This window comes from Procambarus clarkii, chromosome 25 (assembly GCF_040958095.1).
Source record: "Procambarus clarkii isolate CNS0578487 chromosome 25, FALCON_Pclarkii_2.0, whole genome shotgun sequence".
NCBI lineage: Eukaryota > Metazoa > Arthropoda > Malacostraca > Decapoda > Cambaridae > Procambarus > Procambarus clarkii.
Genome location: NC_091174.1, coordinates 13866874 through 13988103, shown reverse-complemented (window position 1 = coordinate 13988103; position 121230 = coordinate 13866874). Strand labels below are relative to the sequence as shown.

At 41.1% G+C, this 121230-nt stretch overlaps 2 protein-coding genes across 3 annotated transcripts; both read left to right on the top strand.

Moving 5' to 3' along the window:
• The first annotated feature begins 7322 nt into the window (after positions 1-7322).
• On the top strand, positions 7323-74225 carry LOC123756480 (constitutive coactivator of peroxisome proliferator-activated receptor gamma). 2 transcript variants are annotated; one of them, XM_045739664.2, is made up of 14 exons: positions 7355-7448; positions 18108-18257; positions 21096-21201; positions 23575-23778; positions 25900-26055; positions 29360-29615; positions 31431-31617; positions 34598-34709; positions 35780-35978; positions 56715-56801; positions 58168-58322; positions 64069-64284; positions 68411-68506; positions 73671-74225. In XM_045739664.2, exons 3-14 carry the CDS (start codon positions 21127-21129, stop codon positions 74082-74084), a joined length of 2157 nt encoding a protein of 718 aa, XP_045595620.1. In that variant the 5' UTR covers positions 7355-7448; positions 18108-18257; positions 21096-21126; the 3' UTR covers positions 74085-74225. The 2 variants fall into 2 exon arrangements, with proteins under 2 accessions (XP_045595621.1, XP_045595620.1); XM_045739665.2 differs by lacking the exon at positions 18108-18257 and having other exon boundaries at positions 7323-7448.
• A 14133-nt stretch (positions 74226-88358) lies between these two features.
• On the top strand, positions 88359-120005 carry LOC123756481 (probable transcriptional regulatory protein NAMH_0626). Its single transcript, XM_045739666.2, has 6 exons — positions 88359-88539; positions 97805-98036; positions 106193-106305; positions 111112-111245; positions 114662-114812; positions 119747-120005. The coding sequence occupies exons 1-6, from the start codon at positions 88522-88524 to the stop codon at positions 119945-119947; spliced, it is 849 nt and encodes a 282-aa protein (XP_045595622.1). The 5' UTR covers positions 88359-88521; the 3' UTR covers positions 119948-120005.
• Positions 120006-121230: the final 1225 nt, after the last annotated feature.

The window sequence follows — 121230 nt, the reverse complement described above, 5'->3', positions numbered from 1 at the left end:
TAACAAACCAATACTCCTGTCCAATAACGATGGTCAGCTTACAGCCTCTGATACTGCTATTGAGTTCAATAGATTCTTCTCTTCCATTGGGTCATCCCTTGCAAATGATATTCCATCTTCCAGTACTGTACTGATGTTCAGGACTATCTTACAGGTAACTATCCACAGTCTCTGTACCTAACGCCTGCAAATTCCACTCATGTTAATGAGATAATCCTTTCCTTAAAACCAAGTCTAGTGCCCTTGAGGAGATACCAACTTTAATTTACAAAAAAAGCCTCCAGATCTTTAGCTCCTGCTATTGCATTGCTCTTCAACAAGTCACTTGAACTCCAAACCTTTCCAGATATTCTAATAAAAAAAGCGAGAGTAACCCTTGTCCACAAATGTGGTGATCTCACTGCTGTCAACAACTTCAGACCTATATCAATACTGCCAAACTTGTCAAAAATATTTGAAAAACTAATCTACAAGCAGCTTTACTCTTATCTAGCCAAACACAATATACTTAGCTCTTGTCAATATGACTTCAGACCCAAAAAAGCACTAACGATGCACTTATTAGTATGATTAACTTGATACATGCAGCTCTTGATAAAAATGAGTTCCCTGTTAGGTTATTTGCGGACCTGCGTAAGGCTTTTGACACTTTCAACCACCAAAACTTTCTTCTCAAATTACATCATTATGGAGTCAGAGGTCACTGCAATACCTTACTGACAGGCTCCAGTATGTTTCTGTGAATAATTCAATTTCTCCCACCCTACCCATCAACATTGGTGTTCCTCAGGGCAGCATACTTGGCCCCATGCAGCGCCTGGCTGCACCATACCAGGACCCCCAGCACCTGGCTCAGCCACACCACGACCCCTCAGCACGTGGCTCAACCACACCACGTTCTCGCACTTGCTTACGGTCAATATTGGCTAATTTAATAAGTGCATATGTGACATACTAATTGATTGTGAATATTTTAGTTTACCTTGAAAAGCTTCATAGAAAACACCGACCTCACCTAACCTTCTTAGTATGTTAAGATAAGCATCTTATTGCCTATTATTTACAATTATTACTTAACCTATTAACGGTATAGGTTAAGTAATAATTGTAATTAAGAAGCAATAAGATGCTTATCTTAACTTAACCTATCAACGGTATAGGTTAAGTAATAATTGTAATTAAGAAGCAATAAGATGCTTATCTTAACATACTAAGAAAGTTAGGTGAGGTCGGTGTTTTCTATGAAGCTTTTCAAGGTAAACTAAAATATTTACAATCAATTAGTATGTCCCATATGCACTTATTAAATAAGCCAATATTGACTATAAGCAAGTGCACGACCCTCAGCGCCTGGCTCAACCACACCACGACCTCCCAGCGCCTGGATCAACCACACCATGACCCCCCAGCGCCTGGATCAACCACACCACGACACCCAGCGCCTGGATCAACCACACCACGACCCCCCAGCGCCTGGATCAACCACACCACGACACCCAGCGCCTGGATCAACCACACAACAACCCCCCCAGCGCCTGGATCAACCACACCACGGCTCCCAGCACCTGGATCAACCACACCACGACCCTCAGCGCCTGGATCAACCACACCACGGCTCCCAGCGCCTGGATCAACCACACCACGACCCCTGGCTGCGCCACACTAGGGCCCCCGGCGCCTCATGGCTGCACCAGACACAACTTGACCTGCACAATAACACCAACGTCAACACCGGCATCAATAATTAATACGAAGAGCAACTGCAGAAAAAAATGTAAATATAAGAATACATTTGTTTGGAACTAGAGTGTAGCATGCATGCAACCCACGCAAGTGTGAATCAAGAGAGTGCTATCTTTGTCTCGCCTTAAAGCTGATATTTCCAAGGTAAACCTTGCTCCCGTGCGACTTTTGGCTGCTAAAGTGTTGCATTATATATGTATCGGTCCTTTGCATGCAACGAGGCCTCAGTTTTGATATTCGTTAGCAATGTGAAATTATTAATATCTTTCGAAATGTTTGTTGTCGTGAAATATGTAGGTTCGTGCGTCATAGTCAATTATATATCTATCTGTCTTTCTCACTGGCTGTTGCAGTGACGTGCTGTCTGTCTATCTGCTGGCCTGGTGTATTTCTCTTTGATTGATTATCATTTCTCTCTCTCTCTCTCTCTCTCTCTCTCTCTCTCTCTCTCTCTCTCTCTCTCTCTCTCTCTCTCTCTCTCTCTCTCTCTCCCACACACTCTGTCACTCTCTCACTCTAACCCCCCCCCACACACTCTCTCTCTCTCTCTCTCTCTCTCTCTCTCTCTCTCTCTCTCTCTCTCTCTCTCTCTCTCTCTCTCTCTCTCTCTCTCTCTCTCTCTCTCTCTCTTTCTCTCTCTCTCTCTCACTCTCCCTCTCTCTCTCTCACTCTCCCTCTCTCTCACTCTCCCTCTCTCACTCTCCCTGTCACTCTCACTCACTCTCCCTCTTTCTTCCCCGCTCTCTCCCCGGCAGTAACCAGACATTTAATTTAAACGACAGCGATAGTCGCCAAGATGCAAATGGCAGCGATAACGACACAAGTTTCTGAAAGTTGTTATATACAACCCTTTGTCTGTGTCAGATTCTAGCTTTGTGGTTGCGCATGCGTCGAGGAGCACCGTGTGCCCACTTAATTATGTATGTTGTGTGCTTTTTTTTATGAAGAGAGCGCCGAGCTCAGACTAACTTTAATTAATGAAAGCATGTTCAACCCTCTTTAATTTAGGTATTTAGATGAATGCCTTGTAAAGCTTTATGGGTATTTTTCCGCCCATATTGTCATCAAGGCGTGGGAAGGCCTTCCCTCAATTCTGAATTTTGTTCTCGTACTCACCTGGGTGTGCTTGTGGGAGGTTGAGCTTCGGCTCTTTGGTCCCGAGCTCAGGTGTTTATATCATTGAGGTTTTATTTACTTGCCAAACAGACTTTGAAGGGCCGAGCTTCAGCACCTGCATTGCAAGCGAGATTTATTTATTTCTAGCAACACTCAGTGTCCGGTTAGGATGGCTGGTATGGTCTTCTAATATGTTAACTGGGAAGAAAAACTTCGGAACCAACATTATCTAACCACCTGAGCTGGACGGTAGAGCAACGGCCTCGCTTCGTGCAGATCGGCATTCAATCCCCGACCATCCAAGTGGTTGGGCACCATTCCTTCTCCCCGTCCCATCCCAAATCCTTATCCTGACCTCTTCCCAGTGCTATATAGTTGCAATAGCTTGGTGCTTTCCCCTGATAGTTTATTATATGTTTATTGGGAACCAAAACCCTAGACTTGTTCCGGTTCCAACACCGGAACCAACACGCTTCTTTATTACACACAGAAATCACAATAACGTGATGCATCAAATGAACAAATCTTTATTGCTTATATTATTGGACTACACCTCAGCTTCCTCCAATAGGATGGAAGGGATGTTACCTGTAATTAGGGAAAAGATTTGATTGATATTATTAGTGCTAATGAGAGGTTTGCTTCCCTCATTTAGCTAATGAGTTTGGAGCGGATAAATTGTTTACATAATTTACTCGCTACAACAGCTTAGAATTTAATGCACTATTCTCACCTATTACAAGAAGAGTCAGCGCTGACGCTTGTATCGTAATGTGTACTTTGGTGTTAATATTTCCTCAAGGCCGCAGGGAAGCTTACTTGATTGTACATTTCAGTCTGGTATTCTTGGAATTGTTGAGCATTAAATAGTGGCCACGAAGACCGTGAGAAGCGACACCGGCAAGAGGCAATAACACAGGTACATTACTAGGGAGCAGGTGATCAAGATAACATCAATGGCACACAAGGAAGTACTCTCACGAGAAATAATTAACATCAAAACGGCAAGGAAATAAGACAAGATCGATCAAGAGATACGAATTGAATACACACACATACACTTGTGTGTGTGCGTGTGTGGATATGGAGTATATGGAATATACTCCATATACTTATTTTGTCCAGGTCATCTTGCCATGCCCTTCAAGATGACCTGGACAAAATAAGTATATGGAGCACCCCTTGGCAAATGAAATTTAATGTTAATAAATGCCATGTTATGGAATGTGGAATAGAACATAGACCCCACACAACCTATATATTATGTGAAAAATCTTTAAAGAATTCTGATAAAGAAAGAGATCTAGGGATGGTTCTAGATAGAAAACTATCACCTGAGGACCACATAAAGAATATTGTGCGAGGAGCCTAACGCTTTCTAACTTCAGAATTGCTTTTAAATACATGGATGGCGATATACTAAAGAAATTGTTCATGACTTTTGTTAGGCCAAAGCTAGAATATGCAACGGTTGTGTGGTGCCCATATCTTAAGAAGCACATCAACAAACTGGAAAAGGTGCAAAGACACGTTACTAAGTAACGTGTCTTACTAAGTTACTTATTTGTGCTGCTTTTTCAGTCATGTTCCCCCTTTTTTTTATCTTTATTTATATTTGTTCTCAACACTTTTTATTCTTTATGCTCAATTAGTATTAAGTTCTAGATATTAATGTTTTTCTTGCCCGAAACGCATTGCGTAATAGTGGCTTTAGGCATTGTATGTACTAGCTCTATCTATATATCAATCCATTAATGTAACATCACTTGTATGTATATACCTTACCTGAATAAACATATTTATATTTATTTATTTATATTTAAGTGGCTCCCAGAACTGAAGGGCAAGAGCTACGAGGAGAGGTTAGAGGCATTAAATATGCCAAAGCCAGAAGACAGAAGGAAAAGAGGTGATATGGTCACTACATACAAAATAGTAACAGGAATTGATAAAATCGATAGGGAAGATTTCCTGAGACCTGGAACTTTAAGAACAAGAGGTCATAGATTTAAACTAGCTAAACACAGATGCTGAAGAAATATCAGAAAATTCACTTTCGCAAACAGAGTGGTAGACGGTTAGAACAAGTTAGGTGAGAAGATGGTGGAGGCCAAGACCGTCAGTAGTTTCAAAGCGTTATATGACAAAGAGTGCTGGGAAGACGGGACACCACGAGCGTAGCTCTCATCCTGTAACTACACTTAGGTAATTACACACACAGTTGCTGGAGTTCAATTCCAACAAGTGTAAGGTAATGAAGATAGGAACGGGAGAATGGAGATCAGGAGGTGTTTACAACATAAAGAGACGGCAGGTACAGGAATCGGAAATTTATTTATTTATTCATTTATATATTTGCGGAAAAACCACACGTGAAAAATGGAGAATGCTTAATGCGTTTTCGGCTAAGTCGCCTTCATCAGAGCAATCTACTTTGATTCTACTTTGCTATGATGAAGGCGAATTAGCCGAAAATGCGTTAAGCAGTCTCTATTTTTTACATGTGGTTTTTCCGCATACTTGGATCAGTGTTTTTGTGATCGTTGTTGCTTATATATATATATATATATATATATATATATATATATATATATATATATATATATATATATATATATATGTCGTACCTAATAGCCAGAACGCACTTCTCAGCCTACTATTCAAGGCCCGATTTGCCTAATAAGCCAAGTTTTCATGAATTAATGTTTTTTCGTCTACCTAACCTACCTAACCTAACCTAACCTAGCTTTTTTTGGCTACCTAACCTAACCTTACCTATAAATATAGGTTAGGTTAGGTTAGGTAGGGTTGGTTAGGTTCGGTCATATATCTACGTTAATTTTAACTCCAATAAAAAAAAATTGACCTCATACATAGAGAAAAGGGTAGCTTTATCATTTCATAAGAAAAAAATTATAGTAAATATATTAATTCAGGAAAACTTGGCTTATTAGGCAAATTGGGCCTTGAATAGTAGGCTGAGAAGTGAGTTCTGGCTACTAGGTACGACATATATATATATATATATATATATATATATATATATATATATATATATATATATATATATATATATATATATACCAGGAGACACCACTTCCACCATGCGACTTGAACCCTGGCCATCAAGATGATGATGAAGATGAAGATGAAGCCACCCAAAAGGTGGCACGGGCATGAATAGCTCGTAAGTGGTGACCCTTTTGAGCCATTACCAGTATCAAGAGCTGATACTGGAGATCTGTGGAGGCGCGACTGCACCCTGCGTGACGGGAGATGTCTCCCGGACCAAGTGGTGACCAAATGGTGGAGTGGCCATCAAGATGGCAGGTACGCACTTAAATCCACTACACCATACTCAGAGCCCTAAAAGAGGTGTAGTGGATTTAAGTGCGTACCTGCCATCTTGATGGCCAGGGTTCAAGTCTCCTGTTGGGTGTGTATCTAAAAGTTGTATACTTCAAACTTGTGGTTTAAGCAAGTCAGTGCATTAAGCATGGACACCATGTTCTGGACAATATATTTTGATAGTAGTCTTTCTTGTACTTACCAAGTTGTAAACGTATGTTATTGAATATGACTGAAAGGGTAAGATTAATGATTGTAACATGTATCTTCTCAATATTTCTTATGTTTTTCTTCACTGTCGAGGGAAGTTGAAAAATTAATTTTCCAAAGTTCATTTTCATAATTGATTATGGTCTGACGCCTAGGGATGCGTTTCGCAAGGCACTCCTTACAATATATATAATTATACATAATTATTTTGACCTAGCCGAGAGTAAGAATGTTGAAGGGAAGGCGAGGATGACGTAAGGCGGGTCAGGCCAGGTTGACGGGTCACCTGAGACATAGTGGGAACCAGCAACAATTACCATCTGGGTCACGCAAGGCCATCGTACTATAACGAAATTCAGGAAAAAACACTAACCTTCCCTTATCTCTGTCTCTCTTTATCCTAAAATAGTCACTACTGGATTAAATATTATATGTAATGTTGATAAAGTTGTATAAAAAATATGTGTTTATACAAAAGTTAATTTTGCAGTTTACTGTACCAGTTGACTTTGATTTGACCTAGCAAGGCGCCTTAGTCCTGGAAAATAGCTCCAGGACTTTGAAATTCCTATGTATTTTTATGTTGTAGCGATGTTGGAAATTACACGGTATTTATGTGGAACATAAACATTTTTCACTGCGGGTAAATGCTAATATGAGCTAAAGTTAATATTCAAATTATGGCTGCAAGAACACCAGTCCCGTTTGAGAATGACGCAGATCAATATCTGGAACCGCGCCCTCTGCATTCCCACGTACGATACTAACAACCACAACACTTCTTTTAAAGTGCATGCCTTGATTACAGTAATTATATTGCATCTAATATTATATGCATGCCTTTTGTTACATTAAATAATAAATATGACTTTAGTCAAATGTATAACTGGATATGCATATGGTACGACATCCTAATTTTTTGGGTCCCGGCAACAATGCAACATTAGTGTTCACCGGGTCATGAGAGGGAGAGGATGTTCTGCTGAGGAGGCAACTGTGCCTCTTGTTCCTCACGCATATTCATTTGGAAGGTAAAGACCATTGCAGCATGTTCTGCCGTTTGTCTGCACGTATTCTTGCAAGCCTGGTCTTTAGTGATGTGCTAGGCTTGGCCAATTTTGTTGACTTGAAAATAGTATTTAACGATTTTGTGTTATTCAGATATATGAATTGGTCAAACTATTGATTAATTAACTTACGCTTGACATATATGCCAAAATTAAGTGCCAATGCAGGTTATTGTTAGATAATAGTGGCTGTCAGTAGCCGTATTATTGTACGGATAAGGCCAAATTGGTTTTTGGATTCGAGCTTGAATCTGTTTATGAGAAACTGTGTTTGGTGTCTTTGTAATGTGTTTGTAAAGCAGCTTAGTGGAGGAGTGTGTACCTTCGCCCCCCCCCGTGAACCAGTGCTCCAGTCTGGCCACATATTCCTGCACAACTTGTAGTGCCACGCAACTGTTGCCAGTGGCACCATAGTGGCACCCTGGTCAGTGTCAGCCTGGTCAGTGGCACCCTGGTCAGTGTCAGCCTGGTCAGTAGCACCATAGTTAATGGCACCCTGGTCAGTGGCACCATAGTCAAAGGCACCCTGGTCAGTGGCACCATAGTCAGTGGCACCCTGGTCAGTGGCACCCTGGTCAATGGTACCATAGTCAATGGCACCCTGGTCAGTGGCACCATAGTCAATGGCACCCTGGTCAGTGGCACCATAGTCAATGGCACCCTGGTCAGTGGCACCATAGTCAACAGCACCCTGGTCAGTGGCACCATAGTTAATGGCACCCTGGTCAGTGGCACCATAGTCAAAGGCACCCTGGTCAGTGGCACCATAGTCAAAGGCACCCTGGTCAGTGGCACCATAGTCAGTGGCACCCTGGTCAGTGGCACCATAGTCAGTGGCACCCTGGTCAGTGGCACCCTGGTCAGTGGCACCCTGGTCAATGGTACCATAGTCAATGGCACCCTGGTCAGTGCCACCATAGTCAATGGCACCCTGGTCAGTGCCACCATAGTCAATGGCACCCTGGTCAGTGCCACCATAGTCAATCGCCCCCTGGTCGCTACCACCATAGTCAATGGCACCCTGGTCAGTGGCACCATAGTCAATGGTAGCCTGGTCACTGCCACCATAGTCAGTGCTAAATAGGATACTGCAAAAAGCTATAAAGTTGGGTTTATTCCCAACTGTACTCGTTGATATACGAGTACTGTATATGTTAAACCTTCGCCCTGAAGGAATACAGTGATACCATGTGTCTTATGTTAACTGGTAATTTTTTCCAGTAATCAGCATTCCTCTTCCAAAACCCTGTATTTACTCAGGTCTTTGCTAAATCTGAACACGATACGGTCAAATCTTGCTCATTAACGATTAGACAGTTCAGTTTCTGATTGTCAGAACCATAATGCTGTACATTGTTAGGTTAGGATGTATTAGGTCAGGCTCTGTTGGTTGGGTTAGGTAGGTTTTAGAGTCCATTGGCGAACCTTCTTGTGTATGATGTCATTTGTGTACATCTAAACGTATCTAATTTGTTTCTATTATTTTGTTATATTTTGTGTTAATATTTTTAACACCTTAGTAATGTTATACCCTTTCATCCATTTGTACAGTAAATTTACCTGAATTTATCCGAGGGGTACTAACACACTAATGGCTTCGACGAGGACAGGAAGCTGGTGGCGGCTTATCAAAGGTCTCCCCCTCATTTGCCTTGATGATTTTTTCCAGCTAGATCACATGGAGGAAAGTGTTATTACGTATGCCAAAATGCATAAGTTTTGGCATTTATGGGTTTGGCGGGTAGGCAGTTCCATGTATAGAGAGGTTTATAATCCTGTTTATGAAAAGCATCTGCTGTCGGTCCTATGTTGTGATTTGAACTTGAAATTGTTGCTCCTTGTTTGTGTTACATCTGATCTTTTGAAGAAATTGCCTCAATCATCATCCTCCAACTTGTTCAGTATTTTAAAGGTTTCGATGAGATCTGCCCTGTTATGTTTGGTTTGAAGCGTTGTTAGCCCAGTGGCCTTCAACCGTTCCTCGTACGAGAATTGACTTGGTTCTAGAATGATTTTTGTTTCCCAGTGCTGCACTTTTTCCCAAGCAGCTATGTCCTTCTTAAGTTGAAGTCTCTGTGCTTGGATACAATAATCCAAGTGATTATTGTATCAAAGCACCAGGTATTTATACAGTTGAATCACTACTGTAGTGATTCAGTTGTGCCTATACCTATTCAAAATATAGTGCCTTTTAGAATGAATTGAATTGTGAATAATAAAATACTGCATTGTATACAGTACATCCCTATGAGTCACTACACGACTCGCATACAAGATTAGGCAAATACTGTATCACTCTATTTGTATAATAATTATACATTTAGTAGTCCGTGGTGCAGTGATAAGACACTCGCTTTGCATTTCAAGAGTGCTTTCGCTTGGGTTCGAATCCTGGCTGGGGAGGATTGATCGGACACCAATCCTTAACTGTAGCCTCTGTTCACCCAGCAGTAAATGGGTACCTGGTTGTTAAACGATTCTTTGTGGGGGTCGTATTCTGGGAACATAGGATTAAGGACTTGCCCAAAATGCTGTGTGTACTAGTGGCTGTACAAGAATGTAACAACTCTTGTATATATACAGTAAATAAAAAAAAAATAAATGATTAGCAACATGGAGACTGCAAGCTGATATAGTTGGTAATGATAGAAGCTATAGGTGTCTCCTTAGAGGGGTGAGGTGTTGAAGGCCTTGTTGCCAGAAGAGGAGTTGGTGGAACAGCTTGTAGGTAGGTTATGCCATTTTGCTTAGATTGATACTTTTTTCAGCAATTCTAGAGCTTCCTGTCACACTTGCATTCATGGACCCTGCATGTCTAGTTTTCCAAACTCGTCCACCCCTCTCAACCACTCATCAAGTGGCGTGTAAGATCTGTATACTATCCTGTATAATAATTTTGTGTTTTCTACATGAAATTAAAAATGTAGTAATGTGAGCCATGTTTTAATATACTGTATACACATGGTGATACGGCCTGACTAGTTTCATGAGCAGTGAGTGGTCTCGCAACTCCTTGAGAGATCGGCTCGTCTTTTGTGTAATTACCTAAGTGTAGTTACAGAATCTCATAAAATCATAGTACTGTAGATGTATTGGAGGCAGGACAGGAATGTTTTTTTTTATCCCACCATGAATTGATAATATAGGCATGATGGTAGTGAGAAGGATGTATCTTCTCCAATTAAGAGTGAAATGACAAGTGATGGTTGGCTAGTTAATGGGCAAGTCAGTTTTTTAACCTCCAAGCTGTTAAGGGCTATTTGGCATTTGTCACCCACAGGCGCATATAAAAAATTCTCATAGCGAACCACTAAGTTGATATTGCGAGTCAAAAAGCAACAAGGAGTAACCTCGTTATCTACCAGCCAGGCTCTCGCTGCCACTCCCTCCCTCAATGACTCCTCACTCGCCCACATCCTCCTCCTACCATACTGTTTTGCTTTTATTCACTATATGCATGCATTATATATAAGTATCTATATGTTCTGTTCATCTAAGCTGGTACAGTGGGGCCTCGACTTATGATGGTAATCCGTTCCCAGAAATGGATCATAAGTTGAAATATCGTAAGTTGAAGCAATTTTTCCCATAAGAAATAAAGGGAATTGAATTAGTCCGTTCCCCACCCTCCAAAATATTAACTTACAAATACATTTTATACTGAATACAATTTTGTTCTCTAACTACAGTACAATACAATACATATGTTTATCTTACCTTTATGGAGGACTCTTGATGGCGTATGGAAGATGGTGAGAGGGGTGGAGGAGGAGAAGTGTTACTGTTTGGAAGGGCAGTTCCCTTCCATTATAACATCAGGCAGTGATGACTTTTCTGGGATACACTCTCTGGCATGTTTTGCCTACATACCACTAGGACCTGCTTGTGGCTCGTTGCTTGCTTGTCTTACTAAGAATCTGTCTAAAAACACTTGTTTTTTCCTACATTTTAACACTTGTCTGTAGTAAGACATCACATTGTCATTTAAAAGGTCAATGCAACGGCCTGCTACAGCTTTATCTGGGCGAGTTTTTTCAACAAAACTTTGCAGTTCTTCCCATACTTCACACATTTTCTTAATGAGGAAGGGATATCCTCTACTGCCACAACTCACAACTATTTTCTTAGGTTGAATCATACCACTGACTTCTGGGACCCATGTTGTGATATATAATAATCAGTTTTATGTTCAAAAAGTAAAAAATTACCACAAAAAACGGAATTTCTTATAGGCGTGATCGTCACTAAGCGGGCAGCTCTAGTAAACTGAGGCAGGTTGGCCCGCGTGACAGAGAACCACGTGATCGATCGATCCAAACGTGTACCAACAAATATCGTTAGTCGACGACATTATCGTAAGTCGAGTCACATTTTTCGATCAAATTTACATCGTAACTCGAAATTATTGTAAGTCGAGGTGCCACTGTATATTGCACAAAGAGCATTGTGGCCACCCTTACCAGCATGGTAAGTCATGCAGATGTCGCCGCCTCCCTCACCAAAATGGCTTCTCCCAACTTTCCTCTTGCTGTTATTACACTATATATACACGTTATATATAAGTATCTACATTTGTGTTCACCATAACGAACCACTAAGTTGGTATGCTCAATGGCAGTGGCAGCCAGTGGCATCCTGCCTCTGGCTGTCCCTCCCTCACCTCACCTGACTCGCCAACATTCTCCTCCCACCATACTGTTTTTACTTTTATTCACTATACAGATGTTATATACAGTATAAGTATCTGCATGTTTTGTTCACTACCTGTATAGCGAACCACTAAGCTGGTATAGTGAGTCCAGACAGTAAAAGGTGGTCACACAGAGTCAGCAGATAACGCTACCTCCCTCCCCACCAAGATTATTCCTCCCACTACAGTGCTAATTATCACAACAATCCTTCTATTATCAGAATCCTGGTTATTTTTATCACAGTCAGGGGTCTTCTGTAATACTGTACTATCATCGCTAAATAATAGCATGTACATATATATTTTGACATTTTTAGGCGATGCTGTGGTCATAAGCTGAGCAGTAGTGCTGTGAGCTCATGCTGCGTGCGCCAACCTTAGTGGCTCACTCAATACTGAGGCCTTGACACCTGGGAATGTTGCCCACGATTTAAAGCAACGATTTATTTTTTAAATTACTTCTGTTTACAAGAGCCTTGCTGAAGGTGAGGTGAACCCCGTGTATCCATGGGCCGTTTAAATCTTGCGTAGCACTCCAACACATCATATGACGTGATGTGCACTTTTGGGTAAGTTACTCAACACATCATATGATGTGTTGAGCAGTTTAAGGGTTAATTTGGGCCCAAATTTTTTGGGGGGCCTCAAAGTCTTTAGGCTATAAACCTGGTAAGGAGACGAAAGAAAGTACTGTAGTTGGATGTGGCAAGGAATTTTGTGTAGTTTTTTTGCAGTGGATGGAGAGACCAACTTGACTCAAGATGGGTTAACAAGACTCCAAAGGGTCAGTGTGTCTTTAGTGATTTATTTAGGTCAACTGTGACTTTGAGGGAGAAATAACTATACAGTAGAAAAATTAATCTGGAGGTTAGACCTAGTCAGTGGAGGCAGTGGTGACCATGTTGGTGAATTATGATCACCTGAATGGGAGGACAAGGACAATACTGATGCAGAGGTTTGCCTGATGCTGTGGAGGTGCGGTGTCATATGGCAGGGGGCACTGATGTTTGTTGTGAAGAGACGGTGTGACTGTAGGCAATTGTAAAAAATAAATATACAGGGGTACCTCGGTTTAAGGGTTTAATCCGTTCCTGGAGACAGTCCGTAACCCGGAAACTCGTAAACCGAAGCTAATTTCCCCATAAGAAATAATGGGAAATGAATTAATTCGTTCTTGACTATCCAAAAACCTCACTTCAAACTAAATTTTATACCTAATTCAAAATCTACACTACAAAAGTATGTTCAAGTTATTACTTACCCTACCTGATGACTCCTGTTGGTGTATGGAAGATGGTGAGGAGGGGGGGGGGGGGAGGAGGAGAGGTGTTACTGTTTGGAAGGGGGAGTCCCCTTCCATTATAACATCAGGCAATGAGGACCTTTCTGGGGTGCACTCTGGCACGTTTTGCCTGCATACCACTAGGTCCTGGTTGTGGCTCACTGTTCGATTTTCTCACAACAAAGCTGTCCATTGAAGATTGTTTTTCCCTTCTTCGCAAGATTTCTATGTAGTGAGGCATCTCATTGTCATTGAAGAGATTTATGCAACGGCCTACTACAGCTTTCTGGGCGAGTCGTTTCAATAAAAGTTTGCATTTCTTCCCACATCTGACACCACTTCTTAATGGTTGTGGAAGGGACATTCTGTGCTGCTGCCTCCTCCACTGGAGAAACATCCTCAGCTATGTCTTCTTGCTGTTCCTTTTGAAAGACTTGGAGTTCTTCGTTGGTCAGTTCTTCGTTGTTTTCTTCCACCAACTCCTCCACATCGGCACCATCCAATTCCAAGCCCATTTGCCAGCCCAGAGTAACAATTTCCTCAACAATAGGCACATCATTTACAGGTTCAAACCCCTCAAAGTCTAGTTCTGGCACACATTCAGGCCACAATTTTCTCCAGCCAGAGATCAGGGTTCTTGAGTCACTTCTTGCCAGGCTTTGTCAATGAGTTTTAAAACACTACAAATGTTAAAATAGTGTTTCCAGAACTCTTTTTGAGGGTGAGGTTTGTGGCTTCAGTCACTTCAAAACATTTCCAGAAAAGTGCCCTTTCATAAAGTTTCTTAAAATTTGCTATGATTTTCTGGTCCATAGGCTGAATTAGAGGAGTAGTGTTAGGAGGAAGGAACTTTACTTTGAGAAAATTACTGTATCTGCAACAATTCATCTTCCAAGCCTGGAGGATGAGCAGGAGCATTGTTGAGGAGAAGCAGGGCCTTGAGTGGCAAATGTTTCTCCTGCAGATATTTTTCTATGACAGGGCACACCACTTCATTCACCCACTCCGAAAAAAAATCCTAGTCACCCATGCCTTATTATTAGCCCTCCACATCACACACATTTGGTTTTTCTGCACTTTATACTGTTTGAAAACCCTTGGATTTTCAGAATGATACACAAGCAAGGGTTTAATTTTCAAATCGCCACTCGCATTTGAACACAGCACAAGCATAAACCTATCTTTCATAGGCTTGTGTCCGGGCAATGATTTTTCCTCCTTGGTAATGTATGTCCTCGTAGATAATCTTTTCCAGAACAGTCCTGTTTCATCACAATTAAACACTTGTTGTGGTAGGTATCCCTCAGGCTCTGCAAACTCTTTAAATTCTTTAATAACTCTTTCAGCTGCTGGTTTGTCTGAGTTGGCAGCCTCCTTATGTCTCGCAACACTATGAATACCACTTCTTTTTCTAAATTTTTCAAACCATCCCCTGCTTGCCTTAAAATCTATCGTATCTGCACTCATTCCAGGGGTTTTCTTTACAAGGTCTGGCTTTCTTTAATACCCAGGCTTTCTCACAAATGATGGCCACTGAAACACTATCACCCTTTAACTCCTTGTCGTGTATCCAAATTAATAACGACTTTTCCACATCCTCAAGTATTTGTGGTCTTTGTTTCGTGATTGTTGATACGCCTTTTGCCACTTAAGCACTCATAATGTCCTTTTTCTTGGCAAGTATAGTGCATATTATTGACGTGGCTTTGTTGTACTGCCTACAAATATCAACAACACATGCACCATTTTCATGCTTTCGAAGGATCTCTTGTTTTACCTCTATTGTCATCCTCACATGCGATTTCTTGCCTTGAACCTTACCATTGGCTTTCTTGGGATCCATGGTGAGATATATAATAACAACTTTTATGGTCAAATGGCCAAAAATCCAACAAAACACTGAAAATCCTGGTGAAGAATTCAGGCGGGATAGTCACTGGGCGAGAGACACTGGTAAACTTAGGGGCGATCGCTGTGCCGCCACACGCTAGGTCGGCCTGTACGCATATCAACACCCTCGTATTCCAAGGCAACGCTCGTATCCCGATGTAAATTTTCCGAGCAAATCCTGCTCGTAACCCAAAAAACTCGTAACCAGGAACGCTCGTAATACGAGGTACCACTGTATACAGTACTGTATATATTTTTATTCCTTAATTTTATTTTTTATACTTTTTATTTGCATTTTGTTTTTTATTTATTCAGGGGCAGTGTCAAATGCATGAAATTTATTGTGCCAATGACAGCCTACAGTGGGGTTGACATATATACAGTATGTGTGTGTGTGTGTATAATTTTATTTAATTTAATAATTTATTCCCCTTACCGAAAGGGGAACTATGAAATGAGACGTTTCCTAAGGGAAATACCTTGGGACACAGACCTCAGAGCTAAGTCTGTAAAAGATATGATGGACTATGTCACCCAAAAGTGTCAGGAGGCAGTAAACAGGTTCATCCCATCCCAAAGGGAAAAATCCGAGAAGCAACAGAAGAATCCATGGTATAATAGGGTATGTATGGAAGCAAAGGGACTGAACAAAAGGGCTTGGAGGAACTTCCAGAATAACAGAACACCAGAAAGCAGAGAGATACCAGAGAACCAGGAATAAGTATGTTAGAGTGAGAAGAGAAGCAGAGAAAAATTATGAAAATGATATAGCAAACATAGCCAAGACCGAACCAAAGCTACTCCATAGTCACACCAGGAGGAAAACAACAGTGAAAGAACAGGTAATGAAACTTAGAACAAGCGAGGACAGGTATACAGAGAATGACAAAGAGGTGTGTGAAGAACTCGACAAGAGATTCCAGGTGGTCTTCACAATAGAAAAAGGTGAGGTCACTGTGCTAGGAGAAAGGGAAGTAAACCGGGCGGCCTTGGAAGCGTTCGAAATTACGAGTGAGGAGGTCAAGAGACACCTACTGGATCTGGATGTTAGAAAGGCTGTTGGTCCAGACGGGATCTCACCATGGGTACTGAAAGAATATGCAGAGGCAGTTTGCTTGCCACTCTCCATAGTGTATAGTAGGTCACTGGAGATGGGAGACCTACCAGAAATATGGAAGATGGCGAATGTGGTCCCAATATACAAAAAGGGTGACAGGCAAGAGGCACTGAACTACAGCTCAGTGTCCTTGACTTGTATACCGTGCAAGGTGATGGAGAAGATTGTGAGAAAAAACCTAGTAACACATCTGGAGAGAAGGGACTTCGTGACAAATCGCCAACATGGATTCAGGGAGGGCAAATCTTGCCAGACTGGCTTAATAGAATTCTATGACCAGGTTACAAAGATTAAGCAAGAAAGAGAAGGCTGGGCGGACTGCATTTTCTTGGACTGTCGGAAAGCCTTTAACACAGTACCGCATAAGAGGCTGGTACATAAGCTGGAGAGACAGGCAGGTGTAGCTGGTAACGTGCTCCAGTGGATAAGGGAGTACCTAAGCAATAGGAAGCAGAGAGTTACGTTGAGGGGTGAGACATCAGATTGGCGTGAAGTCGCCTGTGGAGTCCCACAGGGTTCTGTACTCGGTCCCATTTTGTTTCTGATATATGTAAATGATCTCCCGGAGGGTATAGATTCATTTCTCTCAATGTTTGCTGACAATGCCAAAATTATGAGAAGGATTAAGACAGAAGAGGACTGCTTGAGGCTTCAAGAAGACCTAGACAAACAGAAGGAATGGTCGAACAAATGGGTGTTACCAGAGTTTAACTCAAGCAAATGTAATGTAATGAAGATAGGCATAGGGAGCAGGAGGCCAGATACTAGGTATCATCTGGGAGATGAAATTCTTCAAGCGTCTGAGAGAGAAAAAGACTTGGGGGTTGACATCACGCCAGACCTGTCCCCTGCAGCCCATATCAAGAGGACAACATCATTGGCATATTCCAGGTTGGCCAACATAAGAACGGCATTCAGAAACTTGTGTAAGGAATCATTCGGAACTTGTATACCACGTATGTCAGACCAATCCTGGAGTTTGCAGCCCCAGCATGGAGTCCATATCTAGTCAAGGATAAGACCAAACTGGAAAAGGTTCAAAGGTTTGCCACCAGACTAGTACCCGAGCTGAGAGGTATGAGCTACGAGGAGAGGCTACGGGAATTAAACCTCACTTCGCTGGAAGACAGAAGAGTTAGGGGGGACATGATCACCACATTCAAGCTTCTCAAGGGAATTGATAGGGTAGATAGGCTATTTAACACAAGAGGCATATGCACTAGGGGACACAGGTGGAAACTGAGTGCCCAAATGAGCCACAGAGATATTAGAAAGAACTTTTTTAGTGTCAGAGTTGTTGACAAATGGAATGCATTAGGAAGTGATGTGGTGGAGGCTGACTCCACACAGTTTCAAGTGTAGATATGATAGAGCCCAATAGGCTCAGGAACCTGTACACCTGTTGATTGACGGTTGAGAGGCGGGACCAAAGAGCCAGAGCTCAACCCCTGCAAGCACAATTAGGTGAGTACACACACACACACACATACATACACACATACATACATACATACATACATACATACATACATACATACATACATACATACATACATACATACATACATACATACATATACATACATATATACATATACACACACAGTGTTCAAGTAAACTTTTCTAATGTACTGTACGGAAAAGTTGCAGGTACGGAGGGGGAGGTATCGAGAGGAGAACCTGAAGCAGGAAGTCATACTGTTTAACCTAGAGCCCATAATGTTTGCAATAGTTGTGCGAGACTAAAGAAACAAGCCAACTACACATTCTGACCATTTTGAAGAAGATTAATTAGTAAGTGATTGCTAGCAGACCTCCAACTTGGTTCATTTGAGGTGATTTAGCTAGTTATTCATTCTGCTTGATAGATTTTTTTTCAGTGAAAAGATAAAAAATGTTATTGTGGTATAATATATTTTATTAATAAACATGGAGAAAATGTTTAACTTTGAACAAAAGATGTTGACAAATGTTTTTGTGAAGATTTTCTAAAAGTTCCTTGGTGGCTCTGTGGCTCCTTGAAACCAACTTTCTTATATAGCTTCCCACTTACTGAGTTGCATCACTCATAGGAGCCTTGTATGGTCTTACAAGGACCAGAGCCAAAACCTGGCCTGCTATCTTTCCCCTCATAGAGGCACAGGGAGCAGTGGATTGTTACGATCACCCTCGCCTAGAAAACTCCTAGAAAGTCAGTGAAGCAATACATACAACTGCAAGGTTCAAAGAAAATGATGCATGATACAGCCGAACAACTCCACAGTGGTTTATTCATGCCCAAATGTTTCACTAGAAACTAGCTCGAACCCCATAACCGCCAACAGATGGCAGGCAGGCTCAATTCAGATTGCTCCCAGGGGTTCATTTGCTGACTCGGGGTTGGTTTAGTCCTGTGCACACTTCGAGTTGGACTTGAGTGTAGCTTAACTTCTTTCACAAGCTTTTGAGAGGCCACTATCTTCCTTTCCCTGTTCATGCCACTTGGGAGACAATGTCCCTCAGATAAATTCACGTAAAAAAAAAATTGTCAGTTGTAATGTTTTATATTAACAGTTCTAGCTGCTCTGTACTATACTATCTATACTATAGATATACTATCACTTGATAAAGGATTTCAGGATGTCCTTACAAAGGAACCAGAGTTGCAAGATGAAAGGACGAAGAAAATGCTGGATGACACAGTGTCACTGTGGAAAAGGTAAAAAGCAAAACGGAAGGAACTAGGTGCAGCAAAATCAATAGGGCCTCACTTAATATCTCCAGGGCTGCTGAATAAGGGTGTAGAGGTAATTTTGTCACCCACTAACTGTTGTTTTCAGTAAAACAGTTAAGACAAGAAAGCTCTCAGAATTCTGAACAAAGGCAAACAGTGCATTTATTAAAAAATGGGGGACTTGACAGTTTGCACTAAATTACAAAACAGTGTTACTGGCAAGTATTAAATGCAAAAGTACTAGAGAGAGTAATTGGGTTGAGGATAGTGGAGCACTTGGAGAGTATAATTTTCACAGCAAGTGGTCAGTTTGGATTTAGGAGAAACTCCTGCTGGACAAACTCAATGTCCAAACTATTGACAAACTATTACACGGCTACTAAAATATGATGGGGGGGGGGGGGGGAGGAGGCTGGGTAGATTATATTTTTCTAGACTGTCTAAAAGCATTTGATATTGTTCCCCTTGAAAGGCTGGTGTAAAAGATGGAGAAGCAAGTGGCTATAATTGGAAAGAGACTGAACTGGCCAAGGGAGTACCTGAAGGACAGAAAGCAGAGACACATAGTCAGAGTTGAGGTTTTGAGCTGGAGGAATCCTAATGAGAAAATTGTTCAAGGCATTGTCCTGGAACCACTGTTGTTTCTAATTTATGTGAACTGTCTGCCCTATTGAGTGAGTTCATACATGTTAATGTCTGCAGATGATGCAAAGATAACGAGAAATGTAAAAATAGGACAAAGTTATAGGAAAAGCTTGACAAACCCCAGGAGTGGGCAAACAAATAGTTGCTGGAGTTCAATTCCAGCAAGTGTAAGGTAATGAAGGTGGGGAATGGAGAATAGAGACCAGAAGATATATACACATAAGGGGAAGGGAATTATAATACAGCAAGAGAGAAATAGATTTGGGAGTGGTTAAAATTCTAACATTAGTAACAGAGGCACATAAAGGCAGTAACATCAGCAGCATATGGGACACTGGCAAAAAATATTGAATCGTTTAGAAACCTAAATCAACTCTTTCAAGGCAATCTATTCAGCTTTTGTCAGAACCGTACTGGAATATGCATCACCAACGTTTAACTGTATCGCGTGAAGTTTTAAAACTAAAATTGAAAAGTTACAGATGTTGACCAAACCACACACTAAAAGATGAAAAGACGACGACGTTTTGGTCCGTCCTGGACCATTATCAAGATGATTGAGAAGAGACGAGAAAGGCACGGGCATAAGTAAGGCAAGAAAAAGGTGAGGAGGACGAAATCTTGGAGGAAGGTAAAAAAACGAAAGGCGAAAAATAGGGTTAATAAAAAAAAATGAAATGTCGTCTTTTCATCTTCTAGTGTGTAGTTTGGTCAACATTCTTCAGTCACGTTAATGTGACTCATCATCTGCAAATTACAGATGTTTGCAACAAGATTAGTACCAGAGTTAAGAGGAGTCAATCTATGAGGATAGGTTGAGGGAATTGGACCTCACAGCCCTGGAGGACAGAAAAATAGGGTATATGATCAAAACTTACAAGATACTGAGAGAAATAGACTAGGTGGACAAGATCAACCTTTTTAAATTGTAAGTAAGACAAGAGAACATAAATGGAAGTTGGAGACATAAATTAGTTAACCAAAATAAAAGATACTCATACCCTGTACAGGTGGTCAACAAGTGGAATGCAATGAAAGAAGTATTTGTGGAAGCCACAAATAAATTGAACACCAGACTAATTAAACTGTAATGCAACATGAACAACAAAGCTAGTAGGCAGGGCACTAAGAACTAAACCTCACTTCTCTGTACTCACGTAGGTCAGCACTGATAAGTAAGCTCTTGAACTGTTATACTGTATATTATCCCATACAGCTTTTAATTAATAATGTTTCTTGTACTGTATTGTCTTAATATTTTCTTCGCTTTACAGGTAGAGAAGCCATTGTAACAGCACCTCAGTCATGGGAGTACGTGGATTACAGTCATTCCTGGAGTCCCATTGTGGACAGGCATGCTACTCTGTTAACATAGGCAAGGTTAGTCACACCAGGCACATCAGACTCCTAATTCTACTTGTAGAGATTTTATTTCGTCTAATTCTTCATTGGGTTTAAATTGATATATTTTGTTGGTAATAATATGATGCTTTTTTTCTTTTTTTGTGCTTTGTTGTTGGTAATGAAGTTTTTTTCTATGGTGGCCATCTATATGGTTCCCTAGAACTTATAAGCTGGTGCTAGAATGACATAAGAGTAATGGAAAGGTGCATTATTAGCAAAAAAATATGCAACTAATGTTCAGTGCCATTTATGTATTTCCATTCAACCCATCCTCCTGTTTAGATACTACTTTCTGGGGGGGAGCCCCATCGACTCCCCGGAGCTATCCAGGCTCAATGGATATTTATAACTTTCTGGCATCAAAGCCAGAAGGCGCCTGACAGCTGGGTGGACAGCGCTTCGGATTCGTAGTCCTGAGGTTCCGGGTTCGATCCCTGGTGGAGGCAGAGACAAATGGGCGAAATATTTTTTTCACCCTGATGCCCCTGTTATCTAGCAGTAAATAGGTACCTGGCAGTTAGACAGCTTCTACGGGCTGCTTCCTGGGGGTGGAGGCCTGGTTGAGGACCAGGCCACGAGGCACTAAGCCCCGAAATCATCTCGTGATAACCTCAAAAGATCAGTCAATGCATGGAGTTTTTGCCTACCGGGGACCACGAGCCAGAACCTGGCCCCCTCTAGTGAGGCATGATGAGCAATGGCCTATAAAGACCCCCCTTATTATTGGGAGCATTCTATGTCTGCCATCGACCGGGATAGGCACCCAGAAAGGTAGGCTCCCCAAAACAAACCCCTATTCTGGTAAAACTATTGGGACCGAAGACCGAACAAGTGGACAGAACTTCCCAAATGAAAATTAGCAAACGAGCATGATGTTGTCACGTCGCCGCACCGCTGTCTGGGGGGGGGGGAGGATGTCTGCACAACCCTCGCCCTTCCCTCCCCGGGAGGGGGAAGGAATAGGAAATACACAAGGAATATTAGGCGGCCAGGAATACACAAAGTAATGTACATATAAATACAGTATTAATGAGTACCAATGTTGACGGGTAGGTGCTAGCTGGCTCCCCACCCCTTAATACAATCCCCCTCACCACTGCCACCATATATTATGAATTCTTCATTTTGACTATAGAATGTGATAATCGATGTGTTACAAACGATTGAAGTGGTAAAATTTTCTCGACTAATTTAGTGAAGAGGAGTGAGTGAGTGAAGCAGTGAGGTAGCAGTGGCATCAGCCACGTGTTGCCAGTCAACTGATCACTCAGGCCAGACCAACGTTGTGCTGGACATGTCTTTCTACTCTCCACTGACACCACCTGCCTTCCCTGACGCTACCTGCCTCTGCTGACAATTTTACTACTCGCACTACCTGCCTTCCCTGGCACCAGTATCACAACTGACACCACATGCCTCATGACAACTTCCACTACTGACTCCACCTGCCTCCCCTGACACCATTAATACTACTGTACCTGCCTCTCCTGACAACTTCCACCACTGACACCATCTACCTGCCATGACAACTTCCACCACTGACACCATCTACCTGCCATGACAACTTCCACCACAGACCCCACCAGTTTTTCTGACAATAACTTCCAACACTAACTCCACCTGCCTTCCAGGAGAATAAATTCCACCACCTGCCCCCTGACACCCAACTTCAACTACTGACACCACTTACCCCCCCTGACTCCAACCCCCACCATTGACACCACTTCCCTCCCGACACCATTTTATCATCCTACAACCACTTCTCCCTGTAAATAATGGGTAAGTAAAATAAAACACTGTACAACTGTTTACACTGGTGAATCACAGTTGACGACAGCCACCTCCGACGCTCGATCTCGGTGACCACTTGAATGAACAATCCTCGCTTAATTGAACATTTGTATGTTTCACTGAACATTTGGTACCGAATGCAATTTGTTCAGACCATCTAGGAATTCGGTAGAGTGAGGATGCACTGTACTCGATACTCAAGTTTTAGTACAGTAATTATGTAAATACTGTATTCCAGTTACTTTTTAATTTATAAATTTTTGTACAAAAACTTTTAGAAAATTAATTCCTGGTTGGATAACCAGGTTTAAAATTACTGTCTGCAAGGGGGCTAAATATTATTTTATGTATTTCATTACAGTACTGTACTGGAATAAGAAAAACCTCTAGTACAGTACTTATTTGTTAGTCATGATGTTAAAATATTAGAAGTTAGCTACAGACTTCTTGTTTTGATTTAAGTTTTGTTGTAATTTTGAACTGCCAGTTGTAGTACAGGTATATATATATATGTCTTAGTGAGTATAATTGTAAATGAATTTTTTAATGTATTTTCAGGTTGCAGATGAATACCTTAGGCGGACGGGGAAAACTCCACTAATTGTGGTGGATGGCATGTCGTGCATGAGGAAGTTGTATGGCAAACTAAATTGGGTTTGTGGAGGTCAATGGAAAGGTTATATTGACCACATTAAGGATTTTTATAAGAGTCTGACAGCCCACAACATTACACTGGTCGTCTTTTTTGATGGCAACACACCAGTAAGTATTACTTAAAACTGTATGTAATAATTTTATCATTATTACTGTTAGGAAGGGGAGGCAAAGAGTGTGTTAAGTTAAAGAGCAGTATAAAATAGGAAATTAAGGCTAATTCAAAATTACTCATCCATTCATCTTGTCTTGCACACACAAGCAAATCATCTACAGTAACATCTCTTTAAGCAACTGACCATGTTTGCCTACCAGATTTTCCTCCAAAATCCAGATCTCTCTTATAAAAAAAAATATCAGGGGGAACTTTGCTGTTAATGCAGGGGCTTTCTTTGTTGCACCATCTCCAGCTGAGTGTGTGCAGTAGCTACTGTACTTCTATCTTCTCTGGAGTTGGTTAGGTTTCTGATACTTCCAACCAGGTTAGTGTTTTCCCTGTTTTCCATACCTATGTTGACGTTTCTTGGCCTGCAGGGTAATTGGCCACCTGGGCCTGCTCCTTGGTGGCCAATTCAACCTTGCTTTACTGGACTTATGGCTCGGTGTTCATTTCCATAGCATTATTTCCTTTATAGGGTTTAATCAGGTCCTGTTTCCTGGTGATTTGGGCTTTACCATTCTTCCTGTATAACCTCATGGTCAGGTGTTTTGCAGTCTGTTGTTGCTGTGGATCCTATGACTACCTCTTCCTGGTGGTCCCTTTGGCCATCGACCATCCCTTGTTTTGAATGCTGCTGCTTGTCCATTCTTGTTCGCTCATTGAGTGTTGCCTTTTTTTTTTTTTATCGTAGTGGTTTCATTTCTGACTCTTTGGAGGATAGTTAGGGTTCCATCTTCATCTCTTCTTCCACCAGTCCTAGTCATCCTTTTGGGTATGTCCCTGTCCAGGGGTCTTTTGTTACTTCAGCCTGCATTTTTTTTTCTGTTACTTCTGGTTTTCCGGTTTGGCAGTGTGTGGGGGGTGACCCTTGGTAGGACTTTGTCGTGCTGGCCAGATGTTTCTCCAGCACTTTGCTTGTTGGGAGGGGACACCATGAGCGTAGCTCTCATTCTGTAACTACACTTGGGTAATTACACTCGGGTTATTACTATTACCCGTGTTCTGCTTGGGATGCTCGTGTGTATGCTGTGTTTCTTGGGCCTGTGTCCATGGTTCCTTGTCTTAGTGCCCAGCTTTCTTACTGGCTTGCTGGATGGTTTTGTACACATTTCCTGTTACATCTGTTGCTTGTGGTTTTTTCTAGTTCTAGGCAGCATATTTGAGTTTGTGATTTCTGGTTCTGCTCCTCTCCAACCATAGTCTGCCCTGTTGTTTTCCTTTTTGATGTGAAATAGCTCTGGGATTTAGAAGGGAGGGACCCTCCCAGCAATCCAGAGTTGAATGTAATGAAATGTCTTCAAAGTGGGTTCAATCTGTATCATCCCATTCCTTCCCTGGGAGGCTTGCTGCTTTGGACTCTTGGGTTGCCATCTGTTGGTGAGGGTGTTAAGCTGACTAAAGTTGTGGCACCTGGATAATGAGTGTGTATCTAGTTTGAATCAGGGTTGTAAATGTTGTCTAAGAGGTTGCTTGTTTTGTTGCACTTTACCTTTCTGATCATTTTTCCATGGGTTACAATGGTGGTCTAGTACCCACAGATCACTATTGCCTCTTTTGAGGGGGGGCCAGATACTGCTGATACTGATCTCTGGAAGGGGCTTGTGAATACATAGGGCCTGGTGTGGTACAGTACCCTTATTTGGAGGACTCCAGGTGCATAGCTTTAGAAGATATAATAATAATAATAATAATAATAAATAATAATCTTTATTTAGGTAAGGTACATACATAAAGAGATTTACAAAGTTTGTTGGCTTTATAGATAGAGCTAGTACATACAATGCCTAAAGCCACTATTACGCAAAGCGTTTCGGGCAGATCTGTATATAGAGGGTAATCCTCCAGAAAGCATTACTTCATAATGTTCAATGCTAAATTCTTTCATGTTTTGTCTCCATCTTTAAATTGTTTTTTCCAGATGCATCTTGCTAGCCCTCTTTCTTATGGTAAGGCTTCTCATGAGGAAACCAAAAAACTTCTTGCTGCATTTTAAATTTAATTACCAAATTATTGCATAGATCACCACCTTGCATGGCATTTAAGTAACGAGTCTTTTTGCTGTCTTGTAGGAGCGCAAACGAGAGACGTGGACTCATCGCCGACTGGAAAATTTGAAGGATGTGATAACATATTTTAGCATCGTTAAATCGAACAAGGAGTTGGAACATGGCAAGCATTTCTTCATACCTACAGGACTGGCAGCTTTTACACCTCTGATATTTAAGGCAAGTCATGGCCCATTCCATTCATTATTTTCATACTTCTGATGAATATCTCTTGTAATATGCTAATGCGTTGATTATGTACTTTTTATTTTTTACTGTTGTACAATTTTGTTAAACAAATTTAATATTTCCCTTGCTGCTTCTGCTTCCACCAGTCCTGGTCATTCTTTTGGGTCTGTGCCTGTCCAGGGGTCTTTGTTGTTCTTCATCTTTATGATATGTGCTGTTTGCATGAAGGTTTTCTCCTTCCAATGAGTGCACTTTTCCTAGTTCATAATAAATGAGATTATTTTATTATTTTCTTGTGTATATTAACCCTTAAAATACAGTTATTGTCATATGATTTTAGTTATCAGTTGGTTTTATTCAAATGTAAATATGGCTATAATATATTGACTGTATATGGGTATATATACATATGGGTATATGTATATATATATAAGGTGTGACAGGTTGTGGTATTGCAGCTATACTAGACCAAGATGGTATGGCTCTCCCTCACACAAATACTAAAAAAAAAAACTGCTATTGGCCTTGCAGTGTGTAAGTCACAGGTGGAAACAAATGATAATCATCAAATAAATAATTAAAACAATTTACTGAAATATTAATGAACAAAAATGACACGGGTGAATACTTGGCTATTATTATACAGGTTATAACAAATCAAATAAGTAAATGAAAGTTTAACTCTAATATAATGCAAGAAGATATACTGGTGTACTGAAGACAGCTATCATACCACCATGGCATCAGACACATGGCGTTGGCTGAAGGCAGATGATGGGTGAGAGAGACCAAGGTGATCCCAGAGCACTGAGAGAGAGAGTGGCTCTCTAGTGAGGCGATGCCCTGTATATAGTCCAGTGGTGATGACTCGCATCCAGTGTCAACGCAAGGTGGACCTCTGGTCAACTAGCAAACTGCTCGTTTGTGACTAGCGGTGCCTTTGTGTTGAGATGCACCACGGCTAGTTGAAGGCGGCTAACTGCTTGTTTGGAAACTACTGGTTAGCAGAGGCACCCGGCTTGCCTCTGAGCCGTACCAGGCCCTGGGGTGTATGGAGAGATGGAAAGGTGGGAAAGGTGGCAGGACTGATGACTCATCTGAGCTGGTGTAGATGTAGACTTCCAGTGGAAAGGCATTGAAGGTGAGGGGAAAAGGCAGTTCCACTGCTATGCAGGGGATTCACGTGACAACAGTCTGGACAGGCCACTCCAGACCGATAACCAGAGCGCAACTCCATAGTCTCCTGAAACTAATGGATGCCTACCATTACTACTATATGGATATAATAGTTAACTTAAAGCCATAAGAGAATTCTACTATCATATTTTTATTTTAATGTTGCTATTGATGAGGCTATCGTGTACTACAAGCAATACGTTTATCGTCAAATTACAATTTGGTGTTTCCTGCTGGTGTTTGAATCTAATTCTAGATGTGATTACAAGGCAGAATAGCAGCAAAGGACTGGGTTGTAAGGCACTTCCTTTTGAACTGTGGCAGGAACAAATATATTTATATACAATATAAGTTTGTCAGCAAAATTATGTTGCCTCAGTCTACAGACCAAATGACTCCCTCACCTGGAAATCTCCCAATGTGCACAAAACACAAGAAGACTTGGATATGTGTGTTTGCATTTTCATTACTTTTTGCATACAAATTTTTTTTCTCCTGTTCTCCACACAGGCATGGAGACATCTTAACCACTCTTTTGAGATCGAGAGGTTTTCCGAGCTATTCCACTCGGTTTTTCAGACCATGATGTATGCTTCTAAAGATAATCAACATTTTGCCCCACTGCACTGTGGATCTTTTCACACTTCCTGCTGGGTGATGCTGCAATAAGGAAGGCACTGGATTAGACTCGATTCAGCCTGGCGTAGTCTTCAGAAGATTCATTCACCTACACTCAAAGCACTCTTAGTGCTATTTGGCACCAAAGTGACTACCAATGAATGTTCCACTAATTGCTAGCTTGCTCACCTGGGCACTACTTCCAACCTCCTCCAGATGTCAGCATGTACATAATAATAGAGTAGCTCTACTGGTTGCTTCCCACTCCATATTTTTCCTGACTTTTTTTTTTTCTACTGATAAATGGGTAGGCCTAGACCACTATCATTCATTCATTCATATTATTGTTCAGTGTGTTCATAATATTAGTACTTGGTTTAAGTGTGACAGTGTTACATAGTCATTGTGTGTTACCGTTACCATTTCTACTGGTTTGGTTCATGGTTCAATAGCACAGATTCTTCTCTAGTTCTGTCCACTACTTTCACACTTTCATGGTACTTAATCCCAGACTGATGCATTAGTGCTGAGCATCATTCAAAATACTGGGGCATGTTTGGTTGCTATGTCACATGCTTTACTAAAATTGCTAATCCTTTAATGTGTCTTCAAATTGTCACCCTTTCATAGCCTACTGGATAATTTATATACTGTTAGTGTTTTTTCATGTACTCTCTCATTTAATATATTTTATTGTTTGGTTTCCATTAGACTAGTCCTATGATATCTGATTCCATGTTATTTATTACCTTCCTTCTGATCTTTTTCAGCTAATCCATCTACATTTATATAAGTTATTAAAAATATTAGGATGTGTTTGCAAGTCTTGGCTCGACTCTATTCTCTGTGATGTGCTAGTTTTCTACTTCATAGATTCTATGCAGATTTCTTCTTGATCTCTCTCATGAAATATATTTCACAATGGTTATGTTATAGTGTAAATGTTTTCTTCGATTCAGGGTCTTCCTTAACAGTTCTTCCACTAGTTTTACATTTGTAAATATAACCAATTTTTTTTCTTTTTCATGTTTCCCTATTTGCTTATACTATAGTCAGCTACATGTTTAACTAATATAAGGATTGCCATGTCATTTATAATCTCCCCGTGGTATAGTGGTAAGACACTCGCCTGGCATTTTGCGAGCACTTTGTCCTGGGTTCGTATCCTGGCCGGGGAAGATTTACTGGGCGCCAATCCTTAACTGTAGCCTCTGTTTAACCCAACTGTAAAATGGTTACCTGATTGTTAAACAATTTGGCAGGTCGCAAGAATTTAAGAACTATTGTATATATAAATAAATAAAATAAAATAAAGTTTATTAAAAACTTTTTTCTTTTCTGTCGATTCTAAATGTTTTTTACTTCAATACCTAAAATGGATGGTGCTTTTTCTTTTCCCTTTTCAATAGCTTGTATGTGGGTGTGTGTTTTTTCTAATTGTTTTACCATTATATGTTTTGGAAAAGACAGTTTAATTATTTATATTAACTTTCCTCACCAGGACTTGCTAGGATGCAAGGTGTACACTTGCCTTGATGAATGTGACAAAGCAGTAGCAGAGTATGCTAAGAAGTATGGTGCTATGGGCATCTTGGGTCAGGATTCTGATTACATAATTTACCACACAGCTCATTACTATTTTTCTATAAATCACCTAAACCTTGAAACATTGGACACTATTATGTACGACCGCAATGCTCTGGCCCGCATCCTCCACATCACTGTTGATCAACTGCCTCTGCTCTCCTGCCTTATTGGTAAGCAGCTGGTTCTTTCTCAGTACTCTGAAACAATTTCTGATGATAGCATTCAGAAATTTTGTTTATGGCATAATGACTTTGGCTGTAGATAAAAAAAATATTTATACAATGAAGTAGTTATGCATATGTAATACCTATGCATATCTTAAACTTTATTTTACACACTAATGTATATATGATATTTGTGTAAATGTTGATCTTTTGTAATCATCTACCCATTACTGTTGAAAAAAAAAAAAATTTTCTTTGAGGAGCCCCTTGGTGGCATCCTGAAGCCATTACAATGTGATGGCTTCCAGCACTAGATCACATCAGTCACAGGAGTCCTGTTTAGCCTACCAGAGACCAGAGCCAGAACCTGGTTCCTCCTCACAGAGGCACAGACGATTATCACCACCCTCGCTGGGAAAGCATCCAGAAACTCAGCGAAGCTTTACCAACAATTCTAACATTCATAGAAAACAAAGCATTGAAACAGCCAACTGACTCCACAAATGGTTCATTAAGAACAAGTTGTTCACTCAAAACTATCATGAACCCATTAATACCAATGGGTGTCACCATGTAGCCTGGAGTCTGCAGCCTTAACCAGCTCCAAAAGTCAGTCCTGAGTTCCTGCGCAACGAACTGATGAACCTGGTAGGGAAGGAGGGACTTTGAGGAACCACTGGGGCTTTACCAGAAAGAGGTATTTTATTACATTTAATGCTGGTTTTCTGGAGTGAGCCCCTTGATGGCACCCTGTAGCTAAGTAACCACAGAGAAGGAAGAAATGGGACTTATCAGGGAGGAGGAGAGATGGCAGGCACTTGGATGAAGAAGACAATGTTGGCTGGGGAAACCTGGTCCAGTGCCACACAAGACTGGTACCAGAACTATTGACCAAATTCTGGATTACCAAGACTGTTAGACCTCCAAAATCTCCAAGCCTGAATATTGGCCATGACATTTTAAAGAAAACAGCAGGCAACACAGCATTTGTATGAACATCATGGGGTCTGAGGGTAGACTGCAGGCTGGCTAGTTTTGATGACACTGCAGACAACCTGAGAAGAGAGGGATAAGGGTGGTGTTAGTGTCGCTCACATTTACACTTGGTTCAAACCCTTGTGTGTTTTTTGCATTATTAAATTTGCATCTTTTAGCATAGCTATTTCTTTTTTATGGTGAAAAATCTAGAATAGGGATGCTTAATGCAATATTTGTTATGAATACAGTATTTGACATAGATTAGTTCAGATTACTCATGTCAATCTGTTCTAAATCCATTTAACTATAAAAGTTCATCCCCACACCTTAAAATTTGGTATGAAGTGCTATTAATTTGTAGAAAAGTTTGATTATGTACTTGAGAGAAGTTTGCTGAAGTACAGTACAGTACTTGTGATGTGAGAGTAGTGAGGAATAGCTGAAGGTTTGTTCATATGCTGATGCTGAGTAAAATAATAAAAGCAGGGAAATTGAGTGCGAGAGTAATTTGACGAGTACAGAAAAACTTTGTGATCTTGGGGCAAGAGACTGAATAATTAAACATTAGTTACCTGTGGGAGTAGTACAAGGAATGTTCAGTCAAGAATGGCAAGCATGCATGTGGAGTTGCATTAACTGGTGGTAGAATATATTGGACCCGATATTGTATATACAGGTATCTTCTGTAGTCTTTGTTTTTCTGCATCATCATCATAAGTACTTGTACTCTAAGGTCAAATGCCATAGGTCATAGCTGAAAACATGTATCATCTAGAATATAAGTACATCCTACAATACTGAATTACCACATCTTTTTTTTTATTTTAATGTTTGAAATTGAAGGGAATGATGTGATACGTCAAGAGGATTTACTACTGTTCCACCAGCAGTCACTAAAGATGGCCAGTCATCACCACCACCGTCATCATAACCGACCCCCACCAGAAATTCTCATTCCCAAGGTTGCCGCCTTTATCAACACACAGCCCCCCATGGATGTTCTTCAGCAGCAGCTTCCCCTCCTTGCCAGGTCAGAACTTGTGTATAATCTCAGCCTTGAATAAAAAGGATAAAAGTACATGTATACAAAAGAAGAAAATGGGCCATTCTTTGGTATTTGTAAAGCCAGTGAAGGATGAGATTTCTAAAGAGAAGGTGGTAGCGGAGAAGGAAGGAGTGTGTGCATAAGGACAGCAGATAATAAAAATGTCACCCATGTGTGTACAGTGCTCTCTCCAAAATACAGATTGTTCCAGACCAAATCTGAATTTGTGTACAATCAAGATTTTAATATGCTACCCTTTTTTTTTGGCTATTTATCACCAAAGTTTCTAAGATTTGTCTTATCGTAAATAATAAAGTATATGGTTCAGCATATTCAGACATATAAATATGTAAATAATAAATTTGTGTGCATATATATGATTATTGTGCAGAAAATATTTATTTATTCACTTCTTTTTAAGAACAGTCTGCTCTAAACAACCCAGATGCAGCAAAATGCAGTTACAGTACCATGGCATGCCATCTTTTAAATAAATGTATTCACCCTGATAGGGTCTTGAAGCCCTCAATGCACCTGGTTTATGCCATTCTCTCGGCTACAGACTAACTGTTGACTACCAACAGCTGGCACCAGGCTACAGTGCTGTGTAAATTATTGGTATAGAGCATCATTTGAATCCTCAAGTTTAAAAGGTTACAATGTTTTTTGTCTTTTTTTTTTCAACTACTGCTCTTTGTAATTAAAATAAACTGTATATGATCGGCTTCCTTTACGTTTTGTCGGAAACAACACTAACGGTGGTGCTATTTGTAATGCATACTCCTCTGCCAGCTACTTGCATTTCCAGCCTCGTTCACCTGCCTTTAATAACTTCACCTTACTCAAAGTTAGGAAGTTCCTCTTACCCTTGCCTGATGTTCCAATGCTACTCTTGCTACACAACCTATCTTCAACTTAGAAATAATGCTACATGTATATATATATAGTATCAGAAGAAAGTCTATTGAAAATATTTAAGTAATGAGAGGTCAGACTGCACACTCAAAAAGAACACACAGATGTTACACATGCCCTCGTTTTGTTAAATGTTTAGAGATAAAAAAAAAAAAAACAAGATTAGCAAAAACAAGATAAGATTGAAATTACTCTGAGAACCAGTGATTTAGGTTTCATCTCATTTCCCTCTGAAATTCTGGATTTTGTTAGAAATCTATAAATATCAGAGGGAGTTAGTTGTTGGGTTTGATCAGTTGTTTAGACGGAATCTGCTATACTGTATAGATATTGTTTTTTTTTTGTTTGTTATACAGTATTTAAATTAACCTAACCTAACCTACAGGGGCCTGATGGCTGAGTGAACAGTGCTCTGGATTCGTAGTCCTATGGTTCCGGGTTCGATCCCCGGTGAAGGCGGAAACAAATGGGCAGAGTTTCTTTCATCCTGATGCACTTGTTCACCTAGCAGTATATAGGTACCTGGGAGTTAGACAGCTGCTACGGCTTGCTTCCTGGGGGTGTGTAACAAAAAGGAGGCTTGGTCAAGAACCGGGCCGTGGGAATACTAAGCCCCGAAATCATCTGAAGATAACCTCAAGATAGTCAAATGGTGAAAAAAGTTAGTTCACTGCGATTCATGATTTTTGTCAAATGGATTAGAAATCTAGTTTCATCATCCTGAAACATTTGTCCAAACATGACCATTCAGTATAGTAGTTTGTGCCTGGTAGCTGCAGATGCTTGGTGGTTGTAGAGGAAAGCTCCACCTTATGAAGTAATTCTAAGCCTGTTGGAAGTAATTAATTTCTTTTCAAGATTCCTTTACTAATATGAGTGCTATAATGATTACTGGTAAATATAAAATCATTGCTTTTCTGATTAGAGAAAAGGAAATGACACATATCAACAAAAAATCAATGTTGTGGAAAATGCATCTCAATTTTCTATTGTATTTCTTAACTAAAATACATCAAATTCCTTGGTGAGTAGGCCTATGCTTATTTTTTTGTATTTAAATGATGTTCAGTACATTGAAAACATTTATAGCCTGATAGTTACTTCAATCATGTGTTTTCCTTGGAAAATACTTGGGGTGCTGTTTTTTTATAAGAACCACCACCCTCGAGCATAACTTTTCAAACTTAAAGCAGAGATAATAGCCACAGCTAATAGTAGATACATTTATACAAGGGTTCTCTCTAACCAGTGAAAAATATATATCGCCATTACAATGTCAGAATTATGCTTGGTCCCTGGACTTTCTTTCGGATTTAGGAGTTACTGCCAAAAGTTTACCGAGATGGATTTATGGTTGTCATTTGATTTGGGTTTGTTTCTATGCTGAAGGATCTTCATCTGTGAGTGGGAGATATGTGTTGTGCTCCTTTGTTCAAGATTGATAATTAAACTGGCCTCCCTTGGGAGGCCCCCATTTTCTTGTCCCAGTTAGGGATTTTGATTCGCTACCATTAATTACACAGGTTTCCAAATTTTCACTTTTGCAGGGTAGGCAGGACTTGCTTTATTTCTTGCTGCTAAGTTAGACTTGGCTGAAATTTAAAAATTCCATGCCAGATGTACAATTCTATATCTAAATGTGATAGTTTAAACGTTTTTGTTTTTTTATATTTACAAGAGTTCTTACATTCTTGTAAAGCCACTAACACGCATAGCATTTCGGGCAAGTCCTTAATCCCAATTTTTCCCTAGAATACAAGCTGCCAAGTCGTTTAACAACCAGGTACCCATTCACTGCTGCGTGAACAGAGGCGTACTGTCCAGGATTAGCGCCCAGTCAATCCTCCCCGGTCAGGATATGAACCCAGGCCACAGTGCTCATGAAGTGCCGGGCGAGTGCTTTACCACTACGCCACGGAGACTGCACCATTTGTATAATTGTGTACTGTGTACTTTGTGTATTCATGTAATATATTATTTGTTTTGTGTTTGGTATATATTTGTGTTCTGTAAGGTTTTCTGCTCTTATCTGATAATATTATTGGCACAGGGTAGTGTTCCGAGATGAAGGTCGGGCACATCTCCTGGCAGAGGGCATAAAGATGTATCAGTTGGATATTGATGGGCCTGACGAGTTCACTGAGAGAAGCGAAGACACATCGGTAATTAATTATGCTATTGTAATTTTAACAGCTAAATTTTAGGGCAAAATTTGATAATTAAATTTTTGTTATGCATTAGAGCTTCATAACGGTGCATTTTTCATTAACTTGGCCATGGAACTTGACTCCTGTTCCTTTTTCTAGTGTTATATTTTCTTTATTCTGATTATTATTATTATAGTACTGTAACTTAGTGATTGAACCCACTTTTGTATTCTCTTTTCCATTGTTTGGAATGTATGATATATTGTACTAGGTGATACCCTAATTATATTTGTGTACTAGAGTACACACTGTACTACTAGTACATTGGCCTTACTCTGGTTCTGTATGCAAAGAGCCTAAATGATTGACTCTTGTTGTTGCCTAATCTAATGATTAATATTTAATGCTGCATGAGTGTGTATTTGAATACGTAAATATCTGAATAATTTTTACTGAAGCGAGATAAATCATTGTAGCAATAGAATTTAAAAACTTAACTGGGCTAAAATTATGATGTCATAGTTACGTCACACATTGTTTTCATACAATATATAAAATTTATTTATTTATTATTTGGGTTAGGTTAGTTTAGTTTAGGTGAGGGTAGGTAGGTTACTTTATGGTAGGTTAGTTTAGGTTAGGGTAGGTAGGTTTAGTTTAGGGTAGGTATGTTGGGATGGGTTGGGTTAATTTAAGTTAGATTTACTTGTAGAGTAGTAATGATGTGTAGTGAAAATTACTCAGGGCTTCGACCCTTCTCCATTATTGTGGCTCCACCTAACAGCCATTATAACTTTCGTCTCATTTCCATCCATATTTATTATGTATATCTGCCATTTAAATTTGTGTTCATGTGGCATATTTAATTATTAGAGTGGGCAATATAATACTGTTATGTAGCTAAAAGGAAAAAATACTGACCTTGATTTAAGCACAATTTTTATCTTGCACACACTCACCTGTCCTGAATATTGCCGTTAAACTACATTAGACTTGAAATGCTAATTTATATTATACATGTTTGAATATTGTGTTTAATTTTGTATTTTTCCTTTACATCTATCATTAATACTGATCCTTTTTAGGGATTGGATATCATGGAAAGAGTTCGTTTACGCCACATAGATTCTGAACTGGGCCGTCATTTATATACAATATTGAGGGGGGAGGCATATGAATCATCAACCACCCTGGAAGACTATTCTTCTAACCTGCCATCTGGTGCCATAGCCTTCCAGCCACTACGGGCCAAGATCTACAGAATATTGCAGAAATCAGTTAAAGGTAAAAGTAATGTGGAGATGCAGGTAGTCGTATCATTAATTGCTTCTCATAATAGGGGGTCACCCATCATTTATTCCTAATAGAAACAGTTCCCCTCCCTGTTTGTAGTGTTTGCAGTTAGTTATACATGTATATAATTCTGGATTTTCCCACTGTTTTGTTCCTTTTTCATGGAAGTTAATTTGTAATGTCTTTTAAAACTCCATTCACCTGTTTAATGGGGTCTTAGACAGCCCTGTGCTTTCCATGGGCAGTGATTTTCTGTAAATTGAGGCATGTTAGAAAATTAATTTCCTTTTTATTGTGTGATTTTAATAACATATCTGTTTTTTATATATTTTTGTCTTGTGATATGTAGTAGTCTTTGTATCCTCATTTGTGCTGTAGTGTTTTATACGTGAGCTCCCTCATCTTGACTTGTTATATAAGTGCGTGAACAGTGTAGTGTGAAAGTTAAGCAGTCATAGATGGCAATGTTCAAATTCTATAATTAGAAAAATTGTAGTTGGTGATTTTTGCATTCCTTATGACCCTGTGTATGCTTGCCATAAAAGCAGTTAATGCGCTAAAGATCATACAGAACTTATTGTTAATGAAAATTTTTTGTGGCCCAGAATTTCTTGCACAACTCCTGAGACAGTAAACCTGGTTAGCCTGTGTTCTTCCAATGAAAGCTGACAAGCTGTTAACCGTTGTAAGTGGAAAATTAATTAAAATTTAAAATTTTTATTCATTTTTGGAGTACAGTATTCAGTTTAAATACTGTACTGTAATTCCATGCAAATTCTTCTAGTCTGCTGGCATAGTTTGGTACTGTACCACGATACCACGTTCACTACCATTGGTGCCTTCATTCAAACTATCCTAAATGCTGTGCTAGCACTAGTGGTTATAGTAGAATGGTTGAGAGCTCCCAGTTTTTTTGTTTTTTTTTATTCTCGAATTTCTTTGTCGGCCATATCGGGCTGATTTTTTATTATCCTTGTATTGTGGCCACTTCAAATCCCTACAAGATTGCACATAATGAAAAGTGAAAAACAGTGAAAAGCAGTTCATGTGTTTGACAAAGTGGCTGGTATGTATTCACCTAGTTGTGTTTGCGGGGGGTTGAGCTTTGCTCTTTCGGCCCGCCTCTCAACTGTCAATTAACTGTTTCTAACTACTACTACTACTACTACTACTACTACTACTATTTTTTCTCCACACCACACACACACACCCCAGGAAGCAGCCCGTGACAGCTGACTAACTCCCAGATACCTATTTACTGCTAGGTAACAGGGGCATTCAGGGTGAAAGAAACTACCCATTTGTTTCTGCCTAGTGCAGGAATCGAACCCGCGCCACAGAATTACGAGTCCTGCGCGCTATCCACCAGGCTACCAGGCCCCTATGTGTTTGGATCGAGGTGACCATTAAGTGTATATTGCGTTGTTCGTCTTGTACTGAAAATTTTTATTTGCTGATTAGGTATTGGAATCTTATATGGATTTGAATTGTCCTGTTCTCATTTCTGATGTCCTATGCTTGTTCAGAAATGTTTTCACATGGACAAAACTTGGGTCTAATGTATTGACAAGATTCTTGGTAAGTGACCAATCAAAATTTTCCAATTAGAATATATGGCTCCAGTGTCTGCACACCATTCAGATTGCTTCACCGGCTTTTCTATCCTCTTCTGCTCCCAGGGAACTCAGCCAGGGGAAGCCAATTACAGTCATGTATCAAGTGGGTTTTCTTCATAAGCATAGCACTCAAACCAGTCCCCATTTGATGTCCACAAGTAATCCAGCTGGGACAGGCCCATTGTAGAAAGCGGCTGCAATGCCTCAAAAAATTTACGGCATTTTAGTTTAGGAACGTGATGTGTTCTCTTGCATTATTTTGGCAACCCTATCATAGAATTGAATAAAGTTTGTTGGGAAGCATTTTTCCTGTCTGTATCCATGTTACCCTTCTTGTCACAAAAATTTGCTGTCTCCAATTTTTCTATTATTCTTATGCTGATAATATTTTCATGAATTTTGCATGAGATTCATGCTAATAACACCGGTCTATAGTTTAATGCTTCATGTGTGCCCCTTTGTTAATATTGAAACTAAATTAGCATTTCCAAATTCCTGGGAGCTCTTCAATCTAGTGTTATGTTACAAGCACTAGTTAGTTGGTAACATTCTTGTCTGCCTTATCTACTAAAGGGAGGTACTAAAGAATTGCATAGGAAGTGGACTTTCACTACTTTTTTTTATATAGATGGAAGCATCAATTGATATACAATTGGACAAATCTGTGTATTTCATTTAATATCTTGGATTTTAAAAAATATTAATTCACGTTGATGTGTTGATAATGAGTGTTTTTGAACCAGTTAGAAATTACTTATTACAGCACTTATAAAGATTTTTGTGTGGCTCATGATCTGTAGCATGACATTTACAAAGCAGCATAAATCTCTTGTGTGTTGCTTGTATTTTGCTTTAATGTTCAACGACTTATGATTAGTTGAAAACAAATTATTTTTTTCAGTCAACTATCATACCTTTTTTTTTTTTTTTTTTTTTCTCTCGACATATGACCAAGAGGTTACATAATTACATTTTATGGGAACTGCCCGATCACTGGGAGAGTATCGTGTGTAGTTTTTGTTAACTAATTTTTTGTCCAATCCAAAGGCGGTGTTGAAAAAGAACTTCTTGTAACTAGCAAATTGGCAGTCGGTGGAATCTGGTATAAATCTTGTGGCTCCTATATTGCTGACACAGCTCCAAATAAATCGGTGTGATAAAAGCCAATGAAACATATTTAATCTAGGAAATCGTTTACTTGGGAACACAGTGGAAAAGTTATACGTTTTAGGTTACAGAATTATTAACTATAACCTCCCTTGCAGTATTTGTTACAGTATTAACACATTACTCTTAGAATGTGCAGGCAATGAGTCACAATAACGTGGCTAAAGTATGTTGACCAGACCACACACTAGAAGGTGAAGGGATGATGACGTTTCGGTCCGTCCTGGACCATTCTCAAGTCCAGGACGACAAGAGTCTGGTCTACTCTTAGAATGTATTGGATGATCACAGGCTAATCTCTCGGAATACCTGGTTTCTCTCAAAAACATTTTCTACTAAGGAATGGTATAAGGTTTTAAAAGATCAGCCCAATTTTATTTTAATAGATAATATTTGAAGCCTACAGTATGGTAAAGTGAATTAATGATTAGCAAAAGAATTGCTGGCAGTAATGTAGAGCTTTCTAATGATTATACCAAAGTGTTGGGGTAATACCATGACCATCTGTTTTGATACAGACAGGTACAGAAGGTACCTTTTTAAAGGTACAGATTTGATACTATCTGATACAGAAAGGAAGTGCTTTCTATGGTAGGTAGAGAGTTGGCAAGGTGTTACACCTCTACATATGTGGTATTCTTAGGACTGGTCATACACACTTGTGGGCTCAAACAGCTAACACCTTGCCGGATATGGAGTTTGCTGCTTCACTATAAAATCTTGCATATTGAGTGTAAGCTTTCATTTATGTAAAGGAAAAATGTTCTTTTCTTTAACATAAATTGTAACAAAAGTTACCCATTTTCTAATTTTCTGAATGAAGGGTCATTGTGTGTGTGTGTGAGAGAATGGTGATAAGTCAAGTCTGCACATCAGTAGTTGTGTAACCTTAACTCAGCGGTTTTTGTTTTGCTTTAGACGAGTAGTGGGTGATGTAGCGAAATCATCTAGTGATGGATATGCTTTTTCATTAACCAATTGAAGTATTTCCTCTTTTATTGATTTTAATAAATAATTCACTTATAAATGCATTTAATCAATCAGTGGATTTATTTAATAATTCTTTGCCTTCTCAGTTTTTGATTTGTGTTCAGGGATTGGTATGCACATTCAGTAAATTATATGTTTATTCAGACAGTTGCAGTTATTATTCATTATTGATTAGTTACCAAATAACTAAAAACAACAATTAATGTGCCTAATTGTCTAGTAAAGTAAGCTCTTACAGTCATCAAAGAACTACATAGTTACCTGAACAAAAGTTATAGCTTATTATTTTAGCTATACAGTATTTGTGCATAATGTAGCATTTCTCAAGGTTTCACATATAAAGTCATTTTTACTAATCAGGTTATTGCATAAAATATTCATATTTTCATTATCACCCTATTTCCTACTTCTATAGGGTGGCAAGGCATCAGCCAAGAATAAATAGTATAGCAATATGGGAAAAGACTAATGATAAAGGGGGTCCCCAAGTTAACCTCCATACATTTAGCTTTGGCCAGTATGCATTCTCCATATTTTCATGGTATGAACAGGACTGATATTATCCTTTAGGAATAACTAACTAATGCTAAGTAACTAATATATAAGGAACAGGATGAGCCCAGAGGCCAGTTGTGTGCCAGAACCTTCATTCAGTTGGTTAACTTGATATCCCGCTTATCAATGTGTTGAGCAAGTAAGTTCCAGGTGAGAGTTGGTCTAGGAATGAACGATCACTGATGGAGTGATACTCTAGAGAAAGGCACTTCCAACATGAGGCTGTTGATGGACAACTTTGAGGCATTTTGAGAATGTTGGCCTTGTACATAACAATAAGTCTACCAACATCTCGTCAGTAATGAAGACTTATGTTCAGTCAGTCTCTAATTCTTGTAGGTCATCAAGTAAGCTGCTTCAGGGTTTTTCCATTCAGCTTAAATCTGGCTACCTGTTGACTACCCGTTGATGATTCTAGGGATAAAAATCCTTGCGGGCAGGTCTCTAACCAGGCCTCCTGGTTCCTGGTCTGATCAACCAGGCTGTTCGATACAGCTGCTCACAACCCGATTTAAGAGTCGCAGCCTGGTTGACTAGGTATCCTTTGAAGGCGCTTGTCGAGTTATTTTGAACACTGCGAGAGGTCGGCCAATTATGCCCTGTATGTGAAGGGGTTGAAAAGCCATGGGCCTTTGACGTTTATAGGGGTCAGCAATTTCTCCAGCTTTGAATGGGGTTGTTAGTGTGCAACAATATTCCACTGTAGAGGCCACTAATGTCTTAAAAAGTATTTCATTAGCATGACATCTCGTGTTTCGAAAGTTCTTGTTATCCAACCTGTCATTTTTCTTGCATTTGTCACAGCAACTTTGTGTTCTTTAAAAGTATGGTCTGTTGACATAACTTCTAAATCTTTTACATTGCATTTTCTTTCAATTGCATTGTTTGACTGTGTTTTATATGTGGTTTCTGCTTTGATATTTTAATTTTTTCTATAGTACAGTAATTAGAACTTATCCTGACTAAACATTATATTATTTTCTGTGGCTATTGGAAAGACATGATTAACATCAGATTCGAGGTTTGCTGTCTTCTCTATTGTCTATTCTTGTGAAAATTCTAGTGTCATCTGCGGAGGATGATACAGTACTATAGTTTGTATCCTTGTCTATGTCTGACATAAGGATGAGGAAAAGTAACAGCAAGTACAGTACCCTTTGGGACTGAGCTATTCACAGTAGATGAATTTGGATTTTACTTTGTTGACTATTACTCTGGGTTCTCTTTGTTAAGAAGTTAAAGATCCACTGCCCCACTTTGCCAGTAATTCCTTTTGTATGCATTTTATGTGCCATAACATCATGATCACATTTGTCGAAAGCATTTGCAAAATCTTTATACGAAGATTTATACAAATTTATACAAACATTAGCACTTTGTCTTCTATGGCATCTAAGGCCATGTAATAGTGGTGTAGTGGCAGGAGCACCTTGTTCTGACCCCATGTTGGCACGGGTAGTTACCAGGTATATCTCTTGGGGATTCGTGTTTAACTGCTTTGACGACTGGCTGGTTTGAGCTCCCAGCCAGTCTGTGTGACTGCAAGTTAGGGATTTAGTTCTTTCCTTGCTTGCCGGGTTCAGGTTCCTAGTGAAGTGGAGGAAGTAATTTCATCGCAGGTTTGGATTTGGTTGGTCTAATTTGGGATTCTTGGTTGGCTTCCCTTTCCCTGCCACCTGCAGCTCTGCTCTGCCTGCGGTACTGCCTCCGTCTGGTGTTGAACTGCCCCCCAGATTACAAGGTGGTTGGTCAGAGTTGTGTGGGAGCCTGAACTTTGCCTGCATTGTCTCTATGATTTGAACATAGTTTGGCTATGGGTGTTGTTTTGGTTCTTTTTTTAATTTATTTTACACATGACATTTCATGGGCATTTCCTCAATTTTGAATTGATCTTTGATCTACAAGCTTCCCTCGCCAAAATCTAATGAGAACTAGATTTTGGTTCTGGTTCTTTGTAGGCTATTTTTTTTTTAAATCACAGGGATTTGGCATGATTGAAAGATCTTATGGTACTAGTTCCTTGAGCTTTGGGAAGCTATTGAGGGTTGCCAAGAAAGGGGCATTTTCATTATATTCACTGCAGTCATCGGCTCACAACAGAGGGTCTGGGTATACCAAGCAATAAATATTGGTTTGGGGACCTTGATAAGCCTAACAGTTTCCTTGTCCCTGACACTGGAAGACCATATTAATGTAATAATGACCATGAAAATGGGTATTATCACAACTGTATATTTTCTTTTTTCTGCATTTTTCTTCGATATGTTGTATAGAACACATGGCAAATAGATAGGGTGTCATTTTGGGAAATCTTTTAATCTTTGTGTCTTGTTTCTTCTTGGCTGATGCCTTTCCTGTCCCATTAAAGTAAGAAGCGTTGTAGTGATGGTGATGATTACATATTCTTAGTTTGATACCCTGGCTGTGTGAGACTTGGCCTTTTTTTTTTTTTTTTTTTTTTTTTTTTTTTTTTTTTTTTACATATACTAAGTGCCTCTGTTCTAGCAGTAAACAGGTACTTGGAAGTTGGCCAACTGTTGTGGGTTGCATCCTAGGTAAGGTTGGAAGTTAACTTGAGGGACCTCGATAAGCCAAACAAGCTTCTTTGCAACAATGAGAAAACAATATCTGGAACTGTATAGAAATTTAGATAATCTCTAGGGAAAGCTTGAGATATTCTGCATTTGAGCTGAGCAAGGTTTCACATGTATGATAATGCCTTACTTGTTGTGTATTGTATTACTCCAGCTTTGCATATAAAAGCTGACCAGACTCTGTTCTGTTTGAAATATGCTTCATTCCAATAACTGTAAATCTGATGCTTACTAAGTGTTTAGTATAGATCTTGACAAAAAGCTTAAATACTTCCAGAATTTCATTCCTTGTTTTTATGAAATCTCGATATATGAAATGATGACCTAAAGTTTGTCAAACAATTGGTGAGAATGAAATAGCAAGAAACTGAACAGGTCTGAGTGAGCTTCTACTATGTCCACAATGTCTGCCTTGTTTTTTGGTAGGCCCATAATGCTCATGTTGATCTATCAAGTTCCTTATGCTTTACAGATGACTCTAAATCCCATATGGTAGGTGTTCTTTGTGGGTTTCCTTCTGTGTATAAATGGGTAATATTTTGTGTGTTTTTATGCCTTGTTCACTTTTTCTTGCCTTGACTTAATTTGCACCTTTAAGTTTCCCAGCTGCACAACCTTAAGCAGCCAGGCAACTGGCATGCTTCAACTTGGCCACACACTATTTGTAAAATTAATATGTTTATACAGTATTAATCTTTTTCTTTGAAGGTAACCTAATAAATGAGATGATTTATTTTCAGTGAAAGGTTCAGGACAAACCTTTTGTAATTTATTCTTTTAATTCCATTTTAATCTTTGTATGGTATTGCTTGAGGCAGAATGGCTGAACACAAGCCAGCTGCAGTTGAGCATTTTTAAATGTAACCAGTGTTCCATGGCTTAGAATAGCCCCTCTTCAGTGCCACGTTACAGTAATTTCCTGTGAATATTTTCCAGAATGTACACGCCCTCATAGCACGAGAGGCCATAGGAGGAAATTTCGTAAGAATACTCCTCATTTTCTTAGACTATGTGGATTAAGAAACACCGTGAAATTGCTTTTATTAACAACCACCTTTGGCACCACCACCTTTTTTTTTTAGTGATTATTTTTATTTCTCTCTCTGCTAGACACCAGAATAACAACATGTGAATGTATGCTTTGTGCACATCTCAATTGATTAGTGTTAATTGATATCAGCCAGTCAGTATAATAACTTTTTTCCCTTTGTTCCAATATTTTTGGCTCTAGGTTGTGCACTCGGTGCTAAGGGTCTGGTCTTTGAATATGGAATGCATAGTGATTCATCAGTCACTTAGTTATCGCAACCTGCTTAGTATCTTTTTGGTGGAAATCATTGACACTGAATGCTGGAAAGATTTAGAGGCCATTCTCTTATTGTCAGATGATTAGTTTGCCTATCTTTCGGTGCAGTTTACCAAAAGTACAGGTGTGTCCGAACTGTGCACGATTTGGTATCTTTTTTTTTTTTTTTTTTTTTAAGAAAAAAATGGCATGGATTTTTTTTTTGTGCCATTAATAGATGTAAGTAATGCTTGAATTCTAAACATTTTTGTCTAAAGCAGCAATACCATTGCAGTCCACCGGATAATAAAACAACTTTCCCCTAAACAAATTCCATATAAAGTATAATGTTGATTCTTTTTTCTGTTATGTACAACAGATTATTTTTTTTATGGAAACTCAAATGTAATACAGTACATTGATTTTATTTTACTTTTTAAATATTATACCCAATACAAATTTGTTTTAAAGAATTATTAACTATTTTTAAACATTAACATTATTTATATTGTTATAATTTTTAAATATATATGTACCATTTGTTCTGGTTGCTTTCATCAGTATAACCCTCTTTATTTTTTTTAGTTAATTTTTTCATTACAACTTTTTTTCTGCCCTATTTAGATTGAAGGTTTGTTAAATTTATGAATAATTAAATGGTGTATACTAAATATAAATGTGTTTGTGTAATATACCATATCCTGCAGTGCAGCAGGGTGGCATATGTAGGTTTTCCTCCACACACATTCATGACATTTTAAAAACATCAACTGTGTTTATCTTTCTCGTTGTCATATACCTGCAGTAGAATCCTGACTCTACATGCTGGAATTTAATTAATATGGTCAGCATCTATTCAGATGGAAATTTAACTATTTTTTGGTTTAATACAATCGGTTCCTAGATTTGCATGAGCATGTGTGCTGATGCAAGTCATCAGCCACGTGGCACAATTTAGCACCAGTCTAAGGATATCCTTAAAAATGCCGCTGTCAGTAATATTAGAGTATTTATACCGACTTATTTCCCAAGTTCTGGGTACACTTGCTGAGCAAAACCATAATTTCACCCTCTTGATGGATATCCTCCAAAAGAACTTCGGTAAACAAAGTTTTCAATCTTGCCTCGTATCTTTCCCCATGGCTCAACCTAAAATAATGACTTAAGACTTCTTATAAAAGATTAAAGTGTTCTGTTATTAAACTCGAATTATACAGAGAAATGGTAAATTTATTTGAGTTGTACTATGTTAATACTCCTTAACATTTGGCAGTCTCTACATTTTTTTAAATAAAAATGTAGTCAAAGTATCAGTCATTGGAGAAATAAGATGCATTCCATAGGACATTGAAAAGAATGCTATGTGATTCAGTTTTACCCGTGGCCTCGAGGAACACATCACTGTGTTAAATTGCGAGTATGCTGCAATCTTTTTTTGCTTGTCTTTAGTGTCTTCTCATTATGCTTTCTCCAAATTACTGTCTTGGAAACTTGGGATGGTTTTGCAGACGATGAGTCACAACGTGGCTGAAGATATGATGATCAAACTACACACCGGAAGATAAGGAGATGACAACGATTTGGTCCGTCCTGGACCATTATCACAATAGACTTGATAATGGTCCAGGATGGACTGAAACGTCGGCATCTACTCATCTTTTGGTGTATGGTTTGGTTATCACGGTGATGGTTTTCATGTGTGACTTGTGAGAGGTCTATTTTAGTTTCATGATCGTGTCTGTGAAGAGGCCATCTGAAAGGCAGTAAACAGTGCATTAATTTGAATAAGCTGTTTTAGTGGTGTTAAAGATTATTACAGTAGTTTCAAGGAAGAAAAAGTACCAGAATCTCCTCATTCGCTGTGAACACAGTCATGACTTGCTAGTCCTAAACATCAGTTCTTTAGTCACTGTCAAAACTTTGGTTACATCAACCATATATCCTAATTTCTGGTGGCTAATGTATTAAGAAAAAATACCATACGAGATTGTAAAATTCATTGTGGGTAATGTTTTGCTCAAGCAAGCTTTCTCAAATTTGGCTTCAAAGTGCCTCCATGGTTATTTTCAGGTGTTAATATGTAGTCATAAAATAGTAACTGTTGATAATATATGGAAACACGATAAAGGAACAGGAATATCATAGTGAAATTTAAATATCTCTTGAGAGAGATACTTCATCTATAATAAGTTTAGGTTCCTTCATGATATTTAAAATAAATAAACTTCTCTGCAATGTTATTTATTTAATAACACTGCAGAGCATTGTTAATGCTCTGCAACTAATTTTCTCTTCATATAATATGACTTCAATAAGTATTGTTCGGTATCATTTTTCATTGGTAATAATTTAGAATAATAGATATATCACTGTGTATTTTGAGTATTTAAAGGCAAGGGCTTACTCATTCTTATTGCTTGTGACCGAGCGTGTAGGACATTCATTTATCGGTTTTACTAATTTAATATTACGTACCTACTAATCTATGGGTCCTAATTATTTTATTCTACTGCCACATTGATTCACCTGGGGTTGACTTCCATCCAGAGCTGTTACACTAGCAAACTGCTATTGAACAAGGGCCATGACAAGGATTCGAACCTACGTCTGTGAGCATCCCAGACATTACCTTAATCGACTAAGCTACGACATGAAACCAAAGTTCTACTGAACTTCGGTTGTGATTTCTGTGTGATTTCATTACACACAGAAATCACAGTTGGGATTTCTGTGTGTAATGAAGGAAGGGCGAAGAGGTAGAACAGCCTATTGACATAGCTCGAGTGCATGGGAGAGTTGTGTAAAACCCTGATTTGTGTCTCGGAGAGGCTGCAGGATCCAGTAAGTTCAGTAGAACTTCGGTTTCAACTCTCTTTACCATGCAGTTGCTCAGTCGATTAAGGCAACGTCTGGGATGCTTACAGACGTAGGTTCGAATTCTCGTCACGTCCCTTGTGGATTTGTTCATTGATGCATCACGTTATTGTGATTCCTGTGTGTAAACTGCTATTATTTAGGTTATTAATATTATGACAAAGCTGTGGTAAACTCTAGTTCACCTTTGTGTTTCAGATAGGTTTAATCAATTCATATACAGGATTAGTGAAAAGTGTAAAATAAGATGAATGGATGTGTTGGCCATGCAGACTCCCTATGTTGTGCCTCGGCCAATCATTCCCTGCATTTTAAGGGTTGGGGGATGGCTGGGGACCCATCTTACCAAACTTCTTCCCACTAAATGTGAAAGTGACCTTAGATCTGAGTCTCACACCTGCCCAATCAGGTGTGAGACTCAGTTTTACAAATACAAGTAAAACATATTCATATTGATGTCTGCAATGTAGAAAAATGAGAAACATAAAGCTGGAAATTGTGGAAGTTTTTAAAGCAGGAAAGTTTGATGTGTGATAGGTTTATGCGAGATAAAGATAAAAGGACACGAGACAGTCGAGTGTGAGAAAGTAGTGTTAAAAGAATAGAAGTGAAAAAATTAATAAGGAAGGAGTAATTGTATATGGCAATGAATAATTTCTTACATTGCAGTTCAAGGTGTTTGTGCATGAAATTAAAATTTGAGAGTGAAGGTGGCAGTTCTGATCACATGTGCACAGTGATTGAGAAAAATAAGAAAGTTAAATTTGGATATCTTGGATATTGAAAGTTGTATGATGCCTAGAAGTTATATAATAATTATAAATGTTACTGTAATCTGAATGGTAAATGGGAATAAAACCCGAGAATGAAAATGGTGTCGCAGGAATACATTACAGTACATAAATATACATAGTATACTGTTGATGAAAACTTTTTGCAATGAAAGTTATTTGCAGTATTATTAAATTGTTGAAAATGAGTCTAATTTACTGTACTTGCCTAATTGTGATTGCAGGGGTTGAGCTTCAGTTCTTTGGTCCCCCACCTCTCGACTGTCAATCAATTGGTGTTCGGGTTCTTGAGCCTATTGGGCTCTATCATATCTGCTTTTGAAACTGTGTACAGAATCTGCCTCCACCAGCATTCCATTTATTAATTACTCTGACACTGAAAAAACTCATTCTAATCATTGAAATAAGTTTGCTAAAATACATTGTACGGTGGACCCTCCAAAATCTATATCGTATCACTCTAGATTTTAAAATAATCAGGATTTCCAAATGTAATTTTTTTTAGCTATTTATCACCAAATTTTCAGGGTTTTTCTTACAGCAAATGATAAATGTTATTGCACATTTAGAAACACAACATACAGTATATAAAAATGATTTTGTGCTTATAAATAATATTGAAGAGTAAGCTAAAAAAAATACTTAATAAACTAAACAATTTTTTTTATGAAATGCTAGATTGGTATTTAATTTTTGTTTAAATACACACACAATTATATCTACCCATGTTTTGGCCTGGGTAGTGGTCAACATTACATCTGACATTTGTTGTATTATGTTGTGAGAAGAGCTTTGGCCAAACAATATTTTTGTTGTATGAAATATATTTAAAAGTAGGGAATTGTATGTAAAAAAAAAAAAAAAGTATATACCGTTACAATCTTTATATTGACTGAGGTAAGTGCTACAATCTTTATATTGGTTCGGGTAAGTGCTACAATCATCCATCTGACTAAATTATTTTTATCTCCCATGACTGTTGGGGTCAGAGAATTACAGTATTAGAACTGTATGGGCAATGGCAGTTTTGAATATTGACACAGCGCAAATCATCTATGATGATGGTCGCATCGCACTAGATGATCACCACGTGACAATGACTGCTCTTTGAGCATTAATGAACAGGTAGAGGGGTATTTTTTTATGCATATATACTAATTGAGTTTAGGTGGTGACATTAAATCTGGAAAGGTTTGTCAGAGACTCAAAATATATGGTAAATGGGATCTAAAGGGTATCTCATAATTAGGGATTTCATTTCAGACATCCTAGAGCTTCATTCAATAAAGCCCATGAACCCAGAGATCAGGGTCATCAAAAGAGGCCAACTAAGGAAGATGTGGATTTTGATCCTTAAGAAGCTAATTAAACAGGGTGACTAAAAATCAAATGGAATGCTTGTCCAATTTTCAGGGATAACTGAAAAAAAGATGCTGTATATCCCAGTTTTGAGACCTTTCAGAAAGTTTTTGGCTTTGATTTTTGTAGACATTTAAAAAAGTACTGTACTTGTATATTTCAATGGCACAATACTTGCTAAAATTCCTGTGGGACTTCAGAGTATGACAATATGAAGCTTGATGATCTTCATTATCATGTACAATATTTTGGAGATTAATGAAGCCACTTGCTTAGTTATGTCTAAACTGGACTTTGGATGCCTTTCATATTCGTCAAAATTGCCCTCAACCCTTCATCATCTTGGCACTTTTTATCTTAGAGACTTTCGTCTCGATTCAAGACCCTTTCGTTCTTTCCGAATCTATAGGTTATATGTAGAAACAAGAAGTCCAAAATTACAAACTGCCAGGATCGATATTATCTTTAGTAATTTGTGCAGTCCCTACAAAAGTCTCCATTCATGCTTGAACAACACTTTGACAGCTGCCCATATTGAAAATCATGCTTACTCAACTTGGCAATCATTTTACTACATGAATGGTCTGCTTGCAGGCTTCTCTATGCACAACCATAATGTGTCCCCTGGTATTGTACCTACTTTACCCCTGTGGAAGGTTCCACTTGTTAAATTTTTTTTTTTTTTTGTTGAAGCCTAACAACATAACTAAATGAAATGACTATTCCTTGAACTTTTTCAATGGCATTCCTGCGTTACTGCTCTGTTTACTGTTATGTCAAAGTGTGTGGTCATTGCTGACTACTCCACAGATTTTCTGGGTTAAATATTTTTGTGCCACTTTCCCCAGAGACCTGTTTTTTTTTACAGTGGTGCCTTGTGCATTTTGATATGCTCCAAGACGGTTACTCTTCACACGTTAACATTCATTTATTGAAGTTAATTCTCACAATGATCTCAATGCTCTTACAATGCAATGGTCAATGTTTTTCCTGTGTGTATCTTACTTTTTTATAAATTTCAATGAATAATTTGAGCTTATGAAATTCTAGAGAAAACGTGTGGGGAAAATAAGCTAAAAATTCTAGAGGTATAATTTGGCAATATACTGTATAGAGGGCAAAAGATGGGTTTGCCCCCAAGGTGCCATGAATATTAGTTTTTCTTTTTAAGTTGGAAAACCAAAGATATAACATTAAAAATTCTAGTTGTCATAATGTGGGTATTGGAGGAGCTGAAAAAGAGGTTTTGCTCTTCAAAATCCCCCAAACAAAAGAATAATGAATCTAAACAAAAAAATTCTAACAGTTAATAGAAAATAGATGGAGTTTATGGGGAAATAAAGTACCAATTCCTATTTGCTAAACGTTGGCGTGTTGCCCTTATATCAGAACACCCCGTCCCAATACAAAAATGTATTTTCCTATTAAAAGATAGTAGGATGTATGTAGATTACGGGAAATAAAAACAAATTGGCTACCATACTTTAAACTTTTGTACACAGAGATTTGCGTGAGGGAACAGGCCTTGCCCCACAAGACCTGTTCTTGCTTGTGTAATTCTGCTCGCAAAAATATATTTCCCACCATTTAATTATATCCACTATTTACACGAGTTCATTCAATGAGGCCTCATTGTCATTACAAATAATAATTAAATTGTTATTAATATCATTGAATTATCATGAACAGCCTGCCTCATAGCAGCCGAGCTGTGGCAGAGCAAGGCAGACGAGTATGCCATGTTGAATATAAAGAATTATGATATGTTAAAGCAAATTAACAAATATCAATGCCTAGAGTGCTCTACCAAGAGCTATTAATTCTGGCCTAAACTTAAAATTAGTTAAAATACTTGACAAAATTTCCTCTTAATAAAGTATACTTTATTTAGCTCGGGTGAAATTTTTACTTTGTTGCCATAACATTAGTTGCAAGTATCATTGTCTGCTTCCCAATTCAACATTGTCAAATTTTATATTAATAGATTAAGGTTTCATACAAGGCATTTCTCACATGATTATTGGATTAGTGAAGATTGTAACCCAGATTCACTTCATGTGTACATGGAGAAGTTTTGCTCGTATATTTACCTTTCTTCAATGTAAAGATCTCCAATTTCAGAGATGCAGCCAGTTGGCTTTCTATTTTTATCAATGGGACTACATGAGCCGATTCTTTGAGTGGTCTAGGATTTCAGGTGTGATCCGTAACACTCGAGCCTTAAAGAGTGACTTTGCTTATAAAAATCCTATTTTGTGGTTGGGAAAAGGTGGAAGATATGACTAATACTTACCCTTTACCTCATCTATTCTTTACTTACCATTTGGAATGAGATTGGAACTTGGTTTAACTATAGAAATATGGGTTTGAAGCATGTTGAGGGATTATGACCCCTAAACCTTTCTGATGGCTAAAACTACTAGCCTAAATCAAATAATTTGTTTATACCTTGTGTTGTGAGGCTTAGTGTATACTGCCAACATTTTGGTGTTTTGTGGTTTATAGAACCACCTTAAAGCCAAAAATGCACACTCGTGGACAATGTGTGTCATCAGTTGTTAAATGTAATTCACAACTTCAGTTCCTCTTTTGGTTTGGTTTTTTAAGGTAATTTTTCAGAATGCTGTTTATCATATGGTTTTTGAAAAATTGGTTTTTATATGTTTTATCACCAAAAGTAGGTAAACATTTATTAGAATTAGGATATTTTTGGGGAGGGATCCCTCAGTAGCTCCCCGAGCTCAACTCTGGTTGCACCAAGCTTTAGCCCAATACACCATGCCTCAAACCCAACCATTGCATACCAGGAGCCAGGACCAAAATCTGGCTCACTCTGAGGCAAGGGGAGCAGAGGATCAACCACAAAAACTTGAGTAAGCCCACCTGAAAGCATATACATGACAATTGAGCAGTGCTGGAAAAAATTAAACCCACAATAAACTGAAAGCAAATGGTCATTGCTGCAGAGTACTACCCTAGTACTATCCTGATGCGCTCAACTGCCACCAGATGGCAATCAGTTATTTGAGAGCCAGCCAGCCCACCACCTTGCTTTCCTACTTGGTAACACCAGCTCAGTATCTATAATATCTGCTGGGCTCATAATCTGCTACTTTCAGCTAAGTGATGTTAGCATTTCCCTGGAACATTAGCTCTGTTGGAGGCTATTGCTTTATTTTCCTTTTACCATTTCACGATTGTATTTCGCCTTCCATTTTACTCCGGCCATGGCCAGGGTTATCTTCCATGATGTTGGCTTGCATTCCCATTATCAAACCTGCTTTGAGAGTTGCTTTGGTCCTCCCACAAGTTTCCTCATTATTTGAGCAATGCATGCGAGAATCCTATGCATGGTCTGTTGATGGGAGTATGTCTTTGGACTGTGTACAGGGCTTGTTCATCACCTGTTTATCATGTCTGTCTATATAGCTGTCCCAGTGGCCAGTGGCCCTCGTCTCTATGGAGTTTGTCTTGCTTGGTTTTGGCCAGGTTGTTATGGGTTTCCCATCTGATTCTGATACAGACTCTGATACAGGGCTTGCAATTTCTCTAGATGTGTTTGCATTTTTTGACTGAGGTGGTCTATCCTTTTGCCTCTTTCATGCAGTGTTCTGTGTTTATGGGTCCTTTTGAAGTGTGGATATTTGCCGTTTATTGGTGCTGAATTTTGATATTGATGAAGCCACCTTGCAGGGTTAGGCTTTATAAAATTTGAGGGGTTGCCCCTGAACTGTCTTTAGTGCTTGGTTTTTGGTTCTGAGGGTTTGTCATGCCATACAGACATGCTTTCTTATTCTACTTTTCAGCATCACAATATGAGTATCTATGTTCAAGGGGCCTCCCTATGCAGGTTTCCATTATGTTGCTGTGGTTTGAGGTTCCATCTTCATCCTGGCAAGCAGACAAACTTTGTTTTCTTTGAGCAAGTGGTAGCAGTGCTGCAAGCACTTGACTGGATAGAGCGGCCACTGATTTTCAGGTCTTTCTCCAGTGCCTTTACTGCATAACTGGGCTTGAGGGGTTGCACCTGTTTGACTGAAATTCTTCATTCTTGTGGGGGCAAGATATTTTTTATGGTAGTTCCAGACAAGTCTTGATTCCCTTTCTGAGCTCCCTTCTTTCCCTGCCTTGTCTACTGCTAAGGCTGCAGATGCCATTCCCAGATTGTTCCTTTCTCTCACATGGGATTGCAGATATTGTGGCTCATCCTACCTGCTGGTTTTACATTTTGAGTTTGCTCCAAAAGTCCATTTAATTTGCTTTTTTCTGTTCGTTACTCCCATTCTCTACTCTCCTCTTTTAAGAGGGGAAGGCTTCCTGGGTATTGGAGGCAGCAGGCATGTCTTTTCAGCAGCAGTGTCATAAGTTTTGGCTGCAGTCACTGGCTCTGGTTTCAGCTTCAAGCTGGTCCATTGCCTGCTTTTCCTGGACAACTGGACGAAGTAAAGATTCTGGAGCAATGGTTGCCCAAATCCATACGAGTTCAATTGTTTGCCCTGTGGGGACCATTCTTAGCACCCACCCAGTTCATGAAGTCAACAAGGTTCCTAGCTCCTTTGTTTTATACACCAAAGAAATCATAATGGGGGAATGTCTGAGCACTTTGACATGCTTCAGTCCTGGTCTAAATTTTTTCTCAATTTCAGCCTTCTTCATTTTTGGCTAAGAATGATATGTTTGCATTTTGGAGAGCCCATTGATCATTAACGTTGGTCTGTCTGTCACAGGCCCTCTTGTTTTCCTGCCATCTCCCATAGATCAGGCCATTCTGTCTTTCTTATTTATTAATCTTGTTTTCCTTTCAGATAAAGCATCCTTGGCTGTTGAGGTGGCATTGTGAATTATAGCTTTAAGGAGCTAATATGAGGGGGAGGGGGGGTCCCTCCCAGAAGTTAAGTGTTTAGTGCAATGATATGAATTTTTCTGGTATGCCATTCAGTAGCTTCCTGTCCCTACCCTGTATCCTTCTTCCCCATTAGTATTAGGAGGGTTTCTGTTCAGGCAGCTTGTGAATGAAGTGGTCCTGGTGCATTTCCCCAAGGCCCGACATCTCGATGCTATATCTAGAGGGAACTACTGAATGACAAAACGGAAAAGTGTGTTTAATTACATTAAATGCTTACCATTATATTATATAATGAGTATTTTAAATAATATTTATATGATGTATATTTTATTTTTTCTAAAAAAAGTTCTTAATGTATTTAATAATTTCATTACTGTATATACTATACAGTATCTGGAATGAGCCATTTTTTTTTTCTTATTTTTTTTTAGATGGACCATATTTATTACTTACATACCATATTTTCTCTAAGAAAATGATGACTCAAATAAAAACTAAATCTTGCCAATGATAATTAATATTAGTTATTTTTATTATTTTATTTTTAATGGCTCAGTTGGGAAGAGCAGGTATTTTTTGTAATACAGTAGCTCTGTCATAAAATGTTAGTTTTAAAATTAATGTTTTTGTCTGCATTTTGACCTCCTTTGGTAGGGATAGGGCCAAAAATGTGATTTCAAGATTAAAGTGACTTGCATAGTTTGATTTGACTATATTTCTGTGGGGAGCCCTTCCAACTTCCTGGAGCTAATGGACTGATATATGCTGTATTAGTCTGGGGCATCAGTCAATTGGAGTTCTGCCTACCGGGGACCACGAGCCAGAACCTCGCCCCCCCTCAGAGAGGCAAAGGGAGCCATAGCCTATAGAGTGCAGTATAACCTGGACCCCCTCACCCCCAGAGCATCAAACTATGAACTAAAGGTGCGAGTAGTCGGTGCGGGGGGTCCAGGGCTCCCCTTCCCCCTCCCGGGGAGGGGAGGGCTGCACAGACAAGCAGCACAGTGGCAGTGAATGACGATTGCTCGTTTCCTTAATTCCTTAATTCCTTAATTTTTTTTTTTTTTGAGGGGGAGGGGGAAAAGTTCTGTCTCTGTTCGGTCTTTGGTTGGAATTTCTTACCAGGTGGGGTATGTTTTGTTATGGTTACCTTTCTGGGTGCATAACCCCGGTCGATAGCAGACACGGAATGCTCATAGGTCATTGCTCCCTGTTCCTCTCCGAGGGGGCCAGATTCTGGCTTGTGGTCCCCGGTAGACAGAACAACAATTGACTGATGCCCCAGACTAATATAGCATGTTAGTCTGGGGCATCATCATATATCAGTCCGATAGCTCCAGGGAGCCTTCGGGGCTCGCCCAAAAAAAGACATTTCATTACATTCAACGAAGTTTTTTTTTTTTTTTTCAGAAATGTAACCCTCATACAAATGAACTACCGTATACATTCCTAAACTTCATGTTGCGTTTTGAGTAACATCATTCCAATTTGGCTATGAGACCTCTTTAAACAATTTGGCAAAAGTTTTTTTTTTTTTTTTACTATCGGGTTTCAGTATTGCCTTGTACAAAATTTAATGTGAACTTTTCACCCTACAATACATTATGTACTAACTTGTCATTTGTAACAAAATTCAAAGCTTCCTAAGTAGGCTTAGCAACTGTTTAAAAATGTGGATTTGCCAAAAAGTTACAGTATTATACAAACTTTGTCCAGAGTGTGAGTGAGTGACTTGCTCCATTTTGGTATTAGCAAGTTAAAATCTCCTCCTATGATTACTATGGATAAGGATTTTCAGCATCATCACAGCAATATATCAGATGATAATGATAATTAATAATTTATAACATTTCTATAGAGGGTTTGATTAAAAAAATTTAAATAGTAGATAGTATTTTTATAAAGCCAATAATCATGTTCGGTGTTTTAGGCAAACTTTAAAATTACTGTTCATTTCAGTCGCATGTTTCAGGGTAATTCTGTACTTTATACTATGATGTACAGTACTGTACAGTACTTGTGTACCATAGTATGAAGATATACTGTATGTGTATGCAAACAATAGGCAGTTTTATAGTTATAGTTAATATTATAGAGTCTAGACTACTTTATTCACACTTCAGATATTTGTTTGATATAATATCCATCAAATTTTGTTAATTTTTCAAATTTGCCTACTGTACTTACAGTTGGTAATGTACATAAAGATTGTAAGCATTAAGTATCTATTATTTATCTCATATTTACACCATGGCTATTTTTTATATATTTTAGCTATAAATTAGAAATACTGTATATTACTGTAATGCATAGTTTTTTGTTTTATAACAAAAATCTGTTCAGGTTATTAATAGAGAGAGCCATTTTTTATTACAATTTATAATATTACAGTATTAGCATTTATTCCATTCTGCTGTCAAGAAAGGTCATCCAACATTGAAATAGAACTTGCACTTGATCATTCCATTGTATTGCCAGCAGGCCATGTGATGTATAGGACAAATATGCAAGAATGAAAAGGGTCTGTACTTGGAAATTATTTTAGACAAATGAAGCCACCCTGTTGTATAGCGAGAGAGGTATATAAGTTACAAGATTAAGAGCAATTAATAGTTTAAGAGGAGACTTGACCTTAGTTTGGTATTGACAGATGGACTGAGCCAGGTGCCAGAGTGGTGCATGTACTCTGGCAGCACATTGAAGGAGCCAGACATGGTAGATCCTGTGGAACTGGAAGGTAAGCTGAACATACATAAGCATTTTTCAGTATTAAGGCATATTTTATGTCCCACGTTTATCTTCAGTGTTGTGGCAATGAGTAAAATGAAGATCTACTGTACTAATGAATTCTTAAACCCATCAAGAGCAGCTATAATTACCTCAAAAAAAGTTTTGCAGTGTTTAGAAAGACACTCAAATTTAATTCATATCAAGTATTATACATGATATGAAGTATTGTACATATGTTTGATAATTAATCAGTCTAAGGGTTAATCTTATCTTCCAGCATCTCAGTTGGCATTGCTTTTTGCATTTTTAAATATACTGTGTTGTATATGAAAAATATAACTTTGTATATTTGGCTTTATAATGATTATAATGCTACAAAATACGTAGATGGAGTAGTGAGAGACGTGAAGGCATAGGTGGGAGGAAATTAGCATCAAGTTAGAACTGGTTGGTAAAATGTCAACCCATTATAAATTTTTTTTTTTTTTTTTGCCAATTATTCATTAGTGTTAGCAAAATTGTTAGAATAAAAACAATGTGAGAAATGAGCTAGTTGTAGACTGATATAACACGAGGCTAAAATTGTATGTCCTTAAGAGTAAGTCCTAAAACCAGAGACAGTGAAATGCTCGATTTTTCTTTGCTTTATGTAATAAATGGGATTACATATGACTTTGATCAAGAGTGATGTATTGGAGACAGTCTGGGGATTGGGTTTTGATATCAGTTTTATGTAAACATGGCACAATTGAAAAATAAATACGGAAGGGATTATTACACAAGGGAATTTATATACTTTATTAGGATTTAGAAAGAGCAAACCATGTCCACAATCTCAATAAGCAAGCGAGAGGAATGCATGTGGAATAGAATATAGAGGTCAAGAATAAAACTAGAGGAAATTGATTTCTGTACAGTACAGTATTTAGAAGTGCCAGTGGTATACAGAAAATATCACAGAATGGCAGTATACTGTGTGAATGAGTGGAGTGTAAAATACAACAAAGTGAAAGAAATAAGGTTGGGAAGGATAGAAGTATTACACAGGGAATTCAGAAAAGATGAAGATTGAACTGGAGAAGGTATACAAAATACAGAATGAATCTGTGATGGAAAGATCGCTAGTATCATGGAAAGGGAAAATGGAAGAGCATCAAAGGTTTCCTGGTAAAAGAAATGGAACAGGTTGAAAGAGCATATTTAGGTAGAGGACATAAAGCGAATGAGGCATCAGAGCAATAGATATATATAACTATATGTAACCCTTAATGGATAAGACATAGTTGAGGAAAAGTATCATCTTTTTGGAAAATAATGTACATTATTCTTATTTTATTTTGTAGATTATTTCTGAAAATAAGTAACATTTACAGGAGGGAGTCCATCATTGGAGGAGCTGTGGGATGGCGATGAAGAACTTAAGTGGAGAACCTTCCTCGACTGTGTCCATCCAGTGCTCTGTGAAACGAAGATCCGCACTTTTCCTCAACACCTCATTGTGCCAGTTGCCATTCTCTTCTATTTGCAGGTTAGCTTAAATATCTACATAAAGGTAATGCATACCTTGCCTGAAGCTATGCAGTCAGTCATAACATACACAATCTGAATCTGTGGGGTAATTATTTTGAGGTTTGTTAACTGAATTTGAGAGTTCAGTATTGGAACAAATGGAGCTTGCCTAGTGATACAAACCACAAGTATATTAATGCATCATGCTTTCTTCCTCACTTTTTCATTAAATACTGCTTTAATGTATTGTAGAGGTCTGACAGTAACGACATACAGATTCCAGTTTGGCAGCAGGGTGCTGCTTCTAGAAACTTTCCTTTATAAGACTGCTCATAGTTGAGTTGATAGAGCTATGACCTCACATGCGTGGGGTACACAGTTCGAGACCCATACAGTGTCGGGTATAAACCTGGGTCAAGGGTCATGTAAGGTCAAATCAAATCAGTGGTAAAGTACTCTTTAACCCATGATGCAACTTGCACTCGCTTGAGTTCACATTTATTGTTTGATGCTTGTGTTTGTCTGAATGTATGGTTTGGTTTGATTTCCCATTGTTGGGGACAGGAAGCCTGTTGGGCTTATTAGGTTCCCACAACTAATGAACTATCCCAGGCTGCAACCCACAATAGTTGCTTTACTCTTGGTCACTGTATTTACTGCTAGGTGAACTTAAAGTGAATGGAAACTTCTCCAAATGTGTCTGTCCTGCCATAGTAAACAAACCCAGTTTGATTTTATAAATCAAACTTTATAATTTTTGTAATAATTTTTCTAGGAGGTACATCAAGTTGTCTTTTGAGCTTAGCTCTGGTACCACCAAGTCTTGGCTTAATACACCAGGCCTCTGAGCTCCATCTGTTGTTCAGGACCAGAATCTGGCTCGTCTTTGAGGAGAGGGGAGCAGGGAGTCGGAGATCATTCATAAAACTGGGGAAAAGCCCACTAGAAAGCATAGGTGAAACAAGTCGAGTAACTGCTTCAAGTAAATTAGGCACCACATGGCAAACAAAGTAAATGATCATTGCTACACATCATGATGTTTGTAGACATCAATGTAATTTCCTGTTCCCTCTCCTATGATTTGTTAGGTTCTGGGTTCCTTTCATCTGTGAGTATGTGCTGTTGTCAACACTGGACTTTGCTTTTAGCTGAGCAGCCTTCTAGACTGGTCACCTAACTGACTGAGCTTCCTGACGTATGCATTTGCAGCCCCTGTCTAGAGCAGGTGGTGTGGTTGCAATTCCCACTGTTTTCTATGGGAAAGTTTGCAAGCCTCTGGTTTTAAACACTTGTTTAAGGGGTGTGTGGAGATCTCAGTATGTGGCTAGCTGTCCGGAGCCACTGAGGCCCTCCCAGAAAGAGGGATTTCATTGCACTTGATGCTGGTTTTCTGCACTCTTTGCACTGTTAGCTAGAAGTCTGTTGTCTGCTTTTATGCTCATTGTTCAAAGACTTTCCTTTTTCAGGTCCTATTCATAATGTTTTGCTGAACCAAACCAATGTGTTTGTCTGAGGATGTGCAAATGTTTGCTGGTTTCATAGGTTAATTTTCCATTCTGTCCATTAGCTGATGTTCAGGCTCTTGAGCTTCTGGCAGTCACATTGTTGTCCTCTTGTTGATTGTTGATTGTCCTGTGGTCTTCCAGACCCACCTCTCTTACTCTTCGTCCCCCTCCCCCACAAGTCATGCTAGTGCACCTTTTGTGTTTCCCAGAAAATCCACTTCTCTTGAGACACAGTTGTGGGTAAGCTCATGAAGCTACCGAGGGGTCCACCCCAGAAATCAATGATTGAATGTTAAGGAAATGCTCTTTTCAGACAGGTCTCTGTTGTCTCCCCATCCCTGCTCTGTTTCCCTCTTCCTGCAGTGATTTGTGTGAACATGATTAGGGTATTTATCTTCCACCAACAGTCATTTGTTTTGTTTATTTTGATGCCTAATTTCCTTAAAGCAGTTTCTTGTTTTATGCTTTTTGGTGAATTTTTCCTATCTTAGTGGTTGATCCCTAATCCCCTTGCCTCATAGTGAGCCAGGATTCTGGAACCGGCTTCCAGTAAGAGATGGATGGGTCTTTGAAAAGCCTGGTGCCTTTATCTAAGTCTTGGTGGTACAAGGGTTAAGCTAGGGGTCTGCCAGAAGAGAGCATTTTGTTACATTCAACACTTGCCAAATTTTTTTATGTTGGGAGCCATGTCAGCTCCCTGAAGCTATCCGAATTGTTGTTATATTAGTTTGGGGTCGTCGGTCACAGCAGTCCGTATGTCTACCGAGGACCACAAGCCATAACCTGGTCCCCTCAGAGGGGCGCAGGGAGCAATGGCCTATGAGCACTTTACATTTAAAGTGTGTCATAATTGCCATCAACTGGGGAAGGACCCAGAAAGGTAGGTAAATCGAAACAGACCACTGTCTGATTAACCTGTGCAATCCACATCTGAAATGATGAAAATACCTCTCCTAAAAAGAAATCCAATGGGCAACACTTCGTACAACTAGCACTCCCGCTTGTTAGTGTTACTCCCCCCCCATACCCCCATATGGGGGAGGGGAAGCTCACCACTCCAGTTTTTGAAATGATGTGCTCAGTTAAGTCACCTCTGGCCTCAAGTTCATGTTCTGGATTTTTGCCCTGTGTGGTTGTTCCACCTGTGTGTGGTGTGATGGCCAGGTGTAATGGAGTACAGGAGCTGCATGCGCCTAGGGTGACCATGTATTGTAAAGGATCAAGGCAATGTAAAGGAGAGTGTGCAGAGATCCTTTACTGCTAGAATCCACTCGGTAAAACACCTAAACTATTGGGACCGACTAAAGAGCCTAAATCTCTACTCCCTTGAGCGCAGGCGAGAGAGATACATAATAATTTACACGTGGAAAATATTAGAGGGGCTGGTCCCAAACCTGCACACAGAAATAACATCACATGAGACCAGAAGACATGGCAGGATGTGCAGAATACCCCCGTTGAAAAGCAGAGGTGCAACAGGTACTCTGAGAGAGAACTCTATCAACATCAGAGGCCCGAGACTGTTCAACACGCTTCCGCTACACATAAGGGGCATAACTGGCAATCCCCTCAGAGTGTTCAAGAGAGAACTGGATAAGCACCTCCAAAGGATACCTGATCAACCAGGCTGTGATTCATACGTCAGGCTGCGAGCAGCCGTGTCCAACAGCCTGGTTGATCAGTCCGGCAACCAGGAGGCCTGGTCGATGACCGGGCTGCGGGGACGCTAAGCCCCGGAACCACCTCAAGGTAACCTCAAGGTAGGTAAGGTGACCTTCCCTAGTGCTCAGTGAGTATTGCCTTTGTGTGTCAGGGTTATCTTCTCTGGGGCATTCGAGACTCACTCCTCATTTGAAGACTTCATCACTTGATGTTGTCTTTGCCTTGGGATACGTCGGGGGTCTAGGGCTTTCTGTCTTGTCCCCAGTAATGCAGCGGCTGATGTTTCTCTTTGACTGCCAGTTTATTGTGCGTGTTTGGTGGATTTTGATTTTGTTCTCTTTTCATTCTGACATTCTTGCCTTCTTTAGACAGAGAAAGTCTGCTTAGCTTCTTATTAGGCAAGACTAGGTTGTGTTGGAAGTCCTCTTTTGTTGCCCCCGACGTTTCATAGCTGCTACTGGTGGTCAGTTTGCCTGCTACCTGACAGGATTCTGCTGGCTTAGCGGGTCCCAGTGCCTGGGCTTCCTGTAGTGCTAATTGACCCTGTTGCTCTAGGTTCTGGCTCAGTTGGATTCATATTGGGGTGAGTGATTCCTCTGGCTCCATGGCCAGAAGATTCCAGCCCAGCCCAACCTTGGTTTCAGGCGCTGCTTGCTCGGTGTCCAAACCTGGCATTTTATTCTGTGGCTGTGCTTGTTTCAGCAGGTCGGGCCAATGAGATACCTCGCTATTCGCCTTACTGGTCCACACTACGCATCTGGCTTTTCCAACGCGTGTGTATTGCCATTTATATGGTGATCAGGTGGCTTCTTTGATGGTGTCCCTTCTGCAATCTGCTTCTCAGCAACAGTATGAAGTTTCTTAGCGGTCTTTATCATTTTCTTTCTCTTTGTCGGTTTTCATCGTTTTTGGACTAGACTGTTTTGTTCTTTCTCTCTTGTTTTTTGGGATCGGCATCTCTTGCGTATTGTGCGGAGGTAGTGGAGCCACTGCTGCTTACATTCAGGGTGAATGCTATTTCCACTCCGTTCCTATAGCTTTCTCATGCTAGGTTTTCCTCTCCTTCAGTATGCTCATGTGTTGCCTGAGCCTTCTTGGTTTTTAAACTGCGTTCTTTCTTTTATATCTTCTCGCTTTGTTGTGGCCCTTTCGGTTCAAGATTGATTTTGGAAGGAATTGTTTTTGTTGCCCTTCGCCTCTGGAGGTCAGTTTATGAAGCTTCATGATCTCCGACCCTGAGGATTTTGCTCGTTTGGTTCAAGGTGATCGTTTTGGTCCTTTTCTGCCTTCTCCTTCTTTCTGGCGTGGAATGAGACAGCTGGTTTCTGGAGGGATCTGTTGGTTGTAGATGCTTGGTTGGTTAGGCCGTGGGGGGGGGGGGGGGGTCACGTGGTGTCCGGTGGCAGCTTTACGCAGCTACCTGCAGTTCACTAGTTCTGTGCCAGTGGAGGCTCACTGGGTGGAATCGGTTTCCTTGGTTCCCAAGGAAACATGTGTCTCGGGTTTTCTAATGCCGACCGGCTCCAAAGGGAGCCGGTCGGCCGAGCGGACAGCACGCTGGACTTGTGATCCTGTGGTCCAGGGTTCAATCCCAGGCGCCGGCGAGAAACAATGGGCAGAGTTTTTCACCCTATGCCCCTGATACCTAGCAGTAAATAGGTACCTGGGTGTTAGTCAGCTGTCACGGGCTGCTTCCTGGGGGTGGAGGCCTGGTCGAGGACCGGGCCGCGGGGACACTAAAGCTCCGAAATCATCTCAAGATAGCCAGCCTACTGTCTAACCTCGTTGCCATGATGTTAGGATGTGTGCTGCTCTTGCGGCAGTTTCTAGCAACATGTCTTAGGTCGGCATTCAGGCGCGGGGGTTTTGGATGTCCACCAGTTGTGGCCACCAGGTGTCTCGTGAATGTTCCAGTTCCTTCTCAGCCTTGTGTGGCTTTGGGGCACCTGTCGAGGTCATCTGTCTCTTCCTAGTCTTCAGACCTGCGGTCTGAAGACCTTCCCGGGCAAGTCCCTCCTTTTACTTACGGTAGTTAGCTTCAGGGAGCCGATGGGGTTCCCCACAGAAAACCAGATTTGAATGTAATGTAACGCCATTTTCTGAGTGAGCTCCAGAGGCTTCCCAAGACACTCCCTCCCTTCGGTCAGCGGTTTTCACCATTCAAGAACGGGAGTGGTGGGCTGCCAGCTTCCCCCTCCCCTTCCTTCCTACTTGGTAGCACTAACGAGTGAGGGTGCTAGTTGCATGAAGTGTTGCTTTATGGGTTTCTTTCTAGGGGGAGTTATTTTGATCTTTTCAGATGTACAGGTTACCCAGACAGTGGTCTATTTTGATTTGCCTACCTTTCTGGGTCCTTCCCTGGTCATTGACAATTACCACTTTACCTTAAATGTAAAGTGCTCATAGGCCATTGCTCCCTGCTCCTCTCTGAGGGGGTCAGGTTCTGGCTCGTGGTCCCCAGTAGGCATAAAGACTCGTGTAACTGAGACTGCAAACTAATGTACCATATATCAGTTTGGATATTTTCAGAGACCCTCCAGAGCTCATCCAGTAAATGGCATTTCATTACATTCAACCCTTTTTTTTTTTTTATTTCAGTGCCATCATGCCAAACCAATTTTGAAGGATTGGGAGATGAATGCTATGATGGCTGCCTTTTTGTCACCAACACGAGAAGACCTTAACCAGATTCGTGCCCTTGCACTTCCACGAGTTGACGCACGAGCTGTACATGTTGCTGCCATCTTCATGAAGGGACTGGCTAATTTCTATTTTCTCCTGGCAACCTGTGACTTTCCAATTCATCGTAAGAATGTAAGTTACCATTTCTACCAATCATTCTGAAGATCCGTGAAATAAGTATGGGTTAATATCTAGACCCATTTTGTGATAGCTACTGTATGCAGACAGTAGCATGCAGATAGTATCTGCAAGTATACACTATCTGCACTCTTTAGCTACTGTTAAAATAAGTTGACCTGTGTACTCTGAAAGTGAAACAATTGCAACAAAAAAATATTTTACTTCCTTTTATAGTAAATTTTGTGACTTAGTTGATCTGCTCATGACTTTTGGCAATTCAAATCTGGCATCCCTGCCAAGGTGTGCCTTAGCTAACTATTGAAAAGCTCAAATCACCCAGCTTGGTGATTACTGCCTGAAATTAGGAAGAAACGTGCTCTTAAACAAACAAACAAACAAATAACTTCAGGACATCATCCAGGTTGATATCCTGAATAATATAACTTCATATATGCTATGGTGAAGTTGTAGGGGCATGAGGTTATTTCTACTCATCCTTACTAAACGAGTGGGGTAAATATACAGTAATGGAATCTTTAACCCTTAAACAGCAATTATTATCATATGTTGATTCCCGGGGTAATTTCTTTTTTTTCCCCACACAGGCATGAATATTTTTCTATAGCCATTGTCCAAGGGTTAAGAAATAGAATGTCCTTCCCAGAAGTATAGTAATTCACATTAATAGAACACCAGTTCACAAATGCTTACCATGCAAGGAACTCGTTCTTCACACTGTAATTCAAGTACAGTTATACAGAGTAAAAAGAGTTTGTAAATAATAGCTTCTGAAATTACAATGGGTTTATTTATATAACCTGAATGATAAAGTTTACAAAATTAATATGTATTTCTTGAACTTGGCTTCAGTGTTGTTGGATAAGATAATTGCAAGGGATCTCTAGTCCAACAAAACTTGGACTTACTCAAGAAATAGATGTAATCTAAGACTCAAAATATTAACACTGGAATTTACCACACTGGAAGTGTTCTTATTTGGGTCTAGTCCACTGTTGTCTCTACAGTTCACTTGAAATTATCAAATGTGGACAAATAAAAGTTGACAAGCCAAGTGATACAGAATGACACTAAACATAAACTTAAAATCACCTACATAAGGTGGAAAAGTCATACACAATTACCACCGGTCCACTGGGACATTAAAATAATACCACAGATAATGGACAGAGATATACTAAGCAAGGGAACCTTCTCGAGTCTGTTCAACAGCCACTTAAGGGGCCCGGTGCATGGGCACCAAACCTTCCTCATACATGCTCAATTTTTTTTGTACATAATCCTCATGGCAAATGCTCCACTTTTTCCTTATCAGTCGACATCACAACATAAACGTAAAAAAAGTTAAGCAAAAAAAATCTGTTTCAAATTGCTATGAATATCTTATGTCATCAATTGTTATTTTATTCATTATGGTCTCAGAATGGCATAAAACGTTCAATTGCTAGTAAGAAAATTGTTTTAGAGTATAGTTTACTGTAAAACATATTTTGAATGTGGCCATCCAAAATAACTTCTGCCACCTGTGGCTGATTAACATGTTGACCAATTTCGTTCAAACTTCACATGCTTAGTGCTGGATATATATTCTCCATTTTCACTGTTCAATGTACTTATATGATATATAATAGAATACAGCATAATTACATACAGTACTATCTCATTATTATGTGTGAAATCTGGTCTGCCAGGTGGCACCAGTGGCATGTCCACTATATAGACCCTCCTTTCTACTACTTGTCTTCTTTGTGCATCGGACAGGTGCTTGCATCTCTTTATCCCTAATTTCCAGAAAATAGGAGGTGTTATCGTCTTTATCAGAACAGGTTGCCACCTGACGCTCATGCATTTATTTTTAAACAATTTGTAAAAAATCCATTTCTTAACATATTGGGATTAAATTTTCACAACGCTAATGCCAAATAATGGGAGACTTTTTTTTTTTTTTTTTTTTTTTTTTTTTAAATTTTGCTATTTTTCATACAGTATTTGGAAAAGTCTCCACATGCACCGGGCCCTTTAATGAATGATAAACCTAACTAAAGATGTTAAAGAAGACTTGCCAAGCTCAGACCAGGAGGAGTGGAGGGGGGATTACATGCTCCCCACCTTCACAAAGTCTGTCCAGCCTGGTGATCTAAGCTTAAGGGAGACTAAACTGAAACCAAATTGGCTCCTGTATTGTTGCCTCTGATAATTTTTTCCTCAACCATGGTAGAGGATGGGCCTGCCTGTGAAATCTGCAAGGAAGTCAAACAACCCTGAACCCAGAGATGGAAAAAAAAGGCAACGAATAAAAAAAACTATCGATAAATATGTTGAAACTACTTTTCCTGGGGGCACTTAGCCCTCAACTGTTTGCCCATATTAACACTTTGCCAGGCCGGGCGCGCGAGCCCCAGCCCACTGTAAGGTCGGCCGGGTGTTTCCTGGGAGTACACACCCGCACTAAACTGTGTATACAGTACTCTTTTCAGTTTTCTCACCTCAATTTTCGTACTACATCGTTCATTTTGGTATCAAATTGTTCGCAATAGAATTCTCTAAAGGTACTCTATTTAAGCATACAAGGTAAAAAAACCAGGCACGCTACCTGCAGCAAACCAGAAAATCCGCCGAGCGTTACCCGTGAGTGTGCACCCATCCGCACACCCATAACACCCACACTAAAATCTGTATACAATTTTTCAGTTTTCTCACCTTAATTTTCATGCTACACCATTCATTTTGGTATCAAATTGTTTGCAATCTAAAGGCGCTCATTTTTAACTAATATTTTAATTTGTGGACTCTACAGTCCATGAATGTAAAACACACGTCACCAGCTTCTCCACCCCTGACTGAAAGGAATAGGAAGAATCCTAGTCACACCAGAGAGAAAAAGGACAAATGTGTCAATTTGCATGAGAACTGGTGCCTGTTTGATAGTCGAACTGCCATGTTTGACGGAGAATGTGGTCTGGTAATTTAAATCTTGTGTGAATAGTGCTGTTTCCTAGTGGTAGATGGTGTAGGCTAGGTAGCCAGGTTGGAATGTGAATAATTAGCTATTGCTCTGTTGTTATTATTATAACTATTAATGTCCTCAACCCAAACAATCATTCTGGACTGGATTGAGGGATTTCCTGTAACTCTGTAGCATCTTGTTATGACCCTGCAGGGTTGATAGAAAATACACTGTGATGCCAGTGCCAGAGTATCATTGTGCCTAATAGTTATGATGCTGGTCGTGAGATGTAGTGAATCTTACCATGAAGGCAACCAAATGTGATGGTTCAGAAACGTGTCTTTACATTATAGAGTACAGTGCATATAATACTAACTAAATTGGCTAGTCCCTAGTGTCATCCATATCATATTCCATATTAAAGGGAAGGCTGTCTTGTATTTTAAATCAGTGCAGACCATCCACAGAGGCAAAGATTTGCATGAGGTTTGTACACGAGTTTTTCACAATGGTTTTTGCCTTAAAATAATAATTTTTGATAGAGGAAATCCTATGTACATGTTATGAATAATCCATACCAAAAGGACTTGCCCAGTGTTGTCATTCTTGGTATTCAAGTCATTTGTGCCATGTTCTTGTTCAGTTCTTAGTAGGAATATTATTACCAGCACTTGACTGAGTGAAGCACACATTTGCAACTTTGTGGACAAATACTGTAGTTTCATAAATTCAGGCCATGAAGACAAGTCTGGGCATATTAAATACCCAGACAGGCTTTGTCAGTGGACTAATTTCAGACATGGCAGATAGTGGTTGTATCTTGTTTAATTTTTTAGGTGCCTGTTACAAAAGAAAATGCCTCATTATGTTATGGTAATGGTCAGTATCGTCGTGTACTAAAGTAATTGTGACACATGTATTGGTTGCCACTTGTTTGCTCTTGTTCTGTACAAGCTAGGAATATTTTGTGCACTCACCACTGAATATAAAACTTGTCTTCATTGAAGCCTGGCTTCTGGCTAGGCTTATAGAGTAGAAAAAGCTCAGTAGAAAAAATAGCAAAATGGTTGTAGAAAATTCATTCTTCTTTGGTTATCATCATTGAATGCATACAAGGTGAATAAGAATGTAATTTAAGATGACCTCTTAAGCTGCACATTTATTTCCCAACAGGCAGTTCCTTGGGCATTTTGGGATGGAAAGGTTTTTCATCATTACTATCTACGAGCCAAATTAGGAGCCAAAATAGATGACCTCTGTGAACACAAGGTACAGTACTGTAATATCATAATTTAGTTTCTCTGCTTATATTTGTTGTCCTCAGTCTGCCCTTTCTTGCTATTCTTTGCCCTGTCCCTTTTCTCATTACGTATAGGACAGTGAACTCCATTTTCTTTCTCCTTTTATATATTTTTAAGTAATTTCTATATTCTTCCAAAGAATTGAGGATTGAATTCCTGTGTATTAATAATTTTTTTTGTCAGGGACTTTTCCGAAACACTATGCGTATTAGTGGCTTTAGGTATTGTATATACTAGCTCTATCTGTAAATCCAACTTTGTTTGTAACTCATCTCCTATGTATGTATTTTTACCTGAATACAAATTTAAATTTGAGTTTTGAATTTGGACAGAAAGCATGTATATACATATATTAGCCTTGTATTGAGGTCCCCCAAGGTTGTAAGGTCATGAACTTGTAAGCCATCTTCCTAGAGTATGAGCTCAGGAAACCCATCCTTACTTTCTTACTTACAGTATAGGTATGTTACTTTAAACCAGGGATGGTGAACCAATATGCAATTATAAACACTTCAAAGACAAGAACAACCATGTGTGACCGGTACAATATTTTTGCATTGGCAAAACTCGAGAAACAATCAATGTGTGTGCATTACTTTTATTTAACCACAGAAAAAGGGATAAGTCACTAACAAAAAAAAATCTCTCGCTTGCCAGATTAACGATTACAGTTCCCGTCACTTGGATATAAATGCAGGTCAATAACCTCACAAGCTCACATTACACAACCTGTGTAATTACCTAAGTGTAGTTACAGGATAAGAGCTACGCTCATGGTGTCCCGTCTTCCCAGCACTCTTTGTCATATAAGGCTTTGAAACTACTGACGGTCTTGGCCTCCACCACCTTCTCAACTTGTTCCAACCATCTACCATTCTGTTTGCGAAAGTGAATTTTCTTATATTTCTTTGGCATCTGTGTGTAACTAGTTTAAATCTATGACCTCTTGTTCTTAAAGTTCCAGGTCTCGGGAAATCTTCCCTATCGATTTTATCAATTCTTGTTACTATTTTGTATGTAGTGATCATATCACCTCTTTTTCTTGTCTTCTAGTTTTGGCATATTTGATGCCTCTAACCTCTCGTACCTCGTGTGTGTGTGGGGGGGGGGGGGGGGGTGTCGTCTCGGCCCTCCCCCTTCCTCTTCCCCCCCCCCCCCCTTTCCTCTTCCCCCCCCCCTTTCCTCTTCCCCCCCCCCCTTCCTCTTCCCCCCCCTTCCTCTTCCCCTCCCCCTTCCTCTTCCCCTTCCCCCCCCTTCCTCTTCCCCTTCCCCCCCTTCCTCTTCCCACCCCTTCCTCTTCCCCCCTCCCCTTTCTCCCTCTCCCCCTTCCCTTTCTCCCTCTCCCCTTTCTCCCTCTTCCCCTCCCCTTCCTCCCTCTCCCCCTCCCTCTCTCTCCCCCTTCCCCCCGTTCCTCGCTCCCTCTCCCTCCCACCCTCTCTCCCCCCCTGCACCCTCCCTCTCTCCCTTTCCCCCTCCCTCACTCACTCCCTCCCTCCCCCTCCACTCCCCAACCTCCCTCTCGCCCTCCATCTCCCCCCCCCCCCCCTCTCCCTCCCTTTTCCATCAGGGTTTATATGACACTGCCGGAGAACCCGTGTTCATCTTGAGCTGGTATGTCGACGTCTGTACCAGAAGACAATATCATGTCCAACATCAAACCAGTCTCAGTCGCACAGCATGAAAACTTCAGTCCAAAACGGTGCCGCTGTGATGGGATATACTGCTTGAATGCCAGTTGCCCCTTGAACAGTACTAACGACTCGTCGATAACCACATTCTGTCCAGGTACAAAATAATCTCTGAACTTCCCTCTCATGTCACTGAACACCTTCCGTACCTTCCACAGTCTGTCGTTCTTGTCCTCATTTAAATGCATTATTCTCGAAATGCAGGCACCTGAGAATCAAGAGGAACCTATCACGCGACATATACCGGTTGAACACAGGCGATGGAACTAGGCTGTCTGCTCCAATAATCCTGACGACAGCTTTCTCGGAGTGCTTCATCATCATGCTGAGTGCCAGAAACACGTACATTTCGTCAATGTCGTGTCCTGCCATCGCGTGAGGCAGGTAAAATGCCGGCGTCTATGAGGCTGTGAGTGAACCTGTTTGTCTGTCACAAGATGCGCCATGAATTCATTGTCGAAATACGCCTTGAAATATTCCATTTCTGCCATATCATCACCGGTATATGGGAATAATGGTGTAACACCAAAATCGCTTGTATCAAACGTTGGTATGTGAGGGACAAATGTGGCTCAGTCCTCCCACACAAATACACCCGGGGGTTTGGTGATACCTTGAGTATACCTTGAGGTGCTTCCGGGGCTTAGCGTCCCCGCGGCCCGGTCGTCAACCAGGCCTCCTGGTTGCCGGACTGATCAACCAGGCTGTTGGACGCGGCTGCTCGCAGCCTGACGTACGAGTCACAGCCTGGTTGATCAGGTATCCTGTGGAGGTGATGGCGCCAACACCACCACGAGCACCAAAAACACGGCTATGTCGTCTGCTGCTGGAGCTGCGTGAAGGTATGCTAGGCGAAGAGGCAGATTTACATACTATAGGCCTATCTTGAGGTTATCTTGAGATGATTTCGAGGCTTTAGTGTCCCCGCAGCCCGGTCCTCGACCAGGCCTCCACCCCCAGGAAGCAGCCCGTGACAGCTGACTAACACCCAGGTACCTATTTTACTGCTAGGTAACAGGGGCATACGGTGAAAGAAACTCTGCCCATTGTTTCTCGCCGGTGCCCGGGATCGAACCCGGGACCACAGGATCACAAGTCCAGCGTGCTGTCCTCTTGGCTGACCGGCTCCCTCCCTCCCTAGGCCCCGGCCTACCACGAATACCTGATATTGAGGGGCCACTGTCATTGTTCCGTTGCTGTGAGACACGCTGCCGCAATGTGTTGCTGAGGCAGCAAAACCCCGCCTGGTAACACCCTCGCTGCTTGTACTCGGGTCGTCCACACTTTTCGTATCGGAGCCTATGTCACTGAAGCCCGAGAACGATTCATCGTATGTACTGTCACTAAATAAACTTGCGTCTGGCGACATACATGGTGGTGGTGGTGGTGATAACCGTGTTGACCTAGGGTGGCGAGGCAGGCCGGGTGAGGCGCGTGTACCATACGCGCTCGCCACATCGTCTACCTCAGTTTCTCCTTCACTCGTATCAGACCTCTGTGTAAGGTCTTTCTCTGGATCATAGTCTAGGTCATCATACAAAAGTCACGTATCTCCTCCTCAGAGATGGGTTTTCCATGACCGCGGGTCACCGTGGAGCGGGAGCTCGTAGACAATGCGTCAGACATAGTTGCTGCTTTGAAACTGAGTCTCCCCATTTGAATTTTTTTCAAGATGGCTGACGATCACTGGGGCCCCAAGGCATCCAATTCGTACCCGGGTCACCGTGCGCCAGTTTTGAAGGGAACGCAAAAAATACAAATACCCGGGGGCTCGTTGCGCAAACCGGACGTGAGCCTGCAGGTGCATTGGGCAGTTTAAGGATTAAAGGCAATGTATCAGACTGGAGAAATGTTACTAGTGTAATTTAAAGATGTCTCGCATAATTTATATGTGAGATATATGTGTATATTTATGTAGGTTGTGTGGGGTCTATGTTCTCCTATTCCACATTCCATAGCATGGCATTTATTCACATTAAATTCCACTTGCCAAGTGGTGCTCCATATACTTACTTTGTCCAAGTCTTTTTGAAAGACATGACAATTATCTAAGGTTCTTATCTTCTGTATTATCTTAGCATCATCAGCAAACATGTTTAGTAGAGTACCACAAGGTTCAAGTCTTGCACCGGTAATGTTCATTTCCTTCATAAACGATCTGCCAGAAGCAATACAGAATTATATGAACATGTTTGCTGAAGATTCCAAGATAATAGGGAAGATAAGAAACTTAGATATTATCATATCCTTCAAGAAGACCTGGACAAAATAAATGTCTGGAGCAACACTTGGCAAATAGAATTTAATGTGAATAAATATTGCATTACGGAATGCGGAATAGGAGAAAATAGGCTACACCCAACCTACAAATTATGTGAAAAAGCTTTAAAGAATTCTGATAAAGAGATATAGAGGTGATTCTAGATAGAAAACTGTCAGCTGAGTACGTCATAAAGAACATTGTATGAGTAGCCTATGCTGTGCTTTCCAGTTTCTGAATTGCTTTTAAATAGATGGGTGGAGAAATACTAAAGAAATTTTTCACAACCTTTGTGAGACCAAAGAATATGCAACAGTTGTATGGTGACCATATCTTAAAAACACATCAACAAACTAGAAAAGGTGCAAAGATATGCAACTAAATGGCTTCTGGAACTGAAGAACAAGAGCTACGAGGAGAGGTAAGAGGCATTAAATATGCCAAAGCTAGAAAATGGAAGAAACAGAGGCAATATGATCACTACATACAAAATAGAAACAGGAATTGACAAAATTTGGAAGGAATTCTTGAGACCTGGAACTTCAAGAACAAGAGGTCATAGATTTAAACTAACTAAACACAGCTACTGAAAAAAATATTAGAAAATCAACTCTCTCAGAGTGATGGACTGTTGTAACAAGTTAAGTGAGGTGGTGGAGGCCAAAATCGTCAGTAGTTTCAAAGCGTAATATGACAGAGTACTGTACTGGGAGATAGGACACAACGAGCGTAGCTCTTATCCTGTAACTACACTTAGTAATTACACCACCACCACATCACAAACTTCCTATCTCTTTTTAAAGCATGTTATGCCTATTACTCAAAACCTAAGTTCATTATATTTCACGTACTCATTGTATTCTCTACTTATTATATGTACATTGTATACGTATCGTCCAACTCTTTTTCACTCCCCAAGATATAATAGCCTGGGGAGACCTTTCTTGATCGACTGCAATCCAAACATATCTATTTTAGCTCTAGTTTTCCCAGCAAGATAATCTCGGTATACATGAAAATGTCTAACGTTACTACTTCTCCTTGTATACTTTTTTCTTTCCTTTCCTTCCTCAATGTAATGTATTCTACTGGCATATTCTAAGAATATATTGAATTAGGTTTCACATCATAAATAATGTATTAGACATGTAACAGTGATGCTTTTACAATATAATTATTTTCAGGATGATATTTTGAAAAGATTTGTGGAGATGAAGAGTTTGATACTACCTCACATGCCTCCACCACTTCCTTTATCTAAGACCCCAAATTCTCCCGAACACTTGAATCGTACCCCACACGGCAGCCCCAAGAAAAGATCTCATGGGGTGAATAGTACTCCCTCCACATCCCCACCAGGCACTCCCAACCTGGAGCACCCTACCACTCTTGCCATCACTAAGAACACACTTGGGAAGATTCCATCCCGTGGAACATCTCCCCTAGTCTCTCCAAGTTCCCCACGTGGTGGCAGCAAACCCTATGGAAAAGCGTACAAGTCCCCACAGCCACCTAAGTCACCGGTGGCTAAGTCATCTGCAGCGAAGTCTCCAATGTCGAAGTCTCCAGCCAGATCTCCTAAAAAAGCTACCTCGTGATTACTCAGCAGTTGCTACAGTGGACGAGGTGATCATATAGGTTTCTCATACATAACTAGGTTATCACAGATTAGAAATGACATACCTAATTATGTTATTGCAAGTAAGTTTTTCATACTTGACCAGATGATCAGTGAAGAACTTTGCTATGCTTGACCAATTTGCCATACCATAAATGGTCCTTCAGTTATCATGCATAATCTGCTTGACCAGGAATCAAAGTTCTGGTTGTCATGTCTAGTTACTGTAGTTACAGAACAAGATTGTTGTAACAAGACAACCTTGCAGAAAAACAATTTATGAATAATGGGATTGTTAAACCCAACTTAATCACATGTTTGCCAGGCTCATAGCTAGGCAATTATATTAACATTATAAACCAATTAATTACGGAGAAGGAATGACATACTCAGCTTGGAGATTATGTAATATGTTTACCATACTCAGGTGATCAATCTATAGGATTACCATACCTGGTCATCTAATTAGTAATACTGCCATATTTGACAAGGAGATTGTAGAGCATGGTTTTATATCCAATCAGTTGATCAGATGAAGGCTACCATAATTGTCGAGGTCATAATGAAGCTTTCCTACTCGCCAGTTGATTATAGAGTGCGCTTGGCGATTCATTTTCTGTTGTTCACGTTACAAATAAACATTTTTATTCTGGCTCCATTATGTCTGTTGCATGCTGCACAGTAAATAATTCAGTGTAAGGCTTTTTAAAAAGGCTTTTCAGCTGGAGGTGGTGTAGCAATTGATGTTGGTATCACTGATAGAAGACAGGCGCCAACATAATATTCACAGTGCAAACTGTAGCACGTTTGTATTGTATCATGTTTGTTGATACTTGCCGTTTGCCCCATTAATATATTTTTAATTATAAATATTTTATATTTAATTGCCTAATGCACAATTGTCTTACATGTAGTCATTGCTTAATCTCTTCAAGGTCTTGTCCAGGTAACCATGCCAGACTTCACGTCCACTCCAATAGCAAAATACTAGGCCTAAAACTCCTTATTGATTTTGCTAGCAGTCTGTACATTTTTCCTAGAATTATTTTAAAGAGCATTGGATGTAAGACATCTAATATTGATATACCCCAAGAGATGTATTGATCACATTAGCAGATATTGATGGTTTTATTTCTTTGTATTCATTAATATGCAGTCGTAACTGGGGTTTTCAATAATTGTTTTTATTTTTATAAAATTTATTTTTACATTTAAGGTTCTAGAAAAATAATACTGTGAGCATATCTTTTTTCAAGATAATGATAAAATCTAATGTCTTAACAAGTACGATAATAATTTATTTAAAAAAAAATATTTTTTACCATGTCTTTCATTAAAATCTGTACAAAATTTTGTGATGTCATATATGTGTATTCATATTTATTCAGTCACAAAAAACTGTTGAACTACTTTTTAACTGGTTGCCCTAGCCCATCCCGCTCCCAAAAATAATACAGTATTTACAAATTTGTCCTATATTAATGAAGTTGCATGTATGGAGACAATATATAACCTAAGCTGTACCTGCAGGCATAAGAACAAACTGTCCACGAGAGCAAAATTTTGCCCTGTATAGAGGTAAAAATTCGTCCACAATAATGTGTTCCAGTGTATTTATGGCCTACATGTATTAAATCAGTCTCTCCAGACCCCATCAAAATCCTCTTCTACAAATACAACAGTGCTTACTTGTAAAAAGAAAAATATTAAGCAGATATTACCAAATCTACTCTAGCACAGATAGTGGTGTAACACAAGGCATCCAAACCTCCTGTGCCAGGTTTCTGTCTCCACTGTCACTGCAGAAATTACAGCCATCCTCCAAGATGAACAGTTACTGAAAAGGTACACAATGTCATCACCTGGTATTTACAGATCCAAAAAGCTCAATCCAGACTATACGACAGTATTCTTCTACTCGCCCCTTTTTCAGAAGCTGTACAAATGGTTTTATTGGTTGTTATCCAAAAACAAAATGTTCCAATTTTGCTATGTCCATGCATACGTAGGAATGCCGGTCAGTAAGGAGACATGTGGAAGCTACAGAAGCTACCCACCTGGCACCCACCACCTCTAGGCTTTTTTCGATGCAGAGACTCGTAATAGGTCTCGTGAAAAGCAAACGGCAGCATCATTAGAGTCAGTTTGCTACCAAGAGGCTTGGATAGGTAAAATCTAATGTTAACTCGTGTGCTATCATATCAACAAAACTTAAAACATGAAGCAAGTGATTGAATCCAGACTACAGATTAAACACACTACCCTAACCCAAGGTCATCCAATCATAAGCATTCCTGCTTTGTTCTTTAACATGTAGTATGGCTCTTACTTTTGAGCATATGCTAACAGCCTGCCAGAAAAGTGTTTTGGAGCAAGAGTAACAGACTACTACAGATAAAATTTTCAGACTTACTGTATGACAATATTGACATCGAACCTATAATTCATATCTGTGACTGCATTTTTAGATCTATTAAAAATCCACCTCTACACTCCATGTTGAGTGATCACCCAGTACTAGACTTAAAAGCTTGAATTTCACCATACCTACCTACCAATGTACCTTAAGGTAATTTATCAACAATTACTAGGTACTGTTAGTTAAAATAAAAATTACTAGCTATATCATCGAAAAAGAACACAATTTAGCTTTCAGTAAAAAAACATTTAGGAACACTTAATTCAGCCAGGGGGGTGAAATGTTGCACTAGAAGATGCTTAATTCACTCTTTAGTCATAATTTTGCTAAGGTGCAGACTGGATTTTGTCAAAAAAGTTTCAAATTATTTCTGGGGTTTTTATTTCATAAAGATAAAATGGTAATGGTCCAGGATGGACTGAAGCAAAGTTTAACTTTCATGTGTGGTGTTTTTCTGTGCATTTTTTCAGCCACAGTTCATTTGTCACTTTTACACATTTGTTTATAATTACTGTACTTAATCTTATATGGGGAGAATATCTCTAGTACTGTACTATTTTTACTTTATTCAAAGTTTGGAGTATGTTTTCTATGGATTAGTATGAATCTGTTAAATTTGATACATTTGCCAAAGAAAGGATTTAACTGTCTTTTGTTTTTAGTTGCATATCTCAGATAAAGTGCCATGGATGCATAACGCATGAAAGTACACTGTTGTACAGTATTGAGTATAAATGTTGCAGTGAGTACAATATGTAACGTGTTTATATATATATAATTATAATCTACACATGAGCATTGTTAAACATCATACTGTACTTCTAGGCCTTTGCTGTAGTCTTTTACAGATGTGTGTTTACAAGAAATTTTTAGCTTGTAAATACAGTAGTTGAAATACATGTATTCATAAATCAGCTTGGAAGCTCGTGCTAAATACATATTTTAATAGCTTGCAAAGTGCTCAAACTTGAAGCTAAATTAGTCTACAGTGTATTTCAGCTGCAGTGCATTATAACAAACCTGGTATTTGAGCACTGACTATGATCAGGAACTTGTTACAGTTTTATGATACATACATACATATAATGTATATTTTTTTTGTGGCCTAGATCCAAATTGAAAAGATTGAAACAAGTTCTGCAGAGCTATTTTTGTAAGATACTGTTGAGAGAGTACAGCAGTAGTAATAGCAAATATCCTAATTATTGACCTATAGACTCGAACTAATTGCAATTGAAATTTTGTATTAACGTTTTGAATGTTTGGTAGCTTTGCCACAGTATATCTGTTATTTGCTGTTTTATGATTTGCTGTCTATTGAAGCTATTTACGAAACTAGTTGCAACAGTGGAAATTTGGTCTGATTTTTGGGATAATGTTTTAATTTTATTCGACTGCTGCTGAATAGTTATACCTGTAGTTAATTATGCAAATCTAATAAATTGCTAGATGTTTAAATACACTTGAGTAATCTGTTACGATTATCAACATTTATTCTTCACTTTTCATATGATAATGTTAGAGATATTGGCAAGCATTAATGTTAATTATTTTAGGAGTATCATTATCAAGTAACATGAGGTTGATGCTCCAAATTGTTTTTGTGCCATATGACAGATACTTAGAAAGTTGCAGTTGGAACAAATGATGGCATTATTGATGTACCACCATGTCTTGGATCAATTTCCAAACTGCCTCACTATTAAGTTCACCATTTTTTTGAAAATAGCCATTCATGTCCACAGTAGACAGCTATATTCTTGCATGTTTGACATACAAGAATTTCTTGTTGGATTAAAGATAGCATTTTTTCCTTCATGTCAGATAGCTCATGGCATTCAGGCATTGTATTTTGAAACTAACACTGGTGGCAGTGTTACATCAAAATAGTTCTCAGTATTGATTGATAGCACTCTTATGATTAAATCATGTTTTGCATGTGATAGAAGAGTCAGTGTAAAAGAGGACATATTTAATGCCATCTTTATATTCATCATCCACTATAAAATGTGAACTGCATATGTCAAAATTCATAAGTAACAGAAATAATGATGTTTTCTATTATTGGTGTTTGTACTGTTCCACAGTGCTATAGATTGAGTCTAAACCTATGGCCTCCATAAATGTGATAGAACTAGGCTGTTTTGTTTTTGTAGAAAAATCAAAATCATTAAGCTAAAAGGGCAGTTATCTTGGTTTTTGCAACCATATCATATACTCAGTACTTAGATACTGGTAATTTCCCTTGAATTGCAAACTGCAATTTTAATAATTGAAAGCTTGGTCACCAAAATATAAATATAATAAATAATTTAAGAGAAATTGTACCATGGTTCATTTTAAGGTTTGGTTAGTACTGTGCAGTGTATTTACTAACTTGTTGCCTTTTCAAGTTAGCATTGTACAATGTACTGTGTTTACTAATTTGATACCATTCTAGTTATGATAGCACAATGAGTCTACTAACTTAATGCCTCTCTGATTTTCAGTGTTTTAATCATTACAAATTCATTTTGTATATATCACTTGGCAGAATATGCATCAAGGATACTGTACAGGCATAATATGTGCATAATGGAAATCAAATGTCTTATAATTAATGTAATTTGTAAACCAGAATTTTATGCAATGAATATAACACATGATCCATTTGAGGTTGAAATTGTGCATTGCCAAATGCACTTTCAGTACATTGCAGCATTAGCTTTATTTGGCTGCAAAAGCTTCCTTAGTGAAGAGTACGACTGCAGTTATATCGCTTCCACCTAGACTTGTATTGGTATTAAACCAGCCCGTTCTCACAAGCGTTCCCAACGTCAAGAAACTGTCAAGCAACTGTCAAGCTAAAGTGCCCTAATCTAACCAACTAGAGGACTTGTGAACAGAAAATGGGACATTGTCAATTTCATGAGCAGCCACTATTTTCTTAAATTTTTGGCCTCAGGTAAGGTATACGTCAAAATACGGCATGCTATAATGAGAACAGGTTGATTAAACAATACTTTCCATGTTTCATGTGGCTGAGTTTCAAAGGAAATATCCTGACCCTTGACCATGTTTTGTAGGTCATGAAATAATTGTGAATACTATAATTGGTTATTTTGGTCAGCCACTTGCTGCATAATATCTACATTTTATTGTAATTTATTTAATGAATGTTCATCAGTAATGTACCATCTGTTGGGTAATTAGTTAGAAAGTAGGTGAGTAATTGATTCATATATAATTTTTAGGTGTGCTAGAGTTTAAGTGGGTCAATTCTAAATGTATTGATGCATTAATGTAGACCAGCTTGGTAACACTGGAGATACAGAGGAGTCATTGTCTGTGACAAATATCTTGTGAATCTCTCTTGAAAATATTTAGTGTATATTGTGCATCTGTTACAATTATGTGATAATCTCAATGTTGGTCCGTCATCATCACCACCACTCGCACCTTTTCTAGCACATTCATATTTCTCTGCTCATCCAAAATGGCCTATTAGTATTAATTCCAGTTCATACTCTTTAGTGGTATTAAGTCCAGGTTAGCCTGTTGATCATTGGTTAAAAACCACTTTGTCCTGTTAACTGGAAATAGCACCAGATTGATCCTTTGATAATAGCATTAAATCTGGTCACATTGTGTATAGCTTTAGGCTGTTCTTTTGACTGTGGCATTACTACTGGTTTGGTCCATTGATCATATTCTCATCTTCAAGGTTTTCTGCTGATCATGGCATGATAATTGGTATGTCCTGGTGACTGGGATTAATAGCAGGAAATCATGCTGCTCATGTTATCATTGGGTTTTCCTATTGATCATGTCATTATTGCCAGATTCTTCTGTTGATCATGGCTTATTGGTAATCATCCGGTTTCTTGTTCAAGATATTATAACCAGGCTGTTTTTAGAACATGACATTATCAGATTGTCTTATTAAATGAAATATTATCTGTATTTTGTTTATCATTAATGCAAAGTGAATTAACTGTCTTATTAAATAGGAAAATTAATATGTAAAAACATATTTAGTAAACTTTGGATGTAAAAGTTGCAACATACTAATTTTTTTTTTTTTTTTTTTTTTTTTTTTTTTTTTTTTTTTTTTTTTTTTTTGTTCATTTGAGAATGTAAATACATATGGGGGGACACTACCTGACATCAAGACATCAGATTTTTCCTCAGGTAAAATGCTCAGTATGGTTACTCAGCTGGTAGGGAAATTAGTATAAATAGTTTATTGGCAGCTTTGTCATACAGTATCGATAGCAGTATTAGTAAAGCAGGATTTATTATTCATATATTGTCCACAATCTAAAAGGGGTTCATTGTTATGACAATGGTTGCTTAAAATTTATTCCTTATCTCTTTTTATTTTAAAATTTATAGAGGTATTTCAAAATTAAAGCAGCATTTTGAGAAAGCCTTTTAGGCTGTACTTCAAGTATAGTAAGCTGTTATAGGGCATGCAGTGTCAAGTGGCAAATTAGCTTAATTGAAAAACAATGTTGTCACAGGAGAAATGTCCTATATTTGTCACCCTTAAGACAAAGGTTCCTACCTACTGCTTGGCAAGGCTGAGAGGATATATTTAAATAGTGTGTTAAGTCAACAACTTGTTAAAAGTTCCTGTACAAAGCTACTCTTTCTTGAATGAGACAATGCCAATTTTTGAGGTCATTTAAAAATTGGATCTTTGCTGATGTAGGTATCAAGTTTGTAGCTGTTTATGCATTTCACAGCCATATAGCTTAAATTTTTTCACCTATTTGGAAGGTAACTTTGCACATATTCTGTAACAGTAGATCCTGTAATGTTGACTAATTCTGTGTGTGTGTGTGTGCAGACACACACTGTTCATTCTTTGGTAATATCTTTCTCTAAATGATGGATCACTGAAGATTGGGTTCCATATTTCTATATTGTAAGTAATTAGTCTCAGCTGAAGTGTCATTGAGGTTAGCATGCTGTGTTCAGGCATCATGTACCCTAAAAGTGGTGCAGAACCTTTGTCTTCATAGAAACATGCATTACCTATGGCCATTCCATTTGCATAACAAAATATAAATTAAGCATTGGAATTTAGATGACTATACAGTACAGTATCACATTAGTTAATTTGGCACCAATTTACATAAGTGGAAAGTTGTTGCCTTGTTGGGGCCCCTGGCTGAAATGTCTGGCTCAGTATTGTTAATATCCCCCACTTAGAATTCTGACTAGAAACCATGATAGGTGTGTTAGTCCAAAGTAATTAGTGTTCATGTCAATCGGCTTGCTTACTATTCACACAGGCCTATGCTTAAATTGGAACTAGTTAAGGTTGCATGAAACCCAAAATTTGTGGGGAAATAAGATAATAGTTTATTGGCTCCCATTCAGAGCAAAATTGCAGAACAAGCCAATGTCCTGCAATTTTGTATATCTGAAGTCCTTAGGACTTTAGATATGATACATCATCATTGGCTTCACACAAGTCTGCAAGCACTTGGTTTTACGCGAGGGCCAGCATCTACCTGATCTAAGATGTATGGTTCTTGATCATAGTTTCAAAGTACAGTATATGTAAATGATGTAACATTTTGTACTGAAAAAGCATTAAACAATAAGTTTTTTTTGTTCTAATCAGGGGAAAGCTTATCTTTAAATTTGATTATGTTCCTGGGTAACATATTTGGCTTGAACCATAGGTGATGCATCAGCCTTCGTAACAAAACTGTAAACTTCACAGAACTTTACACTTGAGAAGTGGTGGACCATATTTTTAATTGTTGTCTGATTCATCTGTAAACATCTCTTCAATAGAATAATTTTCCGCTCCTGGTTCATCAAATAAATAATTACATTGATCTAGGGATGAGAGTAAAGTTTGTCTTGTTCTATTCCCAAAAACTGTCCATTAAAAGACATTTTTAATTTTTTTGTATGCACAAGCTGTATTACATCAAATTATTCTTTAAATACATATTGCACAAAGATGTTTGTGTTTAAATACTGATTTTATACCTCTGGCTATCATGTTTTGTAAGGACAGGCATATACAGTACAGTAAAAAACATAGTGTAAGATAGCTATAAGCTCCCAACCACTTGGGCTGGACGGTAGAGCGACGGTCTCTCGTCATGCAGGGCGGCGTTCAATCCCCGACTGACCAAGTGGTTGGGCACCATTCCTTTCCCCTGTCCCACCCCAAATCCTTATCCTGATTCCTTCCCAGTGCTATATAGTCGTAATTGCTTGGTGCGTTCCCCCTCTAATTCCTTCCTTTCTTGCTATACACAGCTAACCACAATAATAGAAAAGATGGTAATGCACCATAGAGCATTTGAGAGAGTGGCAATGACATGTTTTCATTCTGTGGACTGAACTTAACATTCTAACCAATATCGAGTGGAAGAAAATTGAAGGGTTTTAGCTCACGATTTGTTGTTGTTGTTAAGATTCGTTACTTGGAACAAAAAGTTCCAAGCAGCACGGGCTATGGTGAGCCTGTAGTTAGCTCACGAGTTCTCAACGCATTCAACTCTTGAATGGTGCCTTTTCGTGGCTGTGGGAGTGTGACTAGTAATTTAATGGCTGATATATAGGGTTGGTGTCTTCTTTTATTAATTATTTTGTAATTTAATGATATGAAAGGTAGTAGAAATTTGGCTTTCAATTCCAGTTGTCAAGGACAGGAAACCTGTACTCAATCCTATTAAGTTCCCCCTAGATCAACTTATCTTCTCCAGGATGCATCCCTCCTTAACAGTTGATTAACTCATTGTTACTTAATTACTGTTAGGTAAAAGGGAATATGATTTCTGTCTGTCATCCATTTCTGTCCCACCCAGGATCCATGATTGCGAGTCAAAGATGTAGACAACATATTACTACTGTACTAGCCTGAAGCAAAAAGAGATAGCTTATGCTAGTGATTTTTTTTTTAACACTCCCGTCACTTGTGCTACGTAATCTTTCCGGCTTTGGGTCTTCTTTTCATAATTACTTGCTTCCTCCTCACTTGTGTGAGAGGAAGCCAGTAATATATGGGGTAAGTATATATGGAAACCCCATATATTTCTTGTTTCCCTTCCAGTGAAAGCTAAATTTTCAGGTTAGTGTGCTACTTTATTTAGCTTTTTATGTGGACAACCTCACAAATTTCTGTTTGGTAATTATTTATTCTGTATTTGGTACTGGTTGCCACTTTCAATCATTAGTGTCATCCTGTGCTACCAGACAGATTTAAGTTTTTTACTATGAAAACTTGTGCTATATATAATTTTTACTAGGAGACATACCATCCAGCAACTACTATTTCTGTCCCACCCGGGATTCGAGCCAAGAATTCCCAATTGCGAGTCATGAACGAATCCAACTGTAGGTTATTTCCATTCAAAAGGTTGTTCATGACATACTGTAATTATAAATAAACATCAGAAAGCATGTGATCTGTCCAAGAAACAGTATTTAGGGGAGAAAAATTTAAAATTTCCATTTTTCAACACTGGTGTGAACAGGAACAAGCGACTTGCGACTTGTGACTTGTTGGTATGCCGAGAGCTTTCCCTTCCTATACTTAATGGTAAATTTTACCTGCTACTCTTTCCTTGGGACACCTGAATTTACCTGAGGGTCACTAACACACTAGTGGCCTCTTATCAGCACAGGAAGCTTGCAGATTGTCAAAGGTACTCCCATTTGCCCTTATAATTTTTTCAGCTGGATTTTAAAATTAAAGTTTTGGCATTTATAGCTTTGGCAGGTATGTGGTTCCATGGGTTTATAACCGTGGGTGAAAAAACCTCTCCTGTTTTCAGTCCTACATTGTGGTTTGTTGAGCTAGAAACCGTTGCTTCTTGACTGTGTTACATCTGGCCTTTTGAAGAAATTGTCTGGATCAACATCCTTCAAGTTGTTTAGTATTTTAAAAGTTTAGATGAGATCTACCCTGTCATGTCTGGTTCGCAGTGTTGTCATTCGTTCCTGGTTCCTGATAGTCAGTCATTCCTGGTACGAAAGTTGACTTAGTTCTGGAGTGATTTTTGTTGCCTGGTGTTGTACTTTCTCCAAAGCAGCAATGTCCTTCTGAAGACGAGGTCTTCATGCTTGGATATGACATTACAACATTATATCTGTAACTCATCTTTTATGTATGTACATTTACCTGAATAAACATTTGAATTGGAATTGGAATATAATAATCTAAGTGGATTATTGGCACCAGAGATTTATACAATTGAATCACCACCACCATCTCCATAAAATCAAAGATATATTTGATTATTCCTCGGGATTGGTTAGCTTTTTTAACTGCTGCTCTAAGGGGTCAGATTCACGAAGGTACTTACGAATATTTTTCTTCTTAGTTATGAATGTTTTTCTTCTTAGCGCCTTCGTAGTGGCTCGTCGGTATTCAGGTAGCCACAATAAGAAGAAAAACCTTCGTAAGTTTGGTCCGTCGGCTAAGTGTGCTGTCGACCACTCGTAGCTTTACGTAAACTGGATAAAATAACTAAATTTTTCTCTACTACACAACACAGGGATCGATTTAAAGATTTTAATATAAACAAAAGATTATTAATTGGCGAATCTCGTGAAGAGGAGTCCTTCGTGTTAGTTATACTGTATATGCATTCTCTGCTTGAAACTTGAAGTAAATATGTCTTCTATGATAGTAGAATTTGTTTTATAATAGCAAGATATTATACCAGTAGTTACTAAGTAAATACACTGAACATGAAATATGAGAGGTTATGAGCCCTGCCTGATGGGAGTATTTACTATCACCAAATTCAACTAGCAATAAGTTTAGATGGTTATGTGTAGCTAAGGTACACCCCCTATTTTTAATTTTTTTTTTTTTTTTTTTTTTTTTTAATTAAATCTGGGTGAGACATAAAATAAAAATATGCTGCACAAATGATGTTAGGTTAGGGTAAAAACTTCAAAAACGTTTCTCATTGAATACTTAAACCTATAATTATGACTATATGGACTAGGTAAAAGAGAGAGCGAAGTAGGGGTTCAAGACCTCTTCCTGTTACACAATTTGGGTGTGTGGAACCAGTAATTATCAAAAGAGGGCACCATGCCGGGAAGGCTATGTAGCAGTAAGGCAGTGAAGTGAGGCAGCTGCTTATTTGAGGAATGCTTATTTTATTTACCTTATAAGCTGAGGCAGCCTATTTTACTTTAGGAATGCTCAGCTGATTCCTCACCATTTAGCATGGGATAAATTTGTGTCCAAGACCTCTTCCTGTTACACAATTTGGCTGTAACAATCAGTAAGTAATTATCAAAAGAAGGCACCAAGCTGGGAAGGCTATGTAACACCATTGTGTGTAACAATAAGCCAAATTTTTTTAACAAATAATGCACCTGTGAGAAACAAATCCTGTCAGCTGTAAAAATATTGATGCAGTTATTTAAATAAAAAATATAATTAAAGAAATATTACTGGTTTATTTTTATCCTATCTTTTTGTACTATACAGTATATCCAAAGAAGTGAAAAATTGAGACATAATGCACAATTTAAAGAATGATTCAAAAGAAATATGACTATTACATAACCATCGATCATTAAGGTATGTTGATAACATGATTTAATAAGGATAATATTGGTAATAACACAAACTATAATTTAAAATCTTGATTACTGATATTTTTGTATTAAGAAGCTTAGGTATACACAGCAATGTGCTGCTACCCTATTCTATATGGAAGATTACACAGTGTAGATAAAAATAAACTAGCTATAAGTTCTTCCAATACTCCCATCTCACAGGATGGTTAGGCATACATAGAATCAGGGGAGAAAATACCAGCCTCAATTAAAAAAACAAATCAACTCTGACTAAACAACTTCACGATTTTCACAAGAGGTAAGCACTGAATCATGGAAACATTATAGTATAACTACTCTTACTAGTTTCTACAAGACTCCTCTCAAACAATCCATTTTTTTTTAACTTGTTCAGATATACACAGCAATGTGCTGCTTCCCTATTTTGTATGAAGGACCATATAATCCATGCACTGAAACTATCCCTGGACAGATGTAATAGGACCCATTATCACCACACCAGAAATAAATATCTCCTTCATATCCCCAGAGTCAAACTTAATCTGTGTAAACACTCTATGCAAATAAAGGGACATAGGCTATGGAACTCGCTCCCCAATGAATTGAAAAGCTGTCAAACTTTTGCCTCATTCAAAAACAAAAACAAAAAGTACCTAATTTCATCTTCATAGCTTCCTACACTGTGCTTTAAATTTGCTCTGTATCTAGTGTTACCCAATCTCCCAATCTTTATGTACTTAATCCAAACAACTTTACCATTGTGATCATTGCTGTCTTCTTTTCAGTGCTAGCAATATGCTGTATTGTGCCTTTTAATTTTTGTTAAATTACCATTCAAGCTGTCAATGCAATCAATCTGAGCTATTTATGTGCTTTAATATACCTACTAATTTCTCTCAGCTTTTTTTCTTTGTTTTCTTGCCATGTACCTGTTGTTATTTTTATAAATTTTGCTAGTATTTACCTACTTAATATTTTCTGTTAGATTCAGGACCTGCCCGAAATGCTGCGCATACTAGTGAATTGGGGTCCGTCTAATTACCGCAAGCTACCATAAGCTACACAAGCTTCACAAAGCTTTCTGGCAATACCTTAGTAATGAAAATATGATATGTTAGGTTAGGCTAACCTAACCTGACCTAACCTAACCTAACCAACGCTTGGATCGTCGACTTGATTTGGCATCACCAGCTCTTTATTTTCGTCTAATATCTTTATAAAAAGATATTTTTTAGATTAAAATTATGTTTTTTTCGTGTTGTACATTCAGCACCAACATTATAATGAGTAAATATATCATATTTATTCATTACTAACGTATTGCCAGGAAGCTTTGTGAAGCTTGTGGTAGCTTACGGTAATTAGACGGACCGAATGTAATCACTATGCTATGTATCCGCACAATCCCAATGTACCTTCTTGTATATATACTAATAAATAATAATAATAAATAAATAGTCTAGATCAAAAAACAACTACAAGCTCATCCAACATCATCTCACAGGACGGCCAATCATACATGGAATCAGGAGAGAACAAAACATGTAAAGGCCCGGTCCGTCTAATTACCGCAAGCTACACAAGCTTCAGAAAGCTTCAGAAAGCTTATGTTAGTAATGAATAACATGATATATTTACTCATTATAATGTTGGTGCTGAATGTACAACACGAGAAAACATAATTTTAATCTGAAAAAGTATATTTTTATTAATTAAGAAATTAGACGAAAATAAAGAGCTGGTGACGCCAAATAAAGTCGACGATCTAAGCGTCGGTTAGGTTAGGTTAGGTTAGGTTAGGTTAGGTTAGGTTAGGTTAGGTTAGGTTTGGTTTGGTTTGGTTAAGTTAGGTTAAGTTAGGTTAGGTTAAGTCAGCCCAACCTAACATAATATATTTATTCATTACTAACGTATTGCCAGGAAGCTTTCTGAAGCTTTCTGAAGCTTGTGTAGCTTGTGGTAATTAGACGGACCCAGAGGCCTCCTCATGGCTGATTTTCTCATTGACACATCACGTTAATGTGACTTCTTTGTGCATTATTATTAATTTTAATTATTATTATTAATTTTAATTATTATTATTATTATTATTATTATTATTATTATTATTATTATTATTATTATTACTATTTATTATTTATTATTATTATTATTATTACTAATATTATAGCTAAAGGAAAACACGCTTGAATGTGGATTGTGTATCCACAAACCTTTTGTTTATTATTGAGAGTAACTTGTTTCGCGGTTTATGATTGGCCACCTTTGGTTGTATCGCGAGCTATGATTGGTCACTTGGCCTTTGACCCCAGAACTGCTCGAGGTGTTGCTGTAGTATGATAGAGTATTATGGTTAGCCGGCTCGGAGATCATATATGGACAAGGCATTTTTAATAATTAAGAAGAAACTTTAACACAATTACACGTCATTAAAAAGATAATAATGGCGTACGTGATGCAGGTAAGGCAGGGATAAACATAGCTGAAGGATAGTTTAAGAACCCTAAACAGTTTTGATTCTGGTTTGCAGGCACTAATTTCAAGAAATTAAAAAATCAAAACAAAGTAGAGTGTCAAAGATATGTCTCATCCAATTTTAATGGGTTTGAAATGTCAGTCTAGGAAATAACCTCTACATATGCCCTTTAAGAAAAAGTAGAATTGTGTACAATTTTAGATAAATGGTAGTTTATAATTTGCAAGCCTACCAGGGCTCAATATATTAAACCTTGTGCTGGCATACATGGAAACGCTCATGTGTAGTACTCAGAAGTAGATTGCAAAATAATGGTCATTGAGAAATAGATTTTTTATTACATAGAAGAGTGGTGCTAAGGTAGGTTCAAAAAGGGGCCCCAAGATATGTTATTTTATGTAATTGCTGTTCTTAAGCCTATTCTAAGAAAATTAAAAGATAGTTTTTCTTTTTATATATACATTTTTTCTGTGCGAGGTGTTTGACATCAGTTAGTTTAGTTCATTTATTATGCACCCCATACCCATCCTGTGGGCGGTAGTGGAAAGGGTTACAGAGGCACATACAGTAATGGGCTCAGGGAATGAACCCCACAATTCACTTAGCTAAGCAAGTTAAAATCTTGATGAGCTAGTTACAAAATTTAATATAAGTCGTCACATCAACAATGGGTTTGAGATCGACCTCAAGTACAGGTTCTAAATTAAGCAACTGACATATGTGGAGAGCTAGTGTCAATTTATATGTTTGTCCTGCACACCGCCCCCATCCAGTGGGCAGCGGTGGATAGGTTACAATCACTCAGTTACTACCTACAGTTAGCAAACTGGGGATATTTGGCTAAAATTTCTGGTAGCAGATCATTTTGAATGAAATATTTTCACATTGCTGGAACATTGGTTATAGAATTGTCTCTAAATTCACGTATCTTTTCGCACTCCATCACATAGTGACGGAGGGTGTGCGAATAATTTTGTTGACAGTTTACATTTGGTCAGGTCTACATCAGCAGATAATGAGAATTCCCAGAAATACTTGTAACCGAGTTTAAGCCGAGCAGTAGTAACATCTAGAAGTCTGCTGATTTTATTGGATGATCCATAGATGTGTGGCTCCTCTTGCGTGAGTGTATGATGATAGATGGAATTACTGGTGTCAATTTCACTTTGCCTCAGATCTACAAGATCTTGTTGAAGTTCTCGGTGTACTGCTGCTCTCAGATTACTCATTGACAATCCAAGGTTACACTCAACGGCTCCTTTAAAGGCAGATTCTTTGGCTAACTTATCAGCTCTATCATGCATTCGGAGGCCAACATGAGATGGAGACCACATGAAATGGACTCTGTTACCATCCTTAATAATTTTGTTGTACAGTATTTGTGTCTAGCTTCGGACACGAGCATGTTACAGTTATGTCTTAAAGAGTTAAGAGCATTTAAGGATGATAAGGAGTCACTTACAATTAATGTATCAAGTTTGGAGATTTGTACACATTTCAGTGCAAGGATCAAGGCAAATAGTTCAGTCTGAAGGGTAGAGGCCCAGTTGTTTATACGGACTCCCCACTCAAAGTACAAGCCATCGCCCATTGTCAGAACAACTGCACTTCCAGCTGCACCTGTGGTGCGGTGTAGGGAACCATCAGTGTATATGATTTGAGAGAGAGAATGTTCTGTGGACAGAGCATTCTGCCCATTCTGTGGGCAGAGCATTCTCAGAGCATTTTCTGTTTGACATCACAAAGCAACAATACTATAATATTTGTGGTAAAATTTGTATTAAAGTAGTTCACTATTTTGTTTATATTAAGAGCTGAAACTTAACCTATAATTTATTATCTGGTGGTACAGAACCTTTTTCTTTTAACAAATGCATCAAATGGTTTTCTGTCATCGGGGTAGGAAGCCTGTGCATTGGCTTATCAAGATCACCCTAGGCAATAACTGACTTTCCCTAAAATGCAACCCACAACAGTTGTCTAACTTTCAGGTAACGACTTACTAACAAGTGACCAGAGGCATAAGGTGAAATGAAACATTGCCCTAATGTTTCTTTCCTACTGCATGGATTGAACTCAGTATCTTTTGGTTGTGAACCAATGATGTACCACTATACTACAGGGCCTCAATTCCATAGGAACAGTAGCAGGCAGAAAGTTAAATTGTGAACATCAACAATTCTCTTACTTAGTGAGACAATGTCACAAATAATAGTATACAAGCCAAACTACCAGAGATACTTATAGTCAAGTCTTATTCGAGCTGTGACAACATCTGTTAGTCTGCTGATTGTGTTACTTGCCCCATACACATGTGTTGTTTGACACATTTCATTGTGATGAACAATGGACCTGCTAGTTCTTGTTTGCATTGTTCTGCTTTCAGATCTCAATGACCAATGCTTCCCACAACAGAAACCATCAAAATTTTGGTTGACCTAATGTCAGTACTATGGCATTGGTAGTTCCCCTATTTAGCTACATGATTTCTGGGGGGAGCCCCGTCGGCTCCCCGGAGCTATCCCAGGCTGATATGCTAATGTCAGACTTTGGCATCAGTCATGTGTATGGAGTTCTTAGGCCTACCGGGGACCACGGCCAGAACCGGGCCCCCTCAGAGAGGCAAGGGGAGCAATGGCCTATAGAAGCCCCCGTGTAGTTGGAAGCATTCTATGTCTGCCATCGACCGGAACAGGCACCCAGAAAGGTAAGCGCCCCAAAACAAACCCCTATTCTGGTTAAAATTGCTACCTAATACCGAACTAGTGGATAGAACTCCCCAACCGAAAACAAGCAAATTAGTGTGACGTCACACACTGCCGCGCCGCTGTCTGCGCAGCTCCCCCCTCCCCGGGAGGGGGAAGGGGGAGCCCCAGACCCCCCGCGCCGGCTACCCACACCTCAGTTCTTGAGGCTGATGCTATTGGCGGTGGTCGTGTGCTCTGGCTCCGGTGTCGCTACTGCACTGTGCTTTGAGTGTGGTGTTAGTTTTGTGGGTGCGAGAGCCAGGAGTTATCTTCAGTACTCGGGCTGCATGCGCCTAGGGCTGCCTTCCCTAGGTGCCCTGTAAGTACTGCCCTTGGGGCTTGGGGCCACCTTCCACAGGCTCCTCGGGGTCTGCCTCTGCTGGTCCGTTTTACCTTTCGGTTTTTCGGCCGCCTGTTGGGCTCTTGGGTGTTCTGTTCTCCCTTGTTACCGGCAGGTAAGAGGCAGTTTGCACTGGTAGGGGCGCAGGGTGCTGCTCAGCTTGTAATTCCCGACATCGCGGCCGGCTCTGTTCCTTGGGGTTCGCTGTCATCTTGCGGGGTTTTGTTTTTCTTTTTGTTTTTTGCCTGGTGGGGGGTTCTGTCGTTTTATTCAGTTTGTTTTTGCCCTTCCACTGTTCTCCTCGGTGGCGCCCCCTGCTAGGTCCCCGTGAGTGTACACGTCCCTGGGGTTCAGCTTTAGAAGTTTGCTTGGTAGTTTTGGGCGCCGGTTTGCAGCACCCTGCCTGGGACTACCTGAGCGCGAGTCCTCTTAAAGTAAACGCTCAGGACCCTGGGAATCCCCTAGGGGGCGCGTGGGTCCGATGGATGTGACCCCGGAGTCCCCACTCGCTGTGTGCGAGTTTGAGGGTTGCTCGGTCCCCTTGTCTCAGGGTGACCCTCATTGTTTTTGCCTCTGCCACGCTGCCTGTTGGGTCGGTGATACTTTCGACCCTGAGTCCTGTGAGTGTTGCTGCTTGCTTGTGACTCAATTTACCCAATCCTCTGATGATTCTATTCGGGTACAGGCGGCGCGTGCGTTGCAGTCTAGGTTTTGTCTGTTGCAACGCGCTCGGTTGGTTGCTTCCCCGGATGCCCCGGGGCTGCCCCGCTTTGCTTTTCGAGACCCGGACTTGGGGGTGGGGGTCGCTTCGATCCTGGTTCAGTCCGCACCTCCTCGTCCTTCCCCTTCTGTTCGTTCTGGTCCCCCGCCCCTGCTTCCGGCCCCGAAGCGTCTGAGGGTTTCGGGGTCGGAGCAGGGGTTACTTGATCTCGAGACTCGGGCAGCTTCGGGGGTTGCCCCTTCCGGGGGGGCGGCAGAGGCATTCGAGTCTTGTCTCCCGGCCGAAGCTTCAGGGTCTGACCAGTGGGCCCCCCTTCCTCCAGCTTTTCCGGCTGCTCCGTCCTTGTCTTGTGGGGTCGGGGCTTGGGGAGAGGACTCGGCCTCGGGTCCTGTGGTGACGGACCTCGAGGCTGGGGAGGGGCTGACTTGGGGGCCTTGGGCCCCGCTGGACCCCGCCTGGGTTTTTCTTCCCACTGAGCGGGGCTTATTGTTACAAGGAGTGGGGTTTTTCTTTCCCCCCCTCTGCGTACGAGTTGGATTTGGTGTCGGCCCCTCCCCGGGTACGGTTCCGTGTTCCCCCGGGTACGTCGGTTCCGTCCTTCAGGAGGTTTTCGGCTTATCGCATCCAACCTGGTGTGGTGCGCGCGGCCTTTGCAGCTTACCTCCTGCGTGACCCGGATTATGCCTCGGAAATGGATCCGTCCACGTTCAGGTTTGGGACTTCGTTCCCTTTCTGGCTCCGTTACGAGGTTCCGGAGTCATCCTGGCTAGCAGACTGCCCCTTGTTTGGTCTGGATTCCTGGCATTCCTTCTGTCGTTCCCGCACGCTGGAGTGGCGGGAAGCTTCCACGGTGCTTCAGGTTTTCCTGGGGGGTGAACTTGAGTACCTGAATGAGTGCTTGTTTGCCCCTGCCCTTCCCCGCGATGTGGGCGTTATTCAGCTCCATGTGCAGGTTCCCTCCCTTTCGGCGGCGCTCGTGGCGGAGGACTTGCGCGCTCGGGGCCTTTTGTGTTCGGCCTTGCGGTTCTTTTCCCTCCTGGAGCTGTCTTCGGATTGGCTCGTGGAGGATGTGGGGACGCTTGGGTCCGTCCCGGGGTCCGGCGCCTTGTCCTCGGCTGCGCGTTCGTCGGCTGCCTTGTTGAAGCTGTTCACGCCGATTTTGCGGGATGCGGTTTCCCTGTTCTATGCTTCCCGTCTCGCGTGTCGGCAGGCGGTGCTGGGTTCCTCCGTGGAATCTGCTTGGGCTCTGGCTCTTAGGCGTTCTTCACCTTTTTGTCCTCTCCTGTTTGGGGAGTCGGCCGTGGCGCAGTTTATTCAGGCTGCGTCGGCGGCTTGTCGTCCGATGTCGGACTTGTTGGTTTTCCGGGGGTCCCGGGGTGGGTCTTCCCGGAAAGGTCGTGCCAGGGCTCGGGGTTCCTCTCGTCGTGGTAGGCCTCTGGTGTCAGGTTTGGGGTTGGCTCCTCCTGCGGACCCTCCCTCGTCTGGTCGGCGCGGTGTTCGCGCTGTGCGGGGTTCTGGGTCTCGTAAGGGTCGCCGGCCCTTTCGCGGTTTGCCCCTTTGACGGGGCGATGGGGGGGCGGCTTGCGCTGTTCGCCCGCGCCTGGTCCCACGATTCGTGGGCCTTTCGGGTCGTGTCTCGCGGCCTGCGGTGGCGTTGGGTGGCCCCTCCCCCCTTTGGGGGGTCGGGGCTGGCGGGGCAGGCTTCTTCCCCTGCGCTCTGTCGAGTCGTCTTGGAGTGGGTACGCTTGGGCGTCGTCGAAACGACGTCGTCCCTCAGATGGGTTTCCCGTCTGTTTCCGGTTCCGAAACGGGACTGCGCGGACCTGCGGTTCATTCTGGACTTGTCCCGTCTGAACCCCTGGGTTCATTGCCCCTCCTTTCGGATGACTACGCTGTCTCAGGTTCGGCTCCTCTTGGAGCCGGGTGCTTGGATGGTGTCCCTGGACCTCCGGGACGCTTATTGGCATGTCCCGATTCATCCGCGGTTCAGGGACTGGCTCGGTTTTGTAGTGGGGCGTCTGAGTTACCGCTTTCGTTGTCTCCCGTTCGGTTTGAACCTGGCACCTCGCGTGTTCACACGCCTTACACGGGTTGTGGTGGCTCGTTTGCGTCTCCTAGGTGTTCGGGTGTTGGCCTACCTCGACGACTGGCTGGTTTGGGCTCCCAGCCAGTCAGCTTGCTTGCTAGCCAGGGATTTGGTTCTTTCCCAGCTCGCCGGGTTCGGGTTCTTGGTGAACTGGAGGAAGTCCCATCTGGTTCCCTCTCAGGTTCGGACTTGGCTGGGTCTCGTGTGGGACTCTCGGACCGCCTCCTTGTCTCTCCCTCCGGAGTCTCTCCTGCGGCTGCGGTCCCGCCTTCGTCTGTTTCTGGAGGGCCCTCGGGTCACCCGGCGGTTGCTCGAGGGGCTGTGCGGGAGCCTGAACTTCGCGATGGTGGTCTACCCGCCGGGTCGGGTTTGGCTTCGACGGCTGTTCTGGTTCCTTCGGGGTTCCCCCTTCCGCCTCTCTCGCGATCGCAGAGTTCGACCCCCGGGGGACTTGCGTCGGTTGCTGCGTCACCGGCTTCCTCTTCGGGTTTTTCGGGGTTCAGTGCCTTGGCGCCTACCCGAGCCCTCGCTCGATGTGTACACGGATGCGTCGTCTCTCGGCTGGGGTTTTGTGACCAGTGCTCACCAGGCCGGCCAGGGGCGTTGGGATCCGTCCTTCCGTCGAGCTCACAGTACGGTGCGGGAGTTCGCGGCAGTGTGGTTTGCTCTGGGGAGGATTCGGGTGGCCCGCGGATCGACGATTCGGCTCCATTCGGACTGCTCTCCGGTGGTTCATTGCCTGAACCGCGGGGGTTCGATGCGGTCCTTGTCTCTTTGGGGTTGGTCGCTTCGGGTGACTCGTCTGCTGAGTTCTCGGGGTTTGGCTCTCCTGGCGGTTCACGTACGGGGCGTGTCCAGCGTCTTGGCCGACGCCCTGTCTCGCTTCGTTCCCCTCTCCACGGAGTGGACGGTCGACGACGAGTCCTTCCGTTGGCTTTGCCAGACGTTCGGGCGCCCCGAGGTGGACCTCTTCGCGTCGGCGTGGTCGCGGCGTCTTCCCGTTTATGCGGCGCCCTTCCCCGATTGCGAGGCCGTCGGGGTCGATGCCTTTCGGCTCAACTGGTCGAGGTGGGGGTTCCTGTACCTCTTTCCCCCAGTTCGGCTGTTGCTCCAGGTCCTGACTCGCTTAGAGACTTACCAGGGGAGAGTTGTCCTTCTGGCCCCTTGGTGGCCGGCCCAGCCTTGGTTTCAGGCGCTGGTTGCTCGGTGTCCGAACCCGAGGGTTTTCCCGCGGCTCCGCCTCTTTCAGCAGATCGGGCCGGTACGTCACGTAGCTGGTTCGATCTTCTCCTCGAGTCTTCGCGTATGGTTTTTTTGACTCGAGTCTATCATCGTCTCTATGGTGATCAGGTGGCCTCCTTGTTGGTGTCCCACCTGAGGGCTTCTTCTCGGCGGCAGTATGAAGTTTCCTGGCGGTCCTTCCGTTTCTTTTTGCGTCTTCGTCGTGTTAGCTCCTTGTCTGTTCGGGTGGTCTTGTCCTTCCTCTCGTGGTTGTTTCAGGACCGTCATCTTATGCCTAACACTGTCGCTTCGTATCGTGCGGCGCTGGCGGAGCCGCTTCAGCTTGCTTTCGGTATCGATGTTACGTCTGCGCCGTTTCGCAAGCTGTCTCGTGCATTGTTTCACCTCCGGCCTGCTCATGCGTCGCCTGAGCCGTCCTGGTCTTTGGACAGAGTGCTCGCTTTCCTTTCATCTCCTCGTTTCGTTGTGGCCCCTTCGGTCCAGGATTGTTTTTCCAAGGCACTTTTCTTGTTGGCTTTGGCCTCTGGGGGTCGGGTAGGGGAGCTTCATGCTCTCCTCCGGCGCAGGGGTTTCTGCTCTTTTGGTCGTGGTGATAGTTTTGTTCGTTTGCAGCCGTCTCCTTCTTTTCTGGCGAAGAATGAGACTGCTGCGTTCCGGAGGGGTCCATGGGTGGTTGATGCTTGGTTGGTCAGGCCGGGGGTGCATCATGTTTTGTGTCCGGTTGCGGCGCTTCGCCGTTATTTGCGCGCCACAGCTTCTGTGTCCGGGGACGCGCTGTGGGTTGATCCGGTTTCCCTTCTTCCCTGTTCGCGGGTTCGGGTCTCTCAGGTCGTCCGCAGGGTTATTAGGTCTAGCCAGCCTGCGGTCTATCCCCGTGCCCATGACGTTCGTAAGTTCGCGGCTCTTGCTGCCGTCTTTGGGAATATGTCTTGGTCTGATATTCGGGCGCGGGGATTTTGGCGGTCGAACAGGGTCCTGGCTGCTCGCTACCTTGTGAATGTCCCTGGCCCTCGTCGGGCCTGTGTTGCTTTGGGTCGGCGGTTGCAGCCAGTTGTCTCGGCTTCGAGTTGAGGGGTGAGCGACGACCGCCTCCCGGGTAAGTCCCTCTTTTTCTGTCTGTGGGTAGTTAGCTCCGGGGAGCCGACGGGGCTCCCCCCAGAAAACCAGCGTTGAATGTAATGAAACGCCATTTTCTGGGTGAGTCCCGGAGGCTCCCCGGCATCCCTCCCTCCCTCCGGTCGGCGGTTTTTCGCGTTTTTGACATCCAGCCTCAAGAACTGAGGTGTGGGTAGCCGGCGCGGGGGGTCTGGGGCTCCCCCTTCCCCCTCCCGGGGAGGGGGGAGCTGCGCAGACAGCGGCGCGGCAGTGTGTGACGTCACACTAATTTGCTTGTTTTCGGTTGGGGAGTTCTATCCACTAGTTCGGTATTAGGTAGCAATTTTAACCAGAATAGGGGTTTGTTTTGGGGCGCTTACCTTTCTGGGTGCCTGTTCCGGTCGATGGCAGACATAGAATGCTTCCAACTACACGGGGGCTTCTATAGGCCATTGCTCCCCTTGCCTCTCTGAGGGGGCCCGGTTCTGGCCGTGGTCCCCGGTAGGCCTAAGAACTCCATACACATGACTGATGCCAAAGTCTGACATTAGCATATCAGCCTGGGATAGCTCCGGGGAGCCTCCGGGACTCACCCAGAAAATGGCGTTTCATTACATTCAACGCTGGTTTTTTGACTTGCAAGTATGTAGTACAGAATATTCAATATTTATGGAGAGCTTAATCGGCATCATATTTTCTTCAAGTATGTCATGTATTTCTATCACATTAATTTCACATCATTTTCTAGCATTCTTACTTTAGCCTCAGCAATACATTCCACTTGACTGCTTTCTCACTGCTCCATCTATCAGATTTTGGGTAACATGGATGTAATATACAATTAAGTACAGTATACTTGAATGGCAGGTGTATTTGTTAAAATATGATTTAGTGTATACATACAATTCTTAACTTGTAAAATTCTTATTTTATAAGTTATTTTATAAGTACTGTACAATGTATGTATTTGCTAGTGAAATATATCTTGTTTGTGAAAATAAATAATCTGTACTTTACAGGCTTTGAAGCTATCGGTAGGGCCAGCTCGATGTGCAGGAATGGAGAGTATTATGAGCAGGAACTTAAATCATTTGTTAAGGAACACCAATATTACATGCATAGTGAAACCTTCAAGAAGCATGGCAGGACATAGCAAATGGGCTAATATAAAACATATAAAAGCCATCAAAGATGCAGAAAAAACAAAGCTCTTCACAAAATTTGCTCAAGACATGAAAGTTGCTGTGAAAGGTAATAAAGTATTATCTTGTAAAAAAAAATATTATTACAGTAATATTATTACAAAGGTACAGTATTTATAATTACTGTACCTTTTTTGTGGTGTGCAAGATAAAGCTCAAGCTTATGATGCCCCCATCATGTAAATTTATCATGCTCTTAAATTATTATTATTATTATTTTTTGTTTGTAGCTATTACATTTGGTTGTCCCATAGGATAAAATAGACTTTGCTATATGACCAATTCCTGGACAGTCATGCAGAACAATATTATGGGACATGTACTACAAGGAATTTTTAAGCATCCCTACATGGTCATTATAGGTGCTAGGAAATATCTGAAGAATAATTCAGTTAAGCCCAGAAAGACCAACAGAGGTACACTCATCGAAACACACAGCCTTTACATGCACACTCTGGGTATCATTTCACCAACAGAGGGCTCTCACTAACTGCTCATTTACCTGCCTGGCTACTAAATCCCACCACCACAAGAATTTTGGGAGTCTTAGACTACTTTGCATTCTCTCTTGACCGTTGGGTGGAGGTTGGCAGGCAAAGATTAATCTGCAGTAGACTTGTTTTCATTATTTTAAACATTGTTGTGTGCAGTATCCTCTACAGTATCCTTATATGTTTTGCTCTGTAATTACCTAAGTGTAGTTACAGGATGAGGCTACGCTCGTGGTGTCCCGTCTTCCCAGCACTCTTTGTCATATAACGCTTTGAAACTACTGATGGTCTTCGCCTCCACCACCTTCTCACCTAACCTGTTCCAACCATCTACCACTGTTTGTGAAAGTGAATTTTCTTATATTTCTTTGGCATCTGTGTTTAGTTAGTTTAAATCTATGACCTCTTGTTCTTGAAGTTCTGGGTCTCAGGAAATCTTCCCTATCAATTTTATCAATTCCTGTTACTATTTTGTATATAGTAATCATATCACCTCTTTTCCTTCTGTCTTCTAGTTTTGGCATACTTAATGCCTCTAACCTCTATTTGTAGTTCTTGTCCTTCAGTTCTGTGAGCCACTTAGTGGCATATCTTTGCACCTTTTCCAGTTTGTTGATGTGCTTCTTTAGATATGGGCACCATACAACCGCTGCATATTCCAGCTTTGGTCTAACAAAGGTTGTGAACAATTTCTTTAATATTTTGCCATCCATGTATTTAAAAGCAATTCTGAAGCTAGAAAGTGTAGCATAGGCCCCTCACACAATGTTCTTAATGTGATCCTCTGGTGATAGTTTTCTGTATAGAACTACCACTAGATCTCTTTCTTTATCAAACTTCTTTAAAGATTCCTCACATAATTTATAGGTTGTGTGGGGTTTATGTTCTCCTATTCCACATTCTATAACATGATATTTATTTACATTAAATTCCATTTGCCCAAGTGGTGCTCTATATATTTATTCTGTCCAGGTCTTCTTGAAGGGCATGACAATCATCTAAGTTACTTATCTTCCCTATTATCTTAGCATCATCAGCAAACATGTTCGTATAATTTTGTATTCCATCTGGTAAATCGTTTATGTAAACAATGAACATTACCGGTGCAAGAACTGAACCCTGTGGTACTCCACTTGTCACATTTCTCCAGTCTGATACACTTCCTCTTATTACTGCCCTCATTTTTCTATCAGTCAAAGTTTTTCATCCATGTTAGCAGCTTACCTGTCACCTCTCCAATGTGTTCCAGTTTCCAGAATAACATCTTATGTGGAACTCTGTCGAAGGCCTTTTTAAGGTTCAGATAGATACAGTCAACCCAACCATCTCTTTCCTGTAAAATCTCTGTGGCTCAATCATAGAAACTGAGTAAATTTGTTACACAGGATCTTCGAGATCGAAAACCATACTGACGGTCTGATATTATATAGTTTGTCTCCAGGTGTTCTACCCATTTAATCTTAATTATTTTTTCCAATATTTTGACTATTACACTTGTCAAAGATACAGGTCTATAATTGAGGGGGTTTTCCCTGCCGCCACTTTTGTAGATTGGAACTATGTTGGCATTTTTCCACACGTCTGCTACGACTCCTGTACACAGAGATGCCTGAAAAATCAGGTGAAGTGGAATGCTGAGTTCAGATGCACATTCTCTCAGAAACCATGGTGAAACTCAATCTGGGTCAACTGCTTTGTTCTTACTTATCTTCTCGAGCATATTTTCCACTTCGTCTCTAGACACCACTATGTACTCTATGTTGTTCTATGGAATTCTTATTGTGTCTAGTTCTCTGAATATTTAATTTTGTACAAACAAATTTTGGAATTTTTCGTTTAATGTTTCACACATTCCCTTTTCATTTTCCGTGAATCCGTCTCCCATTTTCAATCTCTGGATATTATCCTTTACCTGCAGTTAGTTGTTTATGTGTGTGTATGATTTGGCCAGATTCTTTGTACATGCTAGGTGTGTTCAGCAGTGGTTCAGCTCTTTGAGCCTATACTACTACTTTCATGATTTTCTCAACTTCCCGGGCTGACCCTCAGTGGCTCTCCAGTGCAATTACTAGTACAGTACTGTACAGTACTATAAAGACATCCACAAAACCACTAGGCTTCTGGACTTGTACAGGCCTCCAGAACACCAGGACCACACACATGAGTGCTGCAGTAAGACATCTTGTTAATAAAAAATGCAAATTACAGTGCAGGTACAATAATGTGATAATTAACAATAAAATCTTTGACTAAAATAACCAACTAGCATTGGTGTTTGAACACATGTATTGACTTGTGGTTTTGAGGTTGGAGATGATTGGGGTTTTCTTTGCTTAAGGGTGTAATTACCTAAGTGTAATTACCCAAGTGTAGTTACATATGAGAGCTATGCTCGTGGTGTCCCATCTCCCCAGCACTCTGTCATATAACGAACCCTAGTGTCATAGAACTCTGGTGTGCCTAGGGTTCTGTGTTGACATGTATATTATGATGCACCACTTACACTTTTCCTAACTGCCGTGTCCCTTAGGCTGAACTCGGCATGTGTTCCTACTTGGATTTTTCTTCAGGGCTTGGCAAGCTCCCTGGAGACTTAGCTGTCCACATGTTTGACATGGACCTGCCTACCAAGCCTGTTCTTGCTGCATGTGATTTTGAAGGAGGTACCTCAGTTCTATGCACTGGTCATCTTCTGCCTATGCCATAGGCAGAGGATAAGTGACACCTTCTACCCTGAGGCCTGTGATGTGTCACCATTGGATCTTTGTTGTAGCTCAGCCTGGTAAGCACTGGGCTTATTAGGTGGCAGCTTCTTTATGGGAAAGGTTTGCCCGAATGCATTGTTAGTGGCTTGGTATTGACATAGTTGCCCCAGTGGGGCAACTATGGTTAGCTCCATTAAGTTTTGTGAGCCAACCACATTTCTAATCTGATTATTTTAGATATGATCTAATCATATCTAATTATTATTAATAAATGGTAGAATCTGGCTCCATTAACTAATTAATGGAGCTAACCACATTTCTTAACACTTTGGCGTACCCGTCGCGCCACCCCTCAACTATGCGATGTGGGTCCCAGCGTTTCACGGGAGCGCGCGGTAATTCTGAAAAGTGTATACTCTCTTCAACTTTGTCACCTCAATTCTCGTCCTACGAGATTAAATTTGGTATCATTGTGTTTGCAATAGAATTCTCTACAGCACTAAATGCATACAAACTCCAAAAGCCCTGCTAATTACCCGCAGCAAACAGAGAAAGTGCGAATGAGTTACCCAGGAGCGCACAAAAGCGATAAAATGTGTTCACTCTTTTCACTCTGGTCACCTCAATTTTCGTCCTAGGTCTTTCATTTTGGTATCAATGGGTTTGCAATAGAATTCTCTAGAGGAACTTTAGCATATAAAATAAAAAACCTGGTCACGCTCCACCCGCCGACGAGTTGAAGACGGGCCAAGCGTTAACCGGGGGTGAGCGCCCAGACGCCTTCCAGCTACACTCCCAATTCCTGCCCACAAATGTTTAGTATTTAGTATTTTAGTATATGTAGTATTATAGTTTAGTATTTTTTGTGTAGTAGTTGTACATCACATAAGCATTGTAGATAGCCATTTGCACAAAATAGATGGTCATTTTCTTCATCCATTTGTGAGTTTTCCTTATGAAGTGATAATATTTGATCATTTGGTCAAAGTGATCAACACCTTTCATGTTTGTATTGTAGTCACAGATTGCATTCGGCTTGTTGACAGTTACCAAACAGTCCCCGAAAAATCGGATAAAAACCTGATTTTTGCCAATTATTTTACTGGATGATGCAATGCTGCGTCATCCCCGAGATTACCGACAGTAAACGGATGACGCAATGCTGCGTCATGCCCGGACTAAAGTGTTATTTAATGTGGTTAGCTCCATTAAGTTTTTGTGATTTGGATTTGAAACCGTTGGTTTTGTTCACTTGCTCCAAGTTTGCTACTCCATCTCTTGCCTTTGGTTTGTCTGGTTTTGTTTGACAGGCCTCTGGTCCAACATCTTTGCTTAGGGCTCTAAAACATTGGAGGGTTTCAGTCAGGGCTTGGTTCTTCTTGGAAGCTGGTGTAACACGGGGGGGGGGGGGGGTTAGGGGCATAGGCTCTTCTCTACTCCTGTACCCCTTACCTCTACCCGTATTCTGATTTATTTCTCTTCAATCCAAGGGACCCCAGAGCTACTACTCTTAAGCCGAATCCCACGCCACGTGGTCTTAAGCCGTTTGACCGGCCAAGATTCTACAGCCTCACGACATGGAACCTGACTTCTAACAAAATCTAGAATCTCCTTTACGCTGCCGCCACCACCAGACCATTAACACGAAACGCAATAACCGGGGTCTGGACCGATTAAGCAATCAATAACCTTGGGGCTTGACCCCAGTTATTTGGACGAGGAGGGAAGAATCTACGTTAAGTGTGGAAAATTACAGCAAACAAAGGGATAGCTGAACTCTTACGCTTTATTTGGCTTTGTGGCCCAACTAAAACTCAGCCTTGTGGAGACCACGTGACAAGGACACGAGACAATGGAAATAATAATAATGCAAATTACTAACTAAATAATTTATTCAAAATCAAACAATAAATAATTTATTCAAAATCAAACAAAATCTAAATCAAAGCACTCCCTATAGTTAACACTCCCTGACTTAGGCATGAGATGAACTAATTTCCTATACAAAACTAGCAACTATACCTCTTAATGCGACCAGTGGATGTAGGCTGATCTCTTGGGAGAGGCAGGTGGATGACCTTCTCCAGTTGCTGACCATGACCACACTGACCTCCCTCACTCTGCATGCTCCACAGCTGGTCAGAGCTTGGGGGTATTCCTACGCCAGGTTTACCAAGATTACTAAGCAGGGTTTAAGGCGAACAACTAATCTCTGTTGCACTGAATAGCCCAGATGGTTGAACTCTTTTAAACTGAAAGTAATTGCACAGGCATCTTAGGGAACAGCTATTACCAATTACAATATGGCTATTTGACCTTTGAGAATTACTAAATATGGAAGACTTTGGTGACTCATGACTTCGGGTCGCCCAAATCGCTCTGCACCAAGGGCTAGTTCCGGTTAGTGACGTCACTGATGGTGACTTACTAAAGTATTCCGACAATTGAGGATACTCTTTGATACTTTAAACAGGAATACTATTGAATACAATTTGAATGAAGACTTTAATTTCTCTAAATTACTGAATTATGTAAAATAATTCATTATACATGGCTTAAGACAAAGGCGCCTGCCATTTTGTGACCTAAACCGCTAGTCCTAGGGGAGATGCCTCGTGCTTCCAGAGTCAGGTCAACTACCACTTGACTCCAAACTTTCCAAACCCCCATGTATGTGAGACTGTACTGAATAATTCCTACAACAAACCTAGTTTGTTTCAACCCCCCCCCCCGGCACAAGTAAGTTAGTAAACCTTGTTATTTTCCTCTAAAAATAATGAGGTTTAGTATCCAAACCCTCAATAACTCAAGACTCATGCCTCAAACAAAAGCTAGCCAAAAGCTATAGGTGGACCTATATGCATCGGCGTGGTCGAGGCACCTCATGGTATATGTGGCGCCCTTCCCCCGACTGCGAGGCTGTCGGGGTCGATGCTTTTCAGCAGGACTGGTTGAGGTGGGGTTATCTGTACCTCTTTTCCCCAGTTCAGCTGTTGTTTCAGGTCCTAGCTCGCTTGGAGACTTCCCAGGGGAGAGTAGTCCTCTTGGTCCCTTGGTAGCTGGCCCTGACTTGGTTTCAGGCGCTGCTTGCTCGGTGTCCGATCCCAGGGGTTTTCCAGCAGTTCTGCCTCTCTCAGTAGATCGGTCTGGTCCTTTACGTGGCTAGTTCAATCTACTCCTCGAGTCTTCGTATTTGGTATTTTTGACTCTAGTGTATCACCATCTGTATGGTGATCAGGTGGCTTCATTAATGGTGTCTCAACTGCGTGCTTTGTCTCTGCGGCCGTATGGAGTTTCCTGGCGGTCCTTCCATTTCTTTTTGTTTCTTTGTAGGTATACTTCGCTTTCTGTTAGGGTTATCGTGTCCTTTCTTTCGTGGTTGTTTCAGGACCATCATCTTATGCCGAAAACTGTCACCTCGTATTGTGCGGCGCTGTCAGAGCCGCTGCAGCTTGCTTTCAACATTAATGTTACTTCTGCACCATTTCGCAAGCTGTCTCGGGCGGTGTTTCACCTCCTGCCTGCTCATGCGCTGCCTGAGCCATCCCAGTCATTGGACCGGATGCTCTCTTATCTTTCTTCCCCTCAGTTTGTATTGGCTCCTTTGGTTCAGGAATGTTTCTTTAAGGCTTCTTCTTCTCTAAGGGTTGTTGATAAAAATAAATAAATAAATGTTTATTTAGGTAAGGTACATACAAGAGATTTTACAAAGATTGATGGATTTATAGATAGAGCTAGTACATACAATGCCTAAAGCCACAATTACGCAAAGCGTTTCGGGCAGATGCTGTTGATGCTGGGTTGTTAGGCCTGGGGTGCTTCATGTGTTGTGTTTTGTTGCAGCTCCCCGGTTTTTTTTGCGTGCCAAGGCCTCTGTTTCCAGGGACATGCTTTGGGTTGACCTGGTTTTCCTTATTCCTTCTTCCAGGGTTCGGGTTTCTCAGGTTGTCCACAGGGTTATTCGGTCCAGCCAGCCTGCGGTCTATCACCATACCCACGACTTTCGTAAGTTTGTTGCGCTTGCTGCCGTCTTCGGTAACATGTCTTGGGCTGACGTTCGGGCATGGGGTTTTTGGCAGTCAAAATGGGTCCTAGCTGTGTGCTACCTGGTTAATGTTTCTGGGCCTTGTCGGTCCTGTGTCCCTTTGGGTCAGCGGTTGCAACGAGTTGACTCGACTTCGAGTTGAGGAGCAAGTGCCAACTGCCAACCCGGGTAAGTCCCTTTTTTGTTTCTGTTTTTTATATTTGGGTAAGTAACTCCAGGGAGCCAAAGGGGCTCCCCCAGAAAACCAACATTAAATGAAATTTAACAGCATTTTCTGGGTGAGACCCTGAGGCTCCCCAGCATCCCTCCCTCCCTCCCTCCCTCCGGTCGGCATTTTTTCGCATGTTTTGACATCCAGCCTCAAAACTGAGGTATGGGTAGCCAGTGTAAGGGGTTTGGGGCTCCCCCTTCCCCCTCCCGGGGGAGGGGGGAGCTGCGCAGATGGCAGCACGGCATGTGGTGACGTCATGCTCGTTTGCTCGTTTTCATTTGAGAGTTCTGTCCACTCATTTGACTTTCACTAGTAGTTTTAACCAGAATGGGGGTTTGTTTTGGGATGCTTACCTTTCTGGGTGCCTGACACAGTCGATGGCAGACATGGAATGCTCCATACCCACATGTGCATCTCTATAGGCCATTGCTCCTCGTGCCTCTCTGAGGGGGCCAGGTTCTGGCTCGTGGTCCCTGGTAGCCCTAGAACTCCATTTACATTATATTGGACTTTGTCATCAGTTAGTCATATCAGCCTGGATAGCTCTGGGGAGCCTTCGAGTCTCGCCCAGAAAATGGCGTTTCATTTCATTCAACGCTGGGTTTTTCTCTAATTTCATCATTATTATTATTATCATTTAATAGTAATCATCAGTTGTTATCAGTTGTCATGGTCATTGTCATTAGTCATTCATAAATTTTCCATTAAATTACAGTACAGTATTATACAGGTAATTATATTTTTTCTTTTTAGAAGGTGGAGGTAAGGATCCAAAAACAAACTCTAAACTTGCCAAAGTTATCGAGTTTGCACGTAGCAACAACATGCCTGCAGCTAGCATTAAAAATATACTAGACTCATATCAGGTAGGAGGTTTTAAGACATTTTCTGGATTGTTTCATAATTTTTTAATTGTTTAGATTAAAAATATGTACAGTATTTAATATGTAATTTGTTTAATGTAACACCTACCATGTTCCCGAACACAGTGGCGAGAGCAGCATACAGTACTTACCGACATCATGGGCACAAAGGTAGAACACAGGCTAGCTAGACTTAATAACCCTTCGGAAAACCGGGGACACCCGAGCCCTGGATCATGGAATGATGAAGGCCAGATTAATCCATAGCGTGTTCCCAGACACAAAAGCCAAGGCTTTTGTACGGCAAAGAGCTGCAACCAGACACAACACATGATGCACCGCTGGCCAGACCAACCAAGCATCAATAACCGAGGACCCCTCCGGAGGCGTGCCATCTTGTTCTTCGCCAGAAAAGAAGACAGCTGCAACTGAACAAACCATTCACCAGGACAAACGAGCAGAAACCCATGCGCTGGAGGAGAGCATGAAGCTCATCGACCCAACCCCCAGAGACTAATACTAATGCCAACAGAAACAAAGTATTCTGAAAGCAGTCATGGACAGAAGGGGCCATCACAAACTGAGGAGAAGAAAGAAGAGAGAGCATCCAGTCCAAGGTCCAGGACAGCTCAGGCAGTGCATGAGCAGGCCAGAGGTGAAACAATGTACGAGAAAGCTTACGGAACAGGGCAGAAGTGACATCCACTCCAAACGCAAGCTGGAGCGGCTCCGCCAGTGCTGAACCATATGAGGTGACAGTATTCACCAAGAAAGGGCAAAACAACCCGAACAGAAATAAAAGACAATCTACGAAGAGAGAGGAAATGGCAAAAAGAGCGCCAAGAGACTTCATACTGTTGCCGAGATGAAGACCGAAGGTGGGATACTATCAACGAAGCCACCTGTTCACCATATAAGTGGTGATACACACGTCAAAAAGACGAGACCCAAAAAGAGGAGGAGTAGATTGAACCAGCCAGGTACCGGACCAGCCGATCTGCTGGAAGAGGCGGAGCCGCGGAAAGCGTCCCGGGTTCGGACACAGAACAAGCAGCGACTGAAACCAAGGCTGGGCCGGCCACCATGGGGACACAAGAATAACTCTCCCGTAATAAGATTCCAACCGAGCCAGAACCCAAAGTGCTGGCCTGTTGAGCACTGGTCACAAAACCCCAGCCGAGAGACAAGGCGTCCATGAACACATCGAGCGAGGGGCTTCGGGAGGCAACCGAACCCCGAAAACCCCGAAGAGGAAGCAGGCTGCCCCACAGGAACCAGAACAGATGCCAAAGCCAGACCTGACCTGGAAGCTAAACCAGCACAGCGAAGTTCAGACTCCTGCACATTTGCTTGAGCAACTGCCGAGTGGCCCGGGCCACCCCTTCCTCAGAAACAGCTGGAGGTGGGACTGCAGCTGCAGCAACACCACAGGAGGGAGAGACATGAAAGCAGTCTGAAAGTCCCAAACAAGGCCGAGCCACATCCGAATGTGGAATGGAATGGAACCAGATGGGACTTCCCCCAGTTCACCAAGAACCCGAACCCAGCGAGCTGGAAAAGAACCGCACCCCTGGTGAGCAGACATGCAAACTGACTGGGAGCCTATACCAACCAGACGTTAAGGTAGGACAGAACCCGAACCCTTAGCAGACGCAGACGGGCCACCACAACCCGGGTAAGACATGTAAAAATGTGAGGTGCCAGATTCAGGCTAAAGGGAAAGCAACAAAAGTGATAAGCATGCTGCCCCACAACAAAACCTAACCAGTCCCTGAACCCTGTATTAATTGAAACGTGCCAATAGGCATCCCGAAGATCCAGACACACCAGCCAACAGCCCGGCTCCAAAAGAAATCGGACCTGGGACAGAGTGGTCATCTGAAAGTAGGGGCAGCGGTTCAGACGGGACAACTCCAGAATGAACCAAAGATCTGCACAATCCTGTTTCGGTACCAAAACGGGCGAGAAACCCACTGGAGGGATGAGATCGTTTCTACCCAAGAAGACCCAACAGAGTGAAGGGAAAAAAGCCTGCCCCGCCAGCCTTGAACCCCCAGAGGAGGAGCCGCTACCCAATGCCATCAAAGGCCAGAAGACATGTCCTGAAAGACCCACAAATCATGGGACCAAGTGCAGGCAAACAGGGCCAGCTCCCCCCCCCCCCAGTGCCCCGTCAACAGACTGACCTGCGAAAGGGTTGGCGTCTCTTACGAGAAGCTGGCCGACGAGCAGAGCGAGCTTTGCGCCGACCGGAAGACGACGATGACTCCAAAGGAGGCACCGGCTCAGAAACTGGCACTAAGGGCCCACCTTGACGAGAAGAAACCCGAGCCCTGACACGACTCTTCCAAGAGGCTCGAGAACAGCCACCCCGGAGAACCAACAAATCCGACAGAGGACGGCAACTAGCCGAGGCCATTTGCAAAAACTGAGTAACAGCCTCATCCACAAACATCAATGGACAAAAGGGCGATGAAAATCTAAGAGCCAGGGCCAAAGCAGATTCCAAGGAGAGAGCGAAGACGGCTTGGTGACACACGAGACGAAAGGCAAAAAACAAGACACACACTGCCTTCCAGAGAATCGGCGCAAACAGCTTGAACAGCATAGCCAATGCCCTGGCTGCCGAGGCCAGCACCCCAGACGACAGCCCCAGCACTCAATGCCTCCACATCCTCCACAAGCCAGTCCAAAGACAAATCGAGAAGGGAAAAGAAGCACTAGACCAAGGCCAAATGCCCATGAGCGTGAAAATCCTCAGCCACCAAAGTAGCCAAAAGGGTAGGAACCTGTGTGTGCAGCAGCAAAATGCCAACATCACGAGGAAGCACAGGGGTGAAAAGGCAAGCACTGAGGCACTCATAATCATCCTCCAGGTAAACCTGCAGAACAGTAGCAGCCTCCCGCCATTCAAGCGTGCGGGTCTGACAAAACCCGTGCTCACGCTCCCTGAAAAAAGAAAGGGCAGTCTGGAGCCAAGAAGACTCCACAACCTCAAAACTCCCCCAATAAGGAGAAGAAGACCTGAACTCAAATGAGGACGGAGCCATCACAGAGGCAAAATCCGGGTCACACAGGAGGTAAGCAGCAAGAGCCTCCTGAACCTCCTTAGGCGAGATGGGAGCCGAGGAATCCAAGGAGCCCAAGGGATCCCGGAACCGAACCCGGGAAGGAGCCAACCCCAAATCATGGTCGATGATTTGAGGTCTGCCACCTGGTCGATGGCAGACATAGAATGCTTCCAACCACACATGGGTTTCTATGGGTCATTACTCCTTGTGCCTCTCTGAGGGGAAAGGGGGCAGGTTCTGGCTCATGGTCCTAGTAGGCCTAGAACTCCAAGCACATTGACTGATGCCAGGGTCTAATACATTCTTATCAGCCCAAATAGCTCTGGGGAGCCGACGGGGCTTCCCCAGAAACAGACCCACAAAGCAGTAGCTGCCTGATATGCCCTAAGTATCTTAGGAGGGTCAGAGAAAAAGAGTCACATGGGGAACCCAAACTCCACAGGATTCAGGGTCATAGTTGTAGTCTTCTGGTTCTCTGACCCAACAGGTGGCATGGTGAGAATAGGTCTGGAGGGAATATCCATAGGCCAACCAAACCTGTAGGGAATTTCCAAGGCCTGAAGGATAAACCAAACAGGACACCCAGGCACTAGGAATGCTATGCTAGACATAAAAGAAGCTATCACAGCTACACAACTGTGCTGGCTGACCTCAGCACACCATATATAAAAGCTTGTGAGCCACCAGTGTGCCCCATTAGCCAATGCATGGTCCTGACCCAGGTCAAGACTGAGGATTGATGAAACCCATGACTCACCCAAGGCCAGGGCCAACCCAAGCAGGAAGGACCTCTAAAGGAGCGAACCCTCAAACACACCAGAGAGGTAAACTTTGTCAGCACAGAGACAACACTGGACAGCACTCAGGGAGAGTCACACTGAGCACATGCAGCTCTAAGTACTCTAAAAGTCAAGCCCACGCTACACAGTACACAAAACACCTAGGACAAAGTCCAGAGAAGCACTTAGCTGGAAAGCACCAGAGCCCACCATAGCATGCAGATGGTTCTGGGACCATACTGCAGACCCCTGAAGGAGTAACATCAGCATAGGAACTGAGAACCATCTACCACTCTGTTTGCGAAAGTGAATTTTCTTATATTTCTTCGGCATCTGTGTTTAGCTAGTTTAAATCTATGACCTCTTGTTCTTAAAGTTCCAGGTCTCAGGAAATCTTCCCTATCGATTTTATCAATTCCTGTTACTATTTTGTATGTAGTGATCATATCACCTCTTTTTCTTCTTTCTTCTAGTTTTGGCATATTTAATGCCTCTAACCTCTCCTCGTAACTCTTGCCTTTCAGTTCTGGGAGCCACTTAGTAGCATGTCTTTGCACCTTTTCCAGTTTGTTGATGTGCTTCTTAAGATATGGGCACCACACCACTGCTGCATATTCTAGCTTTGGCCTAACAAAAGTCGTGAACAATTTATTTAGTATATCGCCATCCATGTATTTAAAAGCAATTCTGAAGTGTGTGTGTGTGTGTGATTATATGTAATGTGTGTGTGTTTTGTGATCATTGTTGCATATATAGACACTGGATCATATATATATATGATCCCATGTTTAGAAGGATTTGACATATGGAGGTAAAGATTTTCAGGGGATGATTGTAGTATAATTTATATGATTTCCAAATATTAAGTATTATATGTGCTCTGTTATATATTCATGAAAATACCCAATAAAGCTATATAGGTTTAAATATTTTGGAAAAATTTCTTTAAATATTTTCAGAAATCGCAGGATAATGCCAAATCTGCCATCGTGGAATATAAAGGACCTGGAGGAGTTTTTCTCGTTGTTGAGCTGCTAACGGACAACGTTAATCGTACCAAGATAGCTATACAATCTTCAATCAAGAAATTAAAGTAAGTTATCCATGGCCTTATTATGATACAGAGGTACCTTGGTTTAAGAGTTTAATCCGTTCCTGGAGACAGCTCGTAATCCAAATCTAATTTCTCCCATAAGAAATAATGGGAAATGAATTAATCTGTTCATGACTTCCCAAAAACCTCACTTCAAACTAAATTTTATACCTAATTCATCAAAATCTACACTACAAAACTATGTTCAAGTTATTACTTACCCTTGCTGATGACTGCTGTTGGCGTATGGAAGGTGGTGAGGACGGGGAAGGAGGAGAGGTGATACTGTTTGGAAGGGGAGTCCCCTTCCAATATAACATCAGGCAGTGAGGACTTCTCTGGTGTGCACACTCTGGCACGTTTTGCCTGCATACCACTAGGACCTGCTTGTGACTCACTGTTTGCTTGTCTTACTAAGAATCTGTCTAAAGACACTTTTTTTCCCTACATTTTAACACTTGTCTGTAGTAAGACATCACATTATCATTTAATTGCAGAGGAGGGGGTAAGGACCACTCTAATATAATGAAAAATGTATATATTGTATGCACTGATTATATAAAAAGCCAGCTTTGAATTTATGAAACACCATTTTCTGGGCGAGACCCAGAGGCTCCCTAGAGCTATCCAGGTTGATACGAATATATTAGACTTTGGCATCAGTCGGCGTGAATGGAGTTCATAGGCCTACCGGGAAGCACGAGCCAGAACCTGGCCTCTTCAGAAAGGCACGAGGAGCAATGGCCTATAAAATAGCACGTGTGATTTGGAGCATTCTATGTCTGTCATCGACTGGGTCAGGCACCCAGAAAGATAAACACCCTAAAACAAACCCCTATTCTGATTGAAACTACTACTGAAAGTCAGTGGACAGAACTCCCCAAAGAAAAACAAGCAAACGAGCATGACATCACCACTTGCCGTGCCGCTGTCTGTGCAGCTCCCCCCCTCCCTGGAAGGGGGAAGGGGGAGCCCCAGACCCCCTCGTGCTGGCAACCCACACCTTCAGTTCTGAGGCTGGATGTCAAAACACGTGAAAAAGCTGCCGACCGGAGGGAGGGAGGGATGCTGGGGAACCTCCAGGTCTCACCCAGAAAATTGTGTTTCATTACATTCGATGCTGGTTTTCTTGGGGAGGGGGGGGTTAGCCCCTTTGGCTCCCCTGAGCTATCTACCCAAAGACAAGGACAATAGAGGGACAAACCTGGAAGGTGGAAACCATACGCCCAAAAGCAAGACAACTGGCAACACCAACTGACCCGGCGGACAACCCAGGAGACCCAAACCGTGGAACAGGGACAAAGGGAACCCGGGTCAACCCAAAGCTCGTCCATGGCCACATAGGCCGCGGCACACAGTCAATGGCTGACAGCCACAACTGGACACAAGAAAATACACCCCCCGGCAAAACCAATAACCCCAGGGACCCCTCCAGAAAACAGCCGTCTGAACCTCGCCAGAAAAGAAGAGACAGCTGCAAACGAACAAACCAATCACCAAAACCCAAAGAAGCAGAGAAACCTCTGAGAAACAATTCACCTCTCTCGCAATCGCCGAACCCAGTGGTCCTGAGAGAGGCGGAATGGAAGTCCCGTGAAGAAACCAGAACAGCTGACGAAGCCAAACCCGACCCGGCAGGTAGGCCACCACGGCAAAGTTCAGGCTCCCGCATTAACCCTCGAGCAACTGCAGAGGGACCCGGGAGCCCCCCAGAACAAGCAAAGGCAGTAGCACAGCCGAAGCAGAGACTTCAGAGGGAAAGAAGAAAACGGTCTGAGAGTCCCACACAAGACCCAACCCAGTCCAAACCTGAGGCGGAATCAGACGGGACTTCCGCCAGTTCACCAGGAACCCAAACCTGGCGAGCTGGGAAAGAACCAAATCCCTGGCGAGCAAACATGCAGACTGGCTGGGAGCCCAGACCAGCCAGTCATCGAGGTAAGCCAGAACCCGAAGACCTAAAAGACGCAGATGGGCCACCAAGACCCAGGTAAGGCGTGTGAACACGAGGTGCCAGATGCAACCCGAATGGGAGACAACGAAAGCAGTAACCGAGATGCATTTCAATAAACCCGAGCCAATCTCTGTACCTCAGATGAATCGGGATGCGCCAAGATGCGTTCCGGAGATTCAGTGACAACATCCAAATGCCCGGCTCCAACAGAAGCCGGACTTGGGACAGAGGAGTCATCTGAAAAGAGGGGAAAAACCTGCAGAACATGAAAGCACTGAACAAAAAAAGCTCAGCATTGTTAACACCTTTGTACTCACCTCTACTAGGCGAGTACAAAAATGTTAATGCTGCTGAGCTTTTTATCTTTTCTGAACACACATTTAAGATTCAGATTCTTCTGCCAAATTTTTCAAAAAAATTTTAGTTGGAGAACTCTTAAGAGATTTGTTAAAGATTCCATTAGATTGAATAATGAATTTTTGAGGTACAGTATAACCACATTCCCACTGAGCTTTCATAAAATCCCATGAAAGTTCTCATAGTTCTCGATGGTTCATGATTACGGTATCCTACCCAATGAGAGAAATTTAAATTTACTTTCATATATATTACTTGGAAGAAATGACTGTACCCAAGAAGGGGTTGATGCATACATAATGCTCTGGTCCCTACTGTATTCTGTGAGCAAGTAAGTCACTCGTGTCCATTAAATAAAAATGTAAACCATGACCATTCAAGGATGGTTAATTGAACAGACCACAATGTGTTAGTGATGTAGAGAAGCACCTAGATGAGATTAGACTTTTTTAAAATAACATAAAGATCTATATTTCATAATTATATTCTGTAACAACTTCCTACTCACATCTAACCCTTGCCATTATTTGATTAACTGTTGTATTATAGATAGACAGGATGTAGACTTTTGGCCCTGTGCAGTTTTTAAGTTCTTAGGAAGTCCTCTTAGACCTACTTTTTCATTTGAAGTTACAATCCATTAACTCATCAACTGAGCAGGGAGCCTGTGAGTAGTTTGGTGTGTCTACCATGCCAAGTTGACAACTGCTGTGAGATGTTTTATGATGGTATTCATGTTTATGAACACAAATGTCTATGTGATGAGCCCCATTGTTTATATCCACTGATACACAACTTTATTCTCCTTTCATAACCTATAAAAGAATATAAAAATAAATAAATTGCAAATGGCCTTTTGGCCCATGTGAGGCAGTTCCTGTTTTATACAGGTATAAGATTAAAAATACTGTACTACAGTATATAATTTTTAGGATATCAGTCAAAATTTAATGCATTTTGTTTCTAAGGATAAACATACAGTATAGTAAAAAAAATTGTTGAAGAAAATTAATAATACTCAAAAGTTAAAAAAATAGATTATGTAACATCAGCATTTATTTCATCAGATGACAGCGAAGTATTAACTTTCATACTTTTCCAACAGCATCCAAGAAGCCAAAGGAAGTGCTAATCGCATTTTTGAAGAGAAAGGCGTTGTAGTGGTAAACAGTGCAGGAAGATCTGTAGAGGCTGCTATGGATAGTGCTATTGAAGTTGGGGCTGAGGATGTTGCAGAAGAGGATGACAGTTTGGTGGTAAGCCAGCATACATGTAATAGAAATGCTGTAAAACAATATTTGAAGATGAATCCAATACAATGAACTCCTAGTTTTAAAGTAGGATAAATTTAAACAAGTTTTAGACAGCATTAGATCAGCCTTCGAATCACTTGAGTCGAAGGCAGAGGTGGTGGTCCTCGGAGGTTGAGTAGTAGCAGGTCCTGCAGCTATGCAGCTAGAGTAGAAGGTTCAGTGGGCATGTAAACAGGGTCTGTGGCACGATGGTAATAGATGGTTCTGTAGGTGGCATGGTGGCAGATTATGCAGCTGCAGGGATGGTGGGTGGGGCTGCAGCAGTTGTTGTTGGATGTGAAGGCGTTGGTTCCAGGGCTGCTTCCTCCATTGTGGCTGTTGGAGCGGGTATTGCAGCAGTGGACAGTAAATCTGTGAACGTGGCAGCATTCGCAGTGATGTCTGGGTCAGAGGCCTGAGAAGAACTCGTAGTTGGAGTAGAGGTGGTGTAGACGTTCTCGGGTACGGTGAAAGTCGGGAGGCCATTCACAGCGTAGAGCACATTCAGCATCCTCACGTATTCCTGGTAGATGGGAATACATGATGAAGGCTGTAGTGTAGGCTGGGTCGGTGGTTGGCTCTGATGGGGTGGTGGCGACTGCTGGGTCGATGAATAACTGGTGGACTGGGAGCTGGAACACCATTGGCTAGGGTTGCTGTGCTGTAACTCATGCTCCTCCTGGGAGCTCTGGGAAAGAGGCGGCTTGTATGTTGAATGAGGGTGGTGCTCGGATAGCAATGTTGGTGGTGGAGGAGGCAAGGCGTCTCGAGTCTTCAATTTTCCAGATTTTTTCCTTTCGATGGGGGCAGTGATTGGAGATAACCATGTGGTCACTGTTTGGGCTGAGATAACGTTGGACTTTAGCCTTGCAGACAGTGTAATAGTGGTCCTCCTTGCAGATGCTGCACTTGGTGACACTTTCTGTGCATTTCTTGACGCATGACGTTGGTGATGGTGGAGAGGGTTTGCAGTAGTTCACTCTAGGAGAATGCATGGTTGTTCAGGAAGGTGTTCTTCACTCTCTGAAACATGGTACCAGGTGACTGGTCCCATATGCCACCCCCTCAACGGGTCGCAGTGGTGTTGGATGTCGTGTGGAGATCCTCGAACTTGCTGAGGCTTTACCCGGTAATGTTCATTACTTAAGGAGGCCCTCCTTCTTTTGAATAATCTGGATGAGAGTGGGGCTGGTCTAGTGTAATGCGGCTTGTCGACTATCACACAGTGTGGGCTGTAAGAATGGACACGTCCATTCCCATTGCGAGCGTGCAGAAGAGTCTGATCCTGAAAGGGCACTCGCGGAGAAGTCAGAAGACCTCCCTCAGCCAAATGGTGTCCAGTGGGTAAACCATACAAGCAAAGTGCAGGCTGCTGTTCAGCTGCCCTTGAGACTGCTAGGTAACCCAAGGATGCAGCACCACCCAGCAGAAACAAGACACAATGGATATCAAATTTTCTGGCAAACAGACCGTAGAGTAAAAGTAAACCAAACAAAATCATGTTTGAGCACAATGAAAGGCTCTGTACCCCAAAGTACATTACTGTCCCTATGCTATTACTTTCTCATCCTCTTAGCAGACAGATAAAATAGGTAGACAGATAAAAATACAAATGACAATATTATGTCACTCTCTGCAGATTGTACGAGAATCAGCATGAAAATTATCTCAGAAGATGTTAGTGAAAAACTGCAAGCAAATATCAATCAAGTTCTCCATTGCATAAGAATAACATGTTTTTCAGTGATAAATTACAGATACATATAGATAGAATTAATAACTAACAGAATACAGGATACAAGATGCAATTGTATCTCACTGAAAGAAAATGAGATGTAATGGATCTAGAAATAATGATGTTGAACAATGTTTACCAATCATAAAGAAGCAAATGTAGCATCATATCATCAGCCAGAAAAATGATAGGGTGGATAATGAGAACCTTCAGTTCAAGAAGTACAGTACCACCATAATACTCCTACTTTTCAACTCGCTTGTGATTTATTATCTTGAGTCTTGCTCAGTACTCACTTCCCTTTTCAAAGCAGGAGATATCTGAAATAGAAGGAACACAGAATATATTGTGCATAGAACACACAGATGCAGTAAAATACTAAATCACTGGAACTGTGTCAAAGCATTAAAAATGCGCTCACTGAAAATTAGACAAGAGACATCACATAACATACTAGAAGGCTAGGTTCCAAATATATACAAAACAACTTATTAAAGTGAAAAATATGGTAGCACATGCAGAAAAGATCCAGTGAAAAGTAGTGCCACAGGCACAATCAGGTAACACAGTATGAACATCTGAGGCTTTTTAACCTCTTCCAATTTTTTTTACCTGATTTACCCAAGGGCCACTAACCCTAGTGGCCTCAATGAGGATAGGAAACTGCCAACTTGTCAAAGGTCCCCTTCTCAGTGAATATACAACTATTGCATGAACTCAAAGGCAGTTTTCAAGATGCAATTGGACAAGTTGCTACAGAACATGCCAGATCAGCCAGGTTGTAATGTATATGTGGGCCTATGTGTTGCTACAAGCAACAGTCTGAAAGGTTAAGTAATAACCAGAAATGCCTAGCCAATAGTCGGGCTTGGCAGGGAAGGGAACTATCAGGAGAAAGTGCCAAGTCATTATAGTTATATAGCACTTGGAAGGGATCAGGATAAGGATTTGGGATGGGACGTGAGGCAAGGAATGGTGCCCAACCTCTTGGACGGACAGGAATTGAACGCCTACCTGCATGAAGCGAGACCGTCGCTCTACCGTCCAGCCCAAGTGGTTGGAAAGCCTGGCCTGGAGAATATAAAAATTCTCAAACCCGACTACAGGATATATCTATTATATACCTGTCAACAATTCCAGGGATCAATATCCCCGTGGCCTGGTCTCTGACGAGACCTCCTGTTTAGTGATCTGATCTAGTGATCAGGCTGATCAGTGCAGTTTTGCGTATCTAGATACACAAGTCACAGCCTGATTGGTGAGGTGTTTGTCAAGTTCTCTTTTGAACACTGAGAGGTCAGCCAGTTATGGCCGGTATGTGTAAAGGGGGAGTGTTGAAAAGTCTTGGGCCTTTGATGTTGAGTGAGTTCGCTCTCACTGTGCCTATTGCACTTGTGCTTTTCAAAGGAGCTATTTTGTACATCCTGCCATGCCTCCTGGTTTCATATGGTGAGACCGGGAGTAGAAGAACTCCCAGAACCCCATCAACCAGGTATCATGGTGCTATTTCTGAGGAAGGGGGAGACAACTCTTGTGCCCTGCCACCATTCACCGCCACCACCTCATTTCCTCTCCCTTCTCTCACTTACATTAATTAAATCATGTACTGTTAGGTTACCTCACTTCCAGTTACATCAAGTTACATCAAGAGGGAGCCGGTCGGCCAAGCGTACAGCACACTGGACTTGTGATCCTATGGTCCCGGGTTCGATCCCGGGCGCCGGCAAGAAATAATGGGCAGAGTTTCTTTCACCCTATGCCCCTGTTACCTAGCAGTAAAATAGGTACCTGGGTGTTAGTCAGCTGTCACGGGCTGCTTCCTGGGGGGTGGAGGCCTGGTCGAGGACCGGGCCACGGGGACACTAAAGCCCCGAAATCATCTCAAGATAACCTCAAGAAGTTACTTGACAGTATTATCTGTTATTGAGCAAACTTATGAATCAATCTGACTTTCCTCAATTCATTTCTTTATTACACTTTTGTCCACCAAATACTTCTATACTCAATCTTCACATTAATTACATCAATATATTCAACTAAACACCATTCACTATACAAATCCACATTGGTCCTCCTTGACTTAACAACTCGACTGGTCAACAGATTCTACCTCCACCCAATTAACATCAGTCCAAAAACATAGTTGGAACTATTTTAACGAAGTCCAATCATATCCTACCAGGCATCTGCATAAAATGCCATCTCTCACAAGCACTCATTATCTTCTTCTCTGGGGATATACTAAAACTCTCGCCTCATTACTGCATGTCATTCAGCTGTGGATGTCATCCAGAATGGGTGAATGACAAAGTCACGAGGACGGGCTCTCAGCTCAGTAAGCCTTCCCAGCCAGTGTTAATCTCGTATCCCTAGTTCCCCAATCAAACGAGTCTTCCTCTTTCAAGTCCACAGTTTCTTGTACACAAAATTCACTCTTAATTCCACCCACTTTTCTTCACACAATAATATAAAAAAAATGAGTAAAAGACATTTCAACCCTTCTAGGCATCAGACATTAGCTTGTGCCAAGACCCACAGAGATCCTCCTTGTTTCTTGCAGGTGTCAAGGCTTGAGTACTCGCATTCAATTTTGGTTGTCATAGCACAGGCAAGACTGAAGTTTTCATACCTCCTCACTCCAATTTCACATCTAAGAGACATCTCTACTTGTCTATCTGCTTCATAGTAGCACTGTACTGTATTATAATATAATCATACAGCAGGAGTGAAAATAGTCATTGAAACATTTGGAAAAGATTCTATATTTGATTATATCTTGGTAGATGGCATGTTTCTTACATCCAATGTCTGTGTTCACCTAGCAGTAAATAGGTACCTGGGTGTTAGTCAAATGTTGTGTGTTACATCCCTTTGAAGGTCAGACATTAGCTCTGAGGACCTCTGTAAGCCTAACAGGCTTCCTGTCCCCAACCATGGGTAACCAAAATAAGATATGCAAAGGTGAACCAAACAAAGAACAGCTATTTAAAAAGTGTGTGGGATGTGATCTGCAGAAGATGGATGATCATGCAATTTTTCCCTTGGTATCTAACTTGTATGAAAATGTTCATTTTTTGTTTCCCTAATTATAGGAAATGCTTGGTTAAATACATGGACATGAAGGACCTGTTTATTTCTCTAATTAGTGTTGTTCCCTCCACAGTTTACCTGCTCACCCCAAGATTTTATAAAAGTGAAGCCAGGCTTGGAGAACCTTGGTTATGAAGTTATTTATGCTGGTGTTGACTATTTACCAAAGGTTTATGTCAGCATTTCTGATGATGATGAGAAGCAGTTAGGGATCATCTTACAGAGGTTAGAAGCCATAAATGAAGTAATGAAAGTCCATGATAATTTATCATAATGAGCTTAAATTTGTAATACTGCTATAATTACTGTATAATAAAGAGTACTTATGAGAGTGCCGAGTGACTTACTTTTCCTATACGATAAGTATCATGCTGAAAATTATAGGTATAGTAAAAATTATTTTAATAACTAATAAATTGTTTTCTAATGTAATTACCTAGGTGTAGTTACAGGACGAGAGCTTGAGAGCCAAGCTCATGGTGTCCCATCTTTCCAGCACTCTAATTACATTTTAAGATTACAATACTTGCATTAATTACATACACTGTGCATGTGTATAATTATCTTTGGCAAATTGCACTTAGGTAATTACACTAAGTGTTTTTGCAGGACTAGAGCTATGCTTGTGGTGTGCTTACCTATCTGGGGTCTTTATGCCCTGCCTCCTAGCTGTTTATACTTGGTAAGCAAATTATCTCTCAAGATTAAGAAAAACCCAGTGTTGAATGTAATGAAACACCATTTTCTGCACTAGCCCCAGTGGCTTCCTGAAGCTATCTCACTAAGATTGTTCTATGCAAATGGGCCACATCAGATGTGAGAGTTCTGTTTGGCCTACTTGGGACCAGAGCCGAAACCTGGCTCTGGTACCCCCCTCCATCTGAGACATGCCAAGTAGAATGCGACCACCACCTCCCTGAGCTCAGGCGCACACTGATTGGGCAAAGCTGCTGATGCTGCCATGATGGGCAACATGACACCTAACCCAGAGTCAAGCATATCAATGTCCTTGTGGAGCCAGTCAGTATAAAGCTCCAAGAGTGCCAAAACACACACACAACTGTAGCCAAGTGCATGGTGGATGACTTGTGAGCCCACGAGTCATCTGCCACGAAAGCCACTAACAGCAAAGGTAACTGGGCATGTAGCTGCATCAGCCCCCCCATGCCCTAGGAAAAAGTGGGAGGAAACAAATAGTCATTAAGCAGCACAAATGAGCAGGAGTTCAAAAATACCTGAAACAGTCAAAACCTCATGCCGCTCAAGTGTGTTAGAATGACAGAAGGCACTCCAAGCCCCAAGGTTAAAAAACACTTTAGTCTGCTAGTCAGGAATTCTGGGACCTAATAGCACAGCCAGTACTATGAGGAAGACTCAAACTCAAAAATAGTCAAGATCCATCAAAGAGGTAAATTCCAGGTCTCGCAAGAGGAACTTTAAAAGATCCGTTTGAGCCACCAAGGGGGAAGGGGAATACCCGAGAGAAAGGAAGCCTCTAGAAGGACGAATTAAACATGCTGAGAGGCATGAGAAAACAAACACTGGGGGAGCCTCATT

What these genes read in the sequence shown, in the direction of transcription:
- LOC123756480 (XM_045739665.2), top strand. Translation starts at nt 21,127, where the DNA reads ATGGGAGTACGTGGATTACAGTCATTCCTGGAGTCCCATTGTGGACAG. An exon ending in TTCCAATTCATCGTAAGAAT is followed by an intron (nt 64,285 to 68,410) that starts GTAAGTTACCAT and finishes ATTTCCCAACAG; the next exon opens with GCAGTTCCTTGGGCATTTTG. An exon ending in ATGACCTCTGTGAACACAAG is followed by an intron (nt 68,507 to 73,670) that starts GTACAGTACTGT and finishes AATTATTTTCAG; the next exon opens with GATGATATTTTGAAAAGATT.
- LOC123756481 (XM_045739666.2), top strand. An exon ending in TCTTCAATCAAGAAATTAAA is followed by an intron (nt 111,246 to 114,661) that starts GTAAGTTATCCA and finishes CTTTTCCAACAG; the next exon opens with CATCCAAGAAGCCAAAGGAA. An exon ending in AAGAGGATGACAGTTTGGTG is followed by an intron (nt 114,813 to 119,746) that starts GTAAGCCAGCAT and finishes TTCCCTCCACAG; the next exon opens with TTTACCTGCTCACCCCAAGA.